A 144,179-nucleotide genomic window follows, 5' to 3' on the forward strand; every position below is an offset into this window, starting at 1 on the left:
GTACACACACAAAAACCATTAACATGTATTATTTATTGTCTATGTGTGTTACATTTTATCTTAAAATGAAATGATGTGTTACAAAAGGATATACACAGGCGTCACAATGAATATTCGTACATACGCATGAGATGGCGCAACGTGTTGAAGTTCTCCAAGTCGATGAGACGTATTTTAGTGTATTAAATTATATGGAATGTTATTTTCTTGTATTTGAATAATTTGTAATTTTTCAATATCAAGCTATTTAGTATGGTACGTATTAAACCTATAAATGTCGTGTAGCTTACGATTAATTACTATTAAAAGCATATTATATAAATGCATCACATAAAAATATTATACTTTGAGAGAAACAAGGCTTTATTTATTTTTGAGTACTCCTAAAAAAATTAATCTTGTTAATTAATTTTCAGTATAATTGCTACATTTTTATTCCCTTCATTTACTTATACTACATTAATCAATAAAATCACTGTGTTCATAGTATTGTTAAATAAACGGGTATTCAACCATTAAAATGCAATTATTATAGATTGGTGTATAGTTGGCAAAATATACACCAATATCTCGAAAGTAAGTTGAATAAGTTAGATGATACAATAATAATGTAATAACAATCGCTGAACAGAACTCGATCGTTGATAAAGTAAAATATATTGATAACGTTAGCTCTAAACTTGAATAGTTTTATAATATGCAACGTTGATCACTATATTATGACAGACCAACAGAATAATATTTACCCTGTCCATTGTGTAAATTTCCTTAACGCTTAACCAATAATAAAATAAACGATCCTAATCTTAACACAGTTCAATAAAAATAACATTTAATCCTTTGTTGATATTACTCATATCATAATTCAACCACAGATGAGTAGCGTAAAACCTCTAAAAACTATGTTGTGCTTTTGGGGCTAAAATAAACTAATAGGTCGATACGGAACTTGATGGATAACCTAGATAGATAACCATTACTTTTTTCCCAAAAAATAATAGTTCTAAAATATAACAGAAGATAACACTTTGATTTTTAGTTATGCAGTAATATAAATTATAAATGCCTGAAAATAATTATAAAAATTAATATTTAATAATTGGTATAATATTTAATAAAGAAATCATTTGTACCATAACAGGAATTTTTCATATATAAGGAAAACTTGGAGTATTACAACCTCTTCATATTTCTTGGAAACGATAAAACATCAGATAGTAAAATGACTTCAACATAAATGTGCTGTCAGCCTTCATAAGACGAGAACAATTTAAAATACTCATTTAAAGACAAATTATATTTCCCCTGACGTATAGAGTAAATCTGCAATAAGTTTATCCATTTACGTTTCAAAATAGTTTATGGAGACAATTAATATCTAATTATTAGATGTACAAAACATGACATACTGTGTTAAAATTTGCAATAACAACATTTGAGTTCAAAATTGAAATCTATTAATTTAATAATAACTTGAAAGTATCATAATTAACGGGTCAATCACTTGATCATATAAGTACCATATAATGCACTAAATTAACCTTATTATTTTATTCTAGTGTAAAAGCATTTGATTATTCAAAATCACTTTATCTAGAATTACTAGAATGTGTTTTATTAATTCTTTTTAGTTTAACATTTACCGTTACTTGTAATGATGTATTATAAAATGCATTTTTTACAGCTCTTAATATTGCTCTACCAGAAAAGAGTCACATATAAAAAGGCATGGCTTTTTATGTTGTTTATTGACTTGTATAGTTTCTCTTAGATAAAGAAATCAATAAGATTACCTTAAACTGTGATAATAATTTTTATGAAACTATTACAGGGGGAAAGTAGGATGGAATGTAAATTAATCATTAATTAAAGCTTGTAAGGATTGATTCTACATTAAAGCTTTCACCCAAGCGATGGGTGTTTCAATCAGAAATGTTTACCACGTACCAAAACCATCAGATGGTATATCGTTCTGTGTTTGCCAAGCACCTTCAAAATTTTAACCAAATCTATTTAAAAAACAGGGAACCTAAAAAAAAGAAATCGAATCCAGCCAGAAGTACTATATCAAAGTTCTATTGTTATAATTGATATTCAAACAAATTAATGCCTCGTTTTCCAGTACGAAATAAGGCACACGTAAAGGCAGCGGTAGAGTGTACTCAAAATCCTGCTGGAGCTGATGCAGTGGTTTAAGCTCAAAGCTGTAAGCCTATTAACTGAAGATTAGGTCTCTGAAGGCTCAACTATATCAATTGCACACCCGCCAGAAGTCTACAAAACTACATTATCTTAAATCTTACAATATTTTGAAAGCGCTCAATATTTTTCATGTCCACATATTAGATCTCTATTTTAAAAATTCAAACCCACTGTAGTATACAAAGTGTCTACACTAAAGCCTTACCTCTGAAGATTTTATTTATAAAAATTTGTAAGTACATATAAATATTTTAAAATTAAAATAATAATTTTTTAATGATATACAAATTGTTCTTCCATATTATACTTCAGCATAATATTCCGACAGGTCAATTAAAAGATTTACAATAACATGTGTTCTAAATTTGTTTATAAAAGTGAACATATTTTTTATTTATTTTTAATGTACAATAATTAATTTTGATTCAATAGCGAAATTATGAACTTTGAATAGAATCGTTTTATTGCAACCCTTTTTAAAGACAATCTGCTCCTATATTTTCCTTGTTATATTGTGTTTACCAGTAAAGTGTATCTTTACAGTAATAAGTTAAGTCTTTTAACAGCTAAAAAGTTTCACGTATACTAATTAGGGCAATAAAATATGAGTATGACGTTATGTTAAATGCTTTAACTTTAGATGTAAGTTTGAGTCTGTCACAAGACTATAACAAAAGCACTGCTGACGTCATAGTCTGAAAAGTTTACAGAGCAGCAACAATGCTTATGCATGATACGACTCCCAGTTTCATGATGCCAACGTATTTACCCCAATGTAGATAACTGCTGATATTTTTGACAGCTTTTAAACTGCTGACGTCATGGTGTGATAAGTTTACAGAGCAGGAACAATGCTTATGCTTGACACGACTTCCAGTTTCATGATGCTGACCTATTCACCTTAAAGTCGATAAACGATGATATTGTTGACAGCTTGCTCAGCACTGCTGACGTCACAGTGTTTATCAAACAGGTATTAGGTCATCCGGAAACGTATATCTCTGGTATTCGGAACAATAATTGTTGAATCTAGAAAATGATTGTTTGATGAAATTTATTTGTCATTAAATTAACCACATGTAAAATAAATGTTTTTAATAAAAATATATTAGGCTATATTATATAGCTTTTATATTATTTTGTACGGTATTCTCTAAGAGATATTTTTCGTTTCTTCTGCATTTTATTATTTTGGTTGTAGTATAAATTAAATTAAAATAAGAGATAATAATTTTAACCCTGAAACTTATTAAGGTTTAATCCACCATTATGAAAAGTGTAATTATTGATTGAAACATTATATTGATTATATATAATTGTATTATATTATATAAATTGATTCCTTGTATATAATTTTGGGTATTGAATATTTTTATATCTCCAATCATTTTAATAAAATACATTTAGGGCACCTTAGTTTACTAACCCTATAATCCGTATTCATTCTTTACAGTATTTGACCTATCAAAAAACGAAAACATCCTAACCTATAATTTGTTAAAAACATTTCAAGAAATAGTTCTTGAAAATGGAATGGAAATTAAAACAAACTCTTCATAGCATGCAAATTATGCCGTTGATACTACTTGTACTGTACTTGATGTAAGTAATACGCTAGTGAGGGATCATGACATATAAAATTTATTATTTCTACATATACTACATTTTCATTTACAGCGATGAAACTGTTGTTATGGCCAACATTTGCGATTATAAATATATTCATACACCTAGTTATAAAGAAATCAATAATTGAAAAAATATAACATTTATAAACTATTGTCAATTTCAAAAATACCGGACATTCAAATCGTAAATCAAAGCTTAGGCGTAAAAATATTCAGTTTCAAAGTAGTGAGATAAGATTAAGTGATTTAGGATTGATGCATATTGAGATTGAGATGCTAATCTCTGACTTTAGAAACTGCAATGATCATTTTGCAATGTTATGTATCTGAATCACGACCGGTAGGGGACCAAGGGTATTTCTTTTTGAGCCATCGAGACCGCAGTGCAAAGTTCGAGTTTTCCATCAATGTTTGTGCCTTACTTAAGGGATTATACGAATAATTCACCATTTTTTTTATTATATCTTAATGGTTGCATGTATATTACAGGTTGACCGTTCATTTATTAATAAGTTAATTACAATCACTTTTTATTATTGTGTCGTATTAAGTATTTCGTTAATAGTTGAGAGGATTGATGAGAACAAGTTAAACTACTAGAACGATGTCGGGGCCGGTGATTATTCATCATTTACACTTTAATATTTAAAAATTGTATGGTAGTAATACTAAATTACTGGGTTCTGATCAATATTTCGTTTTATAGTTGGGAAGACTGATCAAAACTTAATTATTGGAACCGTGCCAGGCCGGGGAACACCTAACCCAATTACAAGCCAATTAGGAAACCTTCATCCACTAGAGAACCTCTTGGCATGTCGGAGTAGGGTGAAGTATGGCCTGTTGTACCCCAGTACACCGCTTTCCTATTTCCCTCCTTAGTGGAGTATAAAACTGATAATTTAATTTTGACAGTAAAACACATAATTTGTTAATGCATCATTTTCAGTTCTAACTTACTTTTATCAAATATACTTCCTTTAATGTAATAGAGAACATTTAGAATTTTGTAGCAGTATGCAACAGAGGGGATAAAATACAGTTTGACTTGTGAAGCAGGGTTAATAAATCTGATGAAAAGGGTAATTAAATGTAAATTTGCTTTCTTTTTATAAGCGTTATCCTATAACTCAGGTGACATCTGTTTACAAGTAATTAGGGATCGAATTGTGTCAATTCAACTTTTAGTTGTAGCCTATTTTAAAAATTACTAAATTTACTTACTTTTGCTACATTTGTACTCCATATTATCTTGAAGGAAACAAGATTTTTCCGAACATTTGCTATCGTTCAGTGAAACAAGAAATCAGTAACACTACGTTTCGAGATCTGCAATCTGATCTCTTCTTCAGGTAAAGAACTAACCTAATACATAATTACAAACTAGGTTAAAGTAAACAAATCTTACCAAAGCGTTGTGGCACGCCTTAGTCAGGAATCGCAACCTACATGTTGTTTGTCATATTCACTAACTCTATAAACATGCACTTAATAAAAAACTATACAAAACACTAATCATTAAAAGTGAACAACGGAATATTATCTTGTTAATATTATCTCCAATTTGTGGAGTATAACTTTGTGAGACAAACTGGCACTGTATTATTTTTACAATATGTCGGTAGTAGTTGATAAATAGCCCGTTACAATGGTACCACACACACACACACACACACACACACACACACACACACACACACACACACACACACACACACACACACACACACACACACACACACACACACACACACACACACACACACACACACACACACACACACACACACACACACACACACACACACACACACACACACACACACATACACACACAAAGGCTTTATTTCAAAGGCTTTATAAAATAATACACATTTAAGTTATATCATTGGTCATTGAATTACTCGTATGTATGTGCTATAACCATCTAATTAATAAACTCATAACAGAATTAGTTTAAACTAATCTGCACTATAGTTTCCATAACTAAACAAGTTAATATAAAATATTAAATTTATACTTTATAACTTTATAAAATATTTTTGTTTAACCAGCAATACATGTTATTATTTACTGGTGCTTAGTAATCATATAATTTGAATTATTAATTTGGTAATAATCTATGGTACTAAGTTGGAAGCACAATGTTCTTTTTCGATGTCACAGATCTTCAAATAATACATTTTTAGTCTAATTAGTTTTTTATGTTTTCATTTCTTTTAATTTTTTTTACAAAATCATTCAAAGAGTCATAAAATTTAATTTGAGTATATACAGACCACAATGAGGGCAATGTGGAGCCTGACCACTATAGACTGTGGCATATAAATTACTGTAATGTAGTATGCGGGTCCGACCGATATTGGGGTAGTGTGGCTTTGCCCTGCGGTTGGCTTTATGTGTGACATCCTATATGTATTAGGCTTTATGTGCCTTTAGTGAGTACCATACTTGGTTATAACATTGAATTGAACGTAAATATGAACGAATAATACATTTTATGTAAATGCAGGGTAGGAGTACGACAAGCTCCTCTGAGGTTGTATGGACAGTTTCAAGCCTGTAGCTCATATCAAGCCCAAGATCTCCTGCGGACTGATAGATATACATGGAGCAATATAGAAAAGAAATGTTTACATCCCTTCGGCAGAAAAAAAGAAAGATTATGTCAGCCTACTCAGTGATAGGCTTCAATGACGCTCAGCCAAATCCTATGGTTGGTTATGCAGCATCATAGAATGTTATATTTAAACGATGGTTCAATCGGATTGAAATTAAAAATTTATATGTTAGTTGTTTGAATGTGATACTACAAGGGAATCAATGTTTGTCAAAAGTATTATTAAACATTTAGAAAATATGATTGTGGACGGTGCCAGGTCTTTTACACTACTAATCGTTGACTCAACGACCCTTTCTGAGAAAATAGCAAATAAGACAGGGTCATTTAGTCTACAGGTCGTTGAGACAACGACCCCATTTTGATATTTAAGATTTTCTACATAGGTTCGTTGTGACAACGACCCAGTAAAATAAATGAAAAGGGTCAATTACTCAACTGGGTTCGTAGCAACAACGCCACTTTTTGGCTGTTTAGTTGAATATTTCAAAAGACGGGTCGTTGTCTCAAAGACCCTAAATTATATTAAATGTTTTATATTGAGAGAACCAGGTCTTTTACTCAACCATTCTTTGTGTCAACGGACCAAAATGGAGAAATGTATAAGCAATGTGAAGAAGGGTCGTAGCGACAACAACCCATTTTTCAAACTAAATGGATAAAATATAGTAAGAGGTTCGTTGAGACAACGACCTACTTTAAACTGTTCAGAGGTTCTTTTAGTCTACTAGGGTCAATGTGTCAAATGCGTACAGCCGGACAATGTGGCGAGATGTTGCCGCGCAAACAGTCGTACGGCGCTGAATGTTTGCGCTCGTATTGATGTAGCGTACATTATTCTCTTGCCACTAATGTGTAATAATTTGTTTTGTATTAATTTAAAACTATATTAATATAAACCCCTTTCATTACAGATATACTTTATAAAGCAGTAATGATAACACATTACCAAGTAAGAGTGATAAAAATGGAATACAAATAAATATTAAAAATGGAAATTGTAACGATAAATAGCAATTCTAAATATCAAGAATATAGATCAAATTAATAATAGTAGATCAAAATTACATATAATTTTGAAAGTAATCAGTAGTTATTTAGCTTGTATACAATGACTTATTAAAACGTAAATGTTCATAATTTAAAACTTACATTACATGCTTTACGAATTAGTTTGATTCTCTATATAAAGTATACAATTCATGTCAAATAAACATATCATTTTTTTAAATTAGTTTTATTTGTAATATTTAAAAAAATGAATAGAATTTTAGTGCTGTTCACAGCAAAATTGTTCTTTTATTTTTCGTTCACTCCTCTTCTAATTTCAATATGTTTATTAACTCTTAACTGTATCTCTTAATTTATAAATAATTTACTTTGTGGATTGAATAAAGTTGATACTTGAAGTTTTATAAAATGCTTCTAATACCTGCACGGAATATTGATATATACATGTTCATACACATTTATGCTTATTAATAATGTTTGAGGTGAAAAAAAAGTCATGGAGAGTTTCTTTAGAGGATTAAGATTTAATATATTAAGATATAATCGTATCTAGTAGTCTAAGGATAATCTTAACTGTAAGAATAGGTTAAGTGGCTACCATCATTTAACCATTCTTCATTGTAGAAAATGAATTAAATGAGGAGAATTACATTTCGACTATGCCTACAGAACGTGTCGTCAATACATCTTTTAAAAAGGAGAATTGAAAATAATCCCTATAAAGTTACATGCTAAATGTATGAGAATGTGACTAAAAATGAATTATGGAATCTAAAAATATGTTCCGTCATAAAACTTCTTTTTCCGTTTCAAACCACCATATAGAAATCATGTGGTACAAAATGTTATTATAATTTTAAAATGCCCCTTCTAGCATTTTGTTATTCTTCTTTGCTAGTTTGTGATTCTAGCATTAGCTCTTAAAATTATGATTCGATGTAATCCCTGGGGTTTATTATTTGGTTTGTCAGTTTATAGTTAAATTAAAAGATATAAATACTAAATACTATTTATTATTTTCAAATCACCAGAGATCTAACCATATACTTAGTCTAAAGGAACAAATAATTAAAGAATTACGACATGTTATATATTAACGTTCCAGCTTTAATTAAGGGCTCTGTACTACAAGAGTCCACTGCAAAAGGGCTATGGACTTAGACCTCAGTATTCTACCCATTGACCTGAAATTATTTATTAACAATTCATTAATAGTGGAATCTTTGAAACTGATCAAGCAAGCAAAATTTCAATTATTAAATAGTGCAAATAGAAATGTTTCACTTCCGACTTCAGAATTCTAAAACATCTTTACTGTCACATGTAATTAGTGTAAAATGGATTTATACGTGGAATTTTCTTTCATAACACCATTTATGTCGGAAATGCCTGCTTTGCCATTAAAAAGGATGTCTCCTTGACGCATCTGTCATGCGAAGCAAAATTGCGTGTGAATCTAAGGGTATCAGTGAGGGTAGCTAGTGTTTACATGCAACCAATTGTACTCATATTTTAATAACACCCACTAAACGTGAAATTGTTAAAATATAACCAGCATAAATAACAAATAAAATATAATAATTGACAACAACAATTAACATTGAGTATTGATACAATAAATTGTATCACTTAAATTATTGAAAAATGCAGTAATAGGCTAAGTATTGAGCCTTTTTAACCGTTACATACATATGCGGTTATTTTAGTAATTGAGCAGTGAAAACACGTTTGGGTGTGTATAATTTTAGTCAGTAGGTTATTTCAGTCAGTGTATTTAGTAATACAAATAAAGCGAATTTCTCTCTCATCAACTACGAAGTAGACAAATGTCTGGCTATATCTCGTCCAGCTTCCCGACGTTAATATTAATTTTAGAAGTACGGTTTTCAATCAATATTTTTCTAATTACATTCTCTTTAAATTAGATTATGTTACTTCCCTTGATACACTCGTCATTTCCAAACACAATCACCAAAATGTTAAAATTTATACGTTTAACAGTTTATAATTTTATGTTTTGTACCTTAATTATTTTATTTTTTACTAATTGAAAAACACTACATATATACAGCATGTTTAGCATATTTTATGAAAATGTTTTAAATATAACTAAACCTATAGTATTATGTAAAGAAAAGAAGTTGGAAAATGGCTAGAAAACGAAAATATCCCCCAATAACATAAAATTTTAAAATTATTACCTTTAACAGTTAACTTACTCTCTGCAGTTCCCTCGAAAATAGTAAAAAAGTTGACTAAATAGATAAACATTTCAAAATATTTTTGTTTTAATGTTGCAATGTTAAAGGCGTTTTAACAAATAACTTCCTTTCTTAAAAAGTTTACTGTTAATAACTATATAAACTAATTATGTCAGATAGTATATATAAATTATTTTTATTTAAATATTTATTCCAAAATAACATGTGTTTGTTTATAAAAAGCTCATGCTAATAGCTAGTTTGTGAAAATGCTTATGTCTGCAGTTTGGAAAAAACTTGGAAAAGTATTTTATGTGTTTTCGATAATGTTTCGCTATTTAGAGTTGGATCTATTAGTATAGATGAAATAAAATAGTCTTCAAAATCTGTAATAATGCTTACACCTGTTTCATAAATAAGCAATTAAAGTATAAAAGGTGTCTATTGGCCGAACGCAGTAAAGCCTATGAGGGCTGGAAAGATATAATTTATTTCTGTTCACAGGACATCTTGAGAACAAACTGAAATTATATTATATATAATAGATATATACATTATAGGATTAGATAGCCCAAAAATATATAAAACGCTGCAATAAATATAAGATATAGGGTCTTTTTCGTTTTAAGGGCTAGCACAAAAGACCCTAGCTTGCCTATTCAAAACTCAGATAACGCGATGCTTGCCCGCTGCTTGCTCTTTTAGAAAAAAAATTAACTCGAGCTTGCAAAGTCCAAGCCCAGATCACGCCATGACTCACAAAACGCAGACAGAACTAACGCAGGTTTCATTACAGGCAAAAGATAAGCGGCGCGCGTTTATCACTGATAAGATAAGACGAGTTTATATTAGAAGTAGTACCTGGACTACTGCCCTAAGGAACTAATAACATACAAAAAAAAACGATTAAATGCAATGTCAGTCAGGTATAGTATGTTTGTAAGGTACTGGCCCTTAAAAACGAAAAAGACCCAAGATATACATACTCGTAATACGGGTAACTACGAACTAGTTGTGCAAAGAAACAAACCATTCTTTTAGACACTTTTAATAGAACAATATATTTTTACAGTTAGCCTACATTGTTTTTAAAACGGTAAAGATACGATTAAAATGGTTTTACAAAAGCACCAACAAATTGCTCTACAAATAGGACATGTTAGTGGCAGGCGTAATATGTGTTGTAAAAATAGTTCCATCGCCATTTGTGACCTGATGAAATGTTTTTCATCCTCGGTCATAGAGATGGCGCACGGCCTGCACACTACATTGTGTCCACAAGGTGTGGCCATCCTGGTTGCCTTCATTGTAAGACACACGTTGCATCGCGTGTCTCCACTTCCTGGTTCTGAAGCCCCTTCGTCGTTTACAGCGAGGCCCATTTTTATTTCGCTAATCTGCCGCTCGATTTTCATGAGATGTCATGAATTCAGTAGTGTCATTGATGGTCGGGCACGAGTCTGTAATTTATGTACCCGCGATGGTCTTACGTCGGATTGTGCTCGCTGCGTGGTTGAGGCTTGAGAAATGTATCTTATTGCTGACACCTGGTAGGTAGGAGCAGATTTTATAATATGGAAGAAAAGCTATTGTGTAGACTTTATCTCTTTACCCAATACCCCTCACGAATTTCTGAGAATAGTTTTATAACCCCTTCCACGTAATTTCATTAGACCCATTCAGAAGGGACACGCAATAACTCGAGACCGGATTGCAAATAAAACGATTGTCTGCTAACGACACCATTTCGAGGAAGGAACCACCTCACCCGAGCCTTTACCTGAGACTACCTCACTGTTGTTTCTGTAGTTGTAGTTAGAATATTTTGAGTTTCATTCCATTTATATCTGACCATAGATTAATTTAAAACTGTTAAAACTATCCAATGCAAACAAACCTCTTCCAAACAACTTATACATGTAATTAACAAATTCGATTACATAGTATAGTTGATACGCTAAATATTCTACAGTTACACGATGGGATTAGCTACTGAGTGGTAAGAAAGGTTTGATATCAGACGATGTATATAGTGTCCGACTACAGGAACTCATCTAGACTTATAAATGAACTCAATCAGATATAATAAAAATAACACACGGGTAGTGGAGCGCACGGAATTCAAGTACGTATATGTTACAATATACCTAATATGATGCCAGGGAGGAAGAAAAACGTATTATAACTTTTTAATATTAAAGCGCGTATGTATTAAACAGAGGTACACATTAATTTAATACTAACAAGTAACCGTTATACTTTTCAAAATAGACTTTGTTATCATTCGCAAACAATATTGTAAATAACATGACAATAATACATCGACTTAAGAGAGAAAAATTGATCCATTGAGAAAAAAAGATCCATATTTTTAGAATTAGTACCATAATTAAATGGCGGTACCATTACACCAAAATTTTATATAGTCTGGTAGGGCATGTCAATACTTGTAACGATTTATACAGCTACTATGTACTACTTGTTCATTACAGAATATACATTTGGCTTCGTTTGGTAGTCTAAATTTTTCAGGTGGCCCCAGAAGAAATAGTCTAGAGGATTGAATTCAGGAGATCTTGCTGGCCATTCCACAGCTCCCCTTCGACCTATCCACCTTCTTCGGAAAGTATTGTCAAATATTGTCGCACATTCCGGCCATAATGTGGCGGTGCACCATCTTGTTGTAACCAAATGTTGCCGGTCTCCTGTCCAAACATGTGCAGGCATAGTCTGATTGACAAGCATTTCTAAATATTTTCAGTGTTTTAAATTCCCATCAATTATGAACGTTTCAACTAATGTGGTGTTAATTATTCCTGCCAAAATACAAAATTTTTTATGGATATTATATTATGTATGAGCTTCAATATACCAATGTGGATTTACATCGGACCAATACCGAAAGTTATGCCTATTTACGGTACGATTGCTTATGAATGTGGCCTCATCACTAAACAATATTCTGTTTATTTCCGGTTCCGTGTCTAGTTTATTCATCATATTTGCACAAAACTCAACTCAACGATCAAAGTCATCTTCAAAGTCAAGCTCTTGTAATAATTGAACTTTAAAAAGGTTTTTTTTAATTCCCGACGAGGATTTGTTTTTTGCAAACATTATTCTGTTCCCAAAGATAAATGGGGATTTTCTACGTAAATATTGCATTACATCTAATCTTTTTAACTTCATGAATTGTGGGAGCCTATCTGAACTTGGCCAGTTTTTAACACCGTGTGCCTCATTGAAGCGGTGTACTATCCTCGACACTGCACACTTTTTAATAGGAATGATGCGGTCTGGAAACTCATCATTGAAATAGGTTTACAACATCACTGTATGATCTCAAAACGATTTCATCATCAAAACAGTCACCCTCTATATCAAACTCTGAAAATTCTATGCTGATAAAAATAAAACAACACCTACAATAAATGTCTAAGTTGACGTGGGTTCATTATTTTAAGGATAACATCCCAACCGTAGTGTTGAAATGTGAAATATAAACAGCTGAGCATTGATGGACAGCTGAGCGTACGTTGGCAGTGCTTGCGATTGCAATATTTTGTAATGTTGTGTTTTGTGTCGATGTGGTATTGAATAAATGTCGTTAATAACTATTGATATTCTGGTCGTTGGTGACATGACTGACAGCCAGATAATCATACAAAAAGAAATTTTTACATCCCCCTGACATATAGAAATCAGTGTGCCAGTCTACTGAATGACAGGATACAATGACGCTCAGCCAAAAATATGAGTATACATGCGCCGAAATGGAGCTCCTTCTTGTCTATGTATAAATGAAGATTTCATATAAAATTTAAAAGATATGAAAAAAGAATATTTTTAGAAATATCTTGCGGATGGATAGGGTATTTGTGTTACCCATGCCACATCTAAAAATTTCATATGATTGTACACAGTTTGGCTTACAAATTTATTTCTCCTGCGATTTTCCCGTCACTGAACGGTTTAACCGCAATAGTAATTTAAAAGTGATCGCTATAAATCAATAACCATATTTAAGTCAATTCGTTTTCGATATATTGTGCGGTCATACAGACATACAGAAATTACATTTTCCGTCCTTCTTAGATGAGTGGCTTCGGCACTGTCAATCGAATTCCCTCATAGTGCATGTTTCGAGCTGAAGTTGTCAAAATCTAGTATTAGTGTTGTTTCATTTTAACTTTAATTTGAACGTTGGGTAACGTGGTTTGATTAACCATTTAATAATAATTAGAAACCTCAACCTGTTTCCGACAGAAGTAGAAATATGAATGACAGTTACATTATTTCAGTTTATGTATATGAGTGAAATATATTTTGAATACATAAACAAGAAATGGGAATCATAACCAGAAATGTATGTCTTAAAAATATTTCTTATATTTTATAAATACAACTGTTACCAGACTTTAAATATAGTTCAATAATATACACGTATAATAAACAAAATATTTACATATAATACTTGTACAAAGTATTTAGGTACCCTTATACCAGATGTTAGGACTAAACTCGGCACAGACGCAGCGCCTTCATGCCTATCGGGCCAGGAGTTGACTGATTGACCCTGTTTCGTTTTAAAGCGCTTGTTTGGGACGGAGGGGCGTTGAGACAATGATCAGTTGAGTAAACGCCCTAGAATGTCTTATTTGAGGTTAGATGCATTATAGGGTCTTTGCGTCAACGACCCCTTAATGCATATATTTCAACCTTATTCTGAAACTAGGTTGTTGATTCTACGAAACCTTTTTCTCTACTTTTCAACTTTTAATTTATATTATGGGCCGTTGATACAAAGATCCGTAGTGTAAACGGCCCAATTAAATGAATTAGATAAAAATAATGGAAAAAGGGTTCGTTGTGTCAACGAACCTATTTGTAGTTCTTATCCTTATATTCTGTATAAGGGTCGTTGTGACAAAGAACCTTTTGATTGAAATTTTAGTTTTCTTTGTAAATCGGGTCGTTGTCACAACGCTTCGTAGAGTAAAAAGACCCTCTGTTATTTGTTATTTTTTTCAGAAAGGGTCGTTTGAGTCAACGATTTAGTAGTGTAAAAAGACACAACACTAATATTGCAAATATAAAAATAGGGTCGTTGAGACAACGAATTCGTAGAGTAAAAGAGCTGCCCCCTTGTGGGACGATAGAAAATGTTTCCATTCTAACTAAAAATACCTCATAGAGTAATTACGAAATTATCACGCAAAAAGAGTATAAGATTGTAACATAACATTAAGAAATAGGCAGTAGAACATGTTTCAGATATTGTATTGTTTATGGAAAAAGCTATATCCTAGCACTTTATTACATAACTACCAACCCAACTGAAAAATATTCAGTGGTTTAAAATATGACAATATTATAAATTGACATATTTAGTTTTATGATGTACAAGGTAAGCCCATCTAAGGTGTCCTAAACGTATATTAGGAGAACAGTTAGAGTTATAACTAAGAAACAATAAACAAACCCCAAGACATATAGAAGGAATATGTTTAAAATATTTTAAATTAAATTAATGAAACAAGATGTTGAAAAGCAGCAGGTCTTGTATTAAAATCTCAAAATGTTCTAATTTAATCCAATAATAGCCACTAAATTGTTTTGAAGTAACTCACACAAAACGTTTAAAAAAAGGTTTAAAATAAGGTTCCACATTACTCGCTAATTCTGTAAGTTTTCCACCATTTGAAACTTTCTTGTTTGTTTTCTTTTTTTAGATTAAGGGCAATCCCCCCCACCCCCCCCCCCCCCCACCCCCCCCCCCCCCCACCCCCCCCCCCCCCCACCCCCCCCCCCCCCCACCCCCCCCCCCCCCCACCCCCCCCCCCACTCAAGAAATTCTGGAAGAAAGGTTCAGCGGCTTTTTTAACCGCCTTGAGGAATGTCAGCAGGTTCAAAGTCGTCATTTAAAGAAAATGGTTTTAGAAAAATGACGACTTTGACAAAGTAAAAGTGCGCAGTATTACCCATGTCTGTATATGTTATTTAGCAGTCAAATATTGAAAGTATTAAATTTGTGTGGAGTTCTCATTGCCTCACCCTATATTAAAGAGAGAATAATGCTGCCACAAAACTATAAAGCTTTAAAAACTTTAACAATATGGAATAATTAATAAATTATACTAATTAATACACTAAAGTTTTCTCTCATTCACTAATATACCATGTAATTACAAAATATTAAATAATATAATATGACTAACTCAGTTAGAGAAGAGAGGCAGGTATATTTCCTTAAAAGAATTGTGTAATATCTTTTTTTAAGAACATCCAACTTTTGACTTTTTGTACTTAAACTTCAAATTGTTTAACTTATTCATGTTAAGGTCCCATTATTTATACAGGCTTAAACTGATTGTGAGAGAACGGATTATCATATAATTGTGAATATTTTCATGATATTTTAGTGCAGGATGGAAATAATAATCACCTGTTTAATTAAAATCCGCTGTTCATAAAAATACAACAATTAAAATTTGTTCAAAGAATGGTGATCATTCAAAAAAGACTTTTCATTAAACAGGTGTATAAACACGAGTTAGGGAAATTATCTGTTTTATTCATAGCAATAAAGCTTTAGAACCAAATTTGTATTGGAATAATAACATTTACTGTTAAAAATATAGCATTTATTTCAAACAACCGTTATGTTAATTTCTGAACTATTGAAATTAAATCTTAACTATTTATCGGATATTCAATGGATTATTATTTACATGTATAACCTGAATGAGACAACAATAACACATTAAAATCTCATAATCTCATTGAGAACATGTTTGTTCAATTGTACATATTATTGCTTAGTTACAAAATAACAGCACCGTATAGAAGCAGTTTTTTACAACATAGCTGACGTCATACATGTTGTTTGGTAGCCATAGCATCAATTATGTTTACTGTCAATTAATAAAAATTAAATATACACACCTGGAAAGTTGTCATGGTAGCTTGGTGTGAGACTGTCTTCTCCTCTGTGCCAACTGCGACTTCTACAACAATTGAGAAAACTAAGTCTTATCTCCCATTTAAATAATAATAACCGGTATGTTAGCTCAAATTTTATTAAATATTTATCAAATGGAAAATAGAGTATAAGTAATAATATATTAGCGTTTAAGAAATGAACTTGGATGATATACAATAGATATTTTAATTACAACATTAACCTGATTTTGTAACGTGAGATTTCTCCGAAGACACAGGGGAGCTTGTAGTAAAAGGCAAGTCTTTCAAACAATCACACGAGCAAGGCTTTTGATTTTCCTATAAACAAAGAGATGTTGATCAAAATCACTTTTTATAAGAACAAACAGATTTTTAACACAACATTATGTATACTCCAAAAGTTAGAATATTTTTTCACAGAATATGTAATGTCTGTTGTAAGATGATCGTTAAAACTCGCCTAAAACGCTTCATATTGTCTCAAGCATATTATAATGCAGCTTATTTTTTGGCTTTCAACTGGGAGGCTGCCCAATTAAAAGACTGACCCCGCTGTTCAAAGTGGGTTGCATTGGTGATAAATGAAAGAGGTGTGATTGTAAAGATTGTATGTGTATTATAGTATGAATGACAGAAATTAATAAGACATCCTTATAAATTGACGTTTGCCATACAATGTAATTATTATCTCAGTAATAAAACAGATTTGATTTGATCCTAACTCGAGCTTATTGTACACAATTATTTTTCTAAAAAGTTATTAAAATAAAAATGTTTAAATAAGACAAAACTAAGGATACATTGCAACATTATGATATGTCATTCATTATTTACACACCTATACTTCTTTTTAGTAAATCTGTTACCATAGTTTCTTGAAACTGAGACATCAACAACCACTTGTTCTATAACTTTTACATAGTTAAACAGAAACATTTGATACATTTTGGATATTTTCAAAATGTATTAAAAACCTATTCATTGCATTTTTATCACATTAAAAATCATAAGATTAATGGTATATATTAATATTACATTACAGTATGTTACTTTATGGGATTTCCAATTTTGATTGGTATGGAAATACAAAGACTTAAATTAACACAGATTAAGTAATACTCGTATATTTCATCACATTCCTTAATTGGTCTTGTAAAATTATTCCATAATTTACCGTAACATTACCTTGTCTTGTAACTCAGCCAGAAGTGATCTCTCAAACGGTATTGTACTATCAAGAGTAAAATTTTCATCTAAAAAAAATCTGAAAAGTAAAGAATAAAAGTTTGATTACCAAATCATAGGGCCAACAAATATATTACAAATTAACAATAACTTGAGAGGAACAAGGCAGAAAAAATATTAACTAAAAATTTCATTTAAAATACAATTGTTGCAATTACCATTGAATTGTCAGCACTTTGGTTATCAGAGGGTGTAGAGGTCTGTGTCTTAGCTTTGATTTTCTTGTTATGTAAATTAGATAATTCTTTGCAAGTAGCAGCTAACTGAGATTTCAGGTCCTGAATAACAATAATTATAAACATTTAGGATTAAATTATAAAATAAAAACTACTTGAGTTTACTAGCTGGCTTCAAAGCACGCAGGAGCAAGTTTTACATAAATTTTTATGATTAACATGTAAGTTGAAATTATTTATATTTTAATATAAACTAAAAAGGAAGTAAAACACTTCTAAATCACATAACAGAGGAATTTACATTAGAGTTTTAAATCGATTGACAAATTATGATACAGTTTTATATGTAATAGTAGGGGAGACCCGGGCAAAGTGGCCACTCTAAGGGTTTTTTTATTTATTATTTATTCAAAATTAAATTTGTTAAAATAAATATTATGTGAGTATATTACATATTTAGTTACCTATCTATTGGTATAACTGAGAAACACTATAAGTATCACCTTTTGTATTAAAAAAATTTTTTTTCAATTTACTGCAAAATGGCCACTTTACCCACAGGGGTAGGGCAAAGTGGCCATATGTGGCAACTTTGCCCGTTGTTGTGATAAAGAGCAAACATAATTATATCAAGATCATAAATTTATTACAAAGTATTATTGGACTACCTAATATAAAAACTGGAGTAAAGAATATAAGAAATTGGCAAAAAAATTAAATTGGCCTAAATAATTCAGTTTAGGTTTTTCTTCTTAATGGCAATGTTCGCACAAGAAGCCGTCGTCCTCCTCCTCACAACCCTGCACAAGCTTCGTGGGCCCAGCGGGTGGCATTCAGAGCATCTTACCCATCCTTCACAATCCTTTGAACAGGAAATACAGTTCACTGCAGTAGAGACAATCAGCGTCACTTACATCACTGTCAGAGTTTTCTTCAAATTGTAGTTGACGTTTCACTTTTACTCCACACTTCCTTTTTTTATTTCCCTGTTCTGATTTGCTTGATACTGCGACTGTGGATTTTCTTTTTGGACACGAAACCTTTCCTTTTTCTTCTTTCTCCCTTTTCTTTTGTGCCTTCAAAGTCCTTCTCATCTCCTTTTCCCTTTCTTTTTTTTCTTTTTCCTTTTTTGCTTGTTCTAACTCCAATTTATATGGGCTTGAGGTCAATACAGCAGCGGTTCCTTTTTTCCTGTTTTTGTCTTCTTAACAGCTTTTGTTTTAGGTAAAGGAATTATATCCTTTGGACTTACAGCAAAGGAAGGTCCTATTAGTGAGCTGGAAGAAGGCCCAGGTTGTGAACTGGAAGAAGGCCCAGGTTGTGGGACTGGAAGAAGGCTCAGGTTGTGGACTGGAAGAAGGCCAGGTTTTGAACTGGAAGGAGGACCTTGTTGTGGCTTGGAAGTTGGTCTTGGTTGCAGTAGGATTTCTTCTCCAGGTTCAGATTGAACTTCTTGATCTTTCAAACGGTAGGCATATACCTTCTTGAGGTGATTCAAGTACGGGTCTTCAGTTTGACATGTTTCACGCTCTTGTTGAACAGGTCTGAACTGTTGAGGAAGCACATCGGTGCATTCGGCAGCAACGTAATCAGCTTCTGTGAAAAACATCTTGGTTTAGTGGCACAATGCCACACTTGCGATCTAATAAGTTGGCTTCATAGTATATGAAATTATATCAATATAAGTATTAATTTTGCTTTTTTTTGTTGCTCTCTTACAATGTTTAGTAGGCATTATAAAAAGTGTTACATAGGGTTACTAGGCATATAATTAAAATTTTAAATATATTATACTAAGTTAGGTATATAATAATAATATGTTGCCTGTTTACTGTCATGCCTATTAAATATTTAAATCAGATATATAGACGTAAACAGCCTATAATGTGGGTAAAATAATAGTAAACTATTGTCTATAACATATTATTATTAAGCAATGTACATTGCTAACTACGATATTCAATAACACTATGTAATATAATATTGTTAAATATAAAAGGTTTTATAACACAGCCATTCTTTAATACACTTTAACGGTTTTGCACGAAATCAAATCCGATAACATTTATTTAATTACAAAAATTAGAATTTACATACTATACTTCAGAGTAGCATAACATTAAGAGAATAATAATAATGGATTGTATGAATATCCCAATAGAAAACAATCACGGGCAAAGTGGACATCTTGGCCACTTTGCCCACTTGCCTGAATGGCCATTTTGCCCTAAGCGACGCCATTAATTTGGATCGCTCTACAACAAAATCAACTGAACCTATAAACTCAACTGAAACATAAAACTAAGGGTAAATGTATACGTTTCTTAAGCAATGTGCTTGATAAACCTCGGGGAATCAAAATATAAATACAAAAAAATATAGTATTAAGTACATACCTTAGATCACCAGTAGGAAAAATCACTGTTTTCTTCATAAAATCTGCAAACACAAACAATCGGCTTCCACACTTTCTCAGAACACGTGTAACGGGCTGCAACGTAAGTGACCTGACTGCCGCTAGGTAGCAGCACCTTACAGGGACAAAATAACCCCTACTGACCACTTTGCCCGTGCTGGCCGCTTTGCCCGTGTCTCCCCTACATACTATGTAATCATTAGAGTTATTTACTTTTAAAATAACGCACTAAACATTGCCATTCAGTTTGATCAAATGTGGTATTACAATAAACACAATTGACATACGGTATTACAATAATTTATAAATCACAAAGTTACAGTTAAAGTGGAATTTCTTTTAAAGACTAAGATAGTTTTAAAAAGTCATGATTTTTCAATAGTTTGTTTCAATTACGCACTCTTGGTGTTAGTAAAATCAAGTAAGTAAAAAAATACAAGTGGAATACACCAAATAATTCAGATGAAGAAATCCTATACACATTGAGTATGAGGAAATATGATCATTTATACCTTGACCTTGACAAGTAGACCTTGTGAGAGATCAAATGTTATCGATTAATAGTCTTTTTTTTAATGATAAATGGTTTTTGAAAATGGTAATACAGTATCAATAAAAATACAGTCAGGGAGATTGATATTGTGCAAACAATAAGTAAACAAAAACGTAATATCTGCTAATACTACTAAGACATTTTTTAAATAGCTACTAGCTTTTGTATGAGTAAAGTGAACATGTTATAACTGGGCATAGTACTGCTACAGTTTTTTTCTGATTCCTTATTATTAACTGTTAAATAACATTAGAAAATACTTTCTTATTATTAACATTTTAAATTAAATTTAGTTTGAACATTTTCAAAGTAATTTCTTTTTATAAATGGTTATTTTAATAATAAATTGTTGAAGAATACTGACAATTATTCATTATTACCTGGTCTAATCTTACTCTTATTTGTGTTATTATTGTTATTTAGATATAACATGATAATCAAGATAATGAGAATCCCCAGTACACTTCAGCTTAAATGGATAAAATACAAGAATTTTCTTTTGTCTTTGAACATACAAATATCTTTGTACTAATAGTAATATTTACTTTGGAGAAGTTTACTGTACATAAACATTAATGTCCTCTTAGCTAGTAAACAATCTAAGAAGTAAATCTTTCCTTGCACCATAAAGCATCTCAAGTAAGATTAGGTGAGATGGGGATTTCCAATATAATGCTGTGCCTGCTATGTGTGTGCTGTGCTGAGCTAGTTGTGAAAACTGAGTAATTGTGGTTTTTTTGTTGTCTTATGTGCGTCGTATCGAGCAATTATAACCACAATAATGAAGCCATACAGCAAATTTAATTTTATAATGTGGTCTGTTACATGAAAATAACAAACTTCAACAAGATATCCAAAGCAAACATGAGTGTAACTCCAAACTAGAGATTACCTTGGCTAGCATGGAAGCCAAAATGGAGGATCTTCTAGCAGCTGAGGAAAAATATGTAGAACAAATTGAAACTCTCCAAGAAAAAACTGCATGACACACTATTAGAATTGGAAAAAAGTAAAACAAAACCAATCAGAACTACAAAATTTATTTGAAGACCATGATTACACTCAAACCCAACTGCTCACACAATATTCACAAAAGATAACCAATCTTGAAAAAAATCAATTTGAAGATGAATAATGAAGAAAATTGTTCACATGAAAGTGCCAACAAACTGCAAAACCCAAAATCGTATAAATCAACAGAGACCCAAACATACAATGAAACCTTGACTACTATCACAAACTCATCATTTCTCCTGGAACTAGCTAAGCTAAGACAGAGGCAAAATGAAGCAGATCTTAAGATTAGGGATATTGCTGCTCAACTTGACAATAACTCCAAACAACGTGACAAAGAAAAAACAGCCTCTAGTCTTGACTACTGTAAACAAAATAAAGAAAAACCGAAGTCACAGGGCCAGACAAACACAAGTCTCAGAAAATCAAGAGCTTTTAATGGAAAAGGCAATGTTTTCAGCATCTCCCTGCAGGTGGCAAAAAGTAGACCATCAACTACTACTTTACAGGAAACAGGGTTAATTGGGGGAACAAAATCCACCTCCGACTAAAAAACTGCCAACAACACTGACAGAGGTATCCAGCCAACTGACAACCCTACAGGCATCTGAACCTAGCTTCTCGACAACTCTACAGGCAACAGGATTAACGGAGGGAACCAGTCAAACCCCAACTAAAAAAAAAACTGTCTACACCAACATTGACAGAGGTATCCAGCCATTGACAACTCTCCTGAAACAGGATTAACGGGGGAACCAGTCAAACCCCAACTAAAAAACTGTCTACAACAACATTGACAGAGGTATCCAGCCAATTGACAACTACTCCTGGAAACAGGATTAACGGGGGGGAACCAGTCAAACCCCAACTAAAAAAACTGTCTACAATAACATTGACAGAGGTATCCAGCCAAATGACAACCCTACAGGCAACTGAACCTAGCCTCATGACAACTCTACAGGCAACAGGATTAACGGAGGGAACCAGTCAAACCCCCAACTAAAAAACTGTCCACACCAACATTGACAGAGGTATCCAGCCAATTGACAACTCTACTGGAAACAGGATTAACGGGGGGAACCAGTCAAACCCCCAACTAAAAACTGTCTACAACAACATTGACAGAGGTATCCAGCCAAGATGAAAACCCTAACCCTACAGATAACAGGCCAGGTCCCAAGTAACGGTTTGGACTTCACTCCAAGTGATGACGAGGACTTTCAACATCATTGTAGTGGAGCAGATGTTCACCACCTAAACCCCAACTCCACTTTTAAAACTAGCAGACTATACTGACTGTCTGAAGACTTCATCTGCTAACCACTTAAACTCAAAACATGACAGAGGACCAAACTCTAGATGACTTCTTTAGCAGTAATAATTTTATAAAATACCATATGGCTGTAAACTATAACATCATGGGCATAAAACTCAAAAACATTTTTTTAGAGACAACACACAGACTTAGGAGAAAAGCAAAAAGAAACATCCGCAGAAACAATCAGCAAAACTGAACAAAACATCCTGCAGACACACCAAAAAAGCCTTTACTAGAAAACTTACAAGAACCATAAACTTCCCAACTGAAACTAAAAGTATAAACCCTCTAAAAAAGCTAAAAATACTCCACCAAAATATTGACTCATTAATGAACAAAGACAAACCAGCTTGACCACTTACTTCATACCACAAAACCTCAGATTGTAGTCTTGACAGAGCATAGTCTAAAAGATTACCACTTCTACATACCAAACTAAGAGATTACATATTAATTGGGGGGTTTTCCAGAAAGTTTTCGAGAAAAGGAGGAGTGGCCGTATACGCTCATGAATCACTTGGAAATGTAGTAGAAAGTAAAGACACAACCTCTGAAGAAGATGATTTGTGAACAATATGCAGTCAATATTAAAGTGAAGCAGAAAACTGTATACCTTCTTGGCGTCTACAGACCTCCAAGTTCGAAACCTTGAAGATGCCCTGAATATAATCTCAAGTACCTTAGACAAAATACCTACATGGAAATGCCCTACCATCATCATGGGAGACATAAATATAGACATGCTGACACAAAACCAAAACAGAAACAAACTAGAAAATATGTTGAGCAGTCATAACATCGAAAGACTAGAGCTACCACCAACTAGAGTCACCTCAACATCAGCCACATCTATTGACATGGTATGCTCTAACTTAAAACTCTAAAGACATCAACGTAGATGTCATCACTACAGGACTGTCGGATCACAAAGCGCAAATCAGCACAATCAACGTCCAAAAGCAACCCCAGAACTTGAGACTCCCATCCTCAACACGTCGACAGTTATAATCAGGAAAATCTCAATCAACTAAAAATTATACTGTCAAACGTAACCTGGTGTGGACGTTTACAACAAAATAGAAGTTGATCAGGCCTATGACAGCTTTAATAATACTTTGATTTTAGCCTTGAATACAGCATGTCCTACCAAAAAATTAAGGTCAAAGAAAAAAAAGAAAATTTGGTATAGTGATTGATGAGGATACACAAACACTAAAACACAACTACTTACAAGCACTGGGACAGAATGCTACTTCATAGTTTCAGAAGAAAATAAAACAGAAACAGCTGCTAGAAAAAAGGGAATATGACTTAAAACTGAAGGAAAAGCGAAAAGAAATCACATCGAACTACATTCAAAACTGTGAAAACAAACAAAGAGCCCTTTGGGAGGTGATCAACTACGAAAGGTGTAAAAATACAAAAGATTCCATCAACCTTCAACTACTAGTCAAAAATGAACTGATTGAGGAGCCGCTTGAAATTGCTCAACAATCAATCAACATTTTGTCTCAGTGGCGGAGAAAACTCTTACTGCTGCTGGCCAGATACAAACAAAGGCCACAACTAAATGAGCTAGAAACTGACTATATTCCTGACTTGACTTTCTACCAGTATCAGTCATCGAAGTAACAAACACCATATCTTCTTTTAAATCCAAACCGTCCTCTGGAATTGATGAAGTGTCCTCCATACTGCTAAAACACTGTAAGGAAGAAATTGCACCTCCACTTACATTCATCATAAACCTATCTTTCACCCAAGGAATTTTTCCCAAAGCATTAAAAACTAGCAAAAGTCTTTCCTAAACTCAAAAAGAATCCGAGCACCTCAATCGATAACTACCGCCCCATATCCCTCCTATCAACAATATCCAAAGTAATTGAGAAAATTGTCCTTGTCAGACTCTTGAACCATCTGACGGTAAACAACATCATCACAAGCCAGCAACATGGATTCCTCAAAGGCAGATCAACAACTTCTGCCATAATAAATTTCACTGAGCTTGTGCTGAATGAAATAGAGGAAGGAACTGCCATCAGTGCATTTTTCCTGGATTTCAGTAGGGCGTTCGATTGCTTGGAGCATGATCTTATATTAGAAAAGATGAAGAACATGGGGATAAGAGGGATTTTCTGGAAAGTGGATGTCAAGTTATCTAAAAGGCAGATCACAAACAGTAGAGATAGCATATACATTAAACAATACAATTTATAAAACTAGATCACCACCACTTTTAATTGACAGAGGTGTTCCCCAAGGCTCAGTTCTTGGACCAATGCTTTTTATTCTGTTAACTAATGACCCTCCCAAAATATCTACAAGAGTTCTGCCAAGTCATGATGTATGCTGATGACACAGCCTTGCTGGTGGCCGAGAAACAAATACCAGAACTTGAAATATCTTCCTTTGTAGCCCTGGACATGGCAAAGCAATACTGTCACCAAAACAATCTTATATTAAATGACCGCAAAACCCAACAACTGAACTTAGGAAGAGCAAGTGCAGTAATACATGGCTTGCCAGATATTGAATTGAAAAATGAAGCTAACTACCTAGGAATCATCATTGACAACAATCTAACCTGGACTCCACATGTAGACCAACTCTGCAGAAAGCTCAGCAGTAGCCTATATGTATTAAAAAGAATAACAAAAATGAGCAATCTGGGACACAGCAAAAACTGCTTATTTCTCACTCTTTGAAGCACATCTAAGATATGGATTAGTGGTATGGGGAAACTCTTCCATCGGGAATCTCCAACGGGTACTAATACTTCAAAAGAAAGCTGTGAGAACATTGGCAGGACTAGACCCAAAGGCTACTTGCCGGCAAGCTTTTCAAAATCTTAAAATCTTGACTGTGATATCTCTGTTTGTGACTGAAAGTGATCTGCTATGCTGTCTCACAGAACATTACAAGGCTGGGAGAAATGCACCATTACAACACCCGGAACGCCATGAACTATGCTCTGCCAATTCATCGTCTTGCTCTGTACGAGAGGAAGCCAAGCTATGCAAGACCTAAAACTCTTCAATATTCTTCCAGACCATCTGAAATAAACAGTGGACAGAAATGCTTCAAGAAGAAACTCCAAGAATGGTTTCTACAGAGGACATTTTACTCCCTTGAAGAATTTATAAACTGGAGGAACCATTAATCATAGTGCTTAAAATGATGCTTTATCCACTGTTTTCTACATTGCTGACTAATATCCTAAATTATTACCTTTACCTACTTGACGCCAATTCTGTAACTCTATGTACATGAATAAAGAAACTGTCTATTGTCTATTGTTATCTCCGAAACATGTGACGAGTGATTACACCTTTTCGATAGATTTTGAATTTCAGAGAGATAAGGAATCCTCCCCAGAAGGATAACTCCCCTGGAGGGTTCACTTCTGGCTGGTTTGTACCTTCCAGTTGAACCCACAGTGGGTACATCAAAAACCGATGTGTCACTTAAATCTGGATAACCTTATGGATATCCAGGAGTGGCACATCACTAACTGCAAATGTAGAGATTCTGGGGCGCAAGGGTAATTCGACAGGTCTAGTCTACTGCGGGAGATGACTGTTGGAGTTGGTGGCGTTTTTTCCCTAAGAGTCTAAGGTTCCTTGCCAGCCTATACATAAGGGTGTGCCACCCCCTGCCTTCTTTGACTAGAGAGGCTGGTTCAGAGCTGGCTTCTCCTTCTTCCTAGGGGACATGACTTGAGATTAGTATCCTAAACTTTTCCTCATGAATCTCGACAAGAGACAGCCCCTACTCCCAACCTTACCCATCCAATATATCCTGTCACTCTGGAAGTAGTGCAAAGGTCCTAATAAAAACTATACCTGAACAAGACAATCACTTGAATCTAACTGCAACCTAAGGTTTGTATTCTGTTCTACCAGTTGCTCATACATCTCTTCCCCTGTTTTATCTTTCATTTTCAAACTTTCCAACTCTTCTTGAGACTTTGAGAATAAATCATTTAATATATTGTACTTCTCTTTGATGTCCTTGAGTTTTGTGTCTTGAAACAACTTTTCAGATAATTTCAAATCAGCCTGAAAAATAAAAAAGCAAAATTTAACTTTGGATGAAAAACCCTTAATAAATGTTTTAGAAATTGTATGACAACTCTGTTTAAAGTGTCTATCTGTATACCTTTTATATTTGTGTCTATCTGTGTGCCTTTATATTTGGTAAATGTTTGTTTATGAAAATACTAATTGCATAGTATTTTTAAAGCTACAGTACAGTAAATGTGGTTCTCCTGTCACACTAGATCATTGTCACCTAGTGCTCAGAGAGAAAATAATTATTTAAAATAAATGTTAAAACTAAATTATATTTTAAAATATGATTTTTATTATAATAATGAGTATAAGCTTTGGAAGCTGATGTTGAAATATGATTTGACGTTCAGAGATTTTATCCAATATCTGTCTCTGATATGTGACACTGGTTGGAGTTCTCTGCATATGGGAGCCCCTGATGTCTAGAAACTTTGACATTTTAAAGAATTTAGCCTCTCAATGAACCCAAATTCCGTTCTGGAGGCTTTAGGCTCTGGAACCTCCTGACATCTAGGACTCCTCTCTCTGCCTATAGAGTCCCTATAATCTAAAATGTACAGCCTTTAAAAATGTAATACAACCATTCATTTCCAGAAGCTTTAGAGCTTTTGAGGCCCTGTTCTCTTAAAGTTACTGTCCTATAAAATCTTAGATACTGGGAGATTCCATCTTCTAGAACCTTTTGTAGTCTGGAAGTTCCTAGCCTTGGGAGTTTCTGATTCTGGTATTCCTGGCATTTTAAAATTCCAGTCTCTAGATTCTTTCCGACACTAGGGGCTACCATCTTCTGGGAGTTACCAACATCTATAGATCTAAACCATTCCTAGAACTGGAATTTTACAATCTCTAAATGCTTTTGCCTCTGTAAAGTCTCGATCTTTAAATGATTTTAGTTTCTAGAACCTCTCAGACTCCAAGGTGCTTCTAGGCTGCAGGGGTTCTTGGAAAGTGAGAGTTTCGGGCCACTTTGAGTTCTTGGACACTGAAATTTTTGACACCTGGTAACTTGTTATCTGAAACTTCAGGGAGTAACACGTTTTCATTCATTAAAAATTCAATTTAATAATTAACCTTCCTGCACTAAACAGAAAGAGAAATTGATCTAAACTCAAAATTTGCATAGAATCAACCTTTCCCACCGTAGCAATGTCATAGGTATGATTAGGTTTGTTTAAATAATTTCTGAACATTGATTACCCAGGTCATGGATTGTATGTACAAGTAGGGTTTACAATATGAAGAAAATATTTTAACACCAACTGACCTGCTTTTCCAGGTTTAATAGCAACTCTTTCAGCTTTGAATTTTCTCTCTCAGCATGAGACAGCTGGATGGTGACTGATTTGTTGTTGTCAACAAATAGAGAAAGTTTTTCTTCAATCTCTTCTTGTTTTTGTTTCTGCATTTCCAAAAGCTGTTGGCTGACCAACAACCTAAAAATATTTATTTCAATTTAAAAATTAAAATCCTAATACAGATTACATAATCCACGTCAATTAAAATTTAATTATGAATCTATCTTTGTATCATTTGTTTATCATATTACTGAACAGCTAATATATCTGAATACTTCATCTGAAATTTTTATCATCATCGTTCTAGGTTTATAGTGTCTGATCAGTCTCAAATAACATTTTTAAATAATTCTTTTTCACTCCTCCCCCCACCCATTGGGAGTCCTCTGTAGTCAGCACACAGCTGCTACTGTATAGTATCCTCATGAAAAAGATAGGTTAGATTGAAATAAAATGTTAATCAGGCTTAATTTAATTGAAGTAAATTGTAGCTGATTTAAACTTTCTTAGGGTTTGAATCAGATTTTTGGTCCTAAGCCACAAAAACCTGTATGATCAGTCTGATCACCTTACTGTTGATTGATCATATCGATCATGGATTGGTTCATCAGTTTAGCCAATCACAAACCATTTCACTCCACTCACGTAGATGTAATTACCACCTCTACCAGTTTTGGTTTATCTCTTGACTAAAAATAGCTCTCCATGTCCACACTGATGCCAGTATGTAGATTTTAAATGGGTTAACAATATTTCAATGTAGTTTGAAATGGATAACTTAGTTAATATTCATACCAACAGCTCCATAAGCTTAGGTACTAAAGTAAAACACTACTAAAGGGGGAGAACAAACAACAGCTGCAAAAAGGCTACAGAGTCTTCAAAGGTTAGCTTGCTTAAGCATCACGGGAGCGATGAGCTCCTGCCCAACACTAGCAATCGAAGCGGTCCTGGGTTACACTCCTCTTGGCCAGGAGGTGATGAGAACAGCTGCGATGAGCGCAATGAAGCTTCTAGGAACAAAGGTAATAAATGCTACCTCCTTAGAAGGCCACATGAAAATATTGCAAAAATTTCCTGAGGCTGAAATGCTAACCAAAGTATCAGATGCTATGGTTAAGAAATACTCCTTTGAAAAACCATATACGGTCTCTATCGAAAGTAAGGAGAAATGGATTAAAAAGGAGGCCTACCCTACAAAATGAGTCTTGAAGTTTTTCACTGATGGTTCACTCCTAGACTCTAGGGCAGGATACGGAATACATGGACCTGGAGTTGACATGGCTGTGCCCCTAGGAAGACATGTCATGGTTTTTCAGGCGGAGGTCATGGCAATAGACTCATGTTCCAGAAGACTCATACAATTGAGGACAAAAGGATTATCATACCTTCTGATAGTCAGGCTGCACTGAAGGCACTGGATACCTGTTCCTTTGATTCGAAAGCGGTCTGGAAATGCAGGAATGCTCTAGCAGAGCTGGCAACGAAAAACAGAGTAACACTCGGTTGGGTACCGGGTCATGAAGGTATTTATGGGAATGAAAAAGCGGACATCCTCGCCAAAAAGGGAGCAGAATCCACATTGGTGGGGCCTGAGCCAGGTTGTGGGATAGCCTTCTCCAACATTAAAGCTCTGGTCAAAGATTGGGAAAAGAGGACAAGACACAAGAATTGGAGTAGAGCCTCAGGTTTAAGACTATTCAAATTGTTTATCTCTCCTTACGCTAAAGGGTGGACAGTTCTCCTAGACCAGAATAAGGAGGATATAAGACTGATATTAGGAATGTTGACAGGACATGGCCCTCTGAGGAAGCACCTTATGAAGGTAGGCCTTAGTCAGAGTAGCGAATGTAGACTCTGTGGAGAGGAGGAGGAGTCAGCGGAGCACATTTGGTTAGATTGTCCTGCCATCGTAGAGACTCTTAAAAGATACCTGGGAGCATATCTCCTCAGCCCCAAGGACATTAGAGAACAGGAGCCCTTAAATCTGATTGGTTTTTGCAAAAGCCTTGGTCTGAGGGCACAAAATAAAGTAAGGGAGGCGCAAAGGTCCTTTTTAGGACTAAGCGCGGGGACAAACTGTCCTCTTCCCTAAGGAAAGGAAAAAAAAATGGTAAAACACCCTGGAGTGCATTGTGAGTGGTAATTGTGAGGTGCATATTCTCAGTACAGTATCTCAGTGTTATCAGTGCTATCACAAAATAGTCAAAGATTTATTTGGGTACTAACAATATAGAGGTGCTCTAGAAGTTATACAGTCCATACAATAGCTACTTAAGTTAGATCTTTAAAAGTTGAAAGACAAAACTTTCAGATTTACTCACTTATGTGAATAAGAGGCAGATTCCTTTTCGTTCTTCATGATTACATCTTCCAAGGATGAAATCTGACTTACAAGAGAATTATTAATACCCTCCAAGTATTCATTTTTCCGCTGTACTGCAAGTATTTCATTCTGTAAGGATTTCAGAAACCTGTAAAATAAAAATTATCTGGTTGTAATATTTTTGAAATTTTTTATAAATTTATCATAGCTTTACACTCTTGACTCACTATAAATCACTCAACACAAGTCATACTTTATTTATAATTTTCAGACAATAATAGCAAACATTAATTATTGGTTTTCAATTTTTTAACTTTATAATGCCGATGGCACAATGTAGCAGGTATGGCCGTTAACACAAGATAATTGATCAAGTAACGAAGAGTGTGGTTGCTCTTTGGATGGATGACCATTGAGTGATCCTGTACTTGCAAGCAGTCCGCCCGCCCAGCCATTGGTGGTGGTTTGGAAAACACAAGGTAAACCATTGGTGCCGAGGTAAGTGTCAGAGATGGCACCCAAACTTCACCTGGTGAAATAAGACATTCTTCACCTTTTACCTTTTTCATAATTAGCTGACTTAACTCATTTCAGGTTTAAGCTTGCTGACCCTGATGTTCTGAATCAAGTATCTCAGTGTGCTGAATTTGTGCTATCACACAATAGTCAAAGATTGTTTCGAGTACTCTATGGAGGTGCTCTAGAATTTATACAAACATTGATTTACAGTTGCTTACAAAAGTAGCTCTGGAACACTTATGGAGTATTAATTAAAGAAATTCACAAGGGGACCCATCCCCTGTTTATTCCAAACTGCCAATACCACAGTGTGTCACCTTTGAAATACATTTCTATATACATCACAGACACACACCTACATACATAAAATTGTTTAAGAGCATTCCTTTTATTGACATAAAATGTCTTACATTTAGATAGTCAATAGTCAATAGTCTATTTTTTTATTGCGGAGACAAAATACATTTGTATAGCAAACGTCGATATGTTAAAATTTGGACATACATACCACATCGAGCTCTCATTCAGACATACATTTGATCACTCATTCCACGTTCATCCATCGCCAATAATTCCCACTTCGTTCTAGAGTCAGTCTTGTTATTGTGTGGTCTCCCAGTCATACTCCAGAAACTCTTTTATATTGTAAAATGCATTTGACGCTAAACAGCGTTTTAAAACGAGTTTTTAACGCCTTGAGCGTCGAGGCTTTTCTTAATTCATTAGGCAATCTGTTAATAAAATGAACCCCTGCCTGTGAAGGCAAGCGTTCATAAACCACCGTCCTGTGTCTCCCAGTTCGGTAGTTGTCTCTGCCTCTAGTCCCGTACGAGTGAATGTCTCGGCCCGTAATCAAGGCCACATTTAGACATACAATACAACGTTGTTTGTAAAATGTAGAGGCTAGGCAGAGTTAACAGTTGCAACCTTTTGAAAGTTGACCTGCACGACTCTCTAAACTTTAATTTTGCAATGGTGCGGATCGCTCGCTTCTGTAATTTAAACACTCTTGAAAATTGGTTCCTTGCACAGGCACCCCCATAGTACCAATCCGTAAGTGAGGTGTGGATAAATCAAGCCATAATACGCCGTTATCAGAACTTGACTTGGGCAGTATTTGGCTAGAGACCTCAGAACATAAATGCCTGAGGCTAATTTTGAGCAAACGTGATCGATGTGAAACATTCCATGTCAAACCTTGATCAAGGTAAATTCCAAGGAATTTTGGGAATAGACTTCTTCTAGTATTGTATCCGCTAACATAACGCTAGGTCCATACTCAAAGTCTACTGGGTTTAAAGTGAAATTTAAAAACGTTAGATTTAGATGAATTTGTATTTAGATTGAGGCTATGAAAATGTTGGACACAATTGTTCATTCCAACAAATGTGTTTTGTTCCAAATCTGATTTCGAAGATTCGTTAAAACAAAGAGTCGTATCATCAGCATACTGCACGATTTTCCCGTGTGGTAGTGATGATTTTATGTCATAACATAAAGCAGGAAGAGAGTTGGACTGAGAATGGATCCTTGAGGAACTCCATAACTCATATTTACAGAATTTGAAATATGATTAGAAATTTGGACAACTTGAGTTCTATGGCTTAGGAATGAACTAAGCCACGTGAGAGGCACGCCTCGAATGCCATGCGATTCCAGTCTGTCAAGCAGTGTAATATGGTCAACACAATCGAAAGCTTTAGATAAATCGAGAAGAACACACTTAAAGTGTGATTTCGGACTTTCCAATCCCTCTACAATCATATCGACAAGACCCACAAATTGCATCTATTGTCGATTTGCCCTTTCTGAAGCCAAATTGGTCATTTGAGAGCTGATTGTGTTTATTCAGAAACTGAAGCATTCGCACTACAAACAACTTTTCAAATAGTTTGCTTGAAAATAGGCAAAATAGAGACAGGCCGATAGTTATTCAGAGTGTAGGTCGTCTTTTTTAAAGATAGGGGTTTACTTTTGACATCTTCAGGAGTGAGGGAAAAACTCCCAAATGAAATGAGGAATTTATCAAGGCGGTCAGAGGCCTCACAATATGCTTCGAGCATTTTTTTATGAGCCACATTGAGTTTGAAATTAAGATCATTCGATTTTTTGGCTGGGAGCTGCTGAATAATACTGACGAGTTCTTTCTCGTCGACCGGTGCCAAGCACATAGAGGCTGATGGAATTTGTCTTCTCGTGGAGTTTGCTACAGGAGCCGATGGCCGAGGGCCTTGGTCACAAGCCACAGTTGCAAAAAACTTGTTAAACTCGTTAGCCACCTCAGTTTCATCATCCAAAAGCCGAATCCCCAATTTTGATCTGTGCTATTTTTGAAGGATTTGATTTATTGTTAATGATGCCCCAAATAGTTTTAGAAATGTTTTTTTGAAGATATAATCGCTTTTGAGACATCATATGCTTTTGCTGCATGGATCACCTTTCTATAAATTGTTTTATATTTCCGGAAAAATGTTTTAAAAATTGTCATCTTGTGTTTGTTTATAAATTTCAGAGTAAAACTTAAGTTTTTCTCTCGAGATGAGAATTCCTTTAGTGATCCATTTATTGTTTGTCATTTTTTGACCAATTTTGATGGTTCTTTTTGGACAACATAGATCTAAATAAAAGTTTAAATAACTATTAAAAGTTTCAAACTGTTGCTCAACTGGTTTGGATAAATTTAGAAAGTCCCACTTTTCTTTCGAAAGGAAAGAGTTGAGGAGAGCGATATTTTCTGGCCTTGTGTCTCTTACGGTTTTGGAAATTTTGGGCTCCCTAATGAATTTGTTCCACTAATTACGGCCTCTTGGCCATAGTGGTCAGAAATCGCTGTATTCACCACAGACACTGCGACATTAGGAAGGTTGGAGATAACATTGTCAATAGCCAGATTTTGTCATTGCTGTCACTCTTGTTGGGGTCTTGACAAGCAACTCGAGATCAAATGACCTTAATAAATCTGCTAATCGTTTTGTGGTTTTGCTGGTTGTTGTCCAAGACGTTTATATTAAAATCACCCATCAGGATGTAGTCAAGGTGATGATTCGTCAGGTCCGTTAGTAAGGATTCTAATTTTGTAAAAAACATGTTTTCGTTGCCACTGGGAGACTGTAGATGCCAATGACAATTAATTTTGAATTTGGGTTTTAAGTTTAATTCCGACTGCTTCAAAATGTTTCTCGTCTGTTTCTTGAATAGTAAAAGTTTTTGAAATGAAATTTTGTTTCAAAAAAAATTGCGACCCCACCTCCTTTGGAGTGATTACGACAGTACGAGTTCGCCAATTTAAAATTTGGAATTTTACATTGCTCAATGTTGTTTACTGGTTGAACCCGTTTTCGGTTACAACAAGTACATCTGTGTTCAGATCTTCACACATGAGCTGAAGTGCATCCAGTTTGTTAGTTGCGAATTGAGCGTTTTGGTGAAGCAGTCTCAATGAAATTTGGAATGGAACTTTTCCAATAGGTTTTTTGTTTTTGTTTTGATATATTCAATTCTGCCTGTCGATCCGAAGTGGGGACCCTAAAAAAGTATGGTGTTCTGTCGATCGAGAGTCAGTCTGTCGTTTGACTTGGTGTCGTTTGGAGGCTGGAAGTCTCTAGTTGATCAGAGGATCTGACGGCGGCGGCATACGTCTCATGACGTAAGGTTATTGGTCCGGAGAGGTCCATACAGGTAGGCGGCGACTGCAGCTCGGCGACAGGTTTTTTGGACGTCGAGTGGAAACCAGGCGTAGTTTTCTCGCAGATACAGCGATCATACCGCTGAGTACTCGTTTTCCCCAACTGATTGAGATGTTGGGCCGTGTTGAGTAAACAATCGCCTACCCAACATCGTCACGTCCACCATTGAAGCTCCCACCTTCCCGAGACACTCATGTAGTGTCATATTAATTCGCCTCACTTCTCTATTAATGTATGAGTCCCAAATGATCTTGATGGCGATGAAAACATGGAAACGACAATAACATTAGTGTGGTTGTGCCTCATGATAAAAGTTCATCATCTGGCCTACGATAACTCTAGCAGGTCGATTATTTCTTGGAGTGATGTCTGAGAGGTCGTTAGCCACCAGCCATAATAACGATCGTGTCATCTTTTGTGAAGTTTTTTGTCATACTGTGAGCATTTTCCAAGACATGGGCTCAACGACGCTCCTGAGCACGCATTGATAAATACTTCACATCTCGAGGAAACTTTTTGTTCTAAACAGGTGAAATATATTTTTACCATGGCTGTCAGCGAAGATATGAAGTTTCTGTGGTATTTCCGTGGCTTTTTCTTTATCAGACTTATTTAATGTTTGGTACTTTTGTGTTTTTGTTGATATACTTATTTTGTTTATTTGTTTTCCTTTTCTTTTTCTTACTTTTTTTGATCTCCACAAAATCCTCTCAGTGTCCGAGATATGTCCAGACAACAATGAGAAACCGTTGCTTAAGGGCAGAGGTGAATGGAGTGACGAGCTCTCGCTAACATCAAGTAAGCTGACTCCAGTAGTATTGCGCTCAGCCTCAGTACGCTCATATGATGAGGTTCGGAGACGTTCATTTTCGTTTTCTAACGTCCTGAGGGTCTGGGATCATGTTTTGCGTCTCCTCTCTCAGAATTACACAACGCTGACAAGGCTCGATCTTGTCTGTGATGTCCTCGGGGAGTTCATCAGTTTGCACGGCCAACTCCCGAACCCTCCACATGACGACTTTTGAGAAGATCGATTTCCTTTTCTTTCTGTTCAAGCTGGAGGTGCATTGACTGGCACTGGAGAACCAGACACGATTGCTGATGGGTCAACTGATTTATGCGTTCAATCAGCTCGTCCTTGGTTTTTCATGTAAGTGTCCTCAGTCTGAGTACCGCAATCCGAAAGTGAACTTCTTATTGAACAGTCGTGATAACAAAGGTGAGACTGACGGACTATCGTTAATTGACAGACTTGATTCTGACACCGGCAAAGATCTCGTGTTGTCAGGAGTCAGGGACCGAAGGGTGACGGTGGTGGGGGCCACTGTGTTTTCTCGTTGCATATTGTTAACACAGTTTTTTTGAGAGTCAGTTTTTACTGAAGCTCCGCAGTTTTTTACCAAGGCAACACCACGATATGTCACCATTTAAACAAAGTTCTTTTCAACCTGTACTTATGTTTTTTGGTATATTAAACAAGGCCGGCCTTTTTTGTGTATTATCCAAGGTGAAGTCCATTTTAATTAAGTAATTTACCTATAGTATATAAATAAAATAAATGAATTTAAGTTGTAGCTCCAATATAAATTATTTGATTAAAACAAACAAACAAAGAAACAATTATTTTACAGCGAGTTCTAAAATAAGTCTTTAAATATATGTCCATGCTAACACTATGTTCAGCGCAAAAAGAAAGTGATGCTAGCAGGTTTCGATCCCGCGACGCATCTCAAGACGACTACCGTAGTTGCACTCCAGTCGACTACGCCACTTTTACCACAGTTGGAGAGACACGACAGTCAGAATATCAGTCGCGTCAGGCGGCAGACGTGCAGCGTGGACCGTGTATACTGTGCAGGTCTAAGTCACACCGGTTTAGTCACTGAGGTTATGTCACAGCCAATACGCACACCAGACTACTCACGCAAATTATTGTCCAAATAAAAAACTGTTTTCTGGTCACACCTATGTAGCACCGATGCAAAATTTAATGAGTTATGCAGTGTCGGTTTAGTCACTACTTATAAAAGACAGTAAATAAATTGAAATATTGGAGACGAGAAAAATGTTCGTGTTTGACAGTGTTCTCCAGGCGTACCAACCTAGATATGTTACTTGCAATGCAATTATAGTAATTTTTTTCATGTAGTAAAAAATTATTATCATTATTCAAAACTGACTGTGTTCTAGCTCCAACATTCAATACAAATTTGTGATTGTACTTGATACTATGAGTAAAACCACAATAATTCATTTTCAATACTGTGTGAATTGAATGAAAAAGTTCATTAAAACTACAACATATAATTTTTAGTTTAAAGTTGGTTTTTGATCTTTGAACAAGAGATTTACCATCGTTGAGTAACAAAAGAGTAGAAATCAGTAACATTATTTTCGAGACATGGAATCTCCTAATATATCATTGTTTTGATTAGTTGTTGAAATATTGTACATGTACTTTTAGAAAAACCACCTTGAAATACACTGAATCTCAAACTAAAGACTTAAATTAATGGAGCTTGTTTAAAAAAATTCCAAACAAATAGCAGATATTACAACCTAAAATTGATTAAAGTCAAATATTTATTTTAATTATCGTAGATGTCGAAGCTGCTGCTTCCAGACTTGTGAAAGCAACAACACTGAATAATAGGCCACAATTAATGCATTCTTCCACTAAATTAAATCTGAAATGTGTTTCAATTGAATTAATTGTAAATTAAAATGTGTTTGTGATAACAAAAAATAAAACATTTTAAACATACTGTTTATTTACAGGGGAACTCTCGCAGTCAGACACTGATATCTCTTCTGCTACATCCTCATTAGTCAAAGTTTGACCATCTGCAACTGAACACTAACAACATTACTGTATTGTATTGGTCAAGTACAATTATAAATAACAAGGCTATCATTTGGCAGATAAATAGTTCCCAAATATTGGTACAAACTTTTTTTGTGTACTGAAAATTATATTTTTCCTTGTGCTTTCAATCTACCAGAAAGTTTTGAAATATTTTGCTAAAACTTGGTTTGTATATCCATTAATTAAATTGTATTTTTACAGAAATTAAATATTAAATATTTGTTATCGCTCTCTCATACGAATTGTGTTATGTTGTTCTGCTTCTGGCAAATATATTTCTGACTCATCTACGTTTAACGGTCTACACCATGTCACAATATCGGTAACACAATTAAATTCGTACAAAAATGCAACATTGCTGTACAGATCTATCAGAATCTTAAGCTTGAAACTGCCAGTAATATATATCTGTTTATAGAGACGAGTTGAAGTAGAAGTGTATTGTGATTGGTTGGATTGCGATCAAGATGAGCAAACAGTGATCAATATGGCTTCTTTACCACAATCTGCTAGTTTTCATAGTTGCCACACAGTCTACTTTGGAAAATTAAACGTTTAATAATTACATGAGTTAATAACATGCTCATGTCATCTGCTTACATTAGGCACACAAAACATCAGGATAAAGAAAAGTCAGTCAGAGCTAAAATAGTTCAAAACCAAACACACAGTATAATTCAATAAAGCAAAGATATTTGCAATTATTCCATACCATTATACAAGGATAATAGGCAACAAAGTGGACAGCCTCAAATGATCAAAAAGCTGGTAGTCCTCTCATTTCATAAAAGTAAACATATTTTAATTCTAAAAATGGCATTCACAAGATATCCTTCAAGAAGATTTTCTGTGTAATTGGCAGTCTGGTACATATGTAAATTTTTCTTTAAGTGACTTGTGAAATAATTAATACCGTTTGATCACTTTTTATATTACATAGCTTCAGTTTGTTCCTTTAAAAGTTCTTGACCCGTTTCTTTGTTGAGAACGATCATTCAGCAGTATGTAATACTGAATTATTTAATTACTAAAAAAGTAATTAAAAATTTTAAATTTGGGGGGGTCCGGACCCTTGGCTATGTCCTTGGTGGGTTAGGGAGGGTACTACAACACAAAGGTGTGCGGAAATCAAATTTTGTTATCGATTTATAACATTGTACTAAGTTTGTTTACAGATTTATTTATTCATTTTCTCGTTGGCATCATGGTTATCCATAAGACCAATTTAAAAATATCTGCTAACTGTCAACCAAGTACCAGGGAGTAATATGCACAATCATCAAACTCAGTGTTGGTCATATAAAAGAATGAAGCTTAATGCAACTTTCAAGTCTTTATGACAGTTCTTCTTCGAGATATCTGGCAGGCAATTGTAATCACTTACCAAAGCAAACTTCAGAATTGATGATATTGTTTGTCACACTGGCAAACACAATTTCTGGAGATTGTTCTGCAGAAACTTCCTGATTAGGATTCTCACTGTAAACATTTATAATAAAAGTTGTAGTTTTAACAAACATATATCTTTTGAACAACTAAAATTGTACAAGAATTACTATAATACATTATAATGAATATAAATAAATTAAAAAAAAATCACTAAATACACACTTTTCACTGGCTTGTAACTCTCGTGTCTTAGAATGTTGAGATAACATGTACACTAATGTATAGCAGTTGTGTTTAGTGGTGTGATAGTGGGTCTGCAGTGTAGTAGGGCCCTGCAGGTATGGGAGCTCCACCGTGACAAATATTTTAAGAGGGGAGAGCCCATAAAGAACCTCACAGAAGCGTCCCAAAATCCTTACTGCAACTACTGCTTGTGATCAGGTTGTAGAATGTTGTACATGTCTGACTTTAGAGTGGAGTTAGACTAGTTACACAAGAGAAGACAATATACACATAACACTGTCGTTATAACACAAAGGCTAAAAATGAACAGTTGGCAGAGGGAACAATTTAATACTTATGGTTTGAAACTTAATTTATAGGCTAGAGGTTGTGTCCACACCAAATTACAGAACTTTTTGAAATTTAATTATTTTGTAGCAGTTGTAGCTGGTCTTATACTTCTTCAACTTTTATAGCACATGTTCTAGAATATATTGGGTTTCCACTGGTTTGATTCCTCAGTGATTTTTGTTGTTCTACGTTGTGTTGGCACGCTGCATCCTGAGTGATAGGCATGAATGACATTCAGCCAATTTCATGGTTGGTCATGTAGCATCATAGAACTCATTCTTGTCTATGTAGAAATAAACTTTCATGCTAAATTCAAAGTGTACATATGAAATCTTTATCTTGATAACTTTTTTTGTTCTTTTAGGACAAGAAGCTTAGAAGATTGTGCCTAGTCCTACCTTTACGCTGCTTCCAGAGTGACAGAATATTCTGGATGGGTAAGATTGGGGGTAGGGGCCTTCTGTTGAGTTTCATGAGGGAAAATTAAGGGCACTAATCTTAAGTCATGTCCTCTTGGAAGAAGGGAAAGCCAGCTCTGAACCAGCCTCTCTAGTCAAAGTAGGCAGGGGGTGGCACACCTAGGCTGGCAAGAATCTTTGACTCTTAGGAACGAACCCTACCAACTGTCATCTCCCGCCTTAAGATAACTTGCCACATGATATATTAACATTTTTGTTCAGTACATTAGGTTTTATACCAGTGTTCAAATAAAAGCTCCGATAAGCTACGAGGGTACTAAACATAAGACAGCACTGAAATCAAATATTGTTACCATATTGTAACATTATCTCCGGTCTATTATCATTTCTTTTCAACCTAGGACTAGAATTGTCATTTGTTAACATCTTATATGATTGTACACAGTTTGCTAAAAAGGTATATATTGAGCTATATTTTTGCTGCTGCCATCATGGTTATCTATAATATCAATGTAAAAATATTCGCTTCATTCGTTTTTGAAGTCCGAACAGCAAACAAGAATAAACTTTTTCCAGCCCCACGATGATAGGTTTCACTAAAGCTCATCCAATTACTTGATAAAGCAGTCTGTTATTTACACATTTTTTTTCAATTAAAATATTTATTTTACAAAATGAGTAAATTTTAAAATGTTAGCACTTGGCATTGATCAAACTGATTTTCAAAAATTGTTACACGAATATAAACATGGAACAATATGAAATATATTTTGTTCCTTTTGGTAATAAAAATCATATTATTACCAATCAGGATAAGCAGGATAACCATCAATAAATTAATTTCAATATCAGAATGAATTTTGCACCCACACACAAGTCATTAATTTACAAAATGTTATTGAAAATTCCCTAAACAGTAGTTTTTGGTATTCCGAGATTATTTTATATATCATGAACAGTCAATCGACGGTTACTTTCAATCACAAGTCTCACACGCTCCATATTTTCCAGCGTTGTTGTCGGTGAAGATTGGCTAGAACAAGGGTCACTGTCAACAGATAGATGTGCAGCATTTTTTAAACACCTGTACCGTTCTTTTATCTGTGTTGTGATCATACTTTCATCCCCAAAGACCTTCTGTATCATTTCAATTGTCTCCGTACAACTCTTGCCGAGAATGAAGCAAAACTTAATGCAAATTTGTTGATTAGTTCTTTCTGTCATTTTCAACAGTATACAAATGCGAGGAACAGAAAAAAAACATGTGAGACAAATACACACTGGGCGTGGTCCAAGGTGTTCAGCTGGAGACTACGGCATTCACGTAGTTCATGAGGGACTACTTGTTACGCTTATATCACACAGAGACCGCTCGGGTGCTCTGGCATGAATATATAAATGCAGGTTGGATACTTTTCGGACAGACCTCTTATTCCAAAAATGTCCATTTCAGTTTCGGTTTTCAAACTCCTGGATATCTTCTTCATCTGGGCTTCAACTCTTTGGCTGCACAAACTATTCTCAGTAAACATTTACTCCATAGAAAATCCATTTCAGTCAAATCAATGCTTCCTAGTTTTGCTATGCATTACAAATCTGAGATCAGAGAGTTACTGAATAAAGCCAAAAGTAATTAATTGAGGACTGAATTAAATATATCTAAAACAATACAGTGAATTTTGTTATACTTAATAAATACTTACTTGTAGTGGTTTTTTTCAAATGATTGGGTTTTTAATTTTATACAGCCTAGCAATGATGTGATGAAATGATCTTTGGAAATTCTTTGGTTTAATCCATTGCAACACAGAACTTTGCGGAATTCCTCTTCAATAGTTCTGAAACATATATATAAATCACTAATTCAATAAAATGTGTGCTTAACAATGTTATAAAAAGATAGCATCGATAAGTTTAAAATTACATTACGATGAGCTTCTTTTATTTGGATTCAAACTATAACGTTTTTATCAATCAATTACTATATCATTTTAATTATTAAAAATCATTTTTATTTTTAACTACTTTAATTAGAATTTTATGAAAATATGTAACCCCAGCTAAAGTGGGGTAGGGTCGTTTGCCCCGGGTGGCAAAAGTATAGAAAAAAAATGCGTAACAACTACACATAGTTTTGTCAGTCTCCATGCAAATCGTTTTACACTAGGATCAAAAAGTATAGATACCTAAGTTTAAGTGTTAACCACTGACAAAATAATAGAGCTACAATAGCAGGAATTACTTTAAATGTTGTTTATTTCTGCATTTAGACATATAAAGCAAAATTATAAATTACAACCAAACTTTGAAAATTCATAACTCAGAAACTTAAGATGCGATTAAGACAAAATTTGTATAAGACAAGTACATGTATACTGTTTATGAGTATGTGATTGTAGAATTACTGTATATGAAAAAAGTTCTTGTTAAATTACCATCTTATCTTTTATTCTTGACCGATCGCTTAAAAAAAGTTAACATTGATCATGTTAAAAGAAGTTCTTAAAGCCATTTATCTTAGACGTCTAATTTTGTTAGCCACTATTTAAAATGATTAATTTTATAACAAATTTACTTGAAAAAGGTTTCCTTAACTTATTGCAGCTGGTGCCTGATCTCAAACCGCCACACTACCGTGCAAAAACTGTCTTGGGCAGTAAAAATAATGCAACAAAATATGTCAAGATGGCATGAGCTTTAAATGTTATTTATACATCAGTCTACTAAAATATTTTAAATTTGGCAAAACATTTAACAGGTTGAGAACCCTCTCATTAAACAGTCCAGAAAGGTCCTTTGACCTTGCTTTTTGATATTCAGGATGGGTAATGTTAGGAATAGGGGCCACCTCCTGTCGAGTACCATAAGGTGGGCTCTATATCTGTCCTTGAAATAAGAGCCACTTAAAACTGTGTCGGACACCTAACTCAAATATTTCTCTCACGGCAACCATCGGAAGCAAAAGGATCGTCCATGTACAAACAACAGCAAATTAACCTAACTGTAGTTGCGTGCATTGAATGATCATTTGTGTTGTTTTGTGTCTCAAACAACTTTCAAAATGTCAGAAGAAGTTATTGACGAATTTGTGTATGTAGACTAACTTTTGGAAATGATAGAGGCAAAGCTCGTGCTATTATAACATCACAAGAAAAGATCATCTCAACCATTGTGAATCATTTGGACAAACTGCAGTAAGCACTCTGCAAAATTACATTCTTCTAGTTCATTTATGCTAAAGGCTTAACAGGCAACTAGTAATTTTTTGATTTCTAAATTCAAAATATGTCTTTGTCACAAGCAATCCCACACTGGAGGAGCAAACTGTCAAAATGATTTCAACATAATGACTCGATACTTCAACGCGATGGATGGTTTCCCACTCAGCGTTTTTTTTGCTACGCCATTGTTCTCAAATAAACTAAGTCAATTTAAAGGGCTTAAAAATCAGACCATTAAGATTTAAACAATGAGGGACTGTCCAAAGAAAGTTTTTAAATGAAATTACCTTGAAATGGATAACAATTTAAGAAATTTTACAACTAAATCGACTTTTAAAATGATTATTTATGGGCATAATGATTATATGAGCATATATGATTATAAGCTATAATTTATTATTCATCTAACATTTAGACGAAGGTTACCCAAACATCATAACTCCAAATATTCCTTACCCTTCCAGTCTCTGTCGTTTTGATGGAGAGCAAGTTGAAATTAATTCAAAATTATTTAAGAAGCACCATGAAATAGATTAACAAATTTTAGAACTATATCAATTGAACATCTAAAAGTATAAAAATCTCTTTTGACGTAATCAATATATTTGCGCCTAAAAATCTAGAAAGTTAAAAAATTTGAATACCATATCAATTGAACATTAAAGATTGTAAAAATTTAATTTGAAATAATATTTGCAGCCAACAATTTTGAAAAGTTAAATTGTGTTAAGTTCAAAAATAATATTCATTCTATTTTTATCACATGGTAATTTATTATAAAGTTTTTAAGCAGAGGTTAGTGTGTTTTTATATAAATATGTGTCTTTGTTTCGTTTACAAAAACAGCTAGTGGATCGTGAACAATTTGAAAATAGTAAGTAGTATTTAATATTAATGACTTAGTATATAATTATGGCAACATTAAAATTTTGTAATTTTTACAATGTTCATGATTTAACTGCAAATATAAAAAAGTTATGTATAAAAAATTGTTTTGGTTTGTTCTCATCTTTCTAATAAACAAGTATTATATACCTTATAAACTTCAGTTTTATCATTGGTACAAAAGTATCACGAATATAATAATAATTATTAATTACTTAAGGTATATTTACAAGCTGATTTAGTAGCATCATCAAAGAAAGTTATAAATTGGTTGGTGGGATAGGGCGGCAATTTTTGAACTTGCCCCCTCTGAAAATAATATGTACCTACGGCTCTGCCTATAACCTACTTAATTTAAAAGGATCATGTGAAAAATAAGTTAAAAGTATAATTTTACTGTAAAAATAAAAACAAATGATAAATGAAACTAAATAAGTAAATTAGTTAAATTAAATAAAACATTAAAATATGTTTAGTCATTATTTTAGGTGTTTGAAAAATTAAGTAAGGTAAACTAATATCCTAATCTATTTTGCTTTGTTTTTAATACTGAGCTGTTTATTTTGTCACATCTTTGGTGCCTTAACTTAAAAACTATGATGCGTCTTTATGATATTAATTTACAAAAATAATTATACTATTTTTCATGTGACTCCAGATATACATACTTATCTTTTTGCCATGTAGAATCTTGACAAGTGAGGAAATGTATAAGTGTGTTTATGTCTACAAATCCGTTACCATCGATATCACATTTTGTAAAGATGCTATTTAGCACTGAAACAATTAAATCACTGTCATAAAAATGATTAGTTAAACATGAATTTCAAAATTTGTTAAACATCAAACACTTTTATAACCATCCCAGAGTGTATAAGGGTGAATCTAAAAGTTTGTGGACTGAGCTTATATACTGATTTGGCTTACATAATTTAGCTTTCACTGTGATAATTTTCTAAATACTAACCCTGAGATTCAATACACTTACTCCAGGATTGTTGCCAAGCTCCAAAAGTGTTTTCAAAATGATTTTTTTCAATACTGTGCTGGACCTTTTTAGAGTTTTATTGAAAATCTTGCATTGACATAAAGTGATCCAATTCAACTGTTGCTTGAGTTTCAAAAACAGAGTTAATGGTACATGGTGCAAAGTCTGATGAACAAGGTACAACAGTCATGTGGTTTGTTTTCGCCACTAGGTTGTTTTGATAGAAGAGTGGGCTGGTGAATAGTTGTGGTGCAAAAGTTCTTTTGCGCTTCGTTGAGAAGCAATTGAATTTATTTGCACAAACGCATCGCATGCCCAGATTTTCTGGCATTGTCCATAATCAGTGTTCACTTTCTCACAAATCTGCTGAATTGATCGGTGACTATCTTATGAAATGATTAGACAAAATATTTCAAAAATTTTCTGGTATTGTGCTGGTCTTGGGATGTCCTGATTGCTTGTCACCTGCAACTCTGTCTTGGCCAGCTTTAAAACAGGGTCCACCACCAGCTTTAGCAGGCCCGGAAAGGATAATCAGCTGGGTCCCATTATGTCTTGGCACCTGGTCCCTTCAAATAAGCGTGTCGCAAGGCCCCAGTAAAATTATCCGAAAAAATCAGTCTGAGTAAGGGCCCCCACTGCCCATACTGCCCACCACTTAAAAACGGTTATGTGGCTCAAAGGTTCCTTGTTTCCTTAATCATTTCATAAGTCTCACTGCCCAATTTTCTGAGTTTGACAAAACTTCAAGCTATTCAATATATATATTATTGCCTGTCAATTATTTGGTTCTGTACATTTGTGTGGAACAGTATTATCAATCCAGAGTTTTGGATGCAACGCCATACATTGTCTACTTCAATTATACTTTTACAATCATTCCTGATAATCTGATTTAAAAAATATTTATAAGGCAACTTCAGAGCAAATATATACCCTAAGCTTAAATTTAACGTTTATATTCAAATTCTAAGTTTTGACTATAGGTTATTATGGAAAAGAGTATAACAAATGTTTTAATACTACTACAATAATTGCAATGCAACAAATAACGTAACAACTATATATTATTGTTTTAATAAAATATGATTGGCATATAAATGATCAAACTAACATGTAACATACTCATCAATTTTAATTTTAAATCAAGTTGTTTATTTAAGCAGGAAGTTATAAAAACATATTCATAATTGTCAGTTAAGGAATTACCATACAGGTGTAAAATAACCTGCCATCAAACTCATCTACTTTTCTCACATCAATAGGCTTCTGTATAGATGACATGTAACATTTGACATTTCAAAATTGTAACTAGCATAGGATTTTTATCACATCTTTTGTATTTCCTTATACAATTATAATTTAGAGTTTAGAATTATATTTATAGATGTTATTTTATTCTGTTAAAAATATAATATAATAATTAAATGGTATTTCAAATTTTTAATATATAACTTGTTGCTTAGGTTTGGTCTGAAATAAAACAAACTGAAATATAGGGAACTGATTTAGTATACAAATACTAATAATAAAAATGAAATTAATTAAATATAAATAATATAAATTGTAAAAAGTTAAAAATCATGTTGAAAATCTAAGTGGCATTACAGGTTACTCAGATTCTGTGACAGCGCATTTGATCTGTTATGCTCCTTAGAAACAAATCTTTCATAGATGTCACATATTTTGTAGATCATAAGTCTGTTTTTCTCGCAGATAGTACCTCAAGGCTAACTTAAAAAAACAGACAATAGAATAAGTTAATAGAAACTTTTGCTTTTGAACTTCCATACACAGCATTCATGGTACATCAATCCCACTTTTCATCTGTAATCCTAGTAAACAATCCACATAAAAAATATTGTAATCATCCCTTTAGTTTTCTATGATGATGAAATTACAGGTTAAGTTAAAATATTCAAATTCAAAATAACAGTTGATAAATTACTGCAAAATGACAGGGTAAAGTATGATAAGCGAAGCCGCTTTTTATATTGCTTAGTATAATCATTGATACTTCATATATTTAATAACAGAATTACTAATTAATATCAACATATATCTAAAATAGGAAATAAATCATGTGAATGTTTGAAACTAAAAGAACTAATTTAATGTACACATTGACATAATCTCATAAATAATAAAGAAACCATAATAACAAAACAAACACCTTGAAATCAAGAAAAACACAGATGAAGTAGTTTTTTAAACAAAATATTATGTTTACTATCTGGAAATATGTTTACAGTAGGTATAGATGATGTTATTGTTCAATTTATTTTATCATTTTGTTTTGTTTTTATTGTTTTTTTTTTATCTGTTCATTATATCAATTGATGTAATTAATGTTATTTGTTAATATCAATATAGGTCTGCTTATTATACTCTACCAAAATGTCATATGATTAACCTTTACAATAAACTGTTTGTTTAATTATTATGAGTTTTCCTTGCAACCACAATTTTTTACTTAGGCCTATAAGGTGAATGTAATTTGGTCCTTGGGAGATTAAAATTGAGAATCCCGATGGATTGATATTTACTATCTTCAATATCAAAATGAAGGTAGTAGAGGTGGAGTTTCACATCAAATTTCAACCATGTGGTAATATGATCACATTTTAAAGTCACTAACAACATAATTATTATAACACTGTTAATACACAATTTAATATACTATTTAACAAACTATAATATAACCGGTAACCCTCAGGTACTTGGGTTAACTATCCCATTCCCAATGATCCAATTGTTTTGAAATTTTGCAGGTGCGTTCCTACGCCAGTAGTAAATATATGTACATGACTAATAGGCAGTAAACTATATGTAATAGAGCAAAACCAAGATCACAGTGATTATTGACTCTGGACTTAATGTAAGAGATATTGATAACTTAATAATAACCATCAATACAATAAATCGATACTGATTAATTATTTTGAACAATTAACTTAAATAATCTATACCTTTAGCTGTAAACACTTTCAAATAATACTCGTAATGTAATATTTTAATTTTATATAAGAAACATTTGATTATTAAAAATGGCAGTCAATTTTAGAAAACTACACGACATTGCCTTGAAAGATGATAAGCCATGTTTTTCGTGACTTCAACATGTTGAACACGTACCAAAAAACCTATTATGTGACATTTGTGGGAAAGAAACAACTGTAACTGTGAGAGAAGCAAATATGGTCGTCTTCAGTTTTCCTAATTTTGGTTATAATAATTTGTTTGATCACTCTAAATATTGAATTCATATTTTAATTTAAAACATGAGATTGTTATTGAGGACTATAGGTGCTTTATATCGATTGATAGTCTAGGATTTGAGATGCGAATATTAGGTATCGATGATTACATTCTTAGATATAAAAAACCGGGTCCGCTTATTGTACCCTACCCAATTATAGTTATAATAATAATACAGTATACCTTGTTATCATTATAAACAAATGTGTTTCAATTGGTGAAAGTTATACAATACTCTTCTAAAATAATCTGTCAATGATGAAACTGAAGATATAATTGATGATTGATATAGTTTATTTACTGACGTTGTTTATCAACTCTGCAAAATAAATAAAACTACTTACTTTCCAATATTTCTTCTTCTGAATTTTCACACATTATACTAAATTTATATCACAACAATTTTCCTATTATAGGCCTAAATTCAAACAGTTAAATTGTAAGATTAAGGTTAAATTGTATTACTCAAAGAGTAACGAATAGGAAACGGAACGCGTATAATGATGAACCAAAACTCACTGCCTTTTAAATCATGAGAAAATTTACATTTGTATTAATATAAGAATATTAAAAGTTAATCTCTAATTGTATTGTAAAATATATGTATAGCTATGAAACGTTATTTCACTCCACAACAGTGTTTAACTGGTTACGTAATATTATATTACTAGCTAGTTAATTAAATCTTTTCATCAGCATCGGAAAATAATCTCAATAGATTCAAATTTACATTTTAATTTTTGTATACAGTTACGCATCATTCTTTCCTTATACATTTCGAAACAATAACATTATCTATATTTAAGAATTAAGAGGCGGTATCGCACAGTGGAACGAAGACGAAATAGCGTCAGTTTTGTAAAAGAACAATAATTTGTTATGTTATGAACTTTCTGTTGATTTATGGAATATCACCAATTTTTGTCTAAAAACTCCTTTCATCCCAAAATTCTTACTTAAAGTAGAATAACTAAAAAAATTAATACAAAAGTTGAGCAACTTTCTACATTTTTGTACAATTATTATATAATATTATTTAAAATTTCGGTTTAGAATTCATTTATGAAATAAAAAAAAACATTAAAAATCACAATAAATTGTACAAAAATTATGTTATTATTACATGAAAATGGTAAGTTATTAAGAATAGTTTAATTCACTAAGTTCCACAGTGATTTAGTAATGTTTCGTACTAAATATATTAAAGAGCGGTACACATTTCAGCTGCGAATATTTGCGTTTCAGACTTCAGCACTTGATTTTATTTACAATTATATCAGATCGTTATCATAAAATGAGGCAAATGGGAACGAGGAAAACAAGTTTATACAAACACGATGCACAGTTTATTACTAGATAAGGTTTATCAATGTAAACAATAACCTCATTATTTGAAGATTTCTAATCTTTATACAATAATAAGAATTGAGTTAATTTTGACTTAGTTGTGAATTCTTTTTGTTCTCTTAGGACAAAAAGCTTATAAATTGCATTTAGTCCTGTAAGAACCTTTGCACTGCTTCCGGAGTGACAGGATATTCAGAATGGGTAAGGTTAGGGAGTAGGTGCCGCCTCCTATTGAGATCCATGAGGAAGAATTAGGGCACTCCATCTCAAAGTCATGTCTCCCCGGAAGAAGGAGAGGCCAGCTCTGAACCAGCCTCTCCAATCAAAGTAGGTAGGGTGTGGCACACCCTTATTGAGGCTAGCAAGAACCTCTGAGGTTAGGGAACAAGCCCCACCAACTCCAACAGTCATCTCCCACAGTAGACTAGACCTATCGAATTGGCCATGAACCCCAGAATGTCGACATTTGTGATTGCCCAGTTTTAAATGACAAGTCGGTTTTTACTGTGCCCAGTGGTGGGTTCAACTGGAAGGTATAAACCAGCCAGAAGTGATCCCTGCTGGGGTGGATTCCTTACCTCTTTGAAATCCAATTGGGAGTTGGTTATTCCTCTTTGAAGTACGTTTCAGTGTATTAATTCCCGAATTCACACCAACAAAAAAATTTCTCACAAGATATTGGAATCTTCTGTCATATAACTTTAACTTTCCAGAGAACATGCCATGCTTCCATATGGGGATTTTGTGACAGACGTTTTGTTCTGTAAAGCTAGTTCTTCTCTTGACTCCGGTAAAAAAGTCTTGCTTGCTTACACGATATGTGCTTTCTCTCACTTACACACACACACACACACACACACACACACACACACACACACACACACACACACACACACACACACACACACACACACACACACACACACACACACACACAAAGATAAATTATGTATTTATCTTTAATGGTTAAACCCTATTGTTTGTCTAATCGTATGTAAAAAACTTACATCGACTATATAAATATTTATTTTTAACGTGCAGTTTTAGTCATACATTCAGGTAATTGAAAGTGAATGTAAAAATTTATAAACTTCTTAGTTCTATGTAATACAATTTACACTAGTTGTGAGTTGTTTTTACTTTCTAACTAACGATTTCCTTAATATCTTTCAAAGTTACACTATACTAGTTAAAAAGAACATTAACATTTACTATTCATTCATCATCACATCTACGAAACCAAACCTTAATATATAATTTAAAGATTTTCCATATACAAAATTCTGTAGTAAAATGTAATACGGTTTGTCAGGTAATATTAGAAATATTATCAATTTTGTTACATATGAAACGAAACACTTTAATTGGCAGTATAAAATCCAAAAACGGCTTTAGAACGCATTCACAACTTCCTCCTCCATGTGGCCAAATCATACCTTCGTTTTGCCAACTGTTTACAACTTTTCAACATATGACACGGCTATCGCTACAGCCTAGAAAAGCAGAAGCTGCTCACGTATGAGTGTATGACCGTTGTTGTGTGGTGGTTTGGTTATGTGAATAAATTAACAAATTGAACTCTAAAGTTAAATTAGTGATTTAACCAGCTAAAATCATTCTTTGAGTTAGTCTTGTTTGTTATTGTTTGGCGACTGTTGTATATCATACTTTGATAATTTAGTCAGGGATAAAACCTACATCAAGAAATGGAAACTACAAGGTTTGTACTTGCTGTGTTTGCGGCCTTTCTGATTAGTTCAAGTTATGGAAACACTTGTGTTAAACCAGAAGTTACTGCATCTCAGTATACTACACAAGATGCTACAGTTTTAACCAGCATTGCTTACGTAGCAGAATTTAACTTGAAATGTGCCAATGGTGTCAAAGGTATTCCCTTGTATGCAGAAGTTTCTGGGAAAACCTTGCCTGCTGCAAGAATTGGAGATGACAATAAATATCAGGTCAGTTGGACTGAAGATGTGAAGAAGGCCAAGAGTGGAGATTACAGCGTAAATCTCTATGATGAAGAAGGATACGGAGCTTTGAGGAAAGCAATGAGAAGCGGTGAAGATCTCTCCACTGTGAAGCCTCTGGTTACTATTGTAGTAAACTACCCTGGAGCGTACCAAGGACCGTGGGTAAATTCTGAATTTATGGCTGCTGTTCTCTCTGTTTTAGTTTGGTATTTAGCTTTTTCAGCAAAGTCGAAACTTCTCTCATAGCTCAATAAAATAATTTCATTAAATTAATTTAATAGTTTTATTTGGTTTGTTAAAATTCTTTACTTTTGTATTATTTTGACTGTTGTTGATATTTTTGGATTTGACATTTTTATACGAGTGATAGGCTAGGTCTATAATTTATTAATAAAATAAATCCGAACAGAACAGTGTTTATTTATGTCCACCAAACTGTCGAGATAACATTCATTAAATCGTGTTTTACTCTTAATTTTAGAGTAGGCCTAATTCTGAGGTATTAGACTACTGGATCAATTTCAATTTGGTTTAAATACTTTTAAATAAGTTTGGGTACTTTAGTATTATCCGGAGGCCACTATATTTGGAAGGGGTTTTCTTACTGTGGAGTTAATAAAAACTACATTAAATTAGAAAGAAAAGGCTATTTTACTTATTGTGAAAATTGCATGTAATAATGACGATTGGTTCACGTTTTCTTCCTCTCAAAAGGAAGTGATGTTGGCAAGAAGGAGGCCACTGTGTTCCTCTACTATTTGTTATTAGGTTTAGATTTGGTTATCATAAATATGTTATTAGTAGAGGTTTAGATTAGGTTGTCATAAATATGTTACTAGTAGTACCAAATTTAAAGATGACGTTTATTAGCTTACTAGTGCATACAATATGTGAGCTTGAATTTTGATACTATCTGGAGAAATACTTTTCTATTTTCACCAAAAGTGTGGGGTGGCGCCAAACCGAAGTCTGCAATGATGGCCAGAGGCATTTCCAATTGGTACTTTCCTGACATAAGATCACGTTGGATGATCTGAGGTCGGGAAAGTACCAAAAGTACCTCATCAGGCTTCGTTGGTGACTTCGGCACCACCCCACACTTGTGGTGATAAAAGCAAAACACTCCTCGAGATAGTACCTACATTCAAACTCAGATCAAGTGAGTGCCCCCTAACTTTTTACATCTGTAATACATATGTATGTATTTACCTACTTATATAGCCTAATAACAAATAGTAGATAGGGACAGAGTAGCGTTTTTCACTCAGAAATTGCTGCTTTTTAGGGGGTTGAAAACAAGAACTGATTGTCATAATGAATGTGATTTTCACATTAAGTAAAATAAAGTCTGTTTTTTCTAATAATGTAATTTTCTTAGGTTTTCAGTATGAAAAACAAAAATAGTGGCTTTCAGATAATACCAAAGTACCAAGCTTTCTGATACAACATAGTAAGAACATATTTAACAAAACTATGTTACAAACATGAATTGATTTAACTGCAAGCGTTAACAGTTTTATGCTGACCTAAGCCAACTACTTGATTGTTGGACTTATTCAAGGGCCATCCAGCCTACCTGAGAGTATTTTTTATAATTTTAACACATTCACAATGATGGCTTATTTTCATAAAAGATAGTATGAGGTATTTATTTAAGTGCGAGATCAAATTTAAAAAAATCACCAAGAGAGACAAGCAATAAAAATGCAATAAGGAAATGTATAGCAGTGTGTACCCCATTGGGTACATGACGGCAGTTGTGAAAGATCGTGTGTACACAATGGAGTATATGTCATCGGGATTGTGTTAACTGGGCTGTAGTATAATAAGCGGCCACCACAACAATCACATCATCAAGAGTTCTGAGTATCTAAAGTACCGAACAATAAAAACCCAAAATGTTGAACCGAATTATGATGAATATATTTTAAATACTTAGTATAATTTGGGTATTATTTAAAAAGGTAATCATTTAATTATTAATTTAAAACTATTTATTATGAACTTAAAAGTGTAACATTCAAAGCAGTGTAAAACTTACTTCTTACTGTTTTAAAGGAAACGTGTCTACTGATCACATGAATAACACATGTTCATCGCAATTGTACTTGCAGCCGTTACTCAAATACTAAACAAATGATTTTACTTTGTTTTAATTAATTTTAAACAATATAGTTGTGTAATACATAAAAAAAACTGGCAATAATTAATTAGTGTTTTTTATTCAATAGGACTGACTAGTTCAGGTATTTCTAATTGACAATTTGGTTTCCTAATTTAATTGTTGCTGTGGCTTTTTTATACTGCAGCATTTAACTGTTATTTGCGATAAATTATTAAAAACTCACCTAACCTAACTATCTGACTGCCGGATCTACCAGATGGCCAATCACCCTACCCAAGGGCTGACGGGCAAATCTGTGAGTCAACCATCTTAAATTTCTTATTTTCCACCATGGCTTCCTTATTCCATGTTTCCTTACCCTGAATGTACCTTTATTAGACCAATTGGCTCTCTTGCTGTATTGGTGACGGTTGGCTCTCAAGTAGGTGGTTTCTTGTGTAGAGCAACATTTTGTTAGTTGTGTTTGAAATTGGTACTGTTTGATAATGAATAGAAAAACCAAATGTTGAATTGTAAAATGAGTCGCAAATGGTTACCAGCGATGATATGAAATAATACTGAGCAGTGTTTATGTTTAGAGTAATTATAAAACTTTTAAATCGTATTCCAATAATTGGGTATGTTTTGCCATTATCAAAATAAATTAATACTTCTAATAACCAATAAACTGTAATTTTGTATTATCATATATAACAACTTTGAAGTTTAGTTACTTTGTTGTGAAGATATTTTAAAAGTATGAAACCAACCAAACCTTTGTATGAAATGAGTAACTGGTTACTCATGTCATGGCGACCGATTCTTCTAGACTCCTGACTTGCCATAGTGGTAAGAAGGTTGTAACAGTTTCTACAAACTAACCTGGAGTGTTCCATGTCTCTTGACTGCTGAGATATACTGCACAATGAATTATGGGTTACTCGTATCACACACATATATTTCTATAAAAGTAACCAGTTACTTAAATAATGTTCATGAAATTCCAATAACACAGTGAACGTGTTAAATGAATTATTTTGATTAATAAAACTGATAAACAACCAATTTTTGTAAATTGATGAAAGAACTTAAAATATTGTTGGGATGGAAAGGTGTTAAATGTAGATAAAAGCTTGATAAGACATCAATAAATAACGCCATTATTTTGACTTTAAAATAGTATCCAGGTGCTATTTTAAGTGAATTTCTTACAGTGTAGAACAAATAAGTCTACACCAGAATTACCAGAATTAGATCTTTTGACAAGAGCGTGATGGTGAAAGTAGTAATAACTATTGTTTATTAATATCATCATTTGAAAGTGCAACTTGGAATGTTCTTGGATACCCTCTAATTGAGACATTAAATCATCCAAATTTATATTGATTTACAGTATAATGAAAATTAACATCATATGAATGATGTTTTAATTTCCAGTTTGTGTTTGAAATAGAGGATGCAATGTGTTTTGCATAGGTTTTAGAAGTCTTTTCTGAAACAAAAAAACACAATTTAATGTTTAAATCAGTTTAATAGCATTTCAAAAGGTGTTTACGAGTTTTAGAATAAAAATGACAGTGCTTGTGTAACCAGAGTTTGCAAATTACTACAGGTAAGAAAATAATATTTCCAATCTTACATATGAACATAATTTATTTGTCCAAATTAAATTAGATTATAATTTCTGGCTTTATATGAGTTTTAGCAAAAGAGATGAATACTTGTTCTAAAGTTGTATTGCCAAGTGCATAGGATTCTATTACAGGAAATGATTTTTTCAACTGTTCCATGGTACCAAACAACTGGGAAAGTTTGATGTTCTCATCTTTAATGTGGAAGTGAAGTGCTTTCTGTAAAAAAGTACAAAACATATTCATTAAAACAGGTTAAATTACAACAACTTCAGGCAGTTTTATTACTGTATTTAAAGTTTAACTCTTAATATCATGCTGACAATTGTTTTTATTTTCATTTAGCATATTAATGGCATATTCTTATGTAGCTAACATAATTAATGTAGAGTCATCATTTCACTTGTATGTGACACCTTCAATGTGTAGGTTGTGGGTCACTCATCAGCATTTTTTAATGCTCTGGTATGCATGGGTGGGGAATGAAGGTCACAAAACTTACAAAGTAATCGATTCCACCACGCACAACACTCCGCTTTTGTCTACAGAGCCTAATCAATCAATAATGACTATTTACACATTCATGAAGAATGGTTACGGAGTCAATGTAAACGCTCAAATTAATGTAATATAATGTTAGGTTAACAAGTTTAAAACCATAAATGTAAAGAGGAAAATCTGTTTGAATTAAAGTCAATAAACATTCCATATTAGACAAATATTATAAGGTACAATGAAAGCATTAAAATGAAGTCTTATGAGCAGGTAAAAACAGTGTCATAAGAAAACTCGTTGAAGCTAGATATCGTGGTCAGTCTTTTCTTGAGATTTTTGCTTTTTTCTTTACCACTAAGCTCATACTGAAGTGGTGTAGTCAAGTGTTAATAATGGGACACTCTTTATACTAGTACATGTCCACAATATCGCCAAATGTATGCCTGCATACCATGTGCGTACATGTCAGAACTTGTCATATAAAGGTTTAAACTTGTAGTTTAATATTATAAAGGGGTTACATAGAAAAGAACTTTAAACATTTAATGTTACAGAAGGTTACAAAATATTGTGAACATCAGGGAAAGAATTGCATATTACCTGTAGAGATTGGTATGTGGAACCAATTGGATCAGTGTGTCAATTGTAGTATATAAGTTTATTTCCATACAAATATATAATAATTTAACCATAATACTAATAATAAAACTAATATGAGAATCTTAAAATAGTATATTATTTTTGTAAAATTTTTATAAACAAAGTGACAACCCACAACATATGAATGGGTTTAGTCTCCCATCTAATGTTATTGAAGTTTTTGGTTTTTCATTCTTAGATGAATTAATTTGACACAGAGGTTGAGTCTTCTTTATAAAAGTTGTACCGTTTTGTAAAATTGTAACAATTTTTGTAAATTGACAAAAGTATTGAAAATAATTTTAATGGTTTCTGTTAAAATTACATACAACATATATTTTGATTTAGCATTACTCCAGCTTTCATAGAAACACAAAGTTTCTAAGACTCGGATATTTACTAATTTTCAAATTGGATGACCTCTACTTATTAGCACTAGTATGTAGCTTATTAAGAAACTTTGGATCCCACTGCTCCTCAAATGAATTTTATAGTGGAATATGGCAAAGAACAATGATTGTTTACACCATTCAAAAACCACCTGGAGACTGGGTTTTAGTTTTTATTTAATCTCTGTCGATACAAAAACACAAATTCAAGGGTTGGACACCACATGACGCTACTAATTTAAGGTCAAGGGAACGGCAAAGTAACCATTGTTCTCTTGGAGACAAAAGTATAGATATATTTGGGGAATTGCCTCTACTGATAAAAATTAAATTTTAAGCTCAATATTCCCATACCTTATGTTCATCTTTCAATTTCACTCTTGAGAACAGTTTGTACATTTCACATATTCAAAGTTTCACACATTATTAAGAAACTTTGGATCCCACTGCTCCTCAAATGAATTTTATAGTGTAATATGGCAAAGAACAACGATTGTTTACACCATTCAAAAACCACCTGGAGACTGGGTTTTAGTTTTTATTTAATCTTTGTCGATACAAAAACACAAATTCAAGGGTTGGACACCACATGACGCTACTAATTTAAGGTCAAGGGAACGGCAAAGTAACCATTGTTCTCTTGGAGACAAAAGTATAGATATATTTGGGGAATTGCCTCTACTGATAAAAATTAAATTTTAAGCTCAATATTCCCATACCTTATGTTCATCTTTCAATTTCACTCTTGAGAACAGTTTGTACATTTCAGCCTTAAGCGCTGGAATCATTTCCTGCAGTTCTCGTACGGTATGTAGCACAAACAGCACTGTGTAGCCTTGTCCAAACTTTTTCTTCAAATATTGTGTGTTCCCCAAGCAAACCAACTGACCATCCACCATGATAGTCAGTCTCCCGCACAGCGCCTCGCACTCCCTCATGCTGAAAATCAAGGTAAATTGTTATATATATACTATTACTGTAGGCTATACACGTTAACAGAAACTCAGAGGAGTATCAGAGTTAAACAAAAATCTTTAACTTCAATAGCTGACGTGATTCAAGTTGAGTTTCAAAAAAATTAAACCATTTTGATATTGCTTTTCCAGTTTTAGTTGACTGTGAAATAAGAGGTGCTGTTTAAAATGTGATGCAATTAATAATTATTTGTATTTACAACAGATTTGTATTTTTGTTTTAAATTGGGACTAACCAAAACAACTATTCAAATTATATAGACCATAATAATTCTCTTTTTGAGTTAAAAGTTAAATTTAAAACGTGGTAAAAGATTTACCATAAATTGTTTTAAAAAGGCGGTCATTCACATTAGTACAACAGTTTTTTCTTTGGTATTGAATATATATATCGTTTGCTTTGTTCTCATTTTCTCTGCTTTATTTATCCAATAAACCGCCGGGTGCATGATCATACTGATCTTCCAGTATAATTTATGGAATATTCTATTTCAGAGTCATTATAATATTATCTTATATTGTTATCAATAGTAATTTTTTGTTTTAGAAGCTAAAAGATTCCAAATCACAATGTGGTTTAACATTATTAAAAACAAATTTCAGTATCTTTTAAACGGTAGACAAATTGGTTTTCAAAATTTTGGTACCTTGAAATTTCTATCTGAAAAACTCATCTAGACCATAAAACCGGTAGGTGATTTAAAAGATAAAACTTCAATACAATATTCAAAACATAATGGATGGTATTACACATTCTTGTTCATGCATAGCTGTTGTTCTGGAATTATTGTCTACAAACCTATGAGATCATAGCAGAACAACCTCTTCTATATCTGTTCATTGAAATGTCGATGTTTTCAGATCAGAATGCAGGGTAATCCATATTCTTGATTCCTTGTAGCTAAGATTCTCACTAATTATTAATGTCTACTAACCTGTGAGATGTAAGAAGAATAGCTTGTCCCATGTCCTTGCTTGCGTTGAGAATCTCCCACAGATTGCGTCTACCAAATGGGTCGACTCCAGCCGTAGGCTCATCCAGGAACACTATGGGAGGGTAACCTATCAGAGCTACAGCTGTGCTCAGTTTGCGCCTGGTACCACTGCTGTACGTTGCACAGAGAAAGGAACGGTGGTCACTTAACCCTGAGTAATCACAAAGAAAATTGTGTTGCCACAGATATTGGTATTCACAATACATTCTTACTCTTAATATCGATAAATGAGAGGAATGTAATCATCTGGCTGGCCTCATAAATGTTGAGAATAAAATAAACTTGAAATAACAAGAACTTTGGTAAAATGCCTATAAGTGGTACGTGGAAATATTACAGGCATTTTGTCAATTATTAAAAGTCATGTTTTTATTTTGTTTTTAAACAGTACATAGTTACGGTGGACTGATAATTAAATATATTCTGTATTTGCCCAGCCTCCACTATGTCAAGAATAATCATTGTACTCTTTTTTTATGTAAGTAATTAAGTTTAAAGAATGAATATTATTTTGGTCGTCTGAAGGAATAAATGATGTCACAAATTGATCTGCTAATATCTATCATACTAGATATTATCTCTGTGTACATAACTAAAAAAATTCTGTTTTTGAGATATTTGCATGTTTGTCTTGAGGATTGGCTTCATTTGGGGTACTCTATTTCATTTCCCTCTGAATTAGAAATACACTATATATATATATATATATATATATATATATATATATATATATATTGTTATAAATAATTGACATTACCCGCGTGTATTGGTGGTTCACACAGACACACACTACGACAGCAAAGAAATCAACGTGCGCATGCGCCAACTTTTACAACAGCTGTTATAGATAAATATTATTATTATTCTTTTCCGTACGTCTTCCACGTGTTACATTGTCGGTGTGCTTAATGTGTATATTTGCTAATTAATAAACATTAACTTGATTATTAATCCTCTGACTATTTATTTACAACAGGTTATGGGCCCAGTAAACGTTTGTGTGATAGCGTTTGGGCATTAAAAAGTTAATAAAAGTCAGTAAAAGTGAAATTAAGTGTGTGTATCACGTTGTGTTAAAAAAGTGGTTTGTATAACCTAAAAAGGATGGCTGGTACAAGTAGAACAATATACAAGCACTGTCGAAGGACAATTACGACACATGGAAAATTCAGATTCGGGCATTGCTGATTCAGAAGAAATTATGGCCGTATGCCGATGGAAGTCTCCAGAAACCAGCAGAAAGTGTTGAAAATGGAAGCGCTGTAGTCAAGTGGGAAGATGGAGATCAATCAGCTCAGGCAAGCATCATTTTGGCGATGGCGCCATCAGAGTTGAAAAATATTAAAAATTGTAAGACAACTCGTGAGCTGTGGCTGAAACTTGAAACGATCTACGCATCAAAAGGGCCGGCAAGGAAAGCCACGTTATTGAAGTCGCTGTTCGTGCACAAGGTGAAGGAGGGGGAAAGTATACACCAGTACCTGGACAACTTCTTCGACGTAGTTGACAAATTGGCGGAAATGGATATCGAGATTCATGAAGATCTGTTAACTACTATGATACTGCACGGTTTGGCCACCAAGTTTTGAGAATTTTTAGTTGCGTAATCGAGAGTCGTGATCAATTGCCAAAGCCGGAAGAGCTCAAGATAAAAATCTTAAATGAATGTTTGGCCAGGGTAGGCGATTCACAAGACGCCGAAGACAAAGCATTCATGGCCAGATCCAGAACACGTAATTTTGGTAGACGTAGCAGCGGCGGCGAAAAAGGTAATTTCAAGGGAAAATGCTTTCAAATGCGGCAAGGTTGGCCATTTTGCCAAAAATTGTCCGAAAAGGAGGATGGAAGATCAACACAAGGAAGTGCTAGGGTAGCACAGGATTTTTACATCTCGGAACTGAACCGAGAAGAGGTTAACAAGGTTCAAGGTCATAGCCAATCCAAGTGGTGTTTGGATAGTGGATGCACAACTCACATGTGCGGCGACGAGGATATTCTTGGAAGATACGGTGACGTGCGATTCGGTGCTCAAGTTAGCAACAGAAGCATCGACAAATGCAAATATAAAGGGCGTAGCCAAGATAAATGTAAGTGGTGGAGTTATTTCAACCGCGAACTTGCATGGCACACTGTATGTACTGGAATTAAGAAACTAATCTGATGTCGGTATCGAAGATTACTGACAAAGGTAATACAGTAATCTTCAATGACAAATTAGCTGAGGTACGTAATACAGATGGCAAAACCGTGATTATCGCCGATAGACTGGGAGACCTGTAACTTTGTAAGAGAAGAAAATACTGAACATGCGCAGGTGGTTACGCGAGCGCAAGCAAATTCTGAGGACACGTCAAGTCAAAAACCTTTTTAGAAAAGGGTGGCAAAAATTTCACCGAAAATTTGGCACAGGAGACTTGGGCATATACACATGGATGCAGTCAATTAAATTATTTGATGAGCAGCTGGCAACCGGGATAAATTTGTCGTTCAAGGGCAAAGCAACAGTATGCGACGTTTGCTGTCGCGGTAAGCAGGCTGCCAGACCGTTCACAGAAAGGGTTGACAGGAGTAGAGTGCCACTAGAGATTGTACATACCGACGTTTGCGGGCCAATGAGGGCAAATTCCAACGGCGGATCGAAGTACATGGTGACGTTTGCCGATGACTACAGTACGTGGTGCGAGGTGTATTTCTTGAAGAAGAAATCCGAAGTACTCGGTAAGTTCAAAGAATATAAAAATTTGTTGAGACATTTACTGGCCGAAAAATTAAATTTTTACAGTCGGACAACGGGTCGGGAATACCGAAATGGAGATTTCGACGAGTACCTGAAGCAGGAGGGGATTCCAGAGAAGACTGTCAGCGCCGTACACACCTGAGCAGCAGAACGGTGTAGCGGAGAGGAAGAACCGAACGCTGCTGGATACAGCCAGATGCATGCTGATCGAGACCGGGATGCAGAAATCATTTTGGGCTGAAGCCATTGCGACGGCGAATTATATCAGGAATCGCTGTCCAAGTACATGTATCGGTGGAAAAAACCCGTACGAGATTTGGCATGGCAAGTTGCCGGACCTCAAACACATGCGTATATTTGGTTCTAGAGCGTACGTGTTAGATAAAACAGTCGGACTTGGAAAAAATGGACCCGAGAGCTGCTGCAGGTAGATTCATAGGATACGACCTGGAAATCAAAAGCGTACAGAGTGCGGCTGGATTACTGGAAAAAAAAACGGTCGTGACCCGAGATGTTACGTTTTTGACGAGAATATGGGGTCATCGAGAGCCAACGTTGATCCACTGGAAGAGTCGATAAAAAATAAAAATTTTGAGAATCAACAATCGAAAATTCAGGACAAGCCAGAGATAATCTACGCGAAGGTCGAAATTGGATCCACTTGAATTCGAAGAAGAAGAAAAAGAAATCGTCAACGAGCAGGAAAACGGGGGGAGATCTTCATCGTCAAAGGAAAAAAGAGTCGGCAGACCGCCTAAGATAAGGGACCGGCAGCCGAGGCCGTCCACGAAGTATCGTAGACCCGAAAGTGTCTCTAGCATTGGATCAGGCCGCGGAAAAGATATGGATACTGGTGACGACGACGTATTCATTGACGACGAGGCAAGGTTCGTGTTTTTAAAAGGCCGTTAGAATCATCCTTTGTGCAAGTTGGAAAGAGACACCGCGAGCAAAAAGACTCCTGCGATTCTGATGAATGCAACAACGAAGATAGGCACATCTTCGAGGAGTTAGTGTTCAATGCCGACGTGCAAACAGATAAAAGCATTAACTGGAGATGACGCTGAGCTGTGGGAAGCGTGCTATCATGGACGAGGTGAAGTCACATCTCGAATATGGGACTTGGAAAGTAGTGCCAAGGCCGGAAAAACAAGAACGTCATCGGTACACGAACTGTACTCAAGAATAAATTAAATCCAGACGGTACAATCGAGCGCAGAAAGGCGCGCATCGTCGCACGAGGGTTTACTCAACGACCAGGATTTGATTACGACGATACATTTGCTCCGGTGGGCAAGATTCGAGTCGATTAGAACTGCGATGGCATTAGCAGCAGGGTTTAATACCAAAGTTCAGCATTGGGATGTCAAAACGGCATATTTGAACAGTGAGCTCAAGGAAGAGCTGTACATGGAACTGCCTGAAGGGGGCTAACTGAGGCCGTGAATGACATCGTACAAACTGAAAGACGTGATTCGAAGACATACAAAGCAGCTATGGAGATGCAGAAAGCATTAAAGAAAAAGAACCAAGTATGCAGTTTGAAGAAGGCTATCTACGGGTTAAAGCAATCAGGAAAAATGTGGTACGACCATTTAACCAAAATTTTAAGAAAAATTGGATTGCAACCGGACGGTATCAGACCCGTGTTTATTCACTGCGAAGCGCGAAAATAATATCATCGTAATTGCTGTCTGGATAGATGATATGTTGGTATTTTCGGACAATGAGGCGCTGCTGGATCACGTAAAACATGAAATAATAAATAAGAAATAGGCATCAAAGACCTTGGAGAAGCCAAATATTTCTTAGGCATCGAAATTGATCAACAAAACGGGATCAAAATGGGACAAAGAGGATACGTTCTGGAAATTTTGAAGAAATTTGGAATGGAATTCCTGTAACCCGGTGGAAATACCCAGCGAGTCCAAGTACAAAATCCGAGGGGAACAGCAGAAGACCGAGGAAAATCTTCGAATAAATCATCCGTACAAAGAGCTGGTAGGCTCATTGATTGTACTTGGCGGTATGTACGAGGCCGGATATATAGCATACACCGTGAGTGCGCTCGCACAATTCAACGACAAATCATCCGATCATCACTGGGGTTCGGCTAAAAAGGTTTTGAGATACCTCAAAGGGACAGCCAATCATTCCCTGCATTTTGATGGAAATATCCGAAAATTGACAGGCTACGCTGATGCGAATTGGGGTGCATGTACACTGGACAGAAGGTCATACACAGATACACCTTCTTGTTGGGCGGCGCAGCCATAAGCTGGCAAGCCAGAAAACAAAAACAGTGGCACAATCAACTGCCGAAGCCGAATACATGGCTCTGGGCGAGGCTGCAAAGGAATCAATATTCCTGAATCGTCTACTGGTTGAATTGGGAGCAACGGAGTCAATCGACGGCACAATTCTTTGCGACAATCAGAGTGCCAAAATGATGTCAGAAAATGCTATGTTTCACCCCCGGACAAAACATATAGACATTCGTCATCACTTCATCCGAGAGAAAGTGCAAGAAGGCCAGATCAAGGTGGAACATATACCGACGGACGAAATGGTAGCCGATATTTTCACGAAATCACTACCATCAATCAAACACTGGCAACATTGTGGGGACCTTGGGTCTGAAGTAAACCGATCCACGCAGATATTGAGGAGGGGTGTTATAAATAATTGACATTACCCGCGTGTATTGGTGGTTCACACAGACACACACTACGACAGCAAAGAAATCAACGTGCGCATGCGCCAACTTTTACAACAGCTGTTATAGATAAATATTATTATTATTCTTTTCCGTACGTCTTCCACGTGTTACATTGTCGGTGTGCTTAATGTGTATATTTGCTAATTAATAAACATTAACTTGATTATTAATCCTCTGACTATTTATTTACAACATATATAATAGTAAATTATCTTCAATGTTTCTGCAGTAGATTATGTTTTATTACACAACAAGATTTGACCCTTGTTTAACATCTCAGACCCAGTTCTAACTATAGGAAAATTAAAAACTAAATAAATTTTTGGCTTGTATACAATATGTCAAAAGATCAAAGAGTATGAACTCGTGTCCAAAAGTGTTGCAAAAGTCTGTCCTATTTTATTACCTTGCTCACTTTTACAGTAAAGCCATCAATAATCTCTAAAATAATAGGTTGCACTAAAATAATACTAAATAATAAGTACTTATTGCTTTTAATAATAAAATCTTTAAAATTCATCACATCAGAATAAATCTAAACTTTCATTTTGCTTGTGTATATTCTTTAGTGTGTTTGAATATGGTTTACTTTATGTTCTTTTAATGGCATAAATTGTTTCTTTGTTTTCTTTAATCTTTTCAAATGATTTATAACAATTTTTTTAATGCTCTATATGAGCGTTAAATGGAAAAGTTATTTCTTACCCAACAGTCTTATCCAGTTGTCCACCTCTGTCTCTACTCGCTTGGGGTGGATCCCCCGTAGTTGTGCGAAGAGTCGTAGGGTCTCCTCACCCGTGAATGACAAGTTGAGGGCTCCTATTTGAGGGCAGTACCCAATTTTTTTCAAGTACTAAAACATTTATACGTTAAATTGTTTACATCTTCAAAATGGTTAATATGGAAAATTGAATTATGTTTACATATGTTATACTCACAGAACGAAACAAAAAGTTTGTATAAACATAAGTTCAGAAACACCTAGATCTTTAAAACAGAATAATGGTTACTTAAATAAACTCCTTGGTCACAAGTCTTGCACTAAGCATTTTGAGGGTTTGTAAATATGATTTTTATTTCAATCCCTGCTAGAGGTTTTCCTACCAGACTAAGGATTCCAGGATCTGCACTTTTCTTCTGAAGAAGATAGAGCGATTGATTGAGCTGGTCAGCACTGTATAATGTTCAACATCATATAGAGCTGGCAGATCAGTTAATATTGGCCCACACCAGCTCTTGTCATTAATCGATAATAGAGTAGAAATAGCTTAATGTGGGTATTATCCTGAACATTTCACAGAATATCCTTTGATTCTAACAGTGAATGGGTTTCTGTGGAAGGCATAAAATTGGAAAGGTGGACTGATGCCTCTCTTAGAAGCATACTTACCCAGCGAAAGATACTTATTTGAAGGTGATTATAAGGACTACCGTCAAGGGTATATCTATCCCTTCTATGGTCCTTAGTTGTTAATGATCCTAGAGGTATTAGAGAGAGAGGTGTATATGGAAATATTTATTTTTTCAATTCAAACAAATCTTTATTTCATCAAAGATATATACAGTTTTACAAAAAGCATACAACATTGTTACAAATCATATCAAAATTATGACATAATATCAAAGCAAAAACAAAATAAAGTAAGGGATCCCACAGGCATTACCTGTGTTGGGGTTTCCGTCAAAATGTACAATCAAATCAAAACAAAACCTCGACAAACTACTGTGCCACTTAAAAATTACTCAAAATTTAAAATACACATGTGATAAATTTTTATGTTTAGCTCCTAACTGTGACATTAAAAAAGATTAAATATAAACACAATACATACAAAATAATAATTCAAAACTAAACCATAGAAACTCTATAGTAAAAATATTTTTTATATTTAATGAAATTAAGTGCCCTTATTTACTTAAACAGAGAAAAAATAAATAAGGCATAATGTCAAATATTATTGTCCCTCTACATAATTACGCATACACATATATATATAAGAAACAAAGTCCTATAACATACACAACAGCAAATCGTACACAAAATAAAAAAGATATTTAAATCGTGGATTTACTTAATAATTTTGAGATATTCATCTATGTTTTCTTGTGTAAAAAGCCAAGTTTTGAGATTGATTAAAAACTTTTTTATACTGTAATATTCTCCAATGATTCCGCTTATTATATTAAAAAATCTTGGTGCCATACAACTGAAAAAATTTTGATGAATAGTGAGATTGGATTTTGGAACTGGTATCAAGTTATATCTCCGTAATTTATAATTGACATTTCGTGCAGTGTTATGTGATGTGCTTCTCATGTAAAACAACTTAAGAACTTTAAATACGTAGAGGTTGCGCAATGGAAGAATCGTTAATTTATTAAAAATAGGCCAAGAATGATCTAGTTTACTCTTTTGTGAAATTAGGCGTACAAAGTGTTTCTGTACAATGACAACCAGATAAAGTGTTGTGGGGTATGCTCCCCTCCAGCATGGTAGACCATAGCCCAATTTTGATCCTACTAGTGTATGGTAAAGAATCAAAAGAACATTTCTAGGACAGTAATTCCGCAATAAAAAGAACTTTCTTAAGCTAATAAAAAGATCTTTTTTTAGTTTTTGAATATAATTTTTCCAAGACAAATTTTCATCAACTACTAAACCCAAGTACTTAATGTTATTGACTTTATCGATCTTTAGGCATCCACAATAATTCAGCTGTATACGATTACAATTTAACTTATGATAAGTAACAGGTGTATTAAACAAAATCTCCTCCCTTAGACTAAAAACCATATACTTTGTTTTTTCACTCAGGATCATAAAGTTACTATCAAACCAAAGCCTCAACGCTTCCAAGTCGCTAAGTAGCTCATTAAAAACCACATTTATATCCTTATCACTGTATATGAAGGCTGTATCATCAGCAAAAACAACAAGCTGTCCTTTAAAATTACTGTTGCATAAATCGTTAATGTAAATTAAAAAGAGAATAGGGTCTAGTACTGAGCCCTGAGGCACAACCGTGTTTAATTTTACCGAAGTTACTAGTAACATTCCCGATTCTTACACATTGTTCTCTATATATATACACAGACCATGTCTGTCTTTTCTGTACAGACAGAACCTTGTATTGGGTGAGTATTGGCAGATTTATTAAGCAGTTGCAGAGTTTTAGAATTAACACTTATGCTAATGAAAATGTGGTGTAGAGGAACATGCGTGTCTGTCAGTCCTGACAATATAGAAGTGGTCATCTTCACTGAAAGATGGATGATGGATGGTTTGCCAGTACATGCCAAGACAAGTCAGCTAGCTACTTTATTACCAGGGTTCCTTAAGTATCTGACATTCATCCTGAATAATAAACTAAACTGGGCAAAATGTTTAAAGAGTAAATTAACAAAGCATTTATGTGGCATATGAGATGAAATCCAATGTGGATGTTATCTATTCATTAATGTTTAAAACTACTACTTTTCTTTGGAGTTCTTATGTGGTGGTTAGCCTCCTTCAAAATAGGATAAAATATACAACATTCCTTTATAGTAGGTTTTGTTCAAATGTTTTTATGCGTATTTAGTTATTGTAATGAATACGTCATATCTTTCTGAACACTTTATATTGGTTTATAGAGTTTTTTGTAAAAAAAAAATAAAGTTACTTAACAACACTGTGTTTTAATGTTGATAATTATCATATATAAATAACTTATTACTATAAATAAACCTTTTAATTTGAGGATACATTTTCCTATGGTTGTATCTCACTAACAGTTTCTATGTTTTATCTGTAGGATTTTTATTTCCATCTTAAAACCTCTAGAAATTTACTGTGTTGTGGATAATTTACAAGATTACAAATCAAGTTTCTTCAAGATTACAATTCAAGTGAAAATTACTATACCTTTCAAGTAAACTTTGATTTGATCAAATGTTTTCACCTGTGTTGTATTTTTTCTCAACGTAGCGTTGTAACTGACTGCATCACCACAAGTAGGTATGAGCTCACCAACCAACATCCTGAAAGTTGAAGACTTCCCCGCCCCGTTTTTACCCAACAGACCGAAGCATTCTCCCTTCCGCAAGCGGAAACTCATTGGTCGGACGATTACACTTTTGGAAGAGAACTTCTTCCCGAGACCTATAGTCAAGAAGACTGCTTTTGGATCTACATCTGAACAGAAAAAAAGAATACAATAATATATGTCATGTTATTGCACAATATACATTCATGAATTAATAGGTAAATTGTCAGTATAAAAAAGAACTAGTATATTGACTTACGTCTATTTTAATATCTCTTAAGGGTTTTCAGGCAGCGGTCGTACCAAGTTTTGAATAGTAAACCATACAATAACGTTTCAGAATTAATGGCAAACACTATAATGCGATAATTTCTAGCCGATTAAAAATAAACTTAGTACATATACATTGCATGACTAAGTTTGTTAGGTGGTAAAAGTTTTACCACATATTGGTTTAAAAAGGCGGCCATTCACATTAGTACAACGGTTTTTTTCTTTGTTATTTTATTTTTTAAATCAAAATTTATACTTTTTAGAAATTGTCAATCAATTTTTATTCAAACTCATGTTTAATAAATCTTAGGTATTCAGGATGGTAGCTGTTCAAATGTCTTAGAAATCATTAGAACATTGAATCGTCACGTGTCACATAATCAACCTTTCATTTTCACAGGGCATTTTTCCAACAAAACTTAAACTTGCAAAAGTATTCCCTGTTCACAAAAAAGGCAGTGTAACATCAGTGGAAAAACTATAGACCAATATCAATTCTCCCAACAATATCTAAAGTAGTGGAAAAGATCTTACTAAACTGACTGATAACACATCTGACGACTTACAACATCTTGACGACCCAGCAACATGGCTTCCTCCGTGGTAAATCCACAACTACAGCTACAGTTCAACTCTCAGAATTCATCATCGACCAACTTGAAGAGGGTACAACTGTGACTGCCATGCTGCTGGACTTCAGTAAGGCTTTTGACTGCCTAAACCACCTCTACTTCTCCAAAAAGTAGGGAACATGGGCATTAGAGGAGCATCACAAAACTGGCTTGTCAGCTACCTGAAAGACCATCAGCAACTAGTTGAACTGAACTATAAAAACAATAATACATCCCATAAAGCAAGATCTACCTTACTCCCTATCACTAGTGGTGTCCCTCAGGGATCGATTTTGGGACCAGTGCTTTTTATTCTGCTAACGAATGACCTTCCAAGCTATCTTCTTGACTGGGCCCAAGCAATGCTATATGCAGATGACACAGCCCTTCTTATTGCACAAAAAGACTCAATATCCCTCGAATTTAACTCTTTTATAGCCTTGAATATGACCAAACAATACTGCCAACATAATAATCTTGTTCTTAATGACAGCAAAACACAGCAACTTATATGGAAAGGCCGAAGAACCAGTGACTACTATGGCTTACCAGAAATAGCTCAAGATAATGAAGCAAAGTACCTCGGCATTATAATAGATGACAAGCTATCTTGGAATCCACACATTGACGATCTCTGTAGTAAGCTTAACTCCAGTATTTATGCTCTTAAAAGAGTAAAAAGTTCTTGTAACCAAGATACTACCAGGACAGCATATTTCTCTCTAGTTGAGTCTCACCTGAGATATGGATTATTAGCATAGGGCAACTTCAGCTAGAAACAGGGACCATGTTCTAGTTCTGCAAAAAAAGGCTATTCTAATATTAGCAGAACTGACTCCTCACGAGTCATGCCGTCAGGCCTTTGAAGAACTTGGAATCCTGACAGTGGTCTCACTCTATATTTGTGAGGCCACCTGCTACACAATAGCTCAGAAACCTGACCACCTAGGTAACAATCATAACTATAACACAAGAAACGCATATGACTATGCCCTGCCAACGCACCACCTCACTCTGTTTGAAAAGAAACCGACATGGGAAGAAAACTTTTCAACCAACTCCCAGAAGATCTGAAGAGACGTAGAGAAGACAAGAACTTCAAGACATCGCTCAAGACCTGGCTGCTACAGAAATCTTTTTACACCCTAGAAGAATTTTTCAATGCCTGACTATTTATGGTAACATTTCTTTACCATATATAAAATTAACTTCATCACCTGTTTTCAACTGTAACTGTTACCTATTTATATCTTCTTGACTGATTTCAACTAAGCTATTATTGTATATACAATTTTAAGATATGAAATGTACAAATCTTTAATAACGACGCCATTACTGTACTCTATGTTCATGTAAATAAAGAATTTTGATTGATTGTTTGATTGATCGTTAGTGACTGTGTTTACATACATGATTTCAAATTGATTGTAACTAAATCAAGTCATGATTTTACAAACAAATGTTATTAGGCTTGCACCAATATTTGTCTTTTACGGTTTCAAAATACACACACATGTATACATATTTATTAACATGCCAACCTTGAGCGTTATTTACCATCAGTGTTCTGCAGATACTAGTAATGCACCTCCAGCATAGTATTTTGAGAGGACAGACGCATTTGAAATCTAACTGTAAAAATATGTTTTTTCTTCTGGACTTATACAGAGTATAAAAATTATAAACATTTACAAGCATTAACTAGTATTCTGCATATCTTAATCAAATTGGCTTCATATGTTTTATGCCTTAATGCAAGTGGAAGTAGTAACAGATTCCAGTTATCTTAAATTCTTACTCACTTCGATTTCTGGTGCACAATAAAGTTTTCTCAACTTCTTTACGGACATCTGAACGTAGATCCATGTTTTCCTCATGTATGTCAGTGTCCATCATCATATCCTTTATCTTCCAGTACAATTTGTTGAATACCTTTTTATCAGCCATCAGTACCAAAATTAAGTACAGTATCCAAATTGTTGATAAATATATTAATTCCAACAGCAGACCATATTTATTCTCTTTACTGTTGAAGACTAACAGACGTTCGTCTATGGAAAAAGATATGTATTCAATAGATAATTTCTGAAATAATAAGTTACTAAAAACTAAGCACTGTAAATACTTAACCATTAAAATGAGAGACCAGTTCAACTAGAATTAAAAGAAAGTGGCTGTGATGGAAAGCAACTATCGGTTTCTAATAACCATCATCACTTATGTATATGCCTATTTATGTATACTCACATAATATAATAGATTACTTTGTTCATTTGTCTTATTACAACAATTAATTATAGATTTTAAAAAATTTGTTGTATACCAATATAAAGTTATAATTTCAAAATTATAAGTACGATAGAACATATGTATTTTCCAACTACATAACTACATTATTAGAGAATTAATAATATAGAAGTAGACGAGCTCCATCATCCAATATCCACAACTAAGCTCAAAGGTAGAACCTGAATATTACATGGTTAAACATTATAAAATTTAATATTCAGATATTGAAACCTCTTCTGGGTAAAGCTGTATGTACACCTATCATTGATTAGCCTATGTTTGTTCCTAGTGTAATGATTACGTACAGCTGTATGATCCTTTACTTCAAACTACCTGTTTTACTTTTCACAAAAAAAAAAACTGACATATACATAGATGGCAGTGCAAAAACTCCAAGTTTGATAAAATGTGGTTTAAAATGTTCACGGGATTAGCAAAATAGAACAAAAGATTTTTAAGAAGTACTGTGGTGTAGTTATACTAATTGGTATAAATCAATCCAATTTTGAAAGCAACATCATCTAACCATTACAATTGTGCTGTGGGCAGTTTTTGCACAGGAAGCTCTGGTAAACGCCTCCACCGAAATACGTGATGGCAGAAACCAAGCAGTAGTGTGGACACAGCGGCAACAAGTACTCCAACACTCGCAATAACCCTGGTGGGATAATAGAATCTCCTGAGTATTCCGCCCTTAATGCCACATTCATCCCTATGGCCGTCACCAATCCTGAAAAAACAATAATTCTGTTATGGATAACTGACAACCACTGATAATCTACTGATCATAGAAATGCAAAATATTACTGAATATAACATATAGACCAGTAATGTTGCAACACACACAGTAAAATACAGTGTCACCCACAGAATTTTGTGACACCCTTTTGTGAATACTTTGTATATAATTTCAAAGTAATTAATTTAATAACTATTAAGTGTCTTGTGATTATATTGTTCAAGGCAATCTATAATATTTTGATATGGTTATATTTTTATATTAGAATAGACCTACAATATTTTAAACATTTTTGTAAGTAAGATTTTGTTAATAACACGCTTGCGTTCATAGACAATAAACATTTATGATTTCTTCCTGAATGATTTATAATAATTATGAGCATTTAGAATAGATTTTATGAACCAATATAGGTTATGAAAGCAGACATGTTTTTTTAAACATACATATGTGCTTCCAATCTATATAAGTATCAGAAGGCTTAAACTCAAATCTTAAAATATGATCTAAACATGCAAGATCAATACTATATAACAAAATGCAATACATAAATATAATGCAAAGTTTAAAGTACAACTTACCAAAACAAATACTAATAACAATATAATTTCCCACAATTTTGCTTGTAGAAGATCCAAAACTACTTGAAAAATATGCAAATGTGGTTCCACTAATGCCATAAAGCAGAAGAATCAGTATTAAAATGCCTGAAAATTAAAAGAGCGCCATTAAAAAGTATAGGCTAAATAAAATTCCTTTTACACATTAACTTTGCAACCCAATCTGACATGCTCTTATAGCAAGGTTGAGAAAAATTGCAGTGCAATTGAACACTTCTAAATATGTTTTATTTTCTGTATTTAAAATTAAAAAATACCTTCAGGTAAATTTTAATATTTTTCTTGTCTTTTTTTAAATATTTAAAATAGGTTTTGTTTAAGTAACCAACCAAGCACTTTCCTCATTAGTGAATGAACATTTTTCAGACAAATCACAAATTACACCAGTCTTAGAAATATCTAAAAAAAATGTTAAACCCTACAGGCTGTTTTTAAAATTTCAGTCTAAGTTAAAAGTAAATAATTTCTTATTATAAAAACCATATAGTTTTTGTAGAGCTGTTTAAAGTTGAATGCATATTTTAGTTTTGTGTACTCTGTGCTTATATAACTATTATATCATTTTAAAAACTAAAACTGAGGTATTATACAAGAGTAGCGTAACTACACTTGATCATTAGGAAGATAAAAAGTCGCAAACCAAGAGGCCTAAAAATAATATTGATATAACATCAGTCCAGTTGTTCTAAATGCAGCAATTAAATATTTTTACTTTGAATTAGGACATTGTAATTTCATTAAAATTTAGATTTATTCAAAATTACTTCATTCTCCAAATGAAGTCTTAGTTACATTACTATATAAAAGATCTTTTGTAACAACTTTTGAGTATTGTAGGGCATGATTCAGCATATCTTAATGAAAAGAATTCAACCCTACAAGTGTTTGGAAACACTTAATTTTTAACCCTATTGACTTTTTGTTTTATTTTACAAAATAAAATAGTTTCAATATCAAGAACGGTTTGATCAACTACAATGAAATTTCGCATAATGCTTTATGATATAAATGTACATTTTTTGAAAGGTTATTATTTTTTAAATACATTATTTTCAAAATAATGGCTTAAAAAAAACTTTAATTGTCTAAAAAAACAAATGATGTAAATAAATGTATGATGATTTTATTAGTTTCATGTTAAAATAAATTATGTTTAATTATTACAGTGTCACAAAAGATAATCAGTTTTGAAATTCATTTATGTAGTGAAACAGATCTTGAGTTTTTCACCATACAAATAAAGTTAAAATTAATGTCATGTACTTTAATTCATTGTTGATCATATAGGAAATGTTTCATTTTAAGTATTTTATTATTACACACCCAAATGTATTTTTAAATTTATTTTGAAATGTTTTACTTGAATATTTAAATGACGAAACACAAAAAATATTGAGTTTTATTTTCTGAATAACCTATGAGAATTTCTTTTACTAAAAAGCGCAAGGATGTGTATTAATTATATGGTTTAAATGAGTCATCTTCCATTATCCTTTGAATAAAAATAAGACCCTAAAAGTGTGTGAGATTTATTACTTTTCTGATGAGGCTACAATGTTGATGGCTGCTAGCACAGCCTATGACGTAAATTATTAATAATTACCATATTTAAATTGTGTATTTATTGTATAAAATAACCTGCCAAAATTTGAGTTTTAAAGCATTTCCGAACACTGTTCCTATTGAGGATTTTTTCTCATTCTAATGTCCTGAATCATATCCTAGAATACTGCACAGTCACTATGAAATGTGTCAACAAACACGTGAACACAAATACACAACTAGTATTATGCAGAGAGGTGAAGATGTGGTGCTTGTCGGGGAGTATTATCATCGTTACACAAAGCAGAGTGACGATGCAGTACAAGAAGAAGTCCCAGACAAAGCAAGCGCCCCAGTAGAGGTATGGCGAGACTCCAGTCATGAGCTGAAGATGCTTGCACGATGTGGACCGCTCTACTGCTGGCAGCAGGATGAACACTGTCATGATACAGAGGAGACACTGGGGCATGCTCACGGCCCATTGGTGACCGATGTTCTCCCCAAGGTTGAGAGACGCCTGGATGCAAGTGTTTTCCTGTCAGCAATAAACGTATAGTCAAAAATTTTCTGATATAATAAGGGTTCAAAATTACTGTTATTACTGTCTAGTAATTCTATTGTGTGTCTGATGAGTGACAAAATTTTTGATTCATCAGTGAACTGTTGTCGCCATAAAGACTACAATTTATGGTTCTCACAAATGTCATTTTTTTAACTTATGTATTTAAATTAATATTAGTATTTAGTTTTATTGAAGTAACAAATAGTACACATTAAGGAATAAAGTAAAGAAGTTCTCTTACACTTTGATATTTTACCTTTACCAGTATCAAAGATTTTTTGTTCACACAGCCATTCAAATGAAAATGTGCTTCATCATTTAACAATAAAACATTTTCTTGGGTGCTTTGATTAAGGTTCTCACAGGGCCGCATTTACAAATTCAGCGCCCCCCCCCCCCCAGAGGACTCTGATTACACTTACGTAGAAATCCAGTAATTTTCTTAATTACGTAATTTTGATGAAAGATAATTACAATAGTATATATATATAGGAGTGTTTTGAATAAATAAAAGCAATGAACCAGTTGCAACATAATATTCTAGTTATTGTTATAATAACAGTGGTCATTTGTATGGTGTAAAAATAAGTTAAAACATATGAGTTTTTAAAGTCTTTTATTTGATTTCAATCAAAAAATGAAAAAAAAAACGTAAAATACAGCTAGAAATAATAACATGAGTACACATAAGTTAATTTGAAACATATTGTATTTGATGAAAAAATTAATTTTGCAGCTTCGATATAAATACTTTGTACAAGAGAAGAAAGTTTGGTGTTTTGGGCAAATATCCAATTGCCGAGCCCCAACACCACCCGCCGCCGCAACTTTTTTCTTTTGTGTACTTTAAAATTTTGCGCCCTAGGCCTGGGCCTAGTGGGCCTATAGGGAAATGCGGTACTGGGTTCTCACATATACCTTGACATTTAAAAGTCTTTCAGTTAAATATATTGAACAACCATAATTTTATTCCAATTAAATTTGAGTACTTTTACCATTCTTCTTATACAGTACTTCTCTACCTCCTTGGAAGCCCAAAACACTACAGTGTTTTTCTATCACAAATCATTGTGGGGACAGCCTCACATCAAAATATATTCGTGAGTTCTGCACTTTTTGATTAACCAGATATTTTTAAAATGCTGAACCTGATGTTTAGAAATTCTCAACTCAGTCTAAGACTTTTCACTTTTCAAAATTGCTTTGCACTCACTTACAGAACTGTCGATGTTGAAGAACATTATGTATGAGAATGATGAATCGACACAAACTTGATGTTTGTAGGAAAGTGGTAGCAGAATATTGTGAGCAGAAGTGATCATCTTCATTCATATTACCCTTTACTGAAAGTGCTACAGCTGATTAAAATGCTAGGAGTTTTGTCAGTTCACCATATAATTGCTATAAAAGTAAAAGTCGGAAGAACTTCAACTTGTGGCAGAGGAATTAATGAACCTACCATGAAGCTGTACAAAGCAAAAAGAAACAGATAACATATTTGTTTACATATAAATACAATAATGTATACAAGATGTTTCAGAACTCTGTACCACTATTTTTAAAGCATTTTTATGGGCTAAGAGTAAATCTAAATATTGCACTGAATGTTTCCTGTTATTTATACAAGTAATACTTCGTCTTTTTACATCTAGTGTTTGTTAATCTATTTTTGCACAGATTTATTTCTTCTTTAGTGTTCTAAATTAACTTTATTATATACGTATGTCCAGTACAAAAATACTATGGTTTTAATCTAAAAAAAAACAAACAAACATGTTGAATGTTCAATGATTTGTAAAGTTTCAAGGATAATTCTAACACATATTGTTTTAGAAATATTGTTTGGAGTCATACCAAAGCGCTGATATCCACTGGGATATAGATCAGACTGATGTTCAAATTAATGTCAGGAAGATAGAACTTCAGCAGTACATTCGAAACCAGGTTTATTGAGATGGGAACAGCGTGGGCAGGGTGGTTGCTGAAGAAAGCGGTAACAGTGTATTTATCAACTGCCAGGCTCACTATAGTGTGTCTGGTGTATTGTACTGAATATTTTGATCCAAACTCTGATAAAGCTGAAAAAACAGTTCAAACTTGAATTTTGCTTTAAATCAATTATTACAACCGTGGGTATTAATTAATTCATTATAGTAGTGCTAAAAAAGGTAAAAAATGTTTCTTATTACACTTATCATATTTTGATGTTTCCAAACTATCAGATTTCAGTGAAGATTAAATTGGGACATTTAGTTTCATTGCAATTTTATGTTGGACTTTTTTAAAGATAATATTTTATGCAATTTCGGTTAAAGGCATTTTTTAACCATTAAGTGTGACAGTACCATAGTGAAAATGTTCACAAAAAATAGGTTTATTTTAATGTACTATTTAATTAAACCAAAACACAATTTTTCACACTTTAAATCTTTATTTACTTACTGGATATAGAAAACTTTGTAATTTAAAAGGTTGAAATGTTTTTGTGAAATGTATTACAACAATTGTAATTGTATTTTTTCTAAATTAAAAACATACAACTTTATCATTTTGTTGTATTTGTTTAATCATATAAAATGCTATAATAATAATAATAATTTGGAATAGTCATTACAGTGTTCATTTTAGAATATTTTGGCTTGTTTAGAGTGAACTTTGTGACAAAAATAATTAATACAGTTACATGGCTGACACAAATTGTCCAATGAGAAAGAAATATCCCATTTGTGTTGTCTTTGTGTTAAGAAGAAATAGAATATCCTTCCAATCCAGTAAAGGCAAGTCTCCTCTTTATATCCTATCAAAGCTGTTTCGGTAAAACCTGATTTTTGCCCTCTTTAATTAGAGAAACATGTTCTATCTAAAAAAAAACCTATGAGCTCAAGAGTGAAGTAAATATACATAATAATGTATGCCTCTACACCCCTGTACAGAAAGATAAAGCCCATCTTTCTCTGATAGGCCACGGGTCACAAACAAGCATACTTACAGTTGGTAACATTTTCTGTGTGCATTAGTCTTCCATGCTGTTTTGTAATGATGGAATTCAGACTGGCATCCAAAGACTTAAACTTGGCCTCCATTCCTTCTACAGGGACAATGGAATAGAACACTGTTGAGTTGTCGTACATACTAAGGACTTCGTGCAGAGGTGGTTGAGTTTTCCTGTTACTCGTGCTTACACTCTGTGGGAACGTTATCAGTACAATCAAAACTGGAACGATTGTCTAAAACAAAAAAATTCATTATCAAAACAAACAACAACTAAACAGAAGATAAAATTACCATTGTTTAATTTAATAACACATACAGTATAAATAAGTCAATAACACCACTTAACTAACACATAATCTTCTTTCACTCCTATATTTGTACAAAATATAGGAGTCCTAAAAAGAGTTTAGTTAAATCTACTACAAATTAATAAATCACAATTTATTTCGCCAATAAATGTTGAGTTAATTATTATGGGATAAGACTTACACAATACCATTTCTAAATTAATTAATTGATTAATATGGGATTCAGAAAGATAAAGATGATTGTGCATCTTTGTTTCCGAAAAGACATGCATCCATTCTAGTAGAAGGATTTTTTATTTTGAGAGTTGACTTAAAAGATCTGCTTTAACGCGACACTGACTGTCAGTTTTAATTGGAAATTACTATTAAAATAACATTTTATTATAACACTTTGTTAAGGCAACACTATTGATTATCATACTTACAATTTCTAGCTAAACTTACCATTAAGAGTAGCAGCATGAAATTTCTGATGTCAAATAACGATTTTTTAACCAAAAGAGCTTTGAACTGTTGAAAACGTAAACTTTTACCAGTCAAATTGTCTTTGCGTCCTGAAACAGTCATTTATAAAAATATTGTGTGTGTAAAATGAGCATATCAGTCATAGTAATTTTTTATAACATATTCAACACCACCTCTTTAATAAATTTTCAGAGGAGATTACTTGAAATTTGAGTATGTAATAATTTGAATATTGTAAATTAAATACATTTAATTGTAGAAGCCAAACTTTGACTTCACAAGCTTAGAAATGAAATAATTTATAATTAAAGATCCAAGAGCAACTCATTTTCAAGAATTAAAAATAAATTACATGTACTTTTACTAATTAATACCTAATGAATTAAGTATCTATTAACTATCATCAAATGAAAGTTATCTACATACACAAACTATATATATGTTTAATTATATTGCAGAATTTATAGATCCATTATATGTATCATAGAACCTTTCCATTTATTTGGGTAAACAAATTGCTTTAGGTAGTGTGTTGTGTATTAGCCATTAATATAATAATGTATTGCACTAAAGGTATATTGCACAAAACATAATGTTAAAATTGTAAAACATAGTTATGTATCTACATAAACTTTATGTAGGTATAATTATATTGCAGAATTTATAGACCCATTGTGTATCATGAAACCTTTCCATCTATTTGGGTAAACAAATTGCTTTAGGTAGTGTGTTGTGTATTAGCCATTAATATAATAATGTATTGCACTAAAGGTATATTGCACAAAACATAATGTTAAAATTGTAAAACATAGTTATGTATCTACATAAACTTTATGTAGGTATAATTATATTGCAGAATTTATAGACCCATTGTGTATCATGAAACCTTTCCATCTATTTGGGTAAACAAATTGCTTTAGGTAGTGTATTGTGTTTTAGCATTTAGTCTAGTAATATATTGCACTAAACGTATATTGCACAAAACATAATGTTAAAATTGTAAAACACAACCATGTTGTGTACTTACTTATCAACTTGGGAAAGTTGGCTAGAAGATATCCAGTAAAAGTAGAAGAGTTCGGATCCTGCAGCATCTCTCCTACCCTAAAAGTTTCAATTATATTCGTAAGAAATTAATATAACGAAAATATACACATTTTAAATTAAATGTCCTTGGGTGTATATTGTAACAATATTGCAATTTGAAGCATGATCAAGTTAAAATAACACAAATTATAAAACTTATGTTCAGTTTTAATTTTTATAATACTAATTAAATTAAAAACTTTTACTATATTAATTACATTTAAAAATTATGATGGTCGTGTATTGAGGCCAGTATGTTAAGACATTATATCTAAAGACTAAGTAGAAAATAGTTAAATAGGTTGGCTAAATTCTAGCTGAAAAGTTTCTTAATTTCCAAGAAGCACAATAGTTAGGAATGTTGTTGTGTAGCCATTGTAGCAGGTCATGGAGGAATTTGTTTTATTGACACTTATTCTGTACTTGATGTTCATGAATAAAAATTTCTGATATATCAATAAAATTGAGCTATATATTTGAACTTTTGCACAAACCTTTATTTCTACATAGGCAAGATTGAGATCAGTGATTGTGCATATCTGTACGCAGGATTTGGCTATGAATTAGCAAAACTCATTTTACAGCAGGATATTTTATGAATAAATTGTACTATAGATTTGAAATTTTGCATGAAACTTAATTTTTATATTTAGATCAGATGTAGAGTTTGATGACAGTGTGTGTCCTTCCATGGGTTGTTTCTCACATGATCAGGATGCTATCAAGAATATTTTCATGACCTTTAAACAGCAAGGGGAATCCAAAGATATGAGACAGTTATCGACATTGTAATAAATCCCAAACAAAGTTAATCTTCTTGTTCTGCATATACAGCATAGAAATTTGCAGTCTTCAACAAAATCATCAACAGACATCATTATTTGATAGAGATATTAGGATGCGTTTCTGAGTACTGTGCTGAGACCTGGTCTTTAAATGAAATCGTCAACCCTGTATCTAACCTTTCTCACTTCTAACAAAATTTTGTGTCCTTGCTCAAAATCAGTCCATAATGTTTTGCCAGGATGAATCCTGGGTGTTGATGTTTTGAAATTTACCATTCAATTTAATTATTTTGATTCTCAATTTAGTGTGTCAGATTTTATATGTTGGATTTATCGCTCTTTTTTTAGTAAAATTACCAATAAAACCAATGTTAAAAATGTGTATCTAATTGATTTGTTAAAAGCAATTCAAACCGAGTACTTTAAAATCTAATTATTTGTGTTTTCTAAAAAGAACACAATCGGTCTATTATGCATTATTACTAAATATTAAGGTACAAAAAATTAAGGTAATAATATATACATAGAAATTGAATAATAATGATAACTTTCTTACAGGTATACATTTCACATCTTACACAAACATATTTATTTACTGTAGATGATCAATTACTTTAAAAATACTTCCTCTATTGTAGTACACTGTATTCCAATGCCGCCAATTCCCAACTCACTTTTTCTTGTTTCAAGGTTGGCAAACAGTTCAGGGAACTTGTGTGTTTCCTCCATGGGCAGATTAAAATCAATTTGTGTTGGTAGAACTGAGCCCTTTGTATAATTGGGGATTATCTCCCTCACGATACCAGTGATTGTTTCTTTGTCAGAGTTCTTGTCTGTGGTGATAGTCAGATGATAGCCTGTACCTGCAGACATTTATGCAACTAGATTTTCATTCATTTTCATTTTTATTTATTGTTATTTGTCAATTTTACATTGCTATAGACAAGATCAAGAAATAAAATGTATAATACATTACACTGAGCAAAACTATATTATACTATACATTATGTTAATTTAAAATACATAATAATATAATTAGTCTAAACATGATCATGAGACTAAGGTAAAGTCCACACTGCCCAAAGGCCTGCACCATCCAGACACATTTAAGTGCTTATACAAAACACAGAAAGAATACTATAACAGATTCAGGTCAGCGCAAACAGAAAAAGTCACCTTCAGAGAGAAACTTGCCACACATCCACCTATTCTAAGGTAAATTAATATTTGTTGTAAAAAATTCCTCAAGTATATAAAAGGCCTTACTTATAAGCCAACGTGACAATTTACCTGAATATGGTTGAAGTTCTAAACTTCTGAACTCTTGTGGTAGTTTGTTAAAACACTTAATTTGCAAATGTCTATGATTAGCCTATAGTCTTCTGTAGCCTGGAAGAAGGTATAATAATATCCTGTGCCCTTCGAGTATAATAGTCATGGACCTCATTAAAACAAACAAATTCATTTTGGTTTTTCTTTACATATATTAAATTTTGAAATATAAAAAATGGAAGGAACTGTCATTATATTAAAATCAAATAAAAACATTGCTTACAGTCATCCTGATAAGCTAAAATTGGCCAAAATTCTCACTGCCTTTCTTTGCCATGTGAAAACCTGGCTAGCACCCTTACTATTTCCCCACAGCATTGCAGCATTATAGCAAGTGAGAGTGAAATTCACTAAAGTAGGAGATAAGCATCATATCTCCACCAACACAAGATTTTAATTTTCTAAGTAGAAAACAGGCCCTAGACAGTTTTGAAATTACTGTGTTGGTGTGAGCCTCCCACGAAAGCTTCTGGTCAAAAACCACTCCAAGCAACTTAACTAGTTTAGAACAATTTTCTTTTTACGTTCTTTTTCAATGTGAAGCAAATTGATTCTGTTTTATCAGTATTGACTTCTAGATTATTACTATTAACCAAGAATAAGCAACCTCCATTACCCCATCACTATGAGTTTTTACCTCATTAAGCAATTCACCAGTAACTATAAATGAAGTGTCATCGGCATAAAGAGTGGTCTTACATGGAACATTGGAAGGCAGATCGTTAATGTATTATAATAAACAAAAGTGGACCCAGAACAGATCCCTGTGGAACCCCAGCAAGGACCTCTCGAAATGTGGACTCTGTACCAGCAACCGAGACTCTGTGCATTCTGCCACAAAGATAAGTTTCAAAAAAGTGCAATGGTTCATCGATAATACCATAAAATTTCAGCTTACTGAGAAAGAGTGTGATGGGAAATACTATCAAAGGCCTTGCTTAGGTCCACAAAAAGTCATATTAGCATACTCACATTTCTCAAAACCACTTAAAATACTATTTAAAACTTCATTCAAAGCTTCTGTTGTGGATCGACCAGGGCGGAATCCAAACTGACTATTACTTAAAATATTATGTTTATCCAAAAATTTTAAAAACTTGGTTTTTAAAACATGTCTCCATTATTTTGGAAAACACTGAAACTATACAAATTGTTCGATAATTATCTATATTGGATATATTACCTTTTTTTAAAAAGTTGTATACTCTTGGAATTTTTTAAGCAGTTTGGGAAAGTAGAACAGCGAAAAGAAAGATTAACTAAAAAATGTTAAGGGGCCTAACAATACAATTAGCAATGTGTTTAATCACTCTGTTACTAAAACCAAAAACATCCTCACTCCTGGAAGTCTTTTAAGGATCTCATAATATTAAGAACCTCAAACTGACTAACACACTTCAAGTGAAAAGTTTCTGAAGGCCTTTCAACTTTCCTCAGGGTAGGACATATAACTTAAATTGCTATTATTTAATGTTCTTGCACTACGGACTACCTTTTCCCCAATACTTATATAATGGTTATTAAAATTCTTCAGCTGTAATGGGTAGGATCGGATTTTCTCGTTTATAGTAGTTACCGGCCTCTGATTTAATTACATGCCATGCAGCCAAACATTTGAATTTTGTATTATGCTTTCATTGTACTTGACCTTTGCTTCTTTAATTTTATATCGATACAATTTTATTTTAGCTATGTAGCAGTTTTTTAGAAACATGTTATTTTTATAGTTTGGTAATATATATATGGTATAGATATGATATAGATTTGGTATAGATATGAGTATATAGTTTGTTTGAAACTAATGTTTATTGTACTTAGAAATTATGGCATATTGAATAAATTACACATTGAATGCAAGTAACATTATTGCGCTTTTTCTATTCTAGCTGTGTGATAAGTGCCATTTGATTTTTGAATTTGTTGAGGAAGTACTTTATTAGATAAAGAATTGTAGCTAGGTGTTTCATTTTCATCACATTCTAGCTAATATTTTTGCCAGGAGCAATTCCAGGAATTCCTTTCTGTAGTTGAGAACATTTGTATCATTTATGTACGCATAAATTATCGCTTTCTGCAGAAAAATTATTAAGCTTACTGTAGCATAAGCATATGACAACCTATGCATCTGACAGTGTTATGCATCTAGACTACTGCAGTGTTTTCTATTAAAACATTCCTTACCATATCTATGCAACTGAAACATTTCATATAAAACAATTAACAATCACTTTAATAAACATTTGTAATTGAATGGCATAATGCTAAACAAAAACATTCATGTAGCACATCCTTGTTCTGAATAACCATCAACTGTCCAAATAGACGAAAATGTAGGGAAAATTATAGGTTCTGTGCTCACAGACCATGGTTGACTCTTTATTTGGAAATTCTAAGAAGATTGCACAGCAATGTTTGTCAAAAAAAGATCCGATTTATGGCAAACAACTGATTGGTCATTGCACAGTAACAATGCACTTGCATATACGTAGTCATCTAGTTAGCTAGTGACTCAGATTTGGCAACATTGCCACCATTGACACCAAGAAAAAACTGAGGAAGGAGCCTTTAGACATTGCTAAACATGAAAAATGTTTTGAACAAATGAATGGTTGGATAAATGTATGTAGATATAATGGAGAATATGTTGAAGGGACAGTGATGGGATCGGGGGGGGGGGGGGGGTAATGAGGGCAGTTGCCTCCCCCCCAATATTCTCATAATTCATTATTAGACACTACTGTTGTTTATATTGAATTATTTTTGTATTAACATATTAATAAAAAATATACAATCTGAAAGAATAAGAATGTGAAATTCAAAGTAATCAAATAATTCAGAACAACCTTTTTTTGCTGCTGAGTACTGATAGTGGTCATGAAGAATAATGTTAAACTACAGTTCAGCCACCACGTTTGTAGCCTTGGCAGAAACTTCGGTCTAGTCTGACTGCATAACCTCTTTTTCTACTTGTGCATCATTTGGTTGAACCTCTTTTGTTTGTACTACCCTTAGCAAATTCAAAACCCTATTATATACAGTACATACATTATAAACATTCAGCCTAGAGTTACCTATATAAAATTGTAAAACAGTCCCTATTAGTGTTAATATAAAATATTCCAAAACCTCTCTACCATCCATTTAAACAAAGTTTAAATGTATTATACTTAAGTCAAAATTGAAATTTTGTAAATATTTGTATAATTTCTTTGTTAGCTCTCTGATAATTCCAAACAGTATTCAATAAAGTACAATTTGCTATAAGCATTTTTAACAAAAATCAACCCTAAATTTGTTCTATAGCAGTAGCATAAAACAACAAAAGCATGCCAGGAAATATTGGAGTAGTGGGCACAGAAAAATTTGTCTTTTCATTTAAGGTTCAAGTCAATTTACATTCTAACAAAAGCTGACAATACTGGTGGTCGTACTGTTTTTAACTCCTTAAGAACAACTTAACCCAAAACACTTTTATGATTTTATTTTCTTCTTTAATCTTATAATTACTTGAGATGTTTCATATTATTTGTTTGATTTTTATTCATAAGGTAATATTTAGTTTAATTTGTTAATTTCTTATCGCAGGTTAAGTGTAAAAAAGGCCATGATTTGTGGTCCTTACTTTGCCTGTGTAAATAGAGAATTCAGTAATATAACTTAATATAATTTTTTATAATAAATATAATTTCATTAAAAGAAAAAATAGACATCACTAATAGTCATACAAATGATTTTGTAGTAAAAAAAAATATTTTTACTGGTTATTAAACAAATCTTAATCTTTCTGTACCTTTCGGATATTCAATCAGTAGATACTTTATAACAAAAACTAGAAGGCGTGGGTGTGTAATACTTATATTTATAAAATGGAGTATCAACTATTACTCTAAGACCTAAAATTGAACATAAAAGTATTTGAGGTTAATCATTGAGTTATCTCTTTATAAATAGAAAACTCCAAGTTGTCATTTTAAATTACATATTAAGTTTCAACTTCATTATTATTACTTGAAAATATAAAAAACAATCCAGTACCGTATATATTTTTAAGAATCCAAAATATTGGGAAATAACATTGGAAACAAAAACTTATGGCTAATATTTTTTCACAGGACAACCTAACTAATAATCCTATACGATAACCTTTTTCAGATTTGTTGTACCATATAATTTTTTCAAGAATGGAGTAGTGCCGTAGCAGACAACCCTGCCGTGGTCCAGAATCGCTATCCAGTCACCAAGAACGTCTGCCTCCTCCATGAACTGTGTTGTTATTATGATGGTATGATTTCCCCTTTTCCTCTAGAACATTATTATAAGGCTATAAAACATTATGTCTGTGACTTTAAGTAAATACTTGTAAACATTCCTTTAGATAATGTTAATTTTTTAAATTATACTTTTTATTTTTTCAATTACACAATTTCAAACAAAACAGCAAAACCACCAGAGATAATAATAAAAAAGAAAAACGATGTATGCCATAGGTGATATGACATTCTTTATAAAATTATAAAGAATGGGAGAAAAATATAGAACTCATATTCAGCATATAAATCATACTTAGTCTAACAAAAAAATAACCCAAATGTAGATTATAAAAACTAAGTATGTACAACATAAAATGCCCTGAAAGTGATCATGCAAGTACAAGTATATGCGGTATTATTATAAGTATTCATTGTGCCCAAAAATAAAGAAATAGACATCCTCTAGAACTTTGTATTATTTGAGGTATGTGAATCTCATTCATGAGTGACCTCTTCTGAAGTATGGGTTTATCCCCTGGACTTTGTTTTCAAAACTCGAGTACATTGGCAAAGTAATGAGGACGGGTAATTCAAAAATGTCAAATGGGACAAACTATTTGATTAACAGATCCCTTTATTTTGATTGTAGCAGATATACAATTACTGCCAAGTTAATTTTAATTGTAAGCCTTAAGTGGAAATGAATATAAAGTATAATATCATGGCCTGAATCTGAATCCTCTGACCAGTTAATATAAATGTGAAATTTTAACTAAAAGAAAGAGTAAGTTTTGTTTCTGTGCCTGATGGTAGGAGTTTTTAAAACATTGCTATCTTCATTTGTAACATTTTAATTAAAGTTGTTTGTGTGAGTTAACAGCAAAAAGTGATATCTTACCAGAATGAGATCCCAAACATCTCTTCTAGTTTCAGGATCCATTCCCAATGTAGGTTCATCCAGTAACAGGACCTACACACACTGTACTGATTAAAAGTTGTCACAAAACACATATGTTGTTTTGTTCAAGAATGAAAACACATTTCATGATAGCTAGCTTGTATTAGGACCAGGGTCCGAGGTGGTTGCTCCCTCCTCCGAACCATCTGAGGAATTAATAAAATCCATAAACAAATGTTACCAATATTTTTAACGATAAATGATTTAAGTCCAAGCAAATTTTTAAGCCCATTTAATTTTAAAAACCTACTTAAAACAGACAAGGATCGTGGTAACACTGCCCTTGGGAATCTGGTGGTTTGCCTGCTTGATTAAGCAGGTGCCAGCCATAGTAAATGAACAAAACCTACTAAATTAAATCTGGTTCAAAAATTAATGTATTAAACATTAGTTGTTTACAAAATTGTATGGCCAAGATAATGAATTATAATACGGTATTTAAATTAATTATATTACAGTATTTTAATAACTTTTTTCACATAATTCTAGAATTACATATTCAAAACCAGAATACTTGTAGTGATCTTGTATACTTTCTGAGTTATGAATGTTCAAAGTTGCAGTTTGGGTAGAAAAATTCCAAAAACTGGTACCCGTTCTTTTGCTATCAACCAAGAATGTAGCCAGGAAAGAATTGGGGGGGGGGAGGTCCAGATAACTGATATTTTCCCGTAGTGGACAGAGAGTAAGGCCTCATTTTGTTCCTTAAAACGTTCTTGACCTGTTTCTTTGTTGAGAACGATCTTTCAGCAGTACATGTCAGTATTACTGAATTATTTATATTATAATAGTTTACTAAAAATGCAATTGAACAAATTACAAATTGGGGGGGTTCTAGACCCCCCGGACCCCCTTGCTGGCTATATCCTTGCTATCAACATGAAAACTCATTTTATGTAATTTGTAAACTATTTACTTATTACAATACAAGCAATATATTAATGTAGACTCAGTTATCTAAATTTTTCGATCTGAGAGGAAGTTCACAGACATTTTTTGACATTTTTCATTAAGTAGTTTTTGAACTCCACTATATCTTGGTGAGCTAGTCATTTGATTTCACTCTTATGACCTTAAAACACGATTTACACTTTTTACCATAATAACAATGAATTGCAAACTCTGTTGTCTAATATTTATTTATTAAATAATTAGTGTTATAAATTACTGTTAATTAAGAACCTTCAGTTAACAATATTATAATTTACTCATTAAACAAAAATTATTTTTATTGATATCTATTCTTTTTCTATGTTGTGGAATATCAAGTTACGGAATATAGGTTGTGTGTATTTTCAATTTATAGGATAATAAAACATTAAATATATAGATTAATAACTTTAAGACTTATAGTTTGTATGAAAGGCAGTATACTATGGAGCTCAGAGAACAATAAATCATCTGTTAAAAGAGATGGAGGAAAAAGTGGGAGAGTATATGACCTTAAATGCTGTAATAAACCTTATCGTGCTGCACGAGGTTGATAAGAAGTGGTGTGGGCATAGAGTAAGAGGCAAATTTGAAGAAGATGAAGTATGACTGAGATAATAATAAAGTGAATGTTTTTTATTTTCATTCAATTTCATGTACACCTTATATTACCGCACGTAAGTGACCTAGAACAAAGTACCTTAGGGTTACCTATCAGCGCTATTGACAAGGAGACCTTCCGAAGGGTCCCACCGCTCAGAGTGTCAATGTAACTGTGCTGCACGTCCATCAAATGCATGAGCTGCAACATGTTCTGTCCTTCCTCTCTGGCTTTGTGGAAACTCATTCCTTTCACCTTAAAGCATAATAATAAATAATTACTTACAACTCCAAAGAAAATGAAGTGTTCTATCACAGTCAGGTATGTGAAGAAATGATTGTATTGAAAGCATATTCTAAGGTTTCTGTGGATCACTGAATTATTGGAGAAATATTTGTGTCATGTGATTCAAAAGTAGATCCTGATCACATCCTCCTTTGTTATTGATGATGGAAGGTTTGAAATTATAATAGGATTTCAGACATTTGCCATCGTTATATGTCACAAAAAAGTATAACACCATGTTTTGAGGATGGAACTCTACCCTCTTCTTCAGGGGTAAAAAACCCTAAGGCATCTTCACCCAATGCACATAATGCCTTAGCATATTTTTTCACATGAAGAAGTGGGTTGATTTCAATCCTCGAAATGTAGTTTTATAACATATCAATTTTACATTAATTTATGGATGATGGAAATTATTGATTTTGCAGCTAATTAAGATGCCATGTACAGTAGTAACATTCAACTATCGTTGATTTTTCATACTCAACTAGTAATAAAAATAATAAGAAATGGTTTAAAATACTTCTCTTTTTGTTCATGATTAGATTAAAGTTCATTTCCTCCTATTTATCACGCAATAAATGTTTGCTACTGTTCTTTATACACCATAATAAATTGATAGCAAATGATATATTAATTATGTCTATTAGACTATAATGGAATTTTATCAGTTAATCAACTGATATAATAACTATTTTAGACATATCAATATACAAATAACATATACAGGGTGAATTTAAGTTAGTGTCGAAAAAATTTTTTGGGTGATACTACTCAGTTATTATAGGACCAAAATATGAAAATAAAAAATCCCTATCCCATCTATCTTTTAACTATGACCAATTTCGATATTTTGTTAAAAAATCTTGTTTTGGTTCAATAAAAACTCAATTTCCCTACATTATTTTTAATGTTTTATTAATTCTGAATCCATTTTTTGAAATCTACACAAAATTTTACATGGGAATAATGGAGAAAAACTGTCTTGAAAATAAATTTGATACAAACAAAATTGCTAATAAATCAAATTCTTAAGTTTTCAGCAAAATATTAAAAAGATATTAGACCCGAGGAATTAAATGAAGTTAATTCTGAAGAGAGGCCAATACCACAAAACTTGCCCATTTTGTGGGCTTTAAAAATGACTAATGCATAGTCATATCTTATCAGTTTTTACTCCTGACTATCTTATCTCTACAATCACAAGTAATGAAGGAATACCCATTTTTCAGGTTTTATTTTGTCTTTCAGCTGACTTTACCTCTATCCACTTAAAAATAGTTACTTGAGTCGTAGCTATCATGGATTTCACATCGAGAGAGTATGCAGAGATTCATTTTGTATATGGTTTTTGTGGCGGGAATGCTCTGGCTACTCAGAGGGAGAGAATAACACCCACTCGGTACCCAGATCGTAGCTAGAGTTCCTAGTGATAAAGTATTTACGAGGCTACATCAGCGTTTGTTGGAGAGGAGGAACAGTTCACAGGCAGCGTAATAAGGTAGGTCCTGTTCTTCGAGATGTTGGCTTTGATGAACGAGTTCCAGATTTAGTTCAAGAAAATCCTGAGGTCAGCAGCCGACAACTTGCCAGAGAAGTTGGTGTTTCTCAGAGTGTTAGGAATCTTACACGAAAATAACTTCCACCCCTATCACTTTACAAAGGTTTCAAGCATTAGAACCAAATGACTTTGGTCCAAGAGTAGAGTTCTGTTGCTGGCTGCTCAATAGTGATATTTGAACATATCATTTTTTTTGAGAAAAAAAAAAACAAACATTTTGTACACCAATGAGTCTACCTTCACTAGGGCTGGTGTTTTTAACACGCATAACATGCACCATTGGGCCGAACAAAATCCCAGGGCTTCAAGAGAAAGTTCCTTTCAAAGACGTTTTCATCTCAACGTATGGGCAGGAAGTCATCGGAAACCAACTTGTGGGTCCCCACATTTTTCAAGGAACCTTTAATAGTGGATTTTACTTGGACTTTTTACAGCATACCTTGCCCACACTTCTGGATGGACTTGGACTTGATATGGACCACAATCAGAGGGACAACATAGTTTCCAACAGGACGGGTGCTCCTCCTTTCATTGTCAGCAATGAAGTGCGTCAGTGGGTTAACGGACAATTACCCGACATGGATAGGTCGAGCGCTGGAACTGTAGCTAGGCCGGCCAGATCTCCTGACCTATCTCCTATGGACTTCTTTGTTTGGGGGACTATGAAACAGGGAAGTTTACTCGACCACTGTAAACTCTGAGGAAGACTTAAGAAACCGGATTGAGTTAGCTGCCCAAATAGTGCGTAACAAGTTATCTTTGAACGTGCGGTTAGGGCCATGAGGAAGCGTGCGAGAGCCTGCATTAGAAACGGAGGCAGGCAATTTGAAAACAATTTGTAGATTTACTTACTTTTATGATTATTCTTTTTTGAAAACTGTTCTTTATGTGTTTATCCTATGTTTGATTTATTATTGAATTAAACACAATTTTGACTGGTTATTTGGCACCGTGATATTTTAAGTAGACCTTGTTTTCCAATACTGATTCTTTAATAACCAGTAGAAGATGAAAATAAAAGTAACGTTGCATTATGTCATTTTAAAGCCCACAAAATGGGCAAGTTAAAAAATGGATTCAGAATTTTTTTTAAAATTAAAAATAATGGAGGAAATTGAGTTTTATTGAAACAAAACATGATTTTTTAACAAAATAGCCAAATTGGTCATAGTTAAAAGATAGATGGGATAGGGATTTTTTTATTTTCATATTTTGGTCTATAATAGTGAGTAGTATCACCTACAAAATTTTTTGACATTAACTTAAATTCACCCTGTATAAAACATATTATTTTGTTTTATTTTTATTGTTATTTTTGAATTGCATAATCTTAACTTAATTGAGTTTCTTAACTTATAGGAACATATATCTTACATAGAGGTATGTTTTACTATATTTGGGATCGTGAAGTGAGTAAAGAAACCGATAGAAGGAACATATGTATAATATCAAAGTTAAAAGGAGGAGTATGAATGCTGCAATCCAAAATTTCAGGCATTATTATTCACAGTACTGTACTAGTAACTAACTTTATAACATTGTTTGAAAAAACCACTGTTTCTTTCCTCCAATTACAGTACAACATTCTTTTCTTCACCAACTCATGATCAATGTTAAAATCAGTACTTTAAAATCTGAGCTTTTTTTCCAAACACATGCCATATTTATAAATAGGAAGTTCTGAAACTGTACCGGTACCCACAACTATACAGCTATATAAAGATAATAAGACTTTAAGCCTAATCAGACCATAAAAATTGCTGTTTACTCACAACTCCAAAGAAAATGAAATGTTCCATCACAGTGAGGTATGTGAAGAGATAATTGTACTGAAAGCATATTCCAAGGTTTCTGCGGAACTTCTTCAGATCACTGAATATATCTTCACCTCTGAAGTATATATTTCCAGAAGTAGCTGAATATAACCCTTAAACAGTTTACTTTAATTAAAATTATGGAATCATGAGATAAATTAATAATAATTAATAGTAAATAATCAATAGTGGTAACAAAAAGGGAATAAGTTTTGTAGGATTTTAAGATATCAAAATTACAATTAACCCTTTAAGTGTAAGTTGGGAAAGTGTACAGTACAGTCTCTAGTTTTAACTTCAAGAGCTGTAAGACAATTAATTATCTGATACTCAAAAGCATTATGGCCAATTCTTATTTGTAGCACTTTTTTCTATATGTAAATGTAAAAAATAATTATAAATCAGAGGTTAAAGAGGAAAAAATACTGCTCATTCGTTCAGTAGGCATTTCTCCATCTAAAAGGGGGCATTAAGGGTTGTCTTGGAGGCTGGACCAGAGGGATAGTGGGAACGGGGTTCTTCCGATCAAGTGGTGCTCTCACACCCTAGCAAACCTCCTCATTTTTTACACAGTAGTTTTTGTGTTTAAAAACAAACATAACTCCTCAGTCCACAGTCATAATTAAAACACTAAAGGAAAGTCTCTTTGTTGATCAATTCCATCTTTCTTTGTCTGAAAACTTAGTTTTCATTTTTACACCTAAGCTTTATAATTCCCTTCCACATTCTTTAAAAAGTGCTAATAATTTTAAAATTGTTAAAACTAATTTCGAAAACCACTTGATAGGGAAAACTTTGTAACCTTCAGAAGGCACTTGAAGAACAAATGACCTGGGGTGACCAAATCAGCATCGTGAATTTGTATTTCTAATTTATTATATACATTGTGATTTCTTTTGTATTATCATTAAAACTAACACAAATGCATATTGTACAAATGAATGTACTATTTGAATGATTTTGTATGTATTATTTTTATGTAATTACTTGGACAAAAAACTGTAAAGTTCCAACTGAGTAAATAAAGAAGTTTGAAATGAACTTTTACATGCATATAAATAGTCCTAGTTGCTGATAAATTCATATTTAGAGTCAAAATGTCAAATAAGACACACATTTTCTGATATTTTTGGACAGTTTATCCTTGAAAACGTGTTGTGCAATGCATTAAAAGTATAATGTAATCGATTGGCATAGAAAGAACATGTTAAAAAGTGAACATTGGCTTGAAAGGAAGCTTAGCACCTCATTGCTTAGCCCCTTACAGGAATGACAGTTGTTAGGTTGAAACTTTTATTCCCCAAATACGCACTCAAGTATAACAGTGCACGGAATATACCAAGCGTACTCATGAAAACGTTAATTTGTAGAATAGCAACTTCAATTCCGTTTTCCACTCTTTATAGTTTATTGTTTTATTTTGTCTCCTTCCAGCCCTCTAGTACATTGGACATTTTCTCTATTCCCTGTCATGACGGTATTCTGAATGATATTCTATCTTTTAATTTACAGATCCCACTCTGCCTTTATTGATCTTCTCCTTACACCCAATTTTCATAATCTTCCCACAACAAAGCAACTTGTCTACAATCTATTACATTTCTTTTTCCATTAACAACTTTTAAATAAATGATAAAAGGCAGTTACTTAAAAAAATTCATTTATTCCAATTCAAAATTTTACTTTAATATCCGAAAATCCTAAAGTACAACCTCTTACTCCAATTCAATGTATTTTAGAAATATATAATGTAAATAAAATATATGTAAATAAAACATGACAATTTTGTAAGATGACATGCTTATTTTTAAAACCAAGATAATTATTATAAAAGTTATATATAACAGGAACAGCTGTTAATAGCAAATGTGTAGTTGCAAGTGTAATAATTGGCACACAGTACTCATGTCAGATGTAATGAAAACATTTTGTTGAATAATCAAGTTGAATGATTATATGATTATATATCTTTCACATACATAAAATATACTACTCTTTAATTTCTTTTGGTCATTGAAAATATAAAGTAGGGTGATGAAAATAAAAAGCACAAAAAACTGTATTGTTTTAACGCAATTTTCAGCAACAATACAATCATATATTATGGCATGGTGCTCAAACAGTTAAGAGTAAGAAAATATAATAGGTACTGTATATAAAACTGAACAAATATATTGCATTTTAAAATTACTCAAGAATGTTCTATGCTTAGACGTAATACGTGTAATAAAATAAATAGCATGTGATTTACCTGAAAGTATGCCCATTAAAGAAGTTTTACCAGCTCCATTATGGCCGAGCAGAACGGTTATAACGTCCTGATATATGTTCATTGTAACACCGTCCAAACCGACCATTTCACTTTTGTAAATCTTTTTTACTTTCTTCACAAATATGCCAACCTTAAGGTAAGGCAATGGTTCCTCGTAGGTAGACTGTCCCATAAACTTTTGTTTAGATGAGTAGCATTTCTTCTTTTTTAATCTCTGTTGACCCAAAATAATTTGATTGCATAGAATTTTCACTGTATGATGCAGATTTAAATACATTGAAACAATTTTATTGGATTTTAACTAATATCTAATTGTTTTTTAAAAATTCAATAAAAAGTAATACATAACATTATTTTTATTTGGATTAAATATTTTTCAGAGAATTTTATCTTGTGATTATTGATAACAAACCCCATTTCTCATCAATCAGTTGAAATTTAACAAAATTGAAGAATGAGATTCGAATCCCAGTATATGAGTGTAAATAGAGTTAACTAGTGTACAGTTTATAATTATAATAATAATAACAATACACAAAACTCAGACCCTCTCTTATTGACTTTTGAACAGAAATATAGCAACCAATATCCTTTGAGAGATCGTTCTAAGATCTTGATTTTTTTTGGATATACAAGAGCTTCAACCCCCAAACCTAGATGGGTAATTAGAGGAGGGTAAGTAAAAACGTTTTAATTGTAAACCCCTATTGAGTGATATTTAAAGATCCTTATAGATGAATAACTATGGTGCAAACCAGAGGACTCTTATCTCAGTGCAGTAGTCAATGGCGGCATGTCAAAGTTTTAATTTAAAAATCGATACTTTTGCAAACTATCAATAATGAAATAATATATTTATTTTATTTTCAAACTTTAGGAGGTTTACACTTAAAAACTTTAACTTAATCTCTCCAATCTCTTTTAAAGTTGAAGTTTTTTATATTTCTTAAAAGCCATTATTTTAGTCTAATAATGATCTCCACATGGATATTGGCGGATACATTTCTGTTCAAAAGTTAATAGGAGGTGAACGGTTTGGGACAGCTGGTATACTCTATTTGTGCAGAAATTATTATATATTGATATATACAGTTTTATCTCCTCCTGGAAAAAAGATATAGAATACACTCTTTCCTGTTTTGTTGTTAATAAAAATTAAAAATTTGGAGGATTAATCCTTTTATTTTATTTAATAAACAAAAATTTTGCAATTAAACTTTCTATTCAAATTTTAAAGTATGTTTAATTAATTAAAGTTCATTAGTGAAGTACTGTAACAATATGTTGTTTTAAGATATTTATTAAATTACAGTTAATCATTTATAAGTATGTAGATGATATTTTAGAGATTTTAATTGACTGTAACAAGTGACATATTTTATAATTGCTAAATACATACAACTTATAACTATTATTAGTTTTTATGGCAAATATGTAAAAACTAAAAAAGTTAGGTAATTATTTAAAAATAAACTCTAAAAATCTAATATATTTAATTCATCAAAACATAATGGTCTATTTACCTGAAAACAAAAATTCCAAGGCTTTGCGATACCAAACGGACCCGGTTTTACACAGTCCAAGTACCATGTAATAACACTGTAAAACACTATGTCGAAGAGCAACATGAAGAACACCCAACCCATGTGCATGTCATATGTGGAAAATGGACATTTGTCAATTATTTTATCCCAGGATAGGAATTCACCTGGAACAATGTACTTGGTATTGGTACTATATATTGCAAGTTAACTTGGGGCACATTTCAATTGTATTAACAAATGAGTAGGTAGCAGTAAAAATGTTGTATTATGTTATACAACTTGTCAATATTGTATCACGGTATGTAAATGTAGCGGTGGTTGGTAATAAGAAAAGAAGGATTGATAAGAAGAAAATAAAGACTAAACTCTTTTGATGCACTCTTCGGGAAAAAATAAATAGAGGATAACACATACATCCAAATAACCTTGAGATTTATCTATCTTATAAGGCAGCTACACCAAAGAGATAAGGTAACTGTAAAATTATTTCCTATCTCTCCTACGATCCACGTACGACATATCTCAAAATGACAGCGAGAATCTTACAACTGCTAAAACAAAGTGGATGGAGTAGTTTTTATTGTTGGCTTGAATTTCATTTAAATTTATTTTGCTTCATTTCCAATACAATATAAATTATATTTTATGTCACAGTTACATGATATAAACCGATGCAATGGAGAATCGAAAGATTTGACAGAACATAGTAAATGATGTAGCGCACAAACGGATAAACAGACGACCTGCCTGCCTTTTTAATTTGTGACCAAACGTAAATAAAACCACAAGGATTCTATATATCAACACTTAAGTCTCTAGGACCTTCCTCTCAGGAGTTATCACGACTTTGATCTCATGATCAATAAGATCTGGGGAACACAGTTAAGGCTAGTGCTTTGGACTAAGACGAACCTATATACCAAATTTCATGCCTAGGACCTTATCAAAAGTTATAGTACAAACATACTGATAGCCAATGACACGATTGTCAGATCCTTAATAAAATACTCGTATGATTAAATTCGGCAATGTATCCATATCCACTATCCAGGTAACACTAACAGTGATGCAATGACAAGCACGATAAGGACATAAATAATAATGACTAATCATAACTCATTTATAACAACTGTTAGGTACTTTAACACCAATATTTTAATGTCGTAATAAATAAAAATGAGGTGGCTAGCTTTACGCACTACTCTTGTCTAGAATCAGTAATCTGTGACTTACGCCTGTTGTCATAAAACCTGATGACGTTGAAGCCTGTGGTGATGGCTGCAGTTGGAAATAGGCAGATGATGAGGCGGAGGAGCCAGGGAACATGTTCCGCCAGCACCAAAGGGTTTAATAATGTGAACGTCCCGATCCACATGATTACACCACAACTCATAGCCGCAACAGCTGGTACACATAGATTAACCGGTTTAGAGGGCCGTTTATAGAATTTTACATTGGGGGAAGATAAAGTGCAGCAGACATTAATTATTACTTATTACAGTATGGTATATACAAGGTGGTGTAATAAAAATTTTTTTTAACATGTTCTTTCTATGCCAATCGATTACATTATACTTTTAATGCATTGCATAACATGTTTTCAAGGGTAAACTGTCCAAAAATATCAGAAAATGTGTGTCTTATTTGACATTTTGACTCTAAATATGAATTTATCAGCAACTAGGACTATTTATATGCATGTAAAAGTTCATTTCAAACTTCTTTATTTACTCAGTTGGAACTTTACAGTTTTTTGTCCAAGTAATTACATAAAAATAATACATACAAAATCATTCAAATAGTACATTCATTTGTACAATATGCATCTGTGTTAGTTTTAATGATAATACAAAAGAAATCACAATGTATATAATAAATTAGAAATACAAATTCACGATGCTGATTTGGTCACCCCAGGTCATTTGTTCTTCAAGTGCCTTCTGAAGGTTACAAAGTTTTCCCTATCAAGTGGTTTTCGAAATTAGTTTTAACAATTTTAAAATTATTAGCACTTTTTAAAGAATGTGGAAGGGAATTATAAAGCTTAGGTGTAAAAATGAAAACTAAGTTTTCAGACAAAGAAAGATGGAATTGATCAACAAAGAGACTTTCCTTTAGTCTTCCTTTAGTGTTTTAATTATGACTGTGGACTGAGGAGTTATGTTTGTTTTTAAACACAAAAACTACTGTGTAAAAAATGAGGAGGTTTGCTAGGGTGTGAGAGCACCACTTGATCGGAAGAACCCCGTTCCCACTATCCCTCTGGTCCAGCCTCCAAGACAACCCTTAATGCCCCTTTTAGATGGAGAAATGCCTACTGAACGAATGAGCAATGTAGAAACCCCAGGATATAATGCTGTAGCTAACTTTTGATCCGAGTAATCCACTGTAACCCAACCTGAGAGTTTCTCTGGAGATATATTTAGAAAGGTACCTCACAGCAAAAGTTGCAGAATTAAGATATTCAACTAGCAAGTTAATGTTCCACTCTAGATTTAAATCTAAATGAACACTTAGAAATTTTGTAGAATACACATTTTTGAGAATATGAGCAATGAGAAAGAATTGGTTCAGGATTTTAAGAAATTTTTGAGAATTGAATTTCAAAAGATTTGTTTGTCACCGTTCTAAAAGAAAATTGTAATGGTTCATGTATACTGCAAAATCAAAATCAAATCAAAACATCCTTTAATAACATGTTCATTGAGAACAGAAATGGTGTCAATTATACATAGTCATAATTCAAATCACATAGAGAAACAAATTATACATTTGTAAATGAGACAGTGAAATGTTTTAACAGATAAAGCGTTCTTTGGGATCGTTTTAGTCATGTTGAAGGAACTCATTGATGGAGTAAAATGGACATTCGGCCAACCAGCTGTGAAGTCTTGATTTCAGCTTGCTTCCACTTCCTGTTCTTATGTCCCTTGGTAGACGGTTGAAGAATTTAGCACCTTTAATGTGGTTTTTTTCTCATATTGAGTGAGGCGATGTGCTGGGATGTTGTAGAGGTTGGCATTACGTGTGCAGTAGGTGTGTAGATCCGATCCTCTCAAGAGATCTTCTCCATCCACGTACATCACAACTTCTTTGATGTAGAGTCCAACAATTGTTAAGATATTTACAATTACTGCTTCGTAACATCAAGAACAAGATTGATACAAGTGTTTCCAATTAATTGCTAGTAACTGTGGGGGATAAGGCAACATTGTAAACTCCATCCACATCACAAAACTGGTTCTCATTTATTGCAGTTGACTTCAGGACTGAATTCTGTTAATCATGTCTCAGACAATTATAGCCAATCACATGAAATGTAAAACACGTATATCTGTTGTATCTCTGTCTTCTGTGAAGTTCTTACAATATAATCTAAATTGGAATTGTTTACTAACATTTACTGAAAACATCTTAATTCAGTAATATTTGTTTGTAAGGTTGTTTTTGCTTGTGGGGAAACGCTTTGGCTGGGGCATCTGTGACTTGGTCAAATCAAAGTTACAGCATACAAATGCTATTAATATCTGAAAATCAACAAGTAGTAACCTTGATTATAGAGTATACATGTTTGTGCAGACTCTGACTTGTATGCCAGATTGCCAGTATTTTTTCATGTCCACCGCCCATAGAAGTGCCACCGTCGACTCTGTACGTCATACAACTACGTAATATCAGCTACGTCTCAACAGTGCTGCCCGCAAACTCTAAGCCCCTATAGAAAATTATTTGTTTTTACAGACTATTAATATAATAAAAACCTGTTTTGTGTTTACAATATTGATAAGCATATTTTTGTCACTAAACCATGCTCATCTTACTTATTGTATAGATATGTATCCTTGTTGTAGAAAAAATTGATTTTCATAATCTCTGTATTATATTTATAACATTATAAATACTAAAACACCTAAAGGATTGGGGCAATTGTTTAGTTGTATTCAAACAGATTTAATACCAGTAAAAACTAGAAAATTACCAGAAAATTAAACTTACGGTTATTGAACACAGCAGTGATTGCAAAACAAAAGATTAATGAGGCGACGCAAAAGAGAAAATAAAGGGACCACAAGAGAGACAGATCAACGAAGTCTAGAAAAGCAGCCTGTCCTTTGGTGAAGTTGACACCAAGTATCACAGTCACTAGCATTGTCGTGACTGCAAACATGAGTATGGAGTATAAAAGCCAACTTATCCACATAGAAAGAGAGTTCAATCCAACGATCCTCATCAACTCCTGAAACATCAATACAATTAATGTACAACATACGGTCAATTTGACACCAAGTACCATTGCTACAAGAATAGTGGCAGATAATCATATTAGTATGGAATATTAAGCCAATTAACAGCCATTGAAGCCAATATACAAGCCAGGGAGAGAGAGAGAGAGTTCTATCCAATAAACTTCATCAATTCATGAAACAAGTTTATACTGTAAAGTAGATGATAAAATTGGATACTTTTTTATGGTTATCTTGATGCTCAAAATAGATGTATAAAAATAACTCACATTGAGACTAAATATGCTACTTCGTTGAAAACATGTTTTTATTGTAAACAAATAATATTAGTATATACCCTTAATTAACTAAGGGTACATGAATTTTGAAACAGTAATGTCAGCTCTAGCTCTACTATTGCCTTGTCTACGTTTTAACTTCGGCGTGAATCTTTTTACTTAAAAATGATTCAGTTTTAAGTATTAAACAGTGTATTAATGGTTTAATCCTGTTTTCTGATTGTTTCTACTTGTACAACAGTATCTTAACTAACAGCTTGAGTTGTTTGAGGTTCTGGGTATATAGGCTAATTAATCATCCTAAACCTCTTTCAATGTGTTTTCAACTCAATACGGTACATGATATTTGATGTATCAAGTATTTTCGATAAACTGTTTTATTAGAATATATGTATTTTAATAAATGTATGCAATTAAGTTCCAGAATTAGCCAAACTGGTCAAGACGTCTATTAGATATATGTTTTGGAATTGCTTTGTTTTCTTTTCATAATGAAAAAATAAGAGTATACCATTATTCAAACGATGATTCAATAGAAATGAAGTTTTAATAAGTTACATAGGTAATCAAATATGTCAAAACATCTACTAGACATCTACTTTCAAGATTAATTTTTAATTTTGCTTTCCTTAATGAAATACAAAGAGTAAACAGTTGTTCTTAGATGTTTTAATAAAAATATTGTTTAGTGCAGTAGCACATGAAGCAAATTGAAATGTTTTTACATTTTTTACCTTGACTCCGGTAGATTTTTCCTGTACTATCCTTCGAATGACAATTGGCACAAAGAAAATAAAACCAATCATGGTGAACAATGGAAGTAGAATTGTAATGAAAGTTTTCTCGTCTCTTTGTAGATCCAAATCTTTTGGATACGGAAACGAATGAAGTTCCAACTGTAAAATAATAATTCTGCATATTATCGTTAATGTAGAATAGGAATCAGAAAGTCGAGATAATATTAAGGTAAACGTACAGGTACTAAATACAGTGTTAAAATATTACATTTTTAATATCCTATTAACTATTTCTTTATTCACATTTCACATTATTTAAAGTAGCCTATTAAAAGACTCAATAAAAAATACGCATAATCAAATAGGAAATCCGAAAAATCAAATTTGAATAATTAGCCAAAATAAAAACTTAACAACTTTGAGGGAATCCAATAGGTTCATAATAACTTCAGCGTGGCGTCCCAAAATAACTCCATTATTATTATATTTTATAACCTTCCCAAGGGTTGAACCCATAAAGTGATTTTATTTACACCTGTTGCATTTTTTCAGTTGCACTAAACGTTTTCTAGCAAATACGGACTGAACACATTTGCAAATTTCTATTAACCTCCCCAGAAATCAAACCCACGATCTCTCTCGGTTAGAAATCTGCAGCGTCACCTCTACGTTGCTGTGGAGGTTGATGTTGGACAAGTTTTTGGAAATCTCGTACTGTACTTACTCTCGTATTTTGGTCAGGTAAAGACACAGTCCGTTATCGGTACCTTGCGGTGCGACAGAGGGAAGCAGTACATGTAAGGTGGTTCAATCGATTTTCGGTTTAGAAAATATGTTTTATGATAAATGTACATTCAAAATCTTTATGGCTTCACAGGCAATTTGTAATCTAGAAAATAAAAGCGGCTGAAGATAAAAATATGAAATTTTCACAATGTGTACATGAGTTTTTGAACTTAATTTAAAAACTTGACATTTTAAAATTAAAAGTATTAAAAGAAAAACAATTTTCTTTGTTAGAAATGAATAAAAACATGTCAATTCTTGTAGCTGTAACTCAGGTATAACAATTTTACCTTTAATTATCACAAAATTGCTTATTTTAACGTGGAGTAATTCACATTCTCCCGACTTTCTTCCATTCAGGGAGGTCGTCTTAAAGGAATATGAATTTCACATAAAAAGGATTTTTCAAATCCAAAACCGATTGGGCAACCTTACATAAAATTCTATCACCACTGATGCGGATTGATGTTATAAAGTATTAACACTTAGAATTAAAGTTTTAACTATTATTTTGGTATTCATTGATACTAGGGGAAACCCCCATGGAATCACCATTCTCCCATTTTTCGCTTTTTTGCGCAATCCTTAAAAATTTAACATTATTTTATTTAAACGTACATACCTCGAAAGGTACGCTCTCGCCAAGAATCATTTCTAACAATGCCTTTTCAATATACCACTGAAGAACGGGAATTCCAGATTGAATGTAGGCGTCTAAAACATCACAACAGTTCAATAATTCAATAACAAACAGTATTAAACGTGTTTGTGAATTCAACTATCAGGGAAAGTTATACAAACTGGAAACATTTCTTAAAATATAACGTATACAATCATTACATTTTGTGGCTCAAAAACGTTTATTTCCTGTTTATGACGTGTTAGTTACAATTTTTGTAAAATTGTACTATTATTTGAACGAATGTTGAAGCACGATTCTTTATACTTTGTAATCCTGTAGCATTCTAGATAGAAATTTTTACCTAACGTCATAAATCATAATATTAGAATAAAGCTTTCAGAGATTCTTGCTCGACTGCTATAAGATCAATTGAAGTTAGTAGGGCTAAGTACTTAAACCTTGCTTCAATAGCAGAGAGTTGTATGCTATATGCCATTCTGTTGTGAAAAATTCTTATTCTCTCCTAATATAAATGGGCTTTTAAGATTTAAGAACATCAAAAAAATCTTAAATAATCATCGGTCATCAGTTAAATCTTATTTAACACTTATTGCAGATAACTTCAGGACTGAATTTGGTTAATATTATAGTCAATCACATGGAATGTAAAACATCTAATCTGTTATATCACCTCTTCTGTGAAATTTTTACAGTATGATCTCTTTGTGCAGTCAAACTTTTGGGTTTGTATATGGAATAACAGTCGAATGGGAATTGTAATTTAACAATCGATGCAAAGATATCATTTTAGTAATACATTATTTGTACTAAGGTGATCTCTTGTTTGCTTCTTAGGAAACCCTTTGAGTGGAGTATCTGTGACTTATTTAAACCTAAGCTGCATTTTACAGATTCTCTGAATGTTTGGAAATCTAAAAGTACTAATCTTGATTATAGAGCATACGTATATAACATTACATTACCATGCAGACTCTGACTTTACGCCAGTGTTAGTTCATGTCCACTGCCGATAGAAGAGCCACCGTCGCGTCGTCTATTAATTGTACGTCATACTACTACGTAATAACGATTACGTCACAACGGTGTCGTTCCCCTATTGGTTAAATAATGTCCCTAACAACGTTCATTATTTAGTAGTACATTAAGACATATATTTACCTCCAGAATACCCTTTACCATAGAAGTCGTTGGAAAAGAGTTCAGAAGTTCTAACGCTGGAAGAAGTACACATCAGTTTGTACTCCAAATCTATATCGAAAATCTCACTTTTCTCGCTGAAAACTACTCCAAATCCAATACTCTTAGCAGACTCGGACGTTTCTTCCTTGAAGTATTTTGTTGTTAGCCAATTGGACACATGCAATTCTTGGCTCATTCCAATGAATGTTCCTAAGCACAGGTGGCATTGAATTAAGTGTGAACTGATTTAGAGTATAAGTTAAATATTGCATTAACACATTCAGCAAACAATATCTTGATTAACAACGCCTTTGTATATTTTAACAACGTAGGCTATAATATAGCTAGAGGTGTATCATTTATCAGATTGACTGCAACAGACTTTTATTGATACTATCCCGACTCTATTAAACTCTGCAAATAAATTGCTTTTGTTGCAGTGAAGGTTTTAACAACATATAATATAGCTAGAGATGTATGAAAATGTAATGTGAATGATTGTATGATTCAATTGAGGAATAATTCCTGAAGCCATTATTGTACATAATGCATTTATCAATTAATTTATAGCTGTCAATACTTATATTTTAAGAAACAAAAATATTCTAATGACAAGAGAATAAAATAAAATGTTATAAATTGAGATCAAAGAGTGTAACCCCTTTCTAACATTTAAGCTATAGCATATAAGATTGGAATTTCGGAATGTAGCCTATGTCATGTTCTCAAACTTTAAAATGGCGCCTCTTAATACAAAATAAAAAATCCTCTTAAGTGATATGTAATTTTAAAGAGAACAAAACTGTGTTTTTGTGCAAAGGAGTAATTTAAAATAACATAGTTTTTTCATTTTTATTTTACTCTCAAGGACACAAGGGGTTTTCTTTTATAACACTTTTAAACAATACAGAGAACAAGGTTTACATTTGATTCTATCCTGTATATTTTACACTAAATTTCGTTCAGCTGAATTTCATGGGTATGATGTAATTTGTTTCATCGGAAATTTCGTTAATGCCGGATAACTTTCAAGTTCATCCTTTATGTAGCAAAAACGGGTGTTTTACATGAAGTGTAAGCGGAACAAAACATTATTTTTCATTTCTTAGAATTGAATCTACAATATACCGTATAGGTTCTTTATTTACCTGGAGATCGGTTCATTTGATTTCGGTTAGACGTGACTATAATGTAGTAAAATTAAAAAGCCAAAGAAAAATACTAGGCTAAGTAAACAAGAATGTGCAGATTTTCTTCGTATTATCTCCACTTACTTATTTTTTTGTCGATTTCATGTTTGACAAAAACGTTGAGAAATACGTGTTCCATGATCCTAACAGTGGCATTAGTCGATGGACTGAATAAAACGTCGACATATTCTTTGTTATCAAATGCTTTATGAACCAAGCTTGTCAAGTTATACCGCGTCCCCATGTAGTCCAGGTTATTGTCATTGCCTGCACCCTTTAAAGTCATCAAATGGACGTACGACAACAAGAAAAATAAAATTGCCGGGAATATAATCTCAAACAGCGTCAAAACTGGGGTTAGTCTTCTTGCCTTGTACGTTTTCCATAAGCAAGCTTTGAACTTCTGGCTTACCATTTCCTCCCTGAAAAAGAAAACATTATTTTTTTCAGGTGATCTACAATAAGTTTTATATGATGAGCCGTGCTCAAAACTTTGTCAAAATATGTTTTTATTACATTGGAAAGTTTTGTAGTTGTTAAAAAGCAACAATACAAAAAAATATAATTAAATTAAGTAGGTCTATTTTAAATTTGTGGATTAATTCATGATTATGGCGTTCCGCTTTATATCACCGTGGTTGAAGGTGGTAGAGCTGAATCACGATGAAGCTTAACCAACCAATGTGAAGGTTGAATTTAGCTCCAAGTTCACTTTTCTCTTAGTGCAGCGTCTGGAATGTGACACTGTCACCGACTTCACTCCTGGAATCTAGAGTCAAGTTCGTATGAGTCTAGATTCAAGACAAGTCGGCGACGAAGAAGCTTAAAACCTCTGAGGCAGCGTCATATTCACTAAGAGCAAGATAAACCGGAGCCAAACTCAACATTCTTATTGAACATACCCTTCCCACCATAACTAATTTAACCAACCAACTACTAATGTGACCAACAGTAATCAATATGGCTTATTTATCACAGGCCAGAAGTTCTTTTTTTTACAATTTCACATCTTTGATCACGTCTGTTGAAATTGTTTTTCTCTTGATAATTTATAATCGTGCCCTTTCTCTGGTCTCAAATAATTTTCCATTTTTGAACCAATTTTCAATATAATTTTTGAGACCTCAATTTCGATATTGTGTCTCATTACTCATTAATACAATATCTATTTTACATTTTATTTTAAAATTAAAACTGTATTCAAAATATTTCAAAGTAAATTATTTCCTGTTAACCTCTCGAATAACACTAATGCGTTAAGGTGATGACAATATGCACTATTCCAACAGACAAGAACGACACGAGAAGTTCGAGAGTACTTAATGCTGTGACTACAAAGAGGGCATATCCTCTTAACTGTGAAAGTAGAGCATTATGCCGATAGCAGAACCACACCCTTTCACAGCTGATTATACTGTTCCTCACAGGCGTGGTCATTACTCCTTCCGGAATCCAGAGATCTGTGTGAAAAACCTCCTCTCTCAACCTTGACACTGTAGACTAGGACTGTTCTCCTAAGTGTCCAGGCACCAGTGAAGGACACGTTTCCACTGTGTACGCCTGGAGTCTACGAAATTCCAAGTAGTTGTGAGAGGCTAAATCGAGGAAATAAAACGTACACTATCTACAAGAATTAGTGGAAGCATTAAGCACATTACACGTCAGGTTACAGAAAATATTGATCGTAGTAAATCACAGATACAAAATCAAGCATGCAGTAGAATTTGACAAAACAAAAAAACAAAATAAATCTCTATTGTTATCCAAAGATAATAAAAGTAAACTTAGAAATAATGAAGATTAGAAAATAACTCAAAAAAGAAGACAGCATCTAGTTACCGAAAAGCTGGCAGTCTTCGATAAAGAAGCCATAATGATCGTTGAATGGTCAGGCACAGCCAATTACGATAGAGCTCCGTCCAGTTTAAACTTACCAGTATTTTTTTGTACAGACGGATGTATAAGATTAGCGGTTTCAGTTCAAAAATTTATTGACTGAAGATTGCTTCCTACTGCAAATTATTTCAACAGTTCATTAAGTAATCGGCAATCAGTAAGCTTCAGCCAATCGCCAAAAAGCTTGTAACCCTTCACTTTATAAGATGTTTAACTTTGTTAGACATTGTTCATTACAGATGGATGTCCACAGCTTCTAATACTTGTAAGATCTAAACTTTGAAATTTCAAATGGTACACCCAATTGTAGGCGATAGGTACTGACAATTAATAAAAGGAAATAGTATTTCTGTGGATATACATATAAATATTGTAGTGCATTCCTTACATTCACCGACAACCTTTCCCCTGCGTCACATCTATAACAAAACCATAGTAGATATGGTTTTTTAAGCAAATCCCATTTTATAAATCAAACCTGTATTTTTTTGGGGAAGTATCTCCTACATTTCAAAAAAACCTTTCCCCTCCATCATATCTATAAAATACAATAGTAGAATTTTCACGTTGATTTCTCTGACAGGCTTATAGAATATCTTCATTTATTTTTCTTTCTGTTGTGAGGAATCCTGCACTTTTTCCCCATTTCATATCCTCACTCAGACACATGTAAAGAGACAAAACTTTATTTATTTCCAAAAAAAGAAATTACAATTCCATACTAGATTAATATATACTATAGTAATTTTAAAGTGTGATTAAAACACAAACATTACTTAATATATAGGAAAAAAGTACCCACATAGGCAAGCCTGTGCGTGGGCACGAGTCGTTGAAAAGATAGGTCGACCCACATTGCTGATAAGTTTTAATCATATATAACTCAGATATATAGCATACTTAATACACATGTATATACATAAATAGGCTACATAAACCTAGCTCCCAGTACAGTAGAACTGAAAAATGTAAAGTAACGGGCATAGGTTGGTAACAGACAAGGGCTAAAAGGGTAAAAGAAAATTCCTATCTGTAATTGGATGCAATAACGTTCTCCGTTGCCTCCCCTCCCAAATCCGTAAGCCAATTAACCAGTAGCTTCTTAATTATTCCAATTTTTATATTATAAAAATCAGTTAATGGACAAGATTGTGCACTTGCAAGTTTTTTCTTTGGTTGGCTGCAACAACTTTTTTAGCCATGGCATCACGACTCCTAACAACATGACTCCCAACATAACTCCTAAGCACATCACTCCTGGCCTTAACAGCTTAATACCTCATCCTCTGCTCTTTAGCCACTCCACACTATAGACATGTTTGTAAAATTAAAGAATTTATTTAGATAGCTTACCTTAAATAATCCTGAAACGACTTTTTACTTAGAAACTTTAAATTAGAGTAGTATGAATAAACTAAAATTACAAAGTAAACTTTATAAAATAGATGACAACCACAAGTAATTGACATTTTGGGTTATAATTCTCGATATACGTCATTTACAAAATTATAAATAGTTTTTATTTTTGTTCATCAGCTGATTCAATAGAAATTTAATGATTATCTTATACAGTATTTATTACAAGAGACTATAGGTTTTTCAATGCAACTGCAACAAAAACCAATTATTAGTAGTTAAATTATTATTATTAGTTTGATGCATTTTCTAGAGATGTACCAACGTGGTACAACCTCATCCAATTATAATATCTAGCTTAATAAGCACATGTACACGTCAGGTAACAAAAGTAGTAATAATTCAAATATTGTAAATTCCATAATTGTTTAATTAAAGTTATTTGGAAATTATTAAAATACCAAACCTACAAACGGAATAATATATAGCTACTCTCGTCTTAACAAGCAATGCGACAATAGTTAAATTGTTGGTATTGGTTAGAGGAAATAAGGGGACATAATATAGCTTTTACCAGTTATTTACTTCTGTGAAGTTTTATGACATGATATATCTCTTGAAGAGAACTCATAGTTAAAATGTTCAGTTGCCTTATACTTCTTTATTTTTGGAGAACCCAGAACATTTTTGACAAAGGTAAAATTGACTTCTTTTTACGGCCATGCCTAAAGGATATTTTAACACGGTTAAAATACACGATTAATGCACGGTGAGAAGGAAAGACTCCATAATTTATTAACACGCCGTACTGTAATGTAGGTATGTAAAGGTATATTTTATTTTATAGAATCATATATAGAATAAATAATAACAAAACCTCGAGGCCTGTAATTAGTCATTAGTAAAATTTCAAAAACGAGTTTGTACATGAAATAATAATTTTATGGGTATTTATTTTAGGTTGGGTTATTGTCATCAGGAATCAATTCTTCATTGGCTTATTTACTATTTAATAATGCGTTAAACAGGGGGCAGTGCTCGATACAAGTTCTCAGTTATACAGCTTTTCTCGAAAGATTCACAAGTTTATTTTGGGGGGTGTGAGAACAAAAGGACACTGTTTCTGTTCCGCCTACAAAAAAGAACAATCAGAGTTTTTTTTTCAATTAACAGGCGTAAGTTTTGTAAACCGATTTTTAAGTCTTCCAATATTTTTACTTTTATATGTCTTTATATTTACGAACCTTTATCTTTTCTAACTCAATACATTGAACATTTCAAAATTCCTCGTAACCATCAGTATAATTTAAGAATTTCTAACAACCTTCAGGTCCCTGCACATCACACGGCTTTCTTCCACAAAAAGTCTCCGTTACAATGCAATTAATCTGTTTAATAAACTCCCTATGCACCTCAAAACAGAGTTAAACTATTTAAAATGTAGAAAAAGGTTATTTCTCCTTTATAAATGTTTTTACAGCGTCCGTGAATTCCTAACTAACGGCTAATTGGACAACCTGGTAGTTTTAAAATATATTAAGAGTTCAGGTCGTTTTAGTTATTTTATTGACGATTGTATTTATTGGAAGAAGTTATAATTACATGACCAATGCATGTAATTGTGTTACTTTGGTTGAATAAACGAGTTATTGAGTTATTGAGAACTATTGTTCAGAATTCAGCGGTTACTCACTGAATCGAACCATAAGATTCTGGAATTTTGATTCACAGATAACCTTTCAAATTAAGGAGAGGTCATAACCATTTTAGCTTTATTCTAATCGTCCTCCACGGGCACAGATCTCACCTGAGGATGCTATAAAACAAAATAAAGGGAGTGTTGAAGAGTATGTGCAGATAAAAAGTGCAACGGATCACAGACAGGATTTGAAACCTGCGCTAATTCTAACTCAGATCCGCGAACTGTCACCGTAGACCGTGTGGCCATCGACTCTCCCGCCATATTTTGTGGTGCTGTCATTATGTTCCTTAGACCGTTACCGCGGCTGGAAGGTTGTCTCGACCGTGCTGGTTGTGCCCAACCTTCAACCTTCAGACCTCAGAACCGACTCCTCTCCACTAGGTCGACATTCGCGCAGGCGCTCCTGCTCCCTCCTTTCACCTTCCCAAGTGCAGGCGTACGTGACGCAAAACATTTTCTGCTGAGTGGGCACTTAAAATGAACGATGATTCCTGACCTTGTCATGCTTTCATAACTTTTACTTAGTCAGTGCATCAGCAGTTTTATCTTTAATGGTAAAAAAAGTACTGTAACCCTCAGTTTGTGGGATGACAACAAAATTTTGGCTATGAGGTATTCTTAAGGTTTTAGTTCTTTGGTGGAGTACAAGCCAAATAGTGGAAATATTAAAAACCAACCCCTCTTTGTAGTCTAGGAGAATTTTTCAAAGTTTAACACACGCTACACTAGAAATGTGTCAGATATAGTTTGACCGAATAAATATTGGTTGCAGTATTATTTAAATTTATTACACATTTTAAATATGAAAAACCATATTACAATAAAATATAGTTTCAATAGTCACGCTCTTTTTTCTTGGAACAATATAGGTTTTTATTTGTTGCTCACATTGAGTTCTTCAACCAATTTACAAAAATAATGTAGACATGACTTAAAATTAATGTATGGTGTTAATTTTAGATACCCGAGTATCACCACAGATGAATCAACAAGATTTAGTAAGAAACGTGCTCTTCAGTTATTAGCTTAGAAGGAAATGTTTCCTTCATTTTCAACATTCTAGTAGTGCATTTGTAAAATTGATTAGCTTATGTAAAATAACCTTTGATAAAGATGGGGTAATATTAATATCAGTTTTGTTGATTAAAGCCAAGCTACCATTAATGTAACCGACATAGGTTCAGAAGTTCTTTGAATACTTCCACAGTAGTCTCCAATTATCCCTTTTCATAGCATGTATCCATTTAGATACACCATCCTGACTGTTTCTAGGATCAAATTGTGTGAAATAATCACTTTGTACTCTAATAGAGGGTTAATACCAACCTGCTTACAATAATGGACATGTCACTACTCCACCGACCATGAAGCTTCCTTCTTCATCTTGAAGGAACAACATAATGACGATCTAGTGGGAGTGGAAACCACTCAGGATCGCGTGCAAACATTTGAACTCTGTTTCAGTTCCGTCGTTCCCTGAGTTGTGAAGTCTCCTCCACCTCCTCCTCTGTCGCCTTTCCCTCAACCTACTAGTACTTAGGGTTGTTCCGATACAAGTTAAGTATTGATGCTTTTGTTTTGATACCAAGTACATTTGGTATCGATACTCTTGTTTCGATACTTATTTGGTATCGGAAGACAGTAGTTGGTATCGAATCATATGAGTAGTTTTACCTGTTATTTAAAACACTTTCGTATTTGCAACTTGGATTCTTTTTATTGTAGATTGCCATATTTGAGTTGTTTGCGAAAAAAATAGTTTAAAGAATGGCACCAAAGAAGCTTTTAATAAGCCCCCTTGTACAATGGAAAAATGGTATGTATGAGGTATTTTTCCCCGGGGTTGTACAAGGAACCCAGAAAATGTCTATTGATTACTGCATCCTCTGTGCCTTGTGAAAGGTTTTCTCCAAAGCTGGTGGTATAGCAACTGAAACAAGGAATAGGCTTTCAAGCAAGTACAAAGATATGTTTTTCTTTCTCAGAGAGTTGCCAGCCGATGAATGGTTCAAATAATTTATGTGTCAATTAAACATGTTTAAGTGATTGTAAATATAGTTTACAACTTAAAGGTTAATATTACAAAATAAAATTTGTAACTTATAGGTAAATATTACTAAATAAGGCGTTTTAAAGACGTATCTGTTAAATCATTTTTGCCCCTACTACTCCTTTAAAGTTTCACTGATTATTAAGGTGTTTTCCTCACAAGGTGATTATAACATGCACTACACCAACTGTAAGTTGGATATATTAATGCCTTTAACGTTAAACTAATATTAATGATTCTTTGGGGTTGTTCTTTAATATAGTGTCTTAAAGCAGTGTGAAGACAACTTCATAGCATGAATGACTACAGACGTGGATTGACTCGTTGTACTAGATACTATCAGGTATCGATACTTTTCATCCGATACCTGAATAGTATCGAGTACTTTTTACCGATACCGGTTCGAATACTGGTATCGATACTTTCGTAGTATCGGAACAACCCTAACTAGTACACGCGCCACGGACAAGGATAGGATACACAAGCGCGATGCGGGCGCAGTGCAGCGGAGAGGATGCGCCGCCAGGAAGGAAGTGGGTGCGTGAATAATCAAACGCCTCACATCACATAACTCATGGTGCGAAGGTTGTCAGCGCGAGCCTCGGGGGATCATTTGGAAACCAGGTGAAGGTCGCACCTTGGCGGCCTCTACAGGCCTCAGTACGTGTGAGATACGAGCCTGGCCACCACCTCGTCTACATACGTAGTGCACAGGTAAGGCCACTTTTAATTCTACTGTATCTTGCTACCTTTTTTAACTCTAACGACGTTTTTTTACAACGGTAAGAAAGATGGACTTATGAATACGTGAAGTCTCTTACTTAGTTTGGTTCTGTAACAGACATAAAGATCGTCTGTCGGAAATTTTGGGAAACTAACTGTTCACATTTTAGTTACATAGTTATTCGTATAATTGCTGGGCTGAAACTGATTATGCACTTTAAGATAATCCCAAAGAACTGCCACTTCTGTCAGTATTCGTGGAAAATGGAATATGTAGAAATTAGAATAGAATAAAAACACTTCTTTATTGAGGCGAAATTAGGACCATACTTTTCTTACATTTAACCTCTTAAACAAAAAACCATCTTAATAGTACAAAATAAGGCTTATCTAACTAAAACTTAATAACATAATATTCAATTCACTATTCCATTCACACAGTCACGATCCAAAGAGTAGTCCCTGCCGCCCGCCACGATCATCCGGTCCAGGTATCTTCGTCTCAGCTCCGCCACAAACCGTTCCCGGCTCTCAATTTGTTTGACAGAATCTGGTAAGGAGTTCCATAATCTACAGGCGGTAACGGTGAAGGATCGGTTATAGGATGTGGTTCTGTGTATTGGAATTCTGAGATTTAGTGCATCAGGCCGAGTTTTTCTTGCGCCACTCTCTGCCAAAATTTGAAGTATTCTAAGAATATACCTTATTTTTGGTTTTTTTGATGTGTCTCACAGAATAAAAACGACATTTGTATTAAATTAAAAGAGATTTTAGTACCATATAATGCCAATTTTCCAACCCACGACTGCACAACGATGATTTAGTATTGTACATTATAGAGAGAAAACGCCGCTAACAAAACCTTTAGATAATATTTTTGTTTATGGCATGATTGTTTACTTTCTACATTATACTTGCGTATTGTTATAAATTACTTGATACACTGTACTTATAGTTAGTAGCTCGTTTATTTTTTACTAGCGATTAGGGAAAGGGGTAAGGAGAGTTTTTTCTGTTTAGTTTTTTTTTTTGTAAAACCTTATAAGCAAGCTATTGCTGTTACACTATATAGGAGTATGAGACACGAGGTTATATGCAAACGTTCAGGCTACATGAGTTACTGTGTCATATGTTAAAATGGCGTATGTGATTGTAATAATCTTTTTAAAGAAATTTATTATCCTGCGATTTTCTCGTTGCCATCATGGTTACCCCTAAGACCAAAGTAAAAATGTTCGCCAACGCCCAGTAAACCCCCATGTAGTGCATCGTATTGCTTATATAAAAAATTAAGCTTATATAGGTGAGTTCGTTTCCGAGATATCGTACAGAAAAATAGACAGAAAGTCAAAAATACAATTTTTTCAGCCCTTTGAGTGTGGCTTCTCTAATGCTCAGCCAATAGTTATAAATAGATTAATACTTCATTAATTAAAAGTGTCATGTACTTCATAAATAGTAAGTCAATTCATAAAGACATTTTAATACAATTAACAAGTGGAAATTTCGGGAAAGAGTGAGGGATGAATGGCGTTGTCTTCTAATTCTCTCCTTCCCTAGCGTATTTTCAATCTGTTGCCTTTTTGCTGGAAAGCTTCTATAGCATCCCTTACGTATCTTGGCTATGTCCTTATTGTTCTGAATATTCTGTCAGTCACTTGAGCGTTCCTCACATTTTCAGTTTTCAGCTCTTTCCTCGACATTTTAGATTTTACAGTTTGATTGATGACCTCTAGCGAACAGTTAAGTTTCTCTGTAAGTTGTTTGGAACTGTTTGGAAAAACTAAAACAAGTTTTTTCACACCTTTTCCTTTAGCGTCTTTATTATCAGATACTCGTTCTTTGCTCAACTTTTTTATTTGCTCTCGTCGTCTCTATCCTATCGTCACAACATTTTGTTCTCTCTCCATTAGCCATTTTTAAAACCACTTTCCATTGTCAATTCTATTTTAAGTTCTCAAGCGAATTTCATTCTTGACGTACCGACGTACTTGCAAATATTTGGATTAATATAAATTAGCAATTTCAGAACAAATACACTAATAAACCAAGAAAATATAGCAATACGAGAGAAAACACATTTATTTACGCTTGACATGTGAAATCATGCGCAATTCTAAACTGAAACTCATATTTCACCTGAAATTTGTGTAGGCTATCACCTGGAAGGCGACACACCTAACAATAAAAATAAAACACTATCAAACAATGTTTCTGAAGTCTTTGATACGAATTTGGAATGAGTCATGTATAATTTTCATTCAAGGATATTACATGGATTTAATTGACTAATATACGCTACATGAATTGAACTTGAGCCATTGTTTCTTTCTTGACAACGCCTAATAAAGAACACAAGATTTACATTCACCATAACTTATGAGAACTACGAGCTTGCCTCCGTATAAGGATACCACCTTACATCATATATGTGCCTGATTGGGGCGAAAATATCTGTTTTACATCAGCTTCCCTATATGTGGGACTTGTCAAGGAGACTGATGTCGACAGATATCTTAGAGTACTGCACACGAATGCATATGATTACACTACCTCAATGTGTAGTGTATCAGACAGTAACACCGTAGTGCACTCAATTGTGCACCTGACGAGAAAATAAGAATGCCAAGTCACCTGTATTATACTATATTTTATATTTTGTAACCTAGGAGTCTCTGATGTTGAAACGATATACATTTTTCGTTCGCTTCTTCGTCGTCGACTTTTATACGAGTTTTTCAGACGAACATGGTTCCAGATTCCAGGAGTCAAATATGTAACAGCATCAGATTCCAGACGCTGCATTAAAAGGAAAGTGAGCTGGAGCTAAACTCAACATTCATATCAATGTTTAATGTACCACTGTACCCGATTGTATACAATAATTTATTTTAATGTTGCGTGTATTACTGCATCAATTATATACGATTGTACTCTCTCAATGTTGTGAATATCACCCCACACGATTGTATATTATTATACTATCTTAATGTAAAGTGTATCACCGCACCCGATTACGTACAATTATTTATCTCAATTTGTGGTGGATCACCACACCATATTATATACGATTGTACCATCTCAATGTTGTAAATATCACCCCACACGATTGTATATTGTTATACTATCTCAATGTAAAGTGTATCACAGCACTCGATTACATACAATTATTTATCTCAATTTGTGATGAATCACCACACCATATTATACACGATTGTACCATCTCAATTATTTTACGTGTATCACCACACCTGATTGTATACGATTGTACTATCTCAATTTATAATGTATCATCGCACACAATTGTAGACAGTTATATATTTCAATTATGTGTGTATCACCACACTCGATTTTATACGATTGTACTATCTCAAATGAATAGTGTATCACCGCACCTGATTCTATACGATTGTACTATCTCAATGTATAGTGTATCACCGCAATCGATTATATACAGTTATATACTTCAATGTTACATGTATCAACACACTCGATTATTGTATACAATGACCTATCTCAATGTACGGTATATCACCCCCCCCCCCCCGACCGATTGCATACAATCATACGACCTCAACAGGTTCTTTGCTTACTATCAACACTTGTTTGCTTGGCAAAAGCAAACGAAGGCCAGCACCGCGCAGTTAAACAATAAGCAACCTTCAGTTGGCTTGCATGAATAGAACTATATGAATGCTATCTCGAGCCAGGATTAATTACTAGAACACCAGGTTATCGATGTAAGGTCTCCGAGGTTAATTACTATAGGCTAACCGAGATAGTAAAAGCATTTAGTAATTTCTCTTCCTTTCATGAAGTATCGGGTATTGACATTGCTCTGTAAATTGGTATTCTTAGCCTATTTCAGTTTCTTTGTGTACGTTTTAAGCGGATCAATTATTGGCAATAAGGATATCACATTGTCCTGCACACGGAGGATAAGGTAGAACTGATGAAGGATTCATAGTAGTTAACAGGTCGATGGATGAAGTATATTGATTTTGCTAAAGCTTTTGCTTGCCGAAGGCTTTAGGGTTTACGATGTTTGGATATTCCAGCAAAAGTCGTATACACCCTTCCCTCTCCCTTTAAATTAATTATTTGTGGGTTTAGAATTTGTTTAGGAAGATCAGGGAACTTAATAAAACTGTATTGAATAATTTATAGTTAAAGAAATATAATAGCATTGAACTATTATTTATGATTTTTTTGGAGAATGAGGAACAAGCATTCCAGCCTTATTCCATAATTTGCCACTAAAAGTTGATAAGAACTGGATATGAGGATCTTATCATTGGTTCGAATCATCTCCAGGTGACTACTAGAGTTCTCATTAGTTTATTCTAGTCCTGAAAGGTCCTTACAATCATGTCTGTATAACGGGCTATGCGGCAACTCTCGACAGAAAGATTATTATTGACAAGAGATTTTAAACTTAGTATATAGGTTTTTTCTTGGTCTAAAGGAAGAACGGTATTGAATCTGGGTAATTCCGGTCAAAAAGCCAAAGTGCTGTAAAGTAATATGAGAACAGTTTTTTACATTTCTCGGGTAACCATGATCGCAACGAGCTACGTAGAATAAACAATTATAAGTAAACAGAATAGACTGTATATTACACCATATGACATTTTCAGTAAGTTATCAGAATGATATTAATTTGCTTTGTTGGGTTGGTTGGTTTCATTTGAAACATTTTATCTTTGATTACACAGACTGCTCAGTAAAAGTGTTCCAATACTTAGGGATTTTGTTCTACACATTAAAATGAGCAAAGAGTTGTCCCTGTTGAGAGATATCAGTTGTTTGTTGTTCTTGGCTTTGTGCAAGTATATGTTTAAAATGGCCGTGCTCGGTTATGCGTTGACGGATTTCGTTGAAAAAAGTACCATTGAAATTGTCATAAAAATTTCAAAATAGTTTGTATCTTGTAAAATTTGTATAACCTATTTACAACAGCTGATGCCTATCAAAAGACAAAATCTTAGTTGCTCCCGGCTTGTTCAAGCATACCCATAAAGTGATCGTGCTCGCTTATTGCTATGAAAAAGGTACCGTTGGAATTGTATAAAAATGAATAAATAGTTGGCATATTATTCATATTTTATAACTATACCGGTTTTTTTGTTATTTGAATTTAAAAATTTTAAACAGACGCCATTTTGAAACGGGTAAAAAGATTTTGTTAATATTTTATTTTCAAAAAGGTCTTTTTTCAAAGGTTTATACAATTCTCAAGTTTCAGAACTTTATCTTTACTGGTTCAAACGATATAATTCTTTTTCTAAAAAACTCATACAGACAGATAGACAGAAACTAAAGGTTCTAGGAAATACCTTCACATCAACATTTTTGCTCATTATTATGTGTAGAATAAAATCCTAAAGTATTGGAATTCTTTTACTGAACGCCCTGTATTAGTTGTGTAACAAGTGTAATTAAACGTTTTATCGCGTCCTTCGATACTTACTCCATTAGGCCTATAACTATTTGTTTTCCTCAATTTTCCTAATGCGTAAGTTAAATGGTAACGAAGGATGTTTGTAATAATTATTTATAACCACAACATTGTTTTTATAACCAATAATAGTATCCAATGCCATCCATGCTTTATATCCTATAGCCAGTTCCAGATGGGGCCTACAGTGCCTGAGACTGGGAACGACCCCAAGGAGGAGCACCAGAACCCCAGTGTGAGGGTGTGTGACGTCACCAAGCCTTCCGAGGGTGGCTCCTGCGGCTTTCCATCTGACCCGGACCAAGTGGGATCCCTACCCATGGGTGTGCGGGGTGGACGAGAATTCACCCGCCAGTACTGCGGGACTTCAGGTCTGCATATTTTTAGGTTTTATAGAATAATATTCAGGTACTATTAAGGACCTGAAAGGGCCTTCTTGAAATCATGTCGTTGTCGGACTTGAAACTTGATACATGGGTTCCTCTGGTCCAAGGAAGAATGCTACTGATTTTGGGGTTAAAAGGTGAAAGAGCTGTCCGTCTGTCTATCTGTCTGTCCGTCTGCCATCTGTGCGATAACTCTAGATACAAAAGAACCAAAAGACTTGACAATTGGTACATAGGTTCTTTTTGATCCAAAGAAGGCCACTATTTATTTTAGGGTAAAAAATTAGTCCGTCCTTCTGACTTGCCGTCTGTGCGGTATACTTTTGTTTCGATCCCTCGGGTCCTTGGATATTCCGTTTTATCACTCTCTATAACACGTCTGAATTCACTCAGAGTTTTAAAGATTTTCACAATAAACAGTGTAAATACTGTAGGTAAATATTTTTACTTGTACAATGATCTGTTACACACAATGTTAAATTCCCCAATCTACCAATATTTGACCTTCAAATGACCGCGACGCACGGGCTAATACTTGGAAAGATGTAATAGTCCGTCTTACTGGCTTCAGTAATGAAAGTGTTAAACCGAAAGAAGAAATATTCAAGAGGAAACAGACTGGACGCGTGTGTTTTACGTAAAACAATCAAATTCCCGAACTTCTTGCTGGCATTACCAGTAACTTCAGAGACTCCAGCCATCACCAGATCCCGTTATCTTCAGACTCACAGGCATCATTCCACCACTTTTGACTCCAACAGTCCCGTGACAAGATTTGTTCGACGGGGAAATCGTGTTGTAGCATCCGAGTCTGACCTCTTCTGCGACAGTGTCCCGCTAGCCCGAAGACACACACATACTCTTCACATTCTAGCTGCTTAAGAACGTCAGGTCCTGTTACCTTATGGAAAAGTCCTATTTATTTGTTTTTACATGTTATTATTGACATAGGGTGCACATGGTTCATGGTTTGGAGGTGCCGGCATACCGAGGGTTTGGGGGGAGGGGAGGGTTATTCCAACAAAAACAGTGGTCCGGACCCACCTCCGGAAACTGTTTGAAAATTGTAATTAATATTATGACTTTAAAGCTTTTTTACAACTGTTTTTAAACATAGAACTCTCACAAAGCACGCGCTGTTTTGCAGTGGGCTATACACCATTGAAGTGGTGGCGAGGAGGGGCAGTAGGAAATAGGACAGAGAGAACATCATAAACATGACAATATAAATAATAAGTAAGACCCGGCACCGACAAGTCGAATGGCATAACTTTTGTACTTCAGTAGTAGTATAATAATTATCACACCAAAGTTATATAAGGTAAAAAAAATCAACTTATTAGCAGTTGCCCGTACTCCTGTGGCACCTCCCGTGCGCAAGCCAGTGATTATTGATCTACAGATTTATTTATGTTATTTAATTTTATTATAGTTTATTATTATATTTATTAGTATCAATGTTACTTGTTTAGTCGCAATGTTACTTGTTAAATTTGAAATATTATTTATTCAAACATTGTTTACTTAATATTGTTGTTATTGCTGATATTTATTATTTATTTAATTGATTGTATTTTGTACTAGCTCCTAACTTATAATATATTTCGTCAATGTATGCAGTTCTTGTTTATTTGCTTGTTACATTTATTCAAAGGGGTTTTATTTGAATTTTTGCATAATTATCGCATGTCAGTCCTTTTTAAATTTTTTACTTCTTTACTTTCATACTTTTATGCTCTAAAATGCTACTTAAACTGTCGTTGTCATTATATTTATTTAGTTTATAGTACTAAGTAGGATACGTTTTAATGAATATTCATCGTATTGACTGTATTATCACTGTAAAATAATTGGCTTCTGCCGTTGGAATGATAAAACAAAATAAAATTCTTAAAAGTCTGTGCGGCAAACGATGACATTTTGACTTTTTTTTTAAACTGATGAATGCACCAGAAAGATTTTCCGTGCGGATGTATTTGCATAATTTTACAAGATCTTTTAAACATATGCATTGTTGCGCATGACTAATAATACAGTTATCGCAGCTTAGATGGCCGTGGACTACTTACTACTTTATGTGATACAGAGAAAGTTGCAGAACGTTTATTACGTTTTCTGAAAATTTAATTAACTAGTACAGTAGTTACCATACCACCACTTTTCCCAAAGCCTGCAAATCAGTTTGTTTTTTTAATTTTTTTTACTAATTTTTATTTTTATTTGATATCACGTGTCCTGCTGCAGCCCTTATCTACAATGCTCACACATTGTTTTTGCATGAGACAAATGCCCTTTAAATATTGTTTTTATTATTGTTCCTTTCTCCCCAGTATAAACTTTGTCACAATCATCGAAACTAATTTCATAAATTTTTTTTTGTTTTCATTTAATACGTTATTATTTGGGAATCACTTCACATAAACAGGAATAAAGAAAACTCATTAATAATGAAGAGGGCCCTTGTGAAAAGTCCATTCTACTTTTTTCTCAATTTATTAAAAAAACTAAACTATAGTCGTGTCTAATTTTTCATACTCGCTGAAATATTTTCAAAATGTTTTTACAAATGTACAACATTTGGTGTGTAAATATTATTTGTAATAAAAATCATGTAAATAGGCTTCTTATTTGTGGAGTCTTACTTCTGGTGATGATACATTTGGTTTTGAAAGGTATCGTCAAAAAAATAAAATAATTTTGGAAAGTGGTGTTATAAATTTTCAAATTGCTCCATGAGTCTTCAATTTGAGTAATCAATTAAAAATTCTTTTCTCCCTGTTAGGCACATTGGGGCTCAAATTGTTACATTGAAGTTATTCTTATTTAGATAATTGTTTGCAATCATGCCAACAAACTTATTGAATCTACATACATGTTCCAAATCTATTTTCTTCTTGGGGTTCTTTCTACACCAGTGTTATTTGTAATCAGTTATACAAACGTTTTAAGAGAAACGGTTCCAAACCCATTTTGAATTTATAGATTCATTTCCCCCAGTATTAAAACCAACTTTCGTAGGGAGAAAAAAGTTTTTTACATTGATATGACCAAAGAAAATGAAGACATTTGCCGGGATAATTTATACATTACAGTGATTCCAATTATGTAGAGTTATTATAAACACTATTTAAATTGTGAAGTTAACGTATTTTCTGTAATAAAACTGTGAACTGGAACTGTTAAGAGAAAATTGTACATTAAAATTAAACTTCCATCAATCAGCTTTCCATATACCTCAGTTTACTGTAGGCTCCTATATACGAGTATACGAGTATGATGCCCTTTCCGAAAAGCTCGACATTCTTTTCTGTCATGTGAAATGTACCAACATCTTACTGTGTCCGGGAAGGATTTAAAAAGTGGTGCCTTCCCACAGGTGGGTGACTGTGTGCTGGAGGTGAACGGCGAGGATGTGCTGGGACTGCGGGTCTCAGACATTGCTGCCCGGGTCCGCGCCAGGGAGCTGGCTGTCACCCTCTTGTTGTGGAACTCTGGGACCGACCCCACCTGCGACCCGGAGGTGAGTTAGAGAGCAACGATTACGGAAAAAGGATTAAAGAATAAATAGTTTTCTTCAAGATTTTCGCTGATTTTATTCTTTTTCGGCAAAAACGTTCAGTTCAAAAACTTTTAACTATGACACAGGTCGTGGACACGCTGAGGAGGTGGATACGCTGAAGATTGTCCATTCTTTTTACAATCGGTTGAACGGAAAAAAAGTCTATCTGTCTGGCACTCCTAAAACAGATGATATAAACTGGATTGTAGAAGTTGCGTTCTTCCAATCAAACTATTTCAAGATTTTAGTTTTCAAAGTTCCAAAGACATCAGATTTAAAAGCTAATTCGTGATTATATCCTTATTTATCATAATTTTCTTTAAAATCGTTTTCCAGGCCTCCACTTTCTTGGCTCGTTTCCCGTTAATGATCTTTTAATTTGCACAGGAGGCACAATACACAAGATACTGAGGTATTTTCCAATGAACCCTATAAGATAAATACTGTAATGGGAAAGATCTATGGATTTGATAGCTCTCTCTATAAGCTAATTTCTGTACACGAATGGTTCGAGAATTGTCGGTTTTGAAAATAGGTTTGTGCATTTGAGATAACATCTACGTGTTAAATTAGTCTCAACGTATTTTCTGAATTCTTTATGTTTCAATGTCTTATACTAATAAAGACATGATTTAATTACAATATTGGACCGTTTTCGTTTTTTAATAGTCTACATAAAGTTTTGAAAATACAAAGTAGTCACTACTCAACATCTGATTCTTTCTTTTACGACTGTACAAATATATTAAAATGTAAATATAGTTTTACCGATTCTTTATGAGAACGGATCCAGAATGTATTAATATTGCCACAATTTACGAAACAGAACTTGATTTGTGACGGTAGATTAGATTAGTTTTTACCTATTAAGTCATCATTTGAAGGGGACATTATTGGCCGAGCGCTGGCGAAGCCGATTACTCGAGGGGCTCGGAAATGTCGTTTACGTATGTCTGTCTGTTCACACGATATCTCGAAAACTAACAGACCTCTAGATTTTAAATTTTGCAAGAAGCTTCATTTATGCACGAATTCGATGATTAGTGCATGTGAATTAGCTGAGCGTTAGCGAAGGTTTTTACCTTGTTCTTATGGGTTCCAAGCCTCTGAGAAAATCGTAGAATAACCACGGTTTTAAATGAACTGAATACAATCATTTGAAATTTTGCGTGACTACAGACACAATTTTGCACGTAACCTCAAAAAAGCCTGTCATGCTCGATAAATGTTGTAGCGCCACTTTCTATTAGTCTATTTGCGCCTTCACGTCGCTAACTGCTATGAACATAGCAATGCTGCGTAAAGTGTATTTTTAATTTTGAAGGGCTGTACTTTACTAAATCTATATTTTAAACGTAATCTATTACCAATGTACTATGTTATCATTTGATATAAAGTAACATATTTATTTTAAATTTTTACTATTAAAAATGGTCCCCCCCCCACCCCCCCCCCCCCCCACCCCCCCCCCCCCCCACCCCCCCCCCCCCCCACCCCCCCCCCCCCCCACCCCCCCCCCCCCCCACCCCCCCCCATTGGGCTTTATTTTATACTATAGTTAGCTAAAAATATACTAACCAACCCCATTAAATTAATATTACTAAAGTTTATGTGGTTTAAACTGCTATGTAGTGGAATTATAAGGACAATTAACATTTTTTTCTCTTCAAGGATGTTAATCTTAAGGGAATGATGAATTCTGAAAAATTTTAAAAAATTCGCCCAATCCAGGACACAAATAATTGTACGCGCTTTACGCTTGATTTGCATAATGATTGTTTACCAAAGTTCGTCTCAATACCTAGTCTCCTCGATAGTAGCAGGAAAACAGTTCCATTTCCCCTAGCACCGGGGGATTTCACAACTAACAAGTATGGGAACTTTTGGGGAAACCTGTGAGCAGCGAAAAGTAATTATTCGAAGTAAAATTTTATAGCGTGGAACGCGTTTCTTCCGGGAGACTCTCTTCGGGTTGCAATGAGCGAGGGGTGTTGATGCGTTAGACGCACTACACCACACCGGCAGATCTCCTGGGAAACCACAGGAAGAGTGGTGGCGGCCCACTGGCAGCTGGCCGAGAGTGAAAAGAGAAAGTCCTCATCAGCACGTTAGAGGTCAACTACTGGTGGATGGGACAGCACACCTTGAAATGAGATCGAAGCAAACATTTAGAATACCTTCAACACACCTACTAAATTGACTCAAATTCGGATTAGGTCTTTGAAATCTTTCTCTATGCTTGGACCGTCCATATAATGGACGTACATAACTTATAAATACAAAGTTCAACAAAAATATTCAGGAAACCAAGGCTTATATCCCAGATCATTAGACCCTTCCACCACAGTTGTAGGTGTAAGATTACGTGTTACCCTAAACTGAGATGTTGTCACGAGTTTCAATTCTACGGAGAGGTCAATACAAAATTTTCATATGCGTTATTTTCAGGGGAAAAAGAACCCCTTTTCCCCTTGAAAAACGTTTATAAACCGGTTATAGAGAAACCTCCTCTAAAGGAGTTGACTGTTACTGGTGATCTTTGCTTTAGCTCTGTAAGAATGTCAAGTTATTTTACGTCTTTTTGTGGTCACAGAATAATAGGATATGTATCATTTTTAAGATACAATTAGTCTAAACGCTTTGTCAATTTTCAATAGTTTATTGGTTTTTTCAGGCCAATACAAATTTTAAACTATTTTGTTCTTTATCATTTAACGTATCGAAAAAGCTTATGATGTATTTTTTACGCTGAAAAAAAGTCGAGAAGACTTCTCCTAGCGCCTACTAGTAGTTACTTCAGTAGTGCCGCTTCCTGAATACAACGGACAAGTATGGATGTAGAGGTCCACATGTTGCATCCACATGGAAGGGATACCGGGCACTTTCTCTGCCATGCCACATTGGAAGAAGGGGAGGCTAGCTCCCAGGCGTCTTCCAGTCAAAGAGAGCAAGGAATAGTAATCACTCACATTTAGGCTTGCAAAAACCTTTAAGCCCTTCCACTACAACAGTGGCAGTAAACCAGACATCGATTAAACACTTTTACTACAATATTTTGACATTTGTGGGTTGTGATGTCCAGCTCCTTGACGGCTATTAGTGTATCCAGATTTAAATAAGACATCGGTTTTCTGTACCCAGTGTAGATTCAAATTACTTCATATATCAGCTTATGTTTGCCGCATTCAATCAAGCACCTTTAGTCGAAATATATAGTTCACTCCAGTATCACCAAAGATTTATTGTAACACCTTTACTCTACCTAAGTAACCAAAGTCTTAAGTTACTAATAGAATCCTAAACTCTTTATTTTGTGTATTTCAAGTGCATCAAAAACTCGTTTTGGTGTCTGTGACCATAGCACATTATTGAAAGAATCATTTGGACTTTGAATCTTTCCATTCAGGCATTTCTGCATTAGAGTCTTGTTTGAAAAATCTCTGCAGATAAGTTTTATTCATAACTGCCAAAGGGAGTATATCCGACATAAAATATAGAGCACAAAATCAATATTTCCAAACTCATAACAGTATAAGATCAATAATTGAGAATGTGCCATATAAAGTTGTAAAAAATATGTGTGTGTATATATATATATATATATATAAATATATATATATATATATATATATATATATATATATCAATTTTCGAAGCCTCTCAAATACATTTTACAACGTTATATGGCACATTATTGTATATTAAACTATTCATAAAATAATATAAAGAGTGAAAAAATATAAAAAAGAAACAATATACATTTTTGACAAATTGACGTCAGACTCCTCTTACTTCATTTATATGAGTGGGACTTTTCTACAGTATGTACAAAGCGATATTCAGTCACTTGACAGGTGTTCCGGAGCTGAACAATGTCGACATTATGTACTGGATAGATACTTTGACTCAAAACATCGAATGTCTGCACTGTTGTTGCGTTACAACACACCTGACTTTAATATAAACGTCATACACAGATTCTTAAGAGTTGTGCCATGAGAAACATTTTTAAACTGTTGTGAATCAACTTACCCATTTGTAAATGCATGAATGCTGTTCTAACAGATTGAACTGGATTCCGGAGAATATCGCTTGTACACGCTCCATGTTTATATGGCTTATTCTGGACTGTCCAGTTTTATGTTTGATGTAATCACTTAATATTTAGTGCACTTCTCGTCATATTGTCTTATAGTGGTCCATGAGAGGGATTAACTGTTACACGGCAGGGAACCCCTTCCGTAATAGCCCTTAAAGTTACATAGGCTAAATTATTGTAAATTTTAAATAATTGAATATTACATATTCCTTATTATTTATTTTTACAAAAAAATTCATGATCCAGCATTTTAAAAATTTTGTAGAAATTAATCTTATTGTGTACAGAAAAGTAACATATAATGAATTGTTTATACATTAGGATTAATGTATAATTTAAAATCTATATATATAATATATATTATATATATATATATATATATATATATATATAAATGCGAATGTTTGTTTGTATGTTCCGTTATAACTCTGGAACCAATACACGAAACATCGTGAAATTTTGTACAGTGATTCTACACGTTCCTGGAAATAACATAGGCATACCTTTTAGAGATGTTAATAGTTTATTTCATTAATTTTTTAATTATAAATTGTTTGTTGATGTTGGTATGTTTTATATTGGATCCGACAGACTGCGCTACGACACGTAATACAAAGCGAACTGATACTTAACAGCTGATAATACTTTCAGCTGAAGTTCATCCAAAGAGGCAGAAACATTTGTTTACATTTAAATTATAAAACATTTTATTGTAAACTGCTTGATCAGTAGTGTTTTTAAATTCAGATTGCTTCAATGATCAATAAACTATTTAATTCAAAGAAAATACTATTAAACGCTATTATGAAAACAACCTCATTATACAAATCGTGAATGTTTTTCACATATGGTAATCGAATTTGGTTACATCGAAGGTAAATGAAAAGAGCCGAAAGAAGACACTTTATGATCGAAACTTGGTTTCTTTGATACATTTCTTGAACGCACACTCCTAAAATAATACTGGAAATATCTTAGACAGAAAAGTAATTTTAACAGACCGAAATGTGATTCTTTATAACCTCACTTATTAACACCTAGCAAAACCACGAAAGATAGAGGCAGGAATATGATACATACCTTCATAATGCGCCAAGAGGCTCACGAAGGAACGACTGTCAATTATCTCAGCAATGTTTAGAATGTGATAGAAAAAGAATAAGTGAATATAGTGTACTGTTTTCAACGGGAAATTGCGTGCGAAGCCACGGGAAACTGCTAGTATCATATAAAAATGATAAAGCAGTTTGAAAAACTCATAAGTTGTTCCTTTTAAGGACGACATTCCTTTCATTCAGAAGCTAATTTATATACATTGTTTATTAATAGATGTTACAACTTTTATCAATAAAAATTTAATATATTCTTGTCACTAGACTAGAATTCCATGTAATTTTTTTTTAATGAACTAATAGTGACTATAAGTAACATTTTCTTGTCAACAGGCGAATATGTGTTGTGGTGGATTGTGGAGTAATTAATTATGTTTGGTCATTTATAATTGTTGTGCGATGTTGTCTTGAAACTTACACAATATTTAGTATATAGTGTGTACATACTTTTAATAAAATGTGGAAATTTTTTATCCAGGAACAGGATTTAAACCACTTTTACATTCAACGTTAAATCCTATACTTTTCTCTACAAGTTTATCATTTAAAAAATTGTTTAATGTTTAAAAATAATTTTTAAAATATATTAAGTTCTAATAGTGGTATTTTTGTTTCATTATTCAGTTATAGTGTACAAGAATATGAGTAGTTTAAATTCAAAACTGAATAGTTAAAAATATAAGTATAAGCTATATAACATATATTTTCATAAACATGCACAAAAAATAATATGTATTTCTCCCCTCCGTCAATCTTAACCTTCCAACTGATGACCAACGGCACAGACCCACTTGTGAACTGATAAAAACGGCACAGCCGTCCGTCTAATTTTCGCTATTATTATGCGAAAACCATTTGAATCTATAAAGATATAACTTTCACCAGTGGAATCGCTACTCATAAATACCAATTCATTTTATATAGTTTATATTCGTAATATTACTCATTGTCAGCTGATATTAAATCCAAACGCCGCACGGCATACAGCTGACGGACTATGCAGGTGGTGACGCGATGCACGGCCCTTGACGTTCTTTGTTGCTGGGTTATTATCTAGGCTAGTTGTTTATAATTATTGATTGTTATGTTCTGAAATGGGCGATCCTCGTTGTTCAAATGATATACGTAAATTAGTTTATGATGAAAAATATTAGTTTCTAATGATGACAGTGGTATATCGGCAAATATAGTGGAGAGCATGATGATATTATTTTCTTTGTCATATTTGTTGTCAGGTAGTCTGGATGATTAAAAACCGGTGCAATGTGAGTTGGGTTGCGAAAATTAATTGATAGTGACAGTGAAAACTATTCATCATTATCTGATATTCCTCTTGCCCAAAGAATTAATCAAACACCAATATGGGTGCGTACCCCAAAAAAATAGCACATACTTTAAATTTTTATAAAAAAAGTTTTTTTGTGTTGTAAATAAGTGTACGGTATATGTGTTATAATCCTTTTTTCACTACAAAACTTGTATGTTTTGTATATTTACACTATCTTACTATCTCAAGCCAGGTAAAGGTTACATGGAGTGAAACTTAGAAATTAACAAAATTTACAATACAAATTTTTAAATTTAGGTACAAAAAACCTCTAGTACAGTATACAACAGTAGTAATGAATGAATGAAAAAGTCTTTTTATTTTTGACAAAATATAATACTGTACAATAGTTACATACAATAAAAAACACTACATCTACAATGGTTTGAATGCCGTCTGTAGTGGTTAGCAGGAATAATAACTGTACTAATTTAAGAATAACAAAAGTCAAGTTAAAAGGCAATAATAATTTAAAATTATAAATGAACACAATGGGGACACTTTTCCAATAAACTGAATAAGGCTAACTTAAAATTATTTAATTTCTCAATTTTAAACTAATCACAACTTTTTTTAATAGAACAGCACACACGCACACACACACACATACACGCATACACATTTTATACACATATAACACCTTAAACTCAGAAAAATTAAAACAAAATTACATTATAATGGGAAGAAAAAACAAGGTGATGACTTGAAATATACAAATGTTGTAATTAAAATTTTAATTACAACAGTAGTAATATGCAATTGAAAAATAAAAGGCTTATTAAAACATGCATTATTTTTAAAGCACACTCATGGAGTAGTCTATGTATTATTAAGTGCTTCACTGCTATTTGTTGAGGCAACTAATTTATGGCATGTGTAGACCACTGAAACTACATTTAGTCTGCATTTTGAAGTTTAATAATTGACTATAATCTTGATTCGGAGCGTTCATTATTCGCTGAGCGTTAGCGAAGCCCATCACGTAAGTGATTTGAAAAATATGCTGCGGAAAGACAAAAACTAGTTTACCATCCTAGGAGTTTCTTATTATCAGTCAGAGGGTTTTAAAGTAGAAAAAGCGCTCTTATCACTTTGATGAGTATGTGTAATTTTGTTAATTATTGTTATTTGCTTTTATATATAAACTTGTAAATAATTATTTATGGATTAAGCGTAAAAGAAAATGTTTTATTGTAAATAACATTTTGTCCTTTTAGCGGAGTACACGAACCAATTTTAATGACATTGATACTACTTGCTCGAAAAACTCCCACCCTTGTAATAGCAGGGATATTTTAAAATATGTGATAAAAGATGTAACTTCATTTAACAAGTCAATCAGAAAATGGTATGTCCACATTTTGACACAGTTGAATTTCACTATATAATACAAATCGAGAAGAATATTCATTTGATTTATATGTACTGTAAATTTATTAAAAAAAATTGGATTGAGGTTTTCTCTTTGATTCTTTATATGAAACTAAACTGATTGTGTGTTCCTTAATTAAACTAATTTAATCCACAAAAATAAACTTAATCAACCAATTGCTTTTATTAACCTTTTACCTTTTCATATTAATTTAACTAATTCCCCTACTAAGTTTCAAACCTCATTCCTCAAATGCCAATCTAGTATGTGGCACGGCAGAAATGAAATACTTTGACCTATGTCTGAAGGATAACAACTTTGTAACTGTATGTTAGGCATGTATTTATAATGTGCAAGATTATGTTTACGACGGGCATGTATAGAACCATTTAGCACGGATAAGTCTATCATTAGACAAACTTCAACTAATTCTGGTGCAGTCCACTAGGGTAGCAGTTATAGTTCTGGGTATTGACGCCAGATGCGCCGTTGTTGTTACAACTTTCTTAAATAAGAATATTCTTTTTGTATTTTTATTAAAAATGAATAATTAGTTATTTTTATTTGTAGTTTTCCATTAATAAAATAAACGTAATAGAATATTATAAAACTACAATTTTAGCCAAATATATGAACATATGTTGTATAAAACTTATGACTTGTTTAGGACACTTCTCATCTGGAAAAATAACGTAAGTATTTATACTAATATTACTGAATAAATTATAACTGAATACCTAAATTAGTGGGGATCTGTCTTTCTTGAGTAGTTTGGCTGAATGGCCATTACAAATTTTTAATAGCTACCTGTCTACCATTGTTTGTTGCAATGGTGGAATTGAGGGGTGGCTTACTACTTATAAAAGTGAACCGATACCTAAACGAGCTCCTCACGTGTGAGATTTAATGGGTGGTGATCAACCGAGGCAGAGAGAAAGAGTGGGGATGGAGGGGCCCTCCTGCCAACTACAGATAGCCCGTGTGAGGAGCTCGTGTCAGTTTTGGATCCATCAGTATAAACATAAACATAACCTAAATGTGATAGTGACATTTTTTCTAACCACAATTGTTTTAGAGTTTCTTTACTCGTATTCTTTTTACTTACTTCTAAATTGGAATTAATTATATTAATATAGAACTTTCTTTATAACTCCAAAGACACTTTACACGAAACATATCTGCAAAACATAGAAATTGTATCGAATTAATTATATTAATATTGAACTTTCTTTATAACTCCAAAGACACTTTACAAAATATGAGATGGTGCACAACGAATAAAATGTCATAATCTTTTTGTGCTATTGGAATATATTCAAATTAATAGGGCAAAAGCAACATATTATAATGTGGGAGTCCTTAATTGGTAGTAAATAAATTAATAATTACTACTACAAAATCTGTAATAAGAGTTTATGTAATAGCTGTAATAAACTAAGGGTATTAAAAAAGATTAAAAAAGAAACTTGAGAGTAAATATTCATACACCAAAAACATAATAATATAATTATGACAAAACCAATGACAACTACCTGACTTAAATACCTAACATAGCACGTGACATCATTAATAAATACATAAATTTTGCTAATTATATTATATTACTGTAACTGACAAATTCAGTTTAAGATCATATATGAGTATATTTTTGGTTTACAATTTTAAACATTTATATTTATGTAAGAAATATTACACTTATATTACAGAAATTTTATGTAATACGGATGATGAAAATAATTTAGTCCTTACTGATCTCTAATGCTACGAATATAAAGATTTATGATACAATTACAATTACACAAATTTATTGAAGACTCATTAATTCGGATATAAAACGACTCATTAATTCGTAAGATAATAGAAATCAGAACCGTTCCGAACTGAGGTCGCTATTAGCCGCATGTACAGAGTTTGTCAGGAATTTTCGGGATTTATCGGTACTGCTCGGCTCTGTCCCGGTTGATCACTCTTTCTCTCACGTGAGGGCTCGTCGATACCTAATGGGCTCTTTGACTGCAAATCGAGAAGAATATACATTTGAATTATGTGTTCTGTAAATGTATTAACATTTATATGTTCTGAATTATATTAACATTGAGTCTCAGAAATATGATGTTGCAAAATGGAATCAGTAGTTTTAAAGCTTGAGATAACTAAAATTCGGATACTCGTTTTTTGATCAGGCAGTACAAACTGATCGCGCTCGAATGCAGACTATAACGCAATAAAAAAATATTACAATTTTTATTTTCGCTCTCACGTTACCTATTGTACCACTTTTTACTTACGTACTTTTATTAGTGGAAGAATAAAATAAAAGTTGTTGTTATGGAATTTTTTAATGAAAGGAATATCATACGATGAAACCAACAGCTTTTTACGGGATTCAAGGTTAATTTATTTTAGTGATGTTGAGCTCGTCGCAACCCTTCCCAATTGCAATTCACAGACGGGGCTCGTCAAAATTTCAGACACATAAAGGGGGGTCGTTGGTTCGAAAATATTGAGAACACCTTAGATAATTGTTAGTGCGCCTTAAAAAAGCTTTAATAAGAAAAGTAGCAAACGTATAACCATTTATCAATTGGATCAATACAAACACTACGACCATTAAGTTTACAACCGTTCAAGCTTTAATGCTGGGAGATGAACGAAGGAGGCTAAAGTTTTGTTTACTATGGACATCGTAGTTAGTTTTATTTGGTCGCCAGAGAGCGTGATCACCAAATCAGATTACCATAAACTCTGCTGGTGCGCCGTATTGTGTAATTGTGTGCTTTAGCTGTCAAATGAAACTGTTGGTTTATTGCCTAGCAACATCAACCGCTCTCCTAGTGGCTGAATCCTTCAGTATATCAAAATAAAAAACGAAAAAGTGAAAATTCGTAGAATAGCATATAATACTACATATGCCAGAAAAAAAATAAGGGTTTCCATAAGAAAAGCAAAGTTGTCCGCTATATTGCAAATTTACGACTAGATGATCATATTCGAACTACATAATTGTACGTAGGAGTAATAAGCATAAGAATTAAAGTAAAGTTCTCAATTATATTTTTGCTGTATGCTGTAACACAATACTAGCATACAAACCTAATACAAGTATTCCGTAAATTTGACCAACAATATCTAACAAATGAATGTGCATTCGTTTGTTGTACATTAAAAACGATATCCACACCCAATTAAAAAGTGTCTTACAACAAACCGTATTAGGGTAATCGTCGAAACATTCCGTCGGCTACTCTCGAACATCTATTGTATTGTGGAAAATGATTTTCCATTTTTAAATACTAAAAGACAACCACAGAATGTGAAGTCTAACATTTAGAGCACAGTAATGAAATGTTTTATTTTGACATTTCTTAAATCCTTTTGAAATAAAAATTTCTAAGTTTATTGTTATTTTTAGTATAGAAAATTACTTTATAGAAAAGCTAATATTATTTGTCAATTAATACTATTTCAAGTTTGAACCCATGAAAGGATGAATTTCATGTCCTCCCCGTAGTTACCCGTGACATACAAATTCTTGTACATTGGTAATATTTAAATACTAATTACGAAGTAAGTTTTGAACCCTTCACTCCACAAATAACGGAAATCTGTGGAAACTATTTTGCAGGGGGTAAGACTGTCAAGTTGTAGTGAATCAATTACATCTATTGTAGCGTGGAAAATAATTTTCCAAATTAAATACCAAAACTACAGAATGTGAAGCCTACTAACCTTTGGAGCCGAGTGAAATATATTTGATATTCTTTTCAACTAGTTCTGGTGTAGGCCACTAGGTAGCAGCATCGAGTTAGTCCCAATGTATTGACGCGAGATGCGCCGTTGTTGTTACATCTTTGTTAAATACGAATATTTTTTGTATTTTATTCGAAATGAATAATTATTTATATTATTTTCTAATTTCCTATTAATAGATAATCTAATAAAATATCTTAAAGCTACTATTTAGCGAAATTTACGAACTTATATACTACACTGGCATTACTTATAAAATTGCACTGATACCTAATGGGCTTTCTGGCTTTTTTAGTACTAAGTTTAAGAGATATCTGGTTCTGCTATTGTTTGCGATTTTTATCTGCAACTCCGCGATTTGACCAAATATAAATGAGCTACCCAAACAATAAAATAAGTGATCTACTAAAAAAAGCGACGGTTTATTATTTTGATACACCGTACGGTTTAGCTGCTAGGGCTATAGAAAGTTTCAGAAACTCTGTTTCCACCGGTTTGTTAAAGAGAATGTTTTACCACTTTTGAAAAAGTTATGTCACTTTTTACTGAGCAATTTTTTATTTGCAATTCATATTTTACGATGGCGTAATTGTTATGCTATCTGTTACTATGGTAATGTGTAGACAATGTGGGAAAGCAGTGACCAAGTATGTGTCACAGAGATGGCTAGTACTGATAGTGAAACCGTCAAATAATTAAGTATAAAATTAAATACTTTCTGAGATTTCCCGTTGATCCTAATAGTTTGATTAGTTTCCTCTCAGTTTTAGAAGATTTTATTTTTTTAAATAATTTTAACATTTAATTTGAGTCGCCGAGGATGGGATTGATTTTATTGCAAGTGAATTATAAAGTAATTTTTTAATAACCATCTGTCTATCACCGTTTACTGCAGTGATGAAATTGAGGGGTGGCTTGTCCGCCCCTAGGTGAGTACTGATGACTGGTGAGCTCTTTTCCTAATTACTAGTAGCATTAGTTTTTAGGGTAAATGTGGGCTATATCTTTATAATGAAAATAATTTCAAATATCCTACGTTTTAAAAATAGTTTCTTAAAAGTGCATGAGGTTTAATTTTGTTCTTATGAGCTAACAACCAATATGACCGTCAGTACAGCTGGCTCGATAATCACGATGAAGGAAATATACGAGTAGATCTTTCAACCGTTATTTCGCAATTATAAATTCTGGAGTACGAATGGTTTAGACCGACACCTACGTACTACACTGTTTTTAAAGGAACATGTTGTTGCAGGACGTCAGCGAACTTGTATGGAAGAAGGATTTGAGTTTTTATCTTTGATCCTATATTTATATATGAACTAAACAAATTGTGCTCCTTATTAAACTAATTTAATCCAACAAAATAAAATTATCACCAATTGTTTTTAATAATATACCTACTATGTCACATTAATTATCTAATTACTTAGTAAGTTTCAATCTTCATTCCATAAATTGCCAATCTAATATGTGGCCCGGTAGAAATGAAATGTTTTAGCATATATGTCTGAGGGATAAAATTTTAACTGTATGTTACAAGTTATGTATTTATGAATGTGTAAGGTTCAATCGATATTACTAACGGGCTAGACAATGAATACGCATTTTACGACAGGCATCTATGGAACCATTTAACAAGGATAAGTCAATCATTAAAAAAACTTCAAGTAGTTCTGGTGCAGTCCACTAGGTAGCAGTTATAGTTCTGGGTATTGACGCCAGATGCGTCGCTGTTGTTACATCTTTGTTAAATAGGAGGAAATCTTTTGTATTTTTTTTTAAGATTAATTAATAATTTTATTTGTAATTTGCCATTTGCCATGGATAATGTAATAGAATATTTTAAAGCTACAATTTTAGCGAAAATTTACGAACATAAGTAGTATAAACTTATTACTTCTTAGGATACCTCTCATCTCGAAAAGAACGTAAGTATTTCTACTAATATTACTGAATAAATAATTAAAGCAACGTATTTTGTCAATATAAGTGAGTCTTATGGCTCGTTCCAATTTTTAATAGCTGCCCGTCTATCATTGTTACTCGCAGTGGTGGAATTGAGGGGTGGCTTACTACTTATTAAAGAGTACAGATACCTGATGGGCTCACTAGCTGCATTTTAGTCCTAAAAAGAGTTAGCGCTATACCAATTGCAAACAAAAAAACTTTACTCAATATAGTGCAATATTTTTTTCAATGGAATTTTAAAAGAGAAAAGCTGCAGAGAATATACAAATACTGAATTTATTTTAAAAAATTTAAAATTATTATAAAACATTGCAAGTGCATGTATAGCTTGTTACTGTATATTATAACAAGAGTATCACATAATAATTGTGTTGCCAGGCAATAACCAGCTGTTTCATTGTTGTGTTTTGTTTAACAAGTAAACAGTATGTCACTTTTTACTGAGAAATATTTTTATTGCAATGTATATTTCACAATGCTTTAATTGACTACAACGCAATCAAAAATATTAAAATTTCATTTCGTCTTCACGTTGTCTATTATCGCTTTTATATTCGTATTTTTATTAGTGGAGGAATCCCCCCCCCCCCCCACCCCCCCCCCCCCCCACCCCCCCCCCCCCCCACCCCCCCCCCCCCCCACCCCCCCCCCCCCCCACCCCCCCCCCCCCCCACCCCAAAGTAAACTTATCATCGATCGAGTACTATCATGGTTTGAACATTTTGTTAGGGCCATAATCACGGTACAAGTACTGTACTGTTTAAATACAGGTACAGTAATAGCCTAATATACAATATCGAATTAGAATTAACTCTACTTGACAGTATAGCCTATAATTTGTGTGACACATAATTGGTAGTAATCTCGAATTAAAAAGCATACTTGATATAGATACCCGAGTTTGAAGGATTATTACAATCTAACTAGTAGACCTGTAATAACAGAGTTACATTAAAATCTAGCTTGTTTATTTCTGCGTATGGATATATTAAGCAAATTAAAAACAACAACTTTCAATGTCGGTAACAACAGAAAAAGATAGTAGTAAGTACCGATTTTGGCGGTTTTCAAACCAACTGCAACTTTGAAAACCCTAAAACCTGTAATCCTCAGATAACATTGGGGATAGTTATAGATTTAGAATATGAAGTTTAGAATAGTAACATTATACAGGCAGACCACCCGTACAGTACGTATACCGGCCAAACCAAACGAGGTAGATTATTCGTAACAACTTAAACCCCGCTATTTCTAACCCCCCAAAAAATTGGGAGAAATTATTTTGAAATCTCTAAAACTCCCCAAAAGTGTAGTTTTTGGGGGGTAGGGGTGGTTTTTGGAAAATTTTCAAATGTAAAGGTATGTTGAGTTATACCTCATTTTAAAGGTATTTCTTCACTGATTATTTTGATGCAAAAATTTTGAACCTATCTTGCCGCTTATGTACAGGGTACACCAAAACGTAAAAAAATCAGGGGTTTGTGGGTAAATTTATTGCAACTACCTGCACAAATGTAGAGAGACGATATTTTTATTCAAAACCAGTGATGAGATGGCTTATCGAAAAATATCATCAAATGCCACCCTCCCCCAAAATTTACACATTTTAAAAATACATAGAATTTTGAAATATTTAACAGCCCTAATCTAAAAAAACTCAAATAGCAACCTAGGTTGTGTTGTACATCATTAGAAAGGTCTTTAAAAAATAAACATTTTCTACATTTAAAGTTTGTCTCTATCTCCAATGATTTCAAAACTGTAGTACAAAAATAGATTTTTTAATAATTTTACTCAATGTATTTATTATAAAAGTCAGCGTAATGTGCAAGTAAAAAAAAGTTCCAACAGTAAACTCGTCTCTTATGTTTATGATTGAAAAAATACTGTATCTAATTTTTAAAAGAGTCTCTTAAAATTTAAAAAGGTATTGGAAAACTGTAAACTAAAACGTCTTACGATAAGTGCTGAGTTCTCTCATGAAACAGGAAAATTACCCAGTTGTGGTCAGGTTTAACATGACCTGTATCACGAACTCGACTAGCAAGTCTTTGAAAACGTTCCTGGAGTGATGTTCGCGGTCTGGGTAACGTTGGGCATAAAGAAGAGCGGCAGCTGAGTAATTTTGGAAACATTCCCCTAACACCATAAGCATCTGGAATGCCTCCTCATTTGAGAACGGCATTTTAGAACAAACAAAACTTACACTACGTATTTAAAAAATTTAAATTAATATCTACCTCATACCACGTGGTCACAATAACAACTGAATAGAGAGACGATAATAACAGAGATTAGATAAGAGACTAAGGAATTGGTTCCAAAGTTCTTCCAGGGGCAACTCGTGTATTTGGGATTGTTAAAACATGAACACCACGGTTAGATTGTTTTTGAAACATGTTACTCTGATAGAAATCCTGATGTGTTTTGTACTACATTATTTAAAGACAAATTAAACTTAAAAGTCCAACTTGTTTTCCATTTGTTTCATTAGATTTTGATATTAAAATTCAAACTAACTTAGCAAAATTATTAACAAATCTATTTTTGTACTGCAGTTTTGAAACCATTAGAGATAGAGACAAACTTTAAATATAGAAAATGTTTATTGATGTACAACACCTTTCTAATGATGTACAACACAACCTATGTTGCTATTTGAATTTTTTTAGATTGGGGCTGTTAAATATTTCAAAATTCTATGTATTTTTAAAATGTGTAAATTTTGGGGGAGGGTGGCATTTGATGATATTTTTCGATAAGCCATCTCATCATTGGTTTTGAATAAAAATATCGTCTCTCTACATTTGTGCAGGTAGTTGCAATAAATTTACCCACAAACCCCTGATTTTTTTACGTTGGTGTACCCTGTACATAAGCGGCAAGATAGGTTCAAAATTTTTGCATCAAAATAATCAGTGAAGACATACCTTTAAAATGAGGTATAACTCAACATACCTTTACATTTGAAAATTTTCCAAAAACCACCCCTACCCCCCAAAAAAACTACACTTTTGGGGAGTTTTAGAGATTTCAAAATAATTTCTCCCAATTTTTTGGGGTAGAAATAGCGGGGTTTAAGTTGTTACGAATAATCTACCTCGTTTGGTTTGGCCGGTATACGTACTGTACGGGTGGTTTGCCTCACCCTGTATATTATCGTGGGGCCCCCGGCGCATCTTCTCGTCTGTGTTTTATCAGCTGTGTGGATCGTGTCTCTCTGCAGCTACTTTATCTTCTCTATAAGTATATTGTATTTTTGTGTATTTGACTATACACGTGTCGCAGTCCAAGCGTTAAATAATAATTGAACAGACTAATGTAGCCATAGGTGTGCCCAGGGAGCTTACATTTTGGTGTGAGGTTAGCCGCGCATGGCCAGGTCAGGGGATAGAGTAAGCGAGCGAGTGCCGAGCAGTTCAATTCAATTCAAATCAAATCTTTTATTACGGTAAACAGTATACATTATATGATGAAATTCAGCCATTTAGTATAACATTTTGCAATCATACCACAGTGTCACATTCACACATTCATTCACTCCAGTCACTCGCCAATTTTCACTATTTTCAACGCCAAGGTCTATTCAAAATGGGTGGTCTCTCAAGTACATGCCAAAAACTCGCCGATATTATAAAATGCCATTGACGCTAAAAAGCGATTAAGACAGGTTTTTAACGCCTTAGGCCTTGGTGCATTTTTTAACGGAAGCTGGCAATCTGTTGATAAAAAGGACACATGCTTGCGAAGGCAAGTGTTCATAAACCACCATTCTGTGTTTTCCAGAACGGTAGTTGTCTCTGCCTCTTGTCTTATATCCATGCACGTCACGGCCCTTTTTCAGGGTACATTTGGACATAAAGAATGAAACTGTTTCCAGTGGTTGGGATATTGAAAGAGGGCGGCATCACAGCGGAGGTGGGAACTTACCTCCCACCCTGTGTGAACTAAACAATTCAACAACCAAAATTTTGTAGTTTGGGTGTATTTTTTCAAAGAAAGCCTGTTACAACATGTTTAAATACATTCCAGGATTTCTTTCTTGAATACCTCTTAAAAGTTTTTTTAAGTCAATCTAAAAAAAGACTCCTTATTTCAGCTTAGCATCCGATAGACCAGGAAACTGTTCACAAAGATCCTTGAAACACTCTCCGTCTATGTTTAATGCTTTCACAAACTATCTCATTAGTCCAAATTCATATGGAGTGGAAGAAGTAAATAATTTTAGGATCCACTAAACTTTGTCTTTCGAATTTTTAACTCTAGGAATAAGAGCCTTTCTGATCCACCACATCTGCTTGATATAGTGTTGTTTCCTGTCACGGCTAAAATGGTCCATTTATAGGCAGAGTAGCTGAGCTTGTTAAGAACAAATTCAAGATTTTCGTAGCAATTTTTCAAATGGACCGAGTGTCCAACAGGCACAGAAGCATATTGGTTACCATTATAAGGCTTTCAAACTCATTTTTGACGAATCAATTAAAAGTTTCCATTCATCTAGTCCATACGTAATTTTGAACATTACCAGGGTTCCAGGTACATTGTTGCAGTAAACTAAACTAGATCACCCTCTTACGTAAGAAAAAGGGCAAATTCCTTTTCTCTAAATCGTTACTATAAAAATGAAACACCGGTGGCTAATATATATCTGTATTCAAGTATATATCTTCAAATTTTAGCTGAATCCTTTGAAAGGCCCAGATCTCGTACTATAAGTTTAGAAACATTGGTACCTGGATCTTAGTTGTCATCACTATTGCTCCTAGTACATGATATTAAGTCTAAATCGTCTAAAATATTATCCAGGGCATCCGAAGGTGAAGGAATAGCCAAGCCAGGTCCATGAGCGAATAGTCGAACGTATGCTGTTTGTGTATGAAAAGTCCTTCATGTTTTTTAAATGGAAACCTTGCACTAAATAAGACCAAAAATAACAGTCACCAATGTCTTTTTAGACTCTCTATATCATGTGTACTACAAAACGAGATGATACCTTATTACCTTGAAACCATTATCTCAGTTATTCAGCAAACAGAACACACTATATATGGAGTCCAAGATTTATATAGGTCCCCTAATTTAATACAAAAATATGCAATATAACTTCTGAACAAAATTTGAAATGTTCTTTTGTTGCTTCTTGACGGTATAAGACCCAAAAATAAAATAGAAACAGTTAGCAGAGTTGACACAACCTCTAGTAGCCATTTCTTCTAAAACCTTAGCACAAAACTGTTTGATATGTACACGACAGTGGCTAACTTCACTCTGAGTCACAGTCTATACCCAAGGTCACGCCTTTCTGTACCCCTCCCGATGCCTATTAGACAGTGAGATTGTATTATATAAAGAAGAGATAACTCTTCCAAAGGTATAAATTTATACGAGGAAGTGAACGCTCGAACTTCCATCTGTAGAGTGAGAGGTTCATATAGTGTGTATTTAACGGAAACTATCAAAGTTACATGCCGCAGCTCTAGCGTTGGATCTCAGAACTGATTGAAACTATTGCCCGGACTTCCTTCTGTAGAGTGAGAGGTTCATATAGTGTGTATTTAACGGAAACTATCAAAGTTACATGCCGCAGCTCTAGCGTTGGATCTCAGAACTGATTGAAACTATTGCCCGGACTTCCTTCTGTAGAGTGAGAGGTTCAGATAGTGTGTATTAAACGGAAACTATCAAAGTTACATGCCGCAGCTCTAGCGTTGGATCTCAGAATTGATTGAAACTGTTTCCCGGATTTCCTTCTGTAGAGTGAGACGTTCAGATAGTGTGTATTTAACGGAAAGTATCAAAGTTACATGCCGCAGCTGTAGCGTTGGACCTCAGAACTGACTTAACTGTTGCCCGGACTTCCTTCTGTAGAGTGAGAGGTTCATATAGTGTGTATTTAACGGAAACTATCAAAGTTACATGCCGCAGCTCTAGCGTTGGATCTCAGAACTGATTGAAACTATTGCCCGGAATTCAGCACACCTCGTGGGCATGAATAATTGTTCTCCTGAGTTAATAATACAATCAAAGGTAATTCTGCTTGACTAAAGGACTCACAAAAATGTAATTGTTAATGCCACGATAAGTTAGAGTAGGTTTAAAGTAAGAGCCATTTTAATTAGTTTAAATATGTACATACAATAATATTTGTATATTCGATGTATAATCATGAACTGGACATTATAATCATATACTACTTAATATAGTATTAATAACAAATATAATGTTAAGATGGAACATATATTTTCTACAACTAACTTTAACATTACATATATTTCAAGAACAAGGCTATAATTAGTACACTCGTTTTCATAATAAATTTTAAATATGAATGTACACAAATTTAATTTTAAAAATATTATTTTCTGTTGTAAAATATTGAACAAATGTAATGTAATATTATATAGTATTGGTTGTTGCAATTGGTATACTTAACTAACTACAGGTTTAAAGTAATCGTAATATATCGATTAATAAAAACCTAATGAAAAATACACTAGGGCTTCAACTCACCGTTTCTGCCAACGCATCTGTCTGAAACATACATAGATGTAAATATTAGTATTGTGTCCTTTGTTTGAAGTTTTGAAGATTGTGAAGGAAATATGATTCTGCGACCACTTGCCACAGTTCAGTGATACATTAAATCATTAAAAAAACTGCGTTTTGAGATCTGCAATCTGATCATTCAAACTCCACGTTAATAACAAACATAAAATATAAACTATAATCTAGGGTATGTAAAGAGCAGAAGTTTAGGTCTGGACAAACCAGCATCAAAAATAGGTAAGTATGAGGAGGACACTCCCAACAAGCGTGTTGAACTGGGTCTCTTTGGTAGTGGGGAGTGGTGAAGAGCAGACGACAGAGCCAGTTTGAGTCAGAGTTGGTGGTGTGACGTTCTGATCATATGACTGAACCGACTCAGTCGATCTCGTTCACTGAAGCGACCCGTTCAATTGACCCGGTCAGAAAAGAGTTACTGAGCCTTCCCTCTTGAGCTTTTTATACCGGTCATCGTGTTAACCGAACGAAATGACCAACTGAATGCAATGATCGAGTGAACGAAGGATCCGCTTGCAAGGAAGTGAACGAATAGAGGAATAAACAACATATCGTACGGTGAATGCATAAATAAGTTGGTGTGGCGACCTCCGAGGGTAAGACCCAACTTTACTATTTAATTTATTTAGATTTATAGTACCTATAGGGCATACTGATTTGCACGATTTTGCATAAATTATATATTAGGTTGCACAATTTCTAGAATAGTTGGCTACGCTTTTGAATTTTCCCCTAAATATTATTAGACGGTGTTACGGCTTAAATAGACCTGTAAAAACTTGCATGATTTTATGCTTTTTGGGCTTGTATTATCTACCGCGCTATTATTCATTGTTGTTTTCCTTAGAGTTGGTTAACGTTTAATTCATTACTCAGTTTCTTTTTAGTTTAAATTTGGCTGCCAATGTTGATCTGTCTCGCCATTTTATGTGCTTTCAGCTGGAGATGAATCTTCGTTCTGCCTGGTGATCAGATATTAGGCCTCGACTTCCAACGAGTGTCAAATTACGATGCAAGGATATCAGGGTTGTTGTAGTCATGGTCGTAGGCGGTTGTTTTGCGGCAGGTCTCGTAGTCCGGTCAGCTTACGGTCGAGTTTGGGATGT

The 144,179-nt window shown here is 33.5% G+C and overlaps 3 protein-coding genes across 4 annotated transcripts; 1 reads left to right on the forward strand and 2 right to left on the reverse strand.

The window, feature by feature from the left end:
• Positions 1 to 16,325: 16,325 nt before the first annotated feature.
• On the reverse strand, positions 16,326 to 49,303 carry LOC124352946 (probable E3 ubiquitin-protein ligase bre1). Of its 2 annotated transcripts, XR_006921559.1 has the most exons (12): positions 49,187 to 49,303; positions 45,265 to 45,373; positions 42,194 to 42,328; positions 39,494 to 39,588; positions 38,009 to 38,093; positions 31,037 to 31,186; positions 28,682 to 28,850; positions 27,190 to 27,405; positions 18,029 to 18,148; positions 17,811 to 17,889; positions 16,847 to 16,943; positions 16,629 to 16,669 (listed from the first exon to the last, which is right to left on the reverse strand). XR_006921559.1 is itself a non-coding variant. In XM_046802687.1 (10 exons), exons 1-10 carry the CDS (start codon positions 49,218 to 49,220, stop codon positions 16,584 to 16,586), a joined length of 1,176 nt encoding a protein of 391 aa, XP_046658643.1. In that variant the 5' UTR covers positions 49,221 to 49,303; the 3' UTR covers positions 16,326 to 16,583. The 2 variants fall into 2 exon arrangements, 1 of the variants encoding a protein (XP_046658643.1); XM_046802687.1 differs by lacking the exons at positions 17,811 to 17,889; positions 18,029 to 18,148 and having other exon boundaries at positions 16,326 to 16,669.
• A 2,345-nt stretch (positions 49,304 to 51,648) lies between these two features.
• LOC124352948 (translocon-associated protein subunit delta-like) lies at positions 51,649 to 52,585 on the forward strand. Its single transcript, XM_046802688.1, has one exon. It carries the CDS (start codon positions 51,896 to 51,898, stop codon positions 52,409 to 52,411), a length of 516 nt encoding a protein of 171 aa, XP_046658644.1. The 5' UTR covers positions 51,649 to 51,895; the 3' UTR covers positions 52,412 to 52,585.
• Positions 52,586 to 55,906: 3,321 nt separating this feature from the next.
• LOC124352949 (phospholipid-transporting ATPase ABCA3-like) lies at positions 55,907 to 104,765 on the reverse strand. Its single transcript, XM_046802689.1, has 25 exons — positions 104,541 to 104,765; positions 103,362 to 103,453; positions 101,951 to 102,112; positions 100,691 to 100,931; positions 97,928 to 98,098; positions 96,674 to 96,858; positions 95,130 to 95,364; positions 92,837 to 92,991; positions 89,318 to 89,473; positions 87,628 to 87,699; positions 86,643 to 86,781; positions 81,761 to 82,010; positions 80,304 to 80,380; positions 79,256 to 79,365; positions 78,499 to 78,736; positions 77,364 to 77,587; positions 75,188 to 75,482; positions 73,367 to 73,492; positions 72,573 to 72,776; positions 71,560 to 71,808; positions 68,790 to 69,022; positions 65,554 to 65,701; positions 59,333 to 59,543; positions 58,143 to 58,362; positions 55,907 to 56,119 (listed from the first exon to the last, which is right to left on the reverse strand). The coding sequence occupies exons 1-25, from the start codon at positions 104,755 to 104,757 to the stop codon at positions 55,940 to 55,942; spliced, it is 4,590 nt and encodes a 1,529-aa protein (XP_046658645.1). The 5' UTR covers positions 104,758 to 104,765; the 3' UTR covers positions 55,907 to 55,939.
• Positions 104,766 to 144,179: the final 39,414 nt, after the last annotated feature.

Source organism: Homalodisca vitripennis, chromosome 1 (genome assembly GCF_021130785.1).
Source record: "Homalodisca vitripennis isolate AUS2020 chromosome 1, UT_GWSS_2.1, whole genome shotgun sequence".
In the NCBI taxonomy this organism is placed as follows: domain Eukaryota; kingdom Metazoa; phylum Arthropoda; class Insecta; order Hemiptera; family Cicadellidae; genus Homalodisca; species Homalodisca vitripennis.

Bases quoted from the DNA above. Each gene is read 5' to 3' on its own strand.
- LOC124352948 (XM_046802688.1), top strand. From the start codon at position 51,896: ATGGAAACTACAAGGTTTGTACTTGCTGTGTTTGCGGCCTTTCTGATT.
- LOC124352946 (XM_046802687.1), bottom strand. From the start codon at position 49,220: ATGTGTGAAAATTCAGAAGAAGAAATATTGGAAA. The intron at 42,329-45,264 runs GTATGTATATCT...TATATGTTTCAG, and splicing joins TCTACATGGCAAAAAGATAA to AACTATTGAAGAGGAATTCC. The intron at 28,851-31,036 runs GTGAGTAAATCT...AAATATTTTTAG, and splicing joins TCTGCCTCTTATTCACATAA to GTTGTTGGTCAGCCAACAGC.
- LOC124352949 (XM_046802689.1), bottom strand. From the start codon at position 104,757: ATGAGCCAAGAATTGCATGTGTCCAATTGGCTAACAACAAAATACTTC. The intron at 75,483-77,363 runs GTATGACTCCAA...TATTGCTGACAG, and splicing joins CAGTGGATATCAGCGCTTTG to GAAAACACTTGCATCCAGGC. The intron at 72,777-73,366 runs GTAAGTTGTACT...TTGTTTTTTCAG, and splicing joins TGTTATTAGTATTTGTTTTG to GATTGGTGACGGCCATAGGG.